This window comes from Podarcis tiliguerta (genome assembly GCF_965153285.1).
Source record: "Podarcis tiliguerta genome assembly, chromosome: 2".
Taxonomy (NCBI): domain Eukaryota; kingdom Metazoa; phylum Chordata; class Lepidosauria; order Squamata; family Lacertidae; genus Podarcis; species Podarcis tiliguerta.
Window position 1 is genome coordinate 78,401,649 of NC_139535.1, and position 144,179 is coordinate 78,545,827.

The following is a 144,179-nucleotide window of genomic DNA, read 5'->3' on the forward strand; positions in this document are numbered from 1 at the left end:
TTTGCAGGACATTTAGACTCACAAACACTCCTGCACCTAAAGAGCTCTGCTGTGAATTAAATGGCAATTTGTGCATGCGTAAGTTTTGGTATGTGCTGAACAAAAGTGGATATACATAACTTAATGGGAGAGTTGCCTAACTAAAAAATGTAGACTTTTATAAGTACTTTGAATTCAGAAACACCATTGCTCACTCTCTCACACACTAAAACTCTTTTAATGAAGTCAGGAACTAAAAACTACTGTAAGGTTGAGTGCAGCCATTTTATTGGAAAAAAAAAACTATGGGTATGTGCATTTTCTTCTTTAAAACACATTAGACAAGGAGCAATTGATGATCAGGAGTTAGTTATAGCTTTGTATACATGTTTATTTCCAAAACTATACAGACATTGGAAAATTGTCCTTAGGTCTCTGTATTGGTTATTGTTAATTCTGCAGTGATAATATATATATATATATATATATATATATATATATATATATATATATATAATTCCTCATTTCCAGTTGCAAACCTATTTGATATGAACTGGTGTTTTCAGTTTGTGACAATAAAAAAAAGTTGGTTATATTTACATGTGCTTAACGTTGCATAATTGACCATTGTACAGGTGTTTTAAAACCATTAGCTACTGCTAAATGAATTTCAAGATTGACCCAAGTGGGTTTGGTTGTTATTTGAATACACATGTGCTACACAGATATGGTTTATTAAAGACACCCTCTCTCTCACTCCCCCCATCACCACTTTTGTGTTTTTGCTGTTCATTTACCTCTAAATCATGTTTTAGCTGTGGATATACTCTATATCATCATCAACCAACTGGGGTAGAGGAATACCACTGACAAATCCATGGTGAACAGTGGGACTATATACTGGCAAAAATGAAAATGTCTCAACATCTGCTTGGAAAACAAATGTTTGCTGCATTTGTGAAAAAGCAAATATAGCAAGAGCTATATTTGGCTGTGGTTTATTCAGATGGATCATGCATCTCAGCAAAATATTCTAGGTGCAAATGATCGGCATTCAGAGTAGGGAATGATCAGTTGACTGCAAACAAATGCTTCAGAATACCGCAGCCAATCTTGTAGTACATAATTGTACTTTCAGTTGCTATGGAGAAATGAGGAATAAACTAGCAGCAAACACCTGGAGCTAATCTATAGACTAAGGTATTATTTATATTGGTCTTACTGATGTGCTCTGTCTATGGATCATGTTCTGTTCAACGTCTTAAGGCTTGTCTAACTTCTTACAGAAAGTGCTGTCTGTTCAAATCTTCCATGCATGAGGGAGAAGGCATTTCTGCCAGGAAAGAAAAGGATGATTTTAATCCATGTTTTTTTCTGCTATAACAGCAAAGCCAGGGATATGAAATAAAATACAATATTGTATATGGTATCTTCGCTCCATTTATTCCCCCCCCCCCAAAAAAATAATAATTCTCCATGCACTAGACCCAAGTACTACAAGGTAGTGAAATATTTACAACATTTGTACATGTGCTTTTAGGGAGGTCACCCAAAAGTTCTATTTTTATTTGGATGTAAAGAAAAGCTATTTTCCCCTAGACTAGTTACATCGATCTGAAGTGAGAGATGACTCTTCCAAAAGGAAAAGCCCACAGAGGACAAAGATATCACATATTTATAGTGAATGCTCACAAACTGAATGGTATTTTTATCTTTGAACTGCTGCCACTGCCTAATGCCCAAAATCTAATGGTCTGTGGGTCCTCTCCCTACAGTGCCTCTCAGATTCATTGGTATCGTATGTAATACTTGTTTGTTTTTTGCTTATCGAATTTCTTTAAACGTTGACTGATAGCATTCAAACTACAACAATTTCATGGTAGCCTTAGACAATATATATGATATGATATTTACTGGGCTATGGCACTAAAGAATTCAGACCACTTTAGAAGTTCAGAGTTCCATGATGCGCAATGGATTCCTAAGTGACGCAGGGCTGATCCACCTCCTGCACATGTCAGGGAATGCTCTGTGTGCATAAAGGAGCGTGCGTAGAGTATTCCCAGGCACCAAAGAGAATGGGATGCTTCTACTTGCAGGAAAGCCCATGAGTATGTTAAAAATTCCCCTCAAATGCACTACAGCCATTGGAGCGGGGCGTCAGCTTGGATTTATACAGGTTACCCATCTCTCTAATAAATTCCAGGAGTAAGGCTCTTATCACCCAATTTCTTTTCTACTTGTTTAAAGGTAAAGGTAGGACACCCAGTAGACCAGATTAAACAAACAGAATGCAGTTGGGAAAAATATACGGGCGTATGAGTCCATTTTGGCAATGCGGATATGTATTCTTCCATGCCGCCAGGCTCCCGTTCGGCAATCCTCGAAGCAGCAGAAGAAACTTGCGCAGTCCTTGCCATCAAGACATTCATATCCATATTCTTCGTCCCGTTCTTGGAGGTGTGTGGCATTGTTCATTTGGATAGTAGCTGACCTGGGGCGGATATCGATTGTAGGTGCCTAGGACAAACGAGCAGCAAGAAGGGGCAGAGGGGAGAATGAGTGATTTGCTCATTGCTACAACGTTCTGTTTCAACTAACATTTGATCCATCAAAATCGGTTGCTCTACATAATGTCAGAATGAGGGAGCCATGATGCTTAGATATGTTACAATGATGAACCTTTAATCTGGAACTTTCTCAAAGCAACAATTCAACACTTCGTCTTTAAATTCCCATTTTACTTAACAGCATCGGTTTGGTAGGGTTCAATTCCAAGTACGAATGCAGAATATAAAGTGCTGAGATTTGTTTAAGTGACTGCTTCATATAAGAAGGCAATCACAATTATCCCTCCCCCACCTCATATCACTATTAAGTTGGAGGGTGAGAGATAATTTAAATGCAGAATTCTTGAAAAATAATGCTTTATGTTGGTAGGTAACTTAAATTGGTTAAGGGGAAGAGGATGCCACATAAGAATTATTTGAAAATAGGTTAGGTGGGGCTCTATAATGATCTCTGCTATGAAGCACTCCTGACAACATGCAGCTCTTGATTAACAATGGTCCATTGACTAAAAGCTTCATAATGTCAACACAGTATACAGCAGCTGTACATGTAGAATCACTTGAATCACGTTTTACTGACAAACTCTTTTGATCCTTTGGTGGACATACTGCACAAAACAGCAGCTGGCACACAAATGATCAAAAAGAGTGAATTGTTAAAATTAAGGCTGGAGTCAGAAAATTGTTTGAAACAAAGTAAAATTATAATTTTAATATAGCTCTGATTTTGGCTCCCACCTGCCTTTTTTTTCTTTTTTGGAAAAAAACATAACCCAGAAGAACTAAGTATCTGCATTTCAGAATGAGGGATATTTGAAGTTGTTATACAGCTACCTGTATTTGCCATTTTGGATAGCAAATGATCTGAAGAGCTGGGGACAGCATCAAATGTAAGCAATTTATACCCTTTCAAAACTCTGAGCGTTTGTGTAAGAACAATATTGGCACCATTCCAATGGCATCTGATTGTTCATTGCAGATCTTTGAGAGATTTGAAGCTTGCATATCTTTAAATGGGATCATTAAGAGTCAGAACTGAGTTCTAAAAGGGTTTTTGTGGATTCTTGGTGTAGCTAGTGGATTGGATCCCATGAACAACTAAAAAAGAGAGCAGCACAAATGCTTTGGATATACTACTAGGCTCTCTTCATGCATGCGATCCAAACATGTTAAAATCCATTGAACTTATCATAAGTTCAAAACAGTAGTGAATTAGTGTTTGGGCTGCTGAATCAACTTCATGTTAATATCTACATATTAGCCATTCTACTTCACTGCAAGGTTGCTTCAAGTAGAATGCATAAATATCTAACAAGCCTTTACTGAAGCTATAGTTGTTCAATTCAGCAGTCACATGCAGTGGATTTCTATACCAAAAATATTATACCTTGAATGAAAACATCCGAAGAAGCTTTGGTTTTGTAGACAGAAAAAGAAAGAATCAGAGGTTTTAAATTAAAGAAAGGTAGAGAGGGGGGAAAGGAGACAAAAAGTAGCATAAATTAAAGTTACTTTTCTAAACTATAGCAAGTCAAAAGAAATAGAAATAGAAAAAGGATTTAAGATAGAATTTTCTATAAGAACTTTAAAAGCGATTAACATGTAAAGAAGGATCTGAGTTAACAAAACTTGGAAATCCAATTTAAAATAGATTGACAGTTCAGGGTTCTGTGGTTTGTTCTGAGCTATTTCCATGGATAGGCAAACATACTGTGAGTAAGACAGTCAAATACTACCATTTTCTTTTCTGCTCCTCTAACTAAGGGGAAAGACCCACTAGTCTTGAGTAGATAATGTTCTTCCTCAAGGCCCTATAGGTATTAGTTTCTACTCTTTTACCTTCCTAGTTCACAATATGGTGAACAAGGATTGCAGATTGTAGAAGTATCTCTTGGTTCTTAAACTATTTGTTTAAGAGATTTCTATATTGCCTTTTAGCAATGATTTCAATGCAGATTACACAAATTAAGACAACAGCATCAAAAGGGAGGAGGGACAGCACTGTGCTAATAGAACACCCTATAAAATAAATAACTTATAATAGTAAGTGGTAGAAAAGAGAGAAGGGAGAAAATACAGGCAGTGAAAAGAAGAGAGATGGGAATAAAGTGGCAGGGGGAAGAGATTCAAGAAGAAATCATTCATATTTTGAAATTCAGATTAGTAATGTCCATACTCTCGACTTTCCTTCTGTCCTTAATACAATGCTTCTAGGACTCAACAGGTTTAAAGGATCAGCGAGGAGACTTCTATGGGTACAGGTAGATCATCTTGAGGTAACTTCCCTGCTGCCATCTTTCAATATTAGCAAGGAGTCCAAGGACACCCATAAAGGCAGTGGGTCACATTCCTCAGATGCCCCACATTACAGGCCTGCCTTCTAACCACCACCACCCATGTATCTGTAGACACAAAGGCTACTCCTATCAGAAGCTGTGGTGTGCCTTGGTGGGAACTGGAACAATACAAACACACATCTACAGTCTTGATTTGCCCTGTTATTTTCAATCAACCAGAACTATTCTCTGTGACTGGGCTACAAAGCAGTTTGACCACAGCCTCAGAGTTCAAGAGCCATCACCAAATGAGCTAGTTGTTGAAAATACATGCTCCAAAAGAGAGGGGCCATAATTCCAGGCAGATTAATTTTAAATGTTACATGCAGCCCAATCCTGTGCTGGAATTCAATGCAGCTTGCTCCCACAAAGTGTACGTAGGATTTAGTTTGTTCCCGTGGTTACAGCAATTAAACACAATAGAAGATATGCATATGAGCAGAAAATGGACCAAATAAAAGTGGTCAATTCTCTTGTCACTAACAGTTAAGTTTCCTTTAACTGTGAGATTTGAAGTGGACCAATGTATAGCTATTTGTCAGATTTTGTCTTGATATATTTGGTACTCTTCTGGAATCTGGCTATCAAAGTCAACCCCGATATTAAAAAAGGATCATGTGAACCTGATCAGCCATTTCCTTCCTTTCCCTTCCCTGGTCATCAAGCAAACCTTCTATGGTTTCCACTTCTAATACAGCTACAGGACAACAAAATTCTCATTTCTGGGAAACATAATTAAAATATGGGTTATCAGTTGGTGTAGTAATAAAAATACATACAGGGTTTTTCTTCTTTTTGTCTTTATCCTTGCTTGGCTTTCTGTTACTGACAAAATAGTGAAGAGTCCCGTACTCCACCAGGGCAGAAAAAACAAAAATAAAGCAAACTGATACAAAAAGATCCATTGCTGTCACATAAGAGACCTTGGGGAGGGATTTGCGAGCGATCGTGCTGAGGGTGGTCATTGTCAGGACAGTTGTGATACCTAGGAAGGGAACAGAAAATACATTACTACTTTCAGGGTACTCCCTTGCGTAGAGGCCCTTTCACACTGCTGCTGAATGCACAACACCACAAACCTCTCCCATATGCTTCAACACATGAGGCATTCCTTGTACTGTTTAATTCCACATTAACATTCAGCTCCCTCATTGTGAGTCCCTATGGAATGCTCCTGGTTTCTGTGGGATTAGAACAATCAGCTTGCCTCAATATGGTCAGAAATGTGCTTATATAAACCAATAAACTGTGAGGTTCCCCTGAGAAATGCAAGCAAAGGTCTCAGTGCTTCAGGATGAGGTGAGCAATGCATCATAATAATACCCTTGGGTTGCATGCTGCCTCTCTCCCCGGGCATCTCCAAAGTGTTTACAGATATTGATTAACTGAGCTTACAAATAGGCCTCTTTCACTTAAGATCTATGTAGGACCACTGGTCCATGTAAACATCTCACTCGAGTGTGCTTCAAGGGATAAGGAGTGTCACAATATTGTAAATGGCAATGTTTATCACACTGGGCAGCATTTGCGCCGCATAGCAGTGATTGAACTAAAAGTGCTGGATTTTCCATTTCAGTTGCACAGAAGGATGTAGTTACATCAGCTTCAACTGTTCCATTACTCCTGCTAAGTATCAAATGTTGGCTGTGATTTCATGACACGGAGCTACTGTATCCATAGACAAAGCAGAGGGCCCAATTTCATGAATTGGAAAAACTAGGCCTAGAAACACTCTGGGATTCTCTAAAGAATCCACCAGTGTGGTGTAGTGGTTAAGAGCGGTAGTCTCGTAATCTGGGGAACCGGGTTCGCGTCTCCGCTCCTCCACATGCAGCTGCTGGGTGACCTTGGGCCAAGTCACACTTCTCTGAAGTCTCTCAGCCCCACTCACCTCACAGAGTGTTTGTTGTGGGGGAGGAAGGGAAAAGAGATTGTTAGCCGCTTTGAGACTCCTGAAGGGGAGTGAAAGGCAGGATATCAAATCCAAACTCTTCTTCTAAAGGTCATTTTAATTCTACTGAAACACCATGGGAATAATTGTGTTCACTACAATAACATGAAATAAAGCAGGCATTCCAGTCACACAGTGGGATGCCCAGTTTATGTATGAATTGGCCTCAGATCCTGACAGTTTGGATCCATGTGCATAGGGAATGGTCATAATTCAGTATAGGAACACAAACAATCAGAATAAAGAGAAGCCATGACCTACCCAAAGATGTTCTGGCTGGGACGGCATCCTTATTAATCCAGAAAGAGACCCAAGATAGCACTACGATGAGTGTGCAAGGGATGTAAGTCTGAATGGTGAAGTAGCCCATCCTTCTGCTTAGATCAAAGTAGACTGCCATGACCACATAATCGCCTGTAAAATATATGTTATGCAATGTGAAAGGGCTTGAGGTGTAATAGTCATTCCTCAACCATGATTTTTCTGTAATTTTCACTGGATGGTATTCAATTAAGTTTTATTCAGAGTAAACATATCAAAATTGATGAACCTAATTAATCATGTTCATTAGTGTATAGCCTGGTTTAATGTCACCCACTGTGTTCAGTGAGGGTTATTCCCAATTAAATCTGCAAAGGTGTTCAACCTTAATCTGCCGTCTAAAGGTCAGTAAATAAGGCACTAGACTGTTCCTCTGCTCACCCCAGGAAAAGCCCTACTGTTGAACACCACAGAAAAGATTCACAACTCATGCTTTCTTCAAGGCAAAGAATTGAACAGGTGTCTCTTTAAAACTAAAGGTAGTGCTTTATTGACTGGAAGGAATGCAGTGAAACTTCTTTGAGGTTACTGTGCTGTGCTTGGTACAATACAACACAGCACAATAAAGCAACATGCTTGCCTCATGTCAGAACACACAGCAAATGTTAATTCATTAGAATTATTTTAATAATAAACTTCCCGGCTTTGAGCACTGACATTTGGCGTGCCTATTGTTCGACTATAGAAACAACCCAGATAATTGCATACCACCATAAGCAATCATAGTCCAAATTTACTACAACAAAATATTTGCAGTTAACTTTGTTCAGTGCATGTCACTGCTTGATTTTTGTTTACTTAAAAATGTTCTGCCATTGCTTTCCACCACTCGGCTTTTTCCAAAGGACTCTGAGGATGTCTACTAAACTTATATTTAAGCCAACATTTAGAGGATTACACAGTTAATTCATGGATATATGAGTGAAAGGGAGAGAGACTGAGTAGGGGGTTGCCCAAAGGTTGACTGGGATCTACTAATAGCTCTCTGGGTGGTCTGAAGTAGATTGATGGGGAATAGATATAAAGAAAGGCACAAAGAAATGCAGGATGGGGAGAGTAACCAGGACTAAACAAAAATATGTGGGAGCCATGTAAACTCAAATTATTTTTTGGTACTCAGAAAGTTCAAAACCCAGGGATTATTCTAAGTCTGTGTATCTTTCTTCTCCCCCCTCCCCAACCTGGCTGCCATTGGTGGATCTCAAGGCTCTAGTAAAACATGAAGTAGATCCCACAAGCCTGAAATCTGCCAACCCCCAAGATAGAGCATAGTGCAATACAGAGAATGTGAGTCACACTTAAGGTTAATTAAATTAACTCACATTAATTTTTCTTGTGGATTTCAATGGGACTTAGTTACCACTTTATATGTTGATATTGAGACCTATTTCAGAATGCTGTCTCTAAATGTCTATCCTCAGCCCTTTGGCCACCTCATGTGCTATTAGTTCCAGGTTGTAACCCCTTTCAGTATTTGTGCTAAAGTGGCTCTATGGATATATGGATATATGGATATATGGATATATATATATATATATATATATGCATAATAAACGGCTCCCAAAGCTTCCCTCAGAAACACTGCACTCTGAAATTAACAACACAAGCTCCCATGGGAAATTGAGTTTTCCTGCTCCGTGAATTAGTCACACTGAGCCTTAGGCTTATATGCCCCCTTTCTCTCTTCTCTTCTCTTGCATACCAGAGGTGACTGGAAGCTCTCCTTTTAACTTCCATCTTTTATATCAGAAGTAGCTGCTTGTGGACTCGATATGTCCCCAAGGTTTTTAATGCCCCCCAAGACCCCCCATAATTTGGCAGTGCTGGCATACTTCTTAACAAACTGCTGTGCCTTCTTCACTTCAGACTTCTTTGCTTTTTAGTGTTAAAGGTCCCTCCCCCAGACTGATTTTGTATGTGTGTGGGGATGTGTGTGTGCTTTCTTATACTCATATACATTACGGCACAGGTATATGACATCCGAAGATGTGTCATTAGCACATGCAGACTGTGTAAAAAATCTGGGATATTCTGCAGAACCCAAGATGGGAGAGTCACAGGACATTGTGGTCCCAGTGCCATCCATGGAGTGGCTATAGCTATGGTGTTATTGAACAAACTCAAGCGGACAACAATCTGGATTAAAAATGGCCACAACCTTATGGATTCCAATTGTAGGTGGATTTTTGCTCAGGCATTGGGTGAATATCCATTCCAGCCTCCTGCTAGAGGGCTGAAGCTTTTAACAGTGTTGTGCCAAGGATTATGGGCTCCCCAAAATAGCAGTCTATGGACATGGCCATCCTCAGGCTGCCACTGGAAGCTCTATGGCCCATCTACCCCACATTTGGCTTCTGGACAGGGATTTGCATCAAGACTCCTCTAATGGGGTACACTGAATACGCCACTGGATAAGGTCTGGGTGATGCACCACTTCACCCAAAAGCTTGATGACTAGGATTCCACCCAATGCCTTAACCACCAAAAGTTGTGACATTTTGCTTTGGAGAAGGCAAAACCTCCAGATAGGCCAATCTCTCTGCAGGCAGATTCCTTCCTGGCTCCAGATATGGCAACCATTAGCAACCAGAGCAAGGTCAGATGGTACAAGGAGGCAAAAATATGGTTAACCAAGAAACCTAGGAAACAAATATGGTTAAACCAGAAACCTGAGAAGCAAGTTATAGTGAATATACATGATGAAACAAATGACCTAGAATGTAACAAAAAGAGTAAAAGGGTAAAATTACAGGAGCATGGGAGGATTTGCTCTTCTGATGATTGTGCTGAAGGAGTCAGTGTCACTGGTGGACCAGAGCAGGAGAAACCAACTCACAAGGCTCTGCCCACTAGTGGGATGATCCTGACTGGCTCATTTAAATACAGAATTTTGGCAGGCAGTCCTGCCCTGCAGTTCAGCCAGCTGAGGAAATTCCCAATGGCTGGTTGAGATTGTGTGTGACAGCTGCCAGGGACAGTGGCCAATCCACGAGGGGCTGCAACAGTCGGCCCCCCGGGAGAAGGCGGAAGTGGCCATTCTCTCCCAGTGATTCCTTGAAGGGCCCTGAGACAGAAACAGTCCCAGGAGCTCCTACCAGAAGCTCCCACTATCTAAAGGGGGCTTTGTGGTGGAAGGCTGAGTGTAGTACAGATGTAGCCCTGAGAGGCTGCTGCACAGCAATGCCCATATATCTGCAACCCTGGAAGAAAAATACACATCAAAAATTTCTGGGCATCAAACCACCACCTCCACTGTTAAAAGAAAATAACCAATGAATTTTGCTTCTAATAGCAAGACTAGCATCTTAAATGTTAATTTAGCTAATGTGTACAAACATGAATAAAAATCTGGAATCAAGCTATTTAGATGGGCTCTGTTCAAAGGCAACAGGAGTTTGCGCAGCACAAACTGCTTTTCATGGGTTAGGAGTTTCCCTTGTTTGCTTCAGGAATAAATGGTGCCAGGACAACAGATGGATGGGGAAAGGAATGAAGAGAAATCTGTGATGCGTGACCTAAATTGGTTCAAAGTTTCCCGTGTGGTTTATCAACTGTTCCTTAAGGACTGATCAAATGTTTAACAGCTGGAGTAAACATGGGTCACTGTTTAGATGATAACTAGTAGACACAATGTTATTGGCACAGTTGACAATGGCCACATGGCATGTAGAAACCCAGATAGACACCAGCTGTCCTAACAAACCATGCTCTTTACAGGGAGGAAAAGGGAATGATTTAGAGTGGACATTCTGCTTAAATTCAGGATTGGCTGAATTAAATGTGTTGTGGCTAAATATTCTTATTTAGGGGGGTGCGGGATTAGTATCCTTTCCTCTTTCATTACTGTATCTTGCAGTATCTGCTAAGAATTTGAGCAAGTCTATATTTCAAATGATGCATCTTCAGCATTTGAACCTGCTGTGGTGCTTTATATAAACACTCGATAATAGTAAGGCACCCAGCGCCTCTGAAATTGTACAACTGGCAGGTGATGGCACATCTTGTCAGCTGTATAAGTAAGAAATCTGCCCACAATTAGCACAGGCCCCATGTATAGCATCATGAATTAGCTCTATCTACTCTGTCCTTTCCAAACATTCATTTCCATGCCACAATTAGAGTTTCACTACATAATGAAGTCAAGCACAATTGCATCTTTAACAACGCTTGCTCCAGAGTTCATTTATGTCAGATTCTCTTTGGGATGAAGCTACCTGCTAGGAACCCAGAAATCCCAAGTATATTTTATGACTAATTCTGTATGCATATCGTGCTAGTGAATGAGTCAGAGATGATCAAACATGTTCAATTCATGAGTGGGAAGCGCATGTATGTCCCAATCTTGGTTCATCCTATGGTCACAGAATCACAAATCAAATTGCTGTGGAATCCAATGGGGGCAGAGCAATGCTTTGTACATAAGACTTGGTGGGCAGGGGTTATTCCAGAGAATCACTCTGATATGAAATGACATTTCATTTTTTAAAATTAGTGTGACTTTTACTGCTTAAGTGCAATTAAGCATTTGGCATCTCACCATTGTTTGTAGCTCCATCCTATTGAAATTAAGGAGCAATGTATGTCTGTGCATTTTATTCCAAAAGTAAATGCTATCTGTTCTGACATTATGCTGGTACCATTCTTTAGCAAGTTATAACTCACCTCTAGTTACCCTTTAGACGTAAGCTGACAGCTAGAGACCTACAGTTAAAATGCAACCTTACATCTATTACCAAAGGGTACAATACAGTCAGCAGCTCTTTACATGCTCACAAGGTCTAGGACATCTCAGCATATCTTCTAAATCCACTTCAATGAGTGAATTAATGTTTTCTCTTTGCACATGATCCTTGGAAGGGAATATGTGGAAGTGTACTGGGAGACTTGCTCACTTTAGCTTTCTATATATGCCTATGTAAGACACCACTTGTGAATCTTTGGAATGTAAATGTGAACAGTAAACATACATACACACAATTCCCAAGAGTAGGTGTAGGGGTGTAAGGGTGTGTGGGTGTGGGTGCACGCACTCTTTAAATGTTTTTGTCATTTTAGTTCTGAAAGGCTTATAAAATGGCTGCTATGCAAAATACAGCTTTTATATTTTACCAAAACTTTTAGCATATAATGTAGTTAACTGGGACATAATTAAAATAAGTACGCCGTTGTCATTTAGAAAAGTAGCACAGTGCCTATCTGGGGATTAGCAGAGACTTGTCAAGAAGATGTTTGGTATTTGGGATTAGCATCTATGTGAAGAAAAAGCACTGATGGAGTAGACTGAAGTACCTCAGGAGGTACCATTACACACCAAAGTGTAAATAATCTGCAAATGAAGATGCATCTGCTTCCTTTTCCTTTTATTTCCTCCTCAGTAAGCTACCACTGTGGAGGAGAGCAATATGTTTTTTCATTTGAGCTGTTCAGACTGGTTGAAAGATTGGCTTTCCAATTAACCTGCAGAGTTCACTATTATACCAATAATATTCAAGGAAATTGCTCTGCGGTTGTGAATAAATGAGATTTTCGAACAGAAGCATTTCCTCTGCATGCAACCTAGGATGCAAAAACGTCTTCCAAAACTGGAGCCAAAGTTCTGACAGTTCAAACTCTCAGTTCTTGTATCTTGTCAGTGCTCTGGAAAAAAAAATGTACTCCATCTCACTCCCACACCCTCCATATCCTCTCATGGGACTTTCACTTCTGTGGTCCATTAGGATTAGTACCATGGGATGCATCTTGGAAAGAGTAATCCAAAATCAGATTCTACCTCTCCACCACTGTAGAAAATTTATGGCCCTTGTCCCACTGATGCTGGAGCATAAACACTGGTAAGGCTGAAAATGGATCATTCTGGCAAATGAACCTGAAAGATCCAATGCCTTAAAAACACACACACACACACACACACACACAGAGAGAGAGAGAGAGAGAGAGAGAGAGAGAGAGAGAACTACAAGAGCTGCTGTAGCTTATTCCCTTTGTGCCCAGTGGGAGGCAGATTTGTTGCTGCTTGAGATAGAAAGAAAGTAAGAAAGAAAGAGCGAGCGAGCAAAGGGGTAAAGGGAGGGAAATATTCAGTGTGTTTTTGGCCTCTCAGATCCTCCGTCAGAGAATTTCAAATACAGAAGTTAGGTCTCTTGTACTCAGTGGAAGGAAAGAGGAAACAGTAGAATAAGAGGTTGAACATTCTGTATTGAAACTCCCTGATGCAAGACCTGAGAGGTCCCAAGTGCCTTGGATGTTAAGCTCTTACTCTGTCATGTTGCTCTTTGCTCCCACTCCTACCCCCATTGCCTGGGGGTTTCCCCTTTTTGTTACATTCCTCCACCTTTTCCTCTTTTCTTAATAGTGTAAGAGCTCCCCTCCACCTGCTGTTCCACCCTGGCAGCTCTGAATGAGGTGGAAGAACTGCCTTTGGTTTTTCAGCTCTCCTTCAATCCTAAGAGTACCATGCCTGCTTATCAGGGAGGCAGTGTAAGTTTGTCCCCATTTCTTTTTCGTTCTTCATGTCAATTTGCTAATTGTGGGATACACAGAGTACAGAAGACCTATTTGACCAAACACACTTTTGAAATCCCTGGCAAAATGGAGTGTCAAATCAAATGTACTAAAGATATTTGATGAAGATTTTATTGGCAAGACTGGTGGGAGAAACCCATGAGCTCCAGCTTCTGCCCAACTCACAGCTTGTGGCAGCAAAGATCCCTAGAATTAATGTCACCACAGAGTGAGAAGAGCCATGTAAAAGGCCAATGGCACAGACACAAATTACACAAGCAGGTTAATGCTTAGGATTCTACTTCGTCAACTCTCTTTCAAGTCTCTTTAGATTGCCAGAGGTAGGATAAAAGCCAGCTCAACACTCCTCTAAAAGCCTTCCATTCCCAGGGAGTTGGGAAAGGCAAGGCTCCTATGCATTTAATCTTTGATGCTTATATTTCCAGCTACTTTCAAAGTCAAGGGACAGCACTGCATAATAAAACTGGAACAAAACCCTTCTAGCTCAGGGCACTGATCCTCGGAGAGGCTACAGATGTTAACAGATTCATTCTGCCTGAACCCACACCAGGAGAAATACTTCTACAAGGAAGTGCCATTAGAAAGTACACTGCCATCAAGCTGGTAAGAAGGTCTCATAAGGAAAAAGCCAGAGGGATTCTGGGATGCAGACAAGATGAAAAGCTGTTTCATTGCTCAAGTTCTTCCCCCTCCCAAACACACACACACACACACAATTCCATGTTTTTTCAACTTCCATCCTTTAAATATTTCAGAGGACTGCATCACCATTTTTGCTGGAACATTTTGTTTTAAATTCCCCTTAGGAAAGTAATCTAAGCAAGTAAGCAACGAGAAAAACTTATCTCACTACAAGATTCTGGAGGGCAAAACAAAAGCAGTGCAGATCAAAAGCAGACTCTCTTGGAAGCTCAGTGTGATCAGTCAGGCTAATGGCATATGCATTTCAGGGCAGTTCAGCTTCAAAAGAAGTGGAATTTCAGACCAACTATAGAGAGCTGGGGTGTTTGGGTGGGTGGAGGCTGGAAAGGAGGTGACTATGCACAATGTCCCTTCAAGGGAAAAGCACAAATGCAGCAAGAATACAGCTTTGCTGAACTGGAGTAATTCCAGGCAAGCCATTTGCAGCCCCTTTAAAGTCTAGCAGATGCTTGCTGGTGTGCAGCTGGAGGAAAGCAGCTATAATTGGGTACCACAGCCTTACATTGCATGGTGCATGTTATACTAATAAAAGAAAATACACGAACTTTTGGAACCTAAACTAGACCCAGTCTAACTGCAGAATGAAAGGCTATAAATGGAAAGCAGGCAAACCCAATGACTGTGCAAAAATAAGCCTCCCTATGGTCTCCCAGTCCCATTCTGGTGTTCAGGATACAGAGACATGTCTTGATTATTTTACTAATTATATACACAGATAGGTAGGGGAAGCACCCCATATACATGATAAAAATTATTGGAGAACTTTTGCTTATTTCAGGTACGGCTAACATTTGGGCCACCAAATAAACTTGCATGTTGCTTCATGCACAAATAAGCAACTATCCTGTACTGTCTGATGTGGCTGAGCCCCTGGGCAGCAGTCCAAGCAAACAACAAGGGCTGGCAGTGACTGTTTAGCAACTTAACAAGTCAGAGAATGAGAGCAGTCAGCGATAGATATTTCAGGACCCTGGACAGGTCTTAGAGAAATACAAGTGCTCTGCAACAAAAAGCTTTAAAAATGAACATGTTTTGGAGACTTAATACATTTCTTTTTGCGAATTTTAAAAACCCATGAAATGTATCTTTACTGTATTGTGTTTCTTATCACATTAGAAGAAGCAATCTCTTTTGTAATCCGTAGACTTTATCTGTGCTCCTCCATTAAAGTCCAAGGCTCTTGGGGGAGGAAGGAGAGAGAAACATCTGAATTTGACTGCTCAGTTTTCACCATCCACCCCCTGAATATTTGCTTTAAAAGTTTTGCCCCATTCCCAGCCAAATCTTCACATTTGAAACACACATTTGCTTGAGTATTATGTTTCAGTAGACACATACAGATGTCTGTTTTTTTGTATGAAATATGCATTTATGAAATAAAATGTTACAATAAAAAGGACTTATATGTGGTTAAGTAGCATTACAGCTGAGTGAAGGAGTAAGCAATACAATCCAGGAAACAAAGAGCAAAGTATCTTCAGGGTCCTAAATTGTCCCACCCTGATGCCTAAGGCAGGATGACAAGTTTATACTAAACTGTGAAATCAAGCTTGGCTGCAAGTCTAACACCACTTACATGGGACTTACTTCTGAGTAGGTATGGTTAGAATTGCAGCCATAGATGGCTTTGAGTTGGGCTGTTTTGCCGTTTAATTGCCACAATATTCTTTGTTGCTTTTACTGCAAAAGACTACCAAGGCTACCTGTCTGGAAAAGCATTAACTTTAATTGTAAAATAGTTTGTTTGTTTAGAAATGAAAAACACAGAGAAGTCACCACAGCTGACTCCATTACTTTCCCACTTCCCACAGTTAAAACCATTACTCTCCCACCCCACAAAGTGCCCCTGAAAGTCCTATGAATTTCTTCCTCCTGCACCAGATTGTGTAGAAAGTGGATGCGAGTCAGCTAACTTTTATTCAGAGCTGACCCATTGAAATGAATGAACCTTGACTAAGCTAGGTCCATTAATTTCAGTAGTTATACACCAGGTAAAACAAAGCTGACTATTGCCCACTGTCTTCTGATCATCACAGGAATAGGCTTGTGAGATTGGGAAGGTACTTTCTAACTATCCCTAGATAACGTAATTTGCTGTGCAAATCGCTGCAACACAACTTTCAGGGCAGCTCCCTAGATTCTCTGCAGTAAGTAAGTAAGTAAGTAAGTAAGTAAGTAAAGCTGCATATTTCTCCTCTACAAACTGCCTGCATTTATTATGGGTTCCATTTGGGGTATGATGTACCAAACTGGATACTTAGCCTATATGTTCACTCTGTTTTGAAGCCGCATTCCCTAACCATCTCCATTCTCATAATAACTCTGCCAATAACCAGCCTAATAATAGTTTTCACATAATAGCTTACAAATATAGGGCACAGCCCATAGAGATTTTCTGGGATGCATCTGGTGAACTAGTTAGTTAATCTCACAGAGCTCTAATGAAGCTAGAAAACATCTTGCATTTTACAAAAGCGTAATCCCAGCTCATTCCAAAATACCATTTCAGACAGTAAATGATTACATATTGTCTGTACTCTCAGCTGCAAATCATAGTTAATGCTTACATTTTACATTATTTTGTTCATTTTGTCAAACTAGCAAATGGCCTTATGAGTGCAGAGCACCATTTTTCATTCTCTATTACAGAAGATAGAGTTGCACAAAACAGCCAACTATTTTGTGGAATTCCAAATATCCAGAATTTTCTGTTAACTAGAAGGTAATGGAACAACATTTTGATTCGAAGACGAGCTTTGAGGAGAAGATACCTGATTTAGAGTAGTTTAACAGGAGGGATGTCCTACCAAGAGGTGAGCAGATTTTCCCAGTTCTATCCCTTTACTATGTGTGGTCTCTGCCATGTGCTCCACTGCTCTTGAATTCTTATTCCATTAAGATAATATATATAACTAATTTCAGAATGGGAGCATGAACAATTCATCTAAGTTATTTCAGGCATTTGCATTCCCCACTGTTACTAATATGCTTGTAGACGTTCATTTTTAAGAAAGCTACCCTGCAATGCTCATGTGGTCATACACACAACTATGAAGTTTGTGTTTTGTTTTAGGAATGCACACAAGTGCTCAAACAAAATCCATATTGACTCAACTATACATACAAACACATCAGGACTGGATTTGGCGTTGTTTTATCAATGCAAACCTGCACATATATCTTAAAGATGTGTACTGGGGGAAATGATTGTTTTCCTTTTGTGATTTTGGCTTTAAAATTATTTTTTAAAATTTGTTCCTTTTGTAAAACTTTCACTTGTATTTAGCTAATTTGGAATTCATTTTTTGGACATCATTATTTTCAAGGGAACACACACACAGCATTTTTTTTTATTCATGGCATTTCAAAGCTGACTAGAACTACATTTGAAGGATTTAGATTACTTCAGGGCATCACACCTGCAATTTTTTAAAGAGAGATTAGATAAAGAGTCTCCATTTGAGATGCAATTTAAAATGGGGAGACTTCCAATAAGCTTTCTATTACATTCAATGGAGTCTAAACCAGATTAATGCTGCCTGTAACATTGGAGTTCTGTGCTCAACTACCATGAAAATTGAACACATTATATTACTCCATAGGGGGATAACACTTGCCATGTTTCAAGAAGATCAGACAAGAGTCATCCATGTCAAAGACTAGGAAAAAATAACACCTTTAAAATTCTCCGAACTAGGATTCTGGGGTCCAAAGATCATTAATTAGTCTGCTTATAATCCTTCGAAATGATCTTTGAACTTTCAACGTGTGTAACTTTGGAGTTTTGCATTCAAATGCATTACAATTTTAGGGATTCTAGTACTTCCTTTGGGTATCTGACCTGCCATGCTTTGTAAAGACTGGAAATAGGGAACCAATCTTAGGTCTCTTGTTAAATATAGTGCTTTTTTGCTTTTAAAAAGAAAACTCTTCTTCATTGTGTTCCTTTGCTTATAAGATTGGTACCCTATTTCCAAGAAAGTTGATATAGGGGCAAGGAACAGGGAGAAAGGTTCTGAGGTGGGGGATGTAGAAGAGCACTAATCAGATGATGGGAGACTTATAGGTATAAATGAGACAAATGCATTGTTGGTGCAAAGTGGAGGACAACTTCCCTGTCAGTTTTAGAGCTGGCCAAATGTCTTCCCCATTCCCACACGAACTTTGATGCAGTGTTTCAGCTTTCAAAAACTGCCAAGAAATACAGTGCAGTGCAAATCTTAAAACAGAAACAAAATAATTCTGAAATAATTTTGTAATTTCAGTAATATTAATACTATGTTATCTGAATGAATAGAAATAGAAATTACTTTTAATTAATTTTATTTGTATTTCTTACATCTGAATTAAATACAAAAGAGGCTCTTTTATATCCTCTACCCGTAATAAGCAAATACAGCCCTGGTGTACACCAGTAAAACATTGCACAAAGAGAATATTGATGGAAATCATGTGTACAATCACATCAAGCCTTTTACATAGTTTATCAGTAGATATTTAATGTAGATGTGATAAAGACACAAATGAAAAGAAGAAACGGAACGCTTCAACCAAATGTGTAGAGGTACCAAGTTGCCCCCAAAACTGAGGGGGCCCAGCACATGTCATGTGTGTATGATGTCAAGCATGCAAGACATCATGTGATCTGGAGGAAGTCGAGCATTCTGGAGGAGCTGGCTACTGAAACTGTGACACGCATTGCATCATGGGTTTCCCCCACCTGTCTTGTCAATATCACCACTATCTTCATCATCACTGAGGGGGGGCAGGCCCCTTCCAACAAATATTGAGGAGGCCAAAAATACCTGCTGTGAGGTAGTGTAGCAGTTCTATCCTCCATCCCATCCAACTAATTTCTCTAGACTAGACAGCATAAGACAGCTTCTTATGCTCCCTTTGTGACACAAGCTGTAGTATTTCAGCTTATCTCAAACAGGTAAAATGTTATTAATATGTAAAACCCCTCAAGGACTTTATAACAATCCTATATAGCTGCCATTTGACTCTAACTGTGATGCTCTTTGCCTGGAATGATAAGAAAACACATTATCTAATGGTTCACATCTTATATAGCAGATTTAAAGATATCAAAATATGAAAAAGCCTTTTTACGATCACTTTAGGGAAAGTGCCATGTGCTGCAAATAATTCATTTAACCAAAGCAAGAAGAACCATCTCTTAAATGTAAATTGAGAATAGAGCACGCAAAAATCTTATTGCAAGGGGTGTCTACTGCATGGCATTCTTTTTTTTAAGTCTGGAAATTAAAATGTTCCAAAAGCAAAGCCAGCTGCTGTGCGGAATTTTGCAACACATCTCCCAAGAATGGAAGGTAACAGCATGAGCAGGGGCAGACCTAAAGGGAAAGCAAGCGCCTGGGGATATAGTCTGTCTGCACACTACATACCTATTTGGGTTTCAATTAACCCTTCTGCAGCCCCCCCCCCTATGAAGCCCATTTAACATTCAGTAATTTATAGTCTAGGTCTTTCAATAGCCCTAGTTCACCTGACAACAGATTTTTCACAGCATTCTGTTTCATCCAGTCATATACGTGACCTGAACTAGTAATAATGATGATAATATTAATAGTGACAGCTCAACCTGCAACCTAGTTATGCCAGTGTAAAAGTACTGAAAACATTTTGGTTCTAGTCCCTTAAATAAACTGAACCTTGGATAGCTCAGTTGGTAGAGCATAATCCTCTTAATCTCTGAGTTATGGGTTCAAGTACTATGTTGGGCAAAAGATTACAATGGTACCTCGGGTTACATACACTTCAAGTTACATACACATCAGGTTACAGACTCCACTAACCCAGAAATAGTACCTCGGGTTAAGAACTTTGCTTCGGGATGAGAACAAAAATCGTTCTCCGGCGGCACAGCGGCAGCAGGAGGCCACATTAGCTAAAGTGGTGCTTCAGGTTAAGAACAGTTTCAGGTTAAGAACGGACCTCCGGAATGAATTAAGTACTTAACCCGAGGGACCACTGTATTGCATTGCAGGGTCTTGGACTAGATCACCCTTGCGCGCGCACACGTGCACACACACACACACACACACACACACACCATTGATTTAACTAGATTGTAGACTAGGTTGTTCATGTAACTGAGGATCCTATTCCTCTGCTTCCCATTCAGCCTTGTTCTCAATTAAAGCTCCTCATTACAGTTGATGGGCAGCAAGAAGGGCCTTGGCGTATTAGCTAAGTAGGTTACCAAAATGCTATGTAACAACATGAAGTTGAGAAGCCGGCAACTGCAGTTACATTGTGAAAGGATTTAATTGGGCAAGAATAGCCTTGGAGGCATCTGTGTTTATTATTGAGGACATATATATGCCAGAAGCCAATCTCTCTCTCTTTCTGTCCCCCCCCCCACCACCACCACCACCTTCATTCCAGCAGTATCTCTTCACCCTGAACTGCCTAGAAGTATTCCAGCTGATTTTCTGTTCCAAATCAAAATGTGACATTTTGGTTACGACCTGAGCCCTGTCCAGCTGTTCAAAGCATATTCAATTAATGCACACAGGAAAACCCAATCCTGCTCAGAAACTTTTAATGTCTGGACAGATTCCCTGTGTTCAGATGTACAAATGGTGGAGGGGGTGCTCCATCCAGGCTGTCAAGTAATGGGGTAGGGGCGCCCTGTGGCTTACCCCCAGCTCTCACACGAGTTGGTTACACACTGTGTTACCCAAAATAAGGAAAGATTTAAAAAGGAAGAAAAACAGAAGACTTATTTAGATGCTCTCTTTCTTGGGGCAATCAAAATCACATGAGGGAGCTCATAAGGCCTGTCCCATCTGCTGCGTAATCTTCAGTTCCCTTTTTTTAATCCCTCCATGAGTTCGAGTGAAGTCCTCTAAAATAGAGAATCTGCTCACTGAAGCTCCCTCTGCAATAGAGAACCTGCATGGTCAAAGTTTTAGATCATGTAGGGACTCTCCATAAATACACCCTTCAGTCCTACACTTCTGTGATTCTAGGTAAAGGTAAAGGGACCCCTGACCATTAGGTCCAGTTGTGGCCAACTCTGGGGTTGCGGTGCTCATCTCGCTTTATTGGCCGAGGGAGCCAGCGTACAGCTTCCAGGTCATGTAGCCAGCATGACTAGGCCACTTCTGGTGAACCAGAGCAGCGCATGGAAATGCCGTTTACCTTCCCACCGGAGTGGTACCTATTTATCTACTTGCACTATGACATGCTTTCGAACTGCAACAGGAGAGTTGACATACCAAGGGCAGAAGAGCTTGCCAGCCCTACTCTCCCTCACATGATCAGCAGTGGGGAACTTCTGGTCCATTAAAATAAAGTATGCACGCTGGTCCTCCCCATTTGGCCTGTGGGGCCATTTTGGCCAAGCTGTGTCCACCTGCCCTAGATGAGATCCAATGAGGGACAGGCCAAGACCTGTCTCAGCTGAAAGGAGGTTTGCAGGCACCATCAATCAGCTGATCGGTGGTGCCAGCAAAGCCCTGAGCATTGGGCTACATGAGACCAAATGGTCAGCTGATTGGTGGGTCTTGCAGAGGCTGTGCAATAGCACTTTTGAAGTCAAACCCTTACCTGGGAATAAGTCTCACTGATCTCCATCAGTGGATTGTAGCATTATTGTTGTAGATGTGTATGTTTTAACTTTCTAATCTTTTTAGGACAAATATTTTTTATCAAAATTGGTTTTTATTACATCTATCTCCGGTTGCAGACTTTGGTAATGAAATTACAATGTATTTCTTTCCTGATATCACAACAGTTTAATGAAAATAGATCATTAGATTCAGTGATTTCAATAAAAACAGGAGTGTGGGCCGTGAGAAATGCAATTTGCACAACATGTAATTTGATGAATGTGTCACATAGTGTCATTAGTACTTACAGCAGTTGCTTGCTTTAGGGTAAGATATTCTTAATGCATACTCAGCTTGAAAATTTGCTTTAAAAATACAAATTAAAGGATAAAGCAGTCAATACAGAAATGCTTATTTTGTTATAGCTCAAATGTCTTCTTTTTGTTTGTGTGACACTAAATTATATTTTGACTCTTTAAATGTTTTTTGTAAATTTCCCCACTCCAGCCATGAAGTCCTTTTCTGTACTGCAGAAAAGTACATTAACTAGGGAGAAACATTGGTGGTCTTCACTAACTGTATTTCATAAATATACTTGTACTGGAAAGAAAAGAAATGTTTACAAAATCTGACAGCTTCATCATCATGACTGTGTATCTGACTGTATTATATTCTCACTTGACCTTAGTAGAGCCCATGTTAAACTATGGCCACCAAAGCTTTCTGAGCAATTCCCCAAGTAGTAGAGATGGACAAATATGTCAATTTCAGCCTCTCATTCTCCCTGTCCTAAGTACAGTTGTCTATATTTCAGCATTCATTTTAAATAAAATTAATACATTTTAATACTTCCCTAAAAAACCCATCAGTATTTTAGTGAACCTTTCTCCCAATATGCACATATTTGCAGGCAATTTTGCATCATTGCACAATATAATGCAGCTTTGTATGTTATTTTTATTATTTATGCATTTTCATGAACACTATGCCTAATACGTGCATTTTCTACAGTTTTTCGGTGGAAAACCGACAACACAAAATTAAGAGAAGTTGGGTTTCAATTTGCATACATATTTTGCAGGAAGTTCAGTTGCCAAACCAAATTTCTCCCGTATCCCTACTGAGTGAACTTTACCACTGTCTGTACCAGCCTGCCAGGGAAATGGTACTATGTGTTTCAGCCTTAGGAGAAGCCCTCACTTCATTTGGAGGCAGATATTAGGCATTATGACAATCTGGTAATTGAACTACTAATCTTGTAATTTAATTGTCAAGGTAGCTAGCATGAATATAGCTTGGCCATGGAGTCTTAGTACATAAATAATCCAGCTACAGGATACTTTATTTTCATGGATTTGGAGACTGTTATTATACACTAGAAATATTGGATCCCCTCTCCACCCTACCCCACATTTATCTTTAATCTACTCAAGTTGCTGGTTGATTAGGAGGGGATTTATAGTTATGCAGAGGGATGAAAGAAAGAAAGAAAGAAAGAAAGAAAGAAAGAAAGAAAGAAAGAAAGAAGTTACTGAGGAGTAACCCCCCCCCCAAACACAGCAAGACCTGCTGTGCATTAGTTTGCACTTTCAATTTATCTTTGTGATATATGTGAATAAGATATATTTAATAGTGTTTGGATTTAAAATAGGGACTGTGGGAAGAGAACTTGCAATGGCAGGACCAATCCCTGACCTTGGTGTGTTCTGCAGAAGGTCAAAACAGATCAGAGTCCCTGATCATGTGAAAAGAAAAGAAGGCTGTGCACATTCAAGTTGTTAATGTGGAGACTTTCTTTGGACCTTCCACCAAGGACATGGAGGTCAGTAGGACAGGGATGGGGATTTGTCACCACAAACTTCTCCCTTCCACTCATTCACTGTACCCTGTTCATTCCCTGAAAGGAACTAAAAGAGAAATAAGAGCAAGAAGTGGAAGTCAAACCCATTCAGAATAGTTAGCTGAACAAAGGGGAGTTAATTCTTATTTTATGACTGGAAGCACAGCCCACTGATTTGCAGATACCTGGTTTGATGGCTGTTCCACTTATAGCTACCTATATTACTTTCAATAATGCATTCCTTCATGCCTCACCTTCCTATATGACAAATGCAGATAATAATAGTTACCCAGACACGTTTCTGTCCCTGTGACATTAACTTCATTAAGAACATTTGTAGAGTCACCTTCTCTGTTTTGTTACCAAAATATAGAAAGATGTTGACTCATTTGGTAGAATACGTGCAGTGGACTGCAGTGGATAGGTAAAATTAACTGCTCCTCTAGATATAACTATTCCCATAATTCAAGGGAGATGGTTCTTCCGATTTATTTCTCTCATGATGGCTCACAGAGTAAGAATCACGTTAAACCAAATGCAAAATGCAAATTCACAAAAGCAATAGTATCAAACAATTCAGTCTGTTGCTATCACTCAGTAGTATTAAAATGCAATATGTCATATTTCTTTGGATGTCATGATTCGGCACCCATCCTCCCCTCTGTTCTGAATGGAGGAGAGGTACAAAGAGCTTATTTCTGTGAGTTGGCTTAGTGGTGGCGGGCGCAGATCCTTTTTTCTTCATTGGTGGGAGTGACTGATACAGCGGGGCATGCCTACACCATTTTGTGGTCCTATCTCTCTTCTGCTCTTTCAATTGTGTCAGCCATTTCGCATTATGCCCATATAGCAACCATTTCTTGAGAAAGACTCTCATTCCACTAATAAATGCTTTATCTCCATGGAAGAATACCTATTGGGTCTGAAATATACTCAGAGTCGCACAGTGACTTCATGCTCTTTATTCAGCTCATAGTGGTGAGGAGGAATGAAAGAAAGTCCCCTCAAAGTATCTGCTTTATATACATTATTTACACAATGGGCTGCACATGGTTGGCTAATTCTGGAATTCTACTGTAAGCCAATCAGGTTGTGGATTCACTTATATCTGGAGCATGATTGGGTGGTTCCTGCCAACCAATCATACTGCTGCATTGTTCTAGGACCAATCAGACTGCTGCATTCTGAATCCTATTGTTCTAGGACCAATCAGACTGCTGCAGTTTGGATCCTATTCAACTCAGTACATAACAGGGTCCTACCCAGGATTTACTGGATTTTATTCCATTATTCCATTTCAATATTATGTGTGGAATTCAACAAAGTTTCACTCAGAGCAGATCCACTGAAATTAATGAACATGACTAAGTTAGGGTCATTCATTTCAAGGTTAAAACCTAGTTGACTAACACCCTGTATTTTGACTACATGGATACACATACTGGTATGTGATCAATTATAAGAATACTCCCGACAAAAGACCACAAGATGCAAAGAATCCACATACTCTCCAGGAAATAAATATATCTTACTGTTCATAATGCGACATCGGTGAACATTTTATTGCAAGAAATGAAAATGACCAAACTAAAGCAACATTTGTGACAGAAAGCTTCAAACAATGTTTTTTCTCCTGTCAAAGGTTTCCTGCTCTAATACATTAACCTTCTTACCACACTATATTTGCTTGCAGCTTTAAATATGGGACTGAATGCCTGGACCCTCTAAGTATGTCAGGAGCATCCAAAATGAGGACATGGTCATGCTTTTTTCAGCATGCGCTATAAATATCTTTACAATTTTCTAGAGAAGTGACCCACAAACTCACGTGGCAATCCTCTGCATATTTAGTCAGAAGTTCAGTCTCATTATGTTCAGTGGAGTTTACCTCCCGGTCAAGTATGCATAGGATTGCAGCCTTGTGTGTGTTTTGGGGTGTTTTTTTTTAAACTGCAGCCTGTTTACCTTTTCAGCTATAATGCTCTCCCTGGTCAATGCAGTCATTTATCAATTCAGCTAACTGGAGGTAGGACGCAAAGTTGGGTCAAATAACCCATCATTGCAGACTCATTAACTACTGAAACAATCAGGTGAATCTCTAGTCGATTGTTGGGCTATACAAATTAGGAAAATAATGTGTACTATCACGCAAACATCTTGAGGATCTCAGCAGTAGGAGCTTGGCCACAAAATGGAAGCTAAATATACATTCAAAGGAGAACCACGTGCAGATTTGATACACTCTACATACATGAAAACAGAAGATGAGGCAGAATGAAAGCAATCATAGAACTGTAGAGTTGGAAGGGACCAGGAGGGTTATCTAGTCCAACCCCCTGCAATGCAGCAATATTTTGCCCAACGTGGGGCTCGAACCCACAGTCCTGCTGACCCTGTGGCTCTTGCCACTTGAGGCAGTTGCCTCACCTGAGTTTGCTTTTTTCTCCCCTCCTCCCTCCAAAGACTTTTTCCTTTTATTTCAGGCATAGGCAAACTCTGCCCTCCAGATTTTTGGGGACTACAGCTCCCATCATCCATAGCTAACAGGACCAGTGGTCAGTGATGATGGGAGTTGTAGTTCCAAAACATCTGGAGGGCCGAGTTTGCCTATGCCTGTTTTATTTCAGGTCTTCCCATTGTAAGCCTGAAGGCAATGTTATTGGCATTTGTGAGCCACTCGGGGAGCATTTTTTGGCAGGATAAAAATGTATATAATTAATGCCTTTCAAGCGTGTAGCTATATTTCACACATACCAAATATTCTGATACAGTTCTCTGCTTAAAAACAACAACCAAACACATTCAAATACATTGAAAATGGATATTCAGTTTAAGCTATGGAATAAATATGGAAACAGGATTGGCTGGACTTACGGGTGAAAACATACAAATGCTATATGGACCAGAAACCGACCAGTCTGTGCAGATCCCTAGGAAACTTGAATGAGGGATGAAATATCCCCCGTTAGCTATTTTATAAAAGTTGCAGTATTAGGGAGTGACACAGACCAGTTCAGTCCATAAAGCAATGCAGTCGGAGTGCTTGTATTTAAGTCAGTTCGGTGCTCATACGGCAGTCTGCAGAGCTACTCATTTCAGGGCACATTTGCAGCACCAAACTGAGCCAATTCTAGACCCTCTGGCTCCTCAGATTTGTAAAGTGCCACCTGAAACAGTTCCAAATTATGACAACAGAACACTTGTTCCCTGTGTGTTCTCTTTGACCACAGACAGTACTTGAGTTGCACAGAGAGCTAAGAAGTGACTACCCTTTGCACTTGGTGATATCCATTTCAAGTTTATATGCAGGGTCCTTTGAGCCTGCGCAAAGCTGAAGTCTCCATTTTCACACACACACACACACACACACACAGAGAGAGAGAGAGAGAGAGAGAGAAAGGAAAGACGTGCACTCTGTACAGTTCTTCTGAGGCTTCGGTACATGACCCCTGTTAAACTGGCTAAAATATACCATTCGTCTGATAGCAAATGTTGGAAATGTAAGGAAAATGAAGGAACATTTTTTCACCTCTGGTGGACCTGCCCTAGAGTGAAGGCCTTTTGGGAGAAGATATATAATGAATTAAAAAAGGTGTTTAAATACACCTTTACTAAGAAACCAGAGGCCTTTCTCCTGGGTATTGTAGGCCAGAGTGTGTTAAAAAAGGACAGAACATTCTTTATGTACGCAACAACAGCAGCAAGAATATTAATTGCCAAGAATTGGAAAACTCAGGAGCTACCCACTGTGGAAGAATGGCAGATGCAACTGATGGACTATATGCAATTAGCCGAGATGACCGGCAGAATTCGAGACCAGGGAGAAGAAAGGATGGAAGAAGACTGGAGGGAATTTAAGATTTATTTACAAAAATATTGTAATTTGGCTGAGTGTTGAATTGGATGCCAGTGCAGATAATTGTCTACCATTAAATTAGATTTAAGGCTGAATTATATGTCAAACCAAATTAAGATTATTAATTAAGATGAGTTAAATGATAATTTGTTTGAAATAAATTTAATAATGATGTAAGTGTATGCGGGAGGTGTGGGGGAGTCCCATGTAATAATTGAGAGATGTTAAATGGACAATGATAAGTTGTGCTTATCTAATATATGCTTTATTTGAAAACTTCAATAAATATATATTAAAAAAAAAAAAAAAAAAAAAAAAAAAAGTTCTTCTGAGGCTTCAAGTACATCCCAAGCAGGCTAAATTCGTCAGGACTAAATTGTCTCTGGAAAGCATATTATATATATAAATATATATTCTAGGCTAAAGCGAGCTTTTACTATGTACAAAGGCACAATTAATATTGATCAATTTATTTGTTTAAGTAATGGACAGGGACAGTGTGCATGAGTGCATTAATAGCAAATATGATCTTTCAATTAGATGGCACTGCTTAGACCACTACTGAGGGTTCTGAAATGAGATTAATGGTCCCTTAGGAGGATGGTGTTAGCTTAATGTGAATGGATTGTTTCCTTCAAGGAACACTCTCTTTTAATATTGCACAGAACTTCATAAAATTGATTCACTAAATATAACAGAGGAACTGAAGCTCATAGCACTGATTTTGTTCCTATCTGACTTAAAAACAAAAACAAAAAACTGTTAGCAAAGAGAGAGAAAGGAAGCCAATAACTACAAGAAATACAAATTGTGTTCCAGGTGGAATACAGCTCTTACTGATGTGAGATTTTCCATTAACCTTCCTGGAATGGAAGCAAAACCAAGAAGGCCTTTTCATGCACAGATGTATATTTGTCCACATTAGAAACTAGGCTGGAAGCTTGAATTTGTTTCTTTTGTTGAGGAGTCACTGGCACCCTGATGCATTACTGGGTTAAGGGGCACTCTTGAGTCATCACCTTGTGTCTGAGGCTTAGAGGTATTTGTGGATATCCGTAGAGCCTGGTGTCTGCACATTACTAAGGCTCACTTAGTATGGAGGGAGTAGATTATATTTAAATAAATATAAACTTTTTGCTCCAATATTGTGTGCTGGCAATGCATATATATATATTATAGATTCAGGTGAATAACCATGTTGATCATAGTCATAATCAATAACAAGATGAAAGATGAAAAATAATTCCAGTGGCACCTTTAAGATCAACTAAATATAAGCTTTCAAGGTATGAGCTTTCGTGTGTAATACACACTTCGTCAGATACTTTTTTTTCATCTTTCATCTTGTTATTTATTGAGATTATTATATTATGTGATGCTGGTGGCACTGTGGTCTAAACCACTGAGCCTCTTGGGGTTGCTGATCAGAAGGTCAGCAGTTTAAATCTGTGCCACAGGGTGAGCCCCCATTGCTCTGTCCCAGTTTCTGTCAACCTAGCAGTTTGAAAGCACACCAGAACAAGTAGATAAATAAATACCGCTGCAGCGGGAAGGTAAACGGCATTTCCGTGCGCTCTGGTTCCCGTCATGGTGTTCCGTTGCGCCAGAAGCGGTTTAGTCATCCTGGCAACATGACCCAGAAAGCTATCTGTGGACAAATGTCAGCTCCCTCGGCCTGAAAGCGAGATGTGAGCTGCAACCCCATAGTCGCCTTTGACTGGACTTAACCATCCAGGGGTCCTTTACCTTTTACCATTTTACAGGGATGTGGGGAACCACAAGAAGTGCCTAATCAGAGGATCTGAGGTAGAGCATAAGGGATCAAAAGGTCCTTAATGTGCTTTGAACTCAGGTTGTTTAGGGCTTTCTGAATTAGCAGAAGGACCTTGAAGCTAGACCAGTAGCAAACTGGTAGTGAGAACAAAAAAATGGCTTTTTGCTGCATTGGCCCATTTCCTTACTCATTGCCCTATCCCTACATGTGCTTCAGATAAAGACAGTAGAATTTAAAGGAAAGTTTTGTCAACAATGCCCTTTTTTATACAGTGAGACACTACAACATCAGAAGTGTGAATCCATTTCAAGACATTTAATCTACAAAATTCAAATCGAATTAATTATGCAATGTATTTATCTACACTAAGCTCCACTCAGGATCCAATCCGTCTGTGTGACCCACAATTGTGTGCTTCATCCCAAGCTCAGTAATGAGGTAACGCTCATTGCTCTGAGTCACTAATCTTTTGTCGTTATTACAGATCCTGTTACATGTGTGCTCTGAGGGTGACACAAACAGGCAAAAGGAAAGAGATTTAGCTCCCTGACATGCGGTCCGTCCAGCACAAAGAAGCAACCCCAATTTAGGACTAGATTGTTCCATTTACTGCTGACCCTGAGGCAAAGGCAAAATGAAGCACTGCATCTCCATCCAGAAGCCTATTAGAAAAGTTGTGATACTGAGTTACCAAAAATTCTCTGTGAAACCCCTTTTATATTGCAGTTCTGATGACAGAGCAGGCACAGCCAAGAATTTACCTCACATTAATCCTGCTCATCCATCCTCCAGCTAGCTGTATTCAAGAGACTAGAAGTGTTACACAGGTTATATTTGGTTTGATTTTGGTGTTTTGCAGTGAGAATCTAAAGCTATAATTCCACACATGCTTACTTGGGTAGTAACCCCCATAGAATTCACCAAGATTTGCTTCTGCGCAGACGTGCATAGGATTCTGCCGTAAGCAATTATATAGAGTTCTCTCTTGCCAGATGGTTTCCTTCCAAAATGAAGGTGGAATAATAAATGTTTAAATATTCTCTAATATAAAACATTCTCCATTTATACAAAATTACAATGTCAAAGGGTCAGGGGGGCAATAGTTCCACCTAGCAAGTAGAAATGTTTGCTCCCTATTTAATTAACATTTTGCTGCCCTTTCATGTCCCCTCACATCTGCTACCCACGTTGGCCACCTTGCCTAATGGCAGGACTGGCCCTGCAGAGCTAAGGCAGAGCCTTCCACCTAACATGCTATTTTTGTTGATTATATATATGGCAGCATCTAAGCCACAGAAGGGTAACCTTCCAGATGTTGTGGGACAACACCTCCCATCATCACTGACCACTGGCTTTCCTGGCCAGGGCTAATGGGGACTGGAGTCCAACATCTAGAGGGCCACCACTTTCCCACGCCTGATTTCATGCTTTGATCCCACACTGGTAGTCTAAAATGGTACAGCTTGTCAACATAAATATCCCATGAAACCGATAATTTCAGCTACACAGTAAGCATACTATTGCCCTTTCCCCACTTCAGCATCAAGTAGGAGCAAATGATCAATTAAAGTAGAGTAGCTTCGCCTACCTGAAGTTGTCGGCACGACTTCAGTTGTATTTCTGAGCCCAATAAATGAAAACTGATACAGCCTCCAGGATCTAGTGTCTCCTACTTCTACTGAGCTGCGCTTCCACATGTAGATAATCTCTTCCTTTGGGTAGCCATCTTCAAAACAATGAAGATCATCATTCCATCACAATTTTCATTTACGTGTTGCTTTCCTTTAGTCACATGACCATGAATGGCACTTGCCACAAATGCATTCACATAGTTTTCTCTCTCACCACCACACACACACACACACACACCCCAAAGTGGTCATGATTCTTATATTCAGAAAGGGACCTTGCAGTTCCAAACAAATACAGAAAGGCATGCTTACGTTATGTCTCCTTTTGCTCCCCCAAATAATGAATTGTCACAATTATTTTGTTTCTATTTATGACAGCCTCTAAACTGCCATGAATAAATTCTGTCATGCTTCTCTGCACTTATAATGACTTAAATGTGATGGGTTGTATGTAGATCACTTAAAACGGTAAGGTCTTTACTGATGCCCCATTTCTCCACCTACCAGCATTAAATTCCCCATTGTTGTATACAGTACATTCTGTACATAGGAAAACACATAGGTTGCTTTCAGGCAATCTGTTTCTTGAATATTCATCCTGATTTGTATGTGGGGACGTTAAGACAACATTACATCAAGCAAATGTTATCCTACATTTTCCGGTGCATTTTGCCGTCTCTTTTCTTAACTCCTTGTGCAGGAGTTCCAAATCAATCTTAATTTTGCAACCTGAATAAGCCAACATGTGATTTAATCCCGCCTGAAAATAATGGTTGCCTGGAAGCTTATGTTTGTATTACTTTGGGGGGGGGGGGGACTAATGTGGTGTAGTGGATGTAATATTGACTTTTGGACCTTCTTGTGTTTAAGGAGCAGGCATGAAACACAGGACAACAGAAGTCTAGTCTGACCTGTATGTTAAAAATGCCCACGTAACATAAGGATTATTTACAACCACCCTCTCAAAATATGTAAGATGGCAACTCTGGGCTAGTTCATCAGCTACTGTAAATAGTTACAAGTGATCCATGTTAAGCATCTGTCCATAAATGTGTTGTCTCCAGCACCAACACACTTAGGATGCAATTCTGTACACATTGATTCAGCAGCAAGCGTATTGAGTTCCATGAGACTTCCTCCCAGGTAAATGTGTTTTAGACTGCAGCCTTCTTCGGACTAAGTACAGTAGATTTACTGAGCAATGCATTTTTTAAAATTTAGATTCCTCTTTACTTTCCAAATGAATCAATTTTTTTAAAAAAATATTATTTTTTAGATTACTACTTACAGCTTGAAAATGCCAGTGGACAAGAATGTTCATCCATTGGAAAGTTGTGCAGCTGTAACTGACACTCAGCATCTATCGTCAATCTAAGAAGAAACACATATTAATATAAATCAATTGTTCATAGCTCTAGAAGTTCAAGGTCTACAGCAGTGAACAGGTTGAGAGAAGACACAATCCACTCTTTCTTTTAATGTATTATTGATTAGGATGTAAAGTAAAATGCTTTCTTATGTCACAGTGTTGCATGGGAAGGTCCTGAACCCTCCCCCATTGTAGAATAAAGACACTTGACAACAGAATTTAGGTTAATGGGCTAAAAAAGGCAACAACGTTATTGATTACAGAATGTGAGTGGTATTGGCTTCAGCATTGGAACCAATGACTATAGCTGACTCCTGCCCCCGTGCCAGGAGTCTAGTAAGGGTTAACCACTGAAAGGGGGAGACCTATTGATGCACATCAACTAGGAATTTCCCCAGGGTCACCGATAGGGGTCGTGCTATGGCCCTGGCCCCTGTCTGGGCTTCAGACAGAGGACACACACCCCAGATTCCTTTAACAGAACACCCTTGAAATAGGAGGGGTAGGTGATGAATGCCCTGTGACGCAGAGCTACCTAAGCACCGTGTGCACGGGTCGGGCTCATGACCTGCCCTCAATGTTGACTCCCTGCGAGGGGAATCGGCTTTAAGGATCGACAAGAACTTTTCCTACCCATTTCTGAGGTCTTCCCAATGGAGGGAGGTTTCTAAAGCAGGCTGTGTTTTGAATGATCTTGCCCCCTTTCATAAAGCCTTCAAGAGTGGTCATAGCAGCTAATCTGACTTGATTATCTCCTGGAGCCATCTTGGAAAATGTAGTTCTCAGAGCAGGCTTCAACAGAACTGTTAACTCTCTCGGTGGAAGCCATTATAGTTAAACTGGTTCAAAACTATTCACATTTGGGGTGCAAGGCCCCAGTTCAAAACTGTGCTGTGCAGGGAGTTATGTGTAGGCACTTCCACAGCCACTGCAAGCACATTCTGGGATTGAGAGATTATGGTCTCAATCCTAAACCCCAAACTGCACATGTGGGGGGAAAGGAGCAGAGCTGTTCACTTGGTTCTTCCATGCTCTATAATAGAAGTTTAGCTGCTGTTGAAGCCCCCACCAACCCACAAATATGCATTATACACACTGAAGGTACAGCCTGTTTGAGAACCACTTGTGATAACAGGTGCAAAATCCTTCAATGGGGCATTTCGGGGGCAGAGGTGTAGCATATCTGGGCAAGGATTTGCTGGATCCTAACCCAGCCCATTTACAGGCTGGTGGGTGTCTTAATTTGGGTCCCACTCCTATGCTTAGACTGAAGAAGAAGAAGAGTTTGGATTTGATATCCCACCTTTCACTCCCTTTAAGGAGTTTCAAAGCGGCTAACATTCTCCTTTCCCTTCCTCCCCCACAACAAACACTCTGTGAGGTGAGTGGGGCTGAGAGACTTCAGAGAAGTGTGACTGGCCCAAGGTCACCCAGCAGCTGCATGTGGAGGAGCGGAGACACGAACCCGGTTCCCCAGATTACGAGACTACCACTCTTAACCACTATACCACACTAAGAGGTAGTGACTGGCCCAAGGTCATTCACCAACCTCTAACCAAGACACCACATGAGCTCTATGGGGCATTTAGCTTTATTATTGTTTCATCTTGTCTAAAATATTCAAGGCATCGTACTTCTTTTCATTAAGTGGAGATACCCTTTTCACTCATATTGGAAACATGTAACAGGTATATTGGATAAAATTTAAAAAGCGGTAAGATTACCTCAGTGTATATAGTACTCTGCCATCATTCCAGATCCGGAGCATCCGATTGGGAGTTGTTATCCAATGCGCATCAGCCTTTTTTGAGTTTCGGAAGAATGTGTCAGGGATCCAGATCTTCCCCACCATGTTGCTGTTCAACCTCAGCACTTTAATGGTGCTATTAAATCTTAGCCGTCTGTCGTACCAGGTTTGAGCAAAAAAAATGTCTATTGTATATTCCTGCAATGTTGAAACACATCAAACAAAATAAGTTTCCACGTCCGTTCAGTCCTGCTTTTCAAAGCTTTCATGGCCAGTTCACAGGGAACACACACATCACATCAGTAGCCTGACCCACAATAGAACAGAGCTCCTGCTTTTAATGTGATGTTTCTGCATCGGATGCTATTGCCCCATTGACACAGTTCCGATATATGCCCACTCAGATGTAAAACCCACTGAGCTCATTACGACTCCCAGGTAAGTGTTCATTAAAACTGCAGTCTTAATAAACTGTTGCTTTAGCTATTTCCCCACCATTTCCCCAAATCTATGTTTTCATACAGTAAAACATAAACCTCAATTTTGGGTTGTTGTAAATGAAAATAATTTATTATTAATTAATTAAATTTGTACACCATTCTTTATCCATATATCTCAGAGTTGTTCACAGCATCAAATTACAATATAAAAATTTAGGTTAGTTGCTGGTGTGGTGTTTCCATAATTCTTATTTGGCCCACTCAAACTTAAATAGAGAGAGATATTGTGTAGAATATCTACTAAAAAGAATATTACTGAAGGAAGATTTCAGTATAAAATGCAGCATTAAGAATTTAGTATGAACAGCTCTTACGTATTTATTTAGCAACCATAATTCTTTGGACACAAATATTCATGTTAGCTACAGAAATTAGTTGACCTTGGATGGAATTAAAGAACCACAGCTCTACTAACAGCACAATCCTGAACATGTTTACTCAGAACTAGTAAGGTCCCCTGACTCCGAAAGGGATTATTCCCATGTAAATGTGCATAGGATTGCAGCCTTATGGAAAGCCTATGTGCAACAATTCAGAAGTCCAATTGAATCATGTGACCCAGTTCTATATACATGTGTATAGTCTTCATCATCCGAGTATTGTGCCCTTGCTCTGTCTGATACATGGGGTAGAATACAGGGGTGTTGATTGGTGTGTACAGCAATGTGTATTGGCATTCAGAAATAACATAATTTGCAATACAAACATGGCAAAATGCAGGGCATTATTTAAGCCGGAACTCACCGGAACTCATGTGAGTTCCGGCACCTCTCATGTGGGTGCCATTGCCATTATAAGAGAACAAGGGTGGCATTCATGGTGAGTTCCGGCACCTCTTTTTCTAGAAAAATAACACTGGCAAAATGTATTAATATATGCTACTTACCATATTGATGGCATTCACTGGGCCAATGCTATTGATATACATATCAGTATGAATTACCGTTGGCTGCACTGTAACAAAAACAGTAACAACTGCTAATATCACATCAGGTAAAACATCCAGAACATAAAGGAAAATCTTAGATACAAAATACAGTATTTGAAGAAAGAATCTGATTGTGTTCTAGAAAGAAAGAACGTAAAAGGACTTGGGTATGTGAGATTTTCCATATCAATAAATGCAGGATGAATAAAACTGCATTCTTGATGACCGTAGTGAAGAAGGGGGTGGATTTTGACCCCATTTATACTATTGTGTTATTAATGTGATTGTAATCAGTATTTTTGCAAGGGGTGGGAATAGTTATAACGCTTATTTCCTTTTTTAATAGGAAACTGTATTGTATTTCTGAAGTCTCTTAATGATACATCACATCAGACATTTCACATTGTACGAATGAACACAAAATGACTAATTTAGCCAGAAGAGGGTTCTGCAGATATAGAAAAAGTCCAAGAAACAAAACAGCAGCAGCAGCAGCAGCAACAGTAACCATCAACATCATGAAAAAGAAATCAACATCAACTATAACAATAATAATGCTTGGAGGATTGCAATGCATAAATCAGACTGTGATCAGCATAGCTGCTTTCGAATTATATTTTCTCTCCTCCTTATGAACCATCATAATGCAGTCATAGATAAAAACCCCTATGGAAGAAGTCCTCATTATCTTTCATTTTTATGCCTATCAATTTTGCTGCCTCAGCCCTTGTCCATCCTGGCCCAGCCCCACTCTGAGTTTCCCAGTTCCTCCAAATCTGAATATCATTGGATGGGTTGGTGGTTGCAGCCCCAGGCCACTCATCGACCACTTTATGACTTCTTTTGATGCCTGTTATTTGGACTGGGTTAAAATAGTACCTAGTTATCCGTTATCATGCTCTTGCTGGCATTTCCACTGATGATTTCTTTGGAACAACATGGCTTGTTATGACCACACTAGCTCTCCAGGACTTGTATCTGACATGATTGTATTAGTTTACTGACAATACCTGAAAGCTTGTCTACTAAAGTACAAATAATTTCATTAATGCACATTGATTAAGGATCAAAAAAATTACCTTTGCCATATTCTCTTCTATCCATGCCACTATATATTACTGTAGCTTAATAACTTTGTGATCATGCTGTTAAATGTCCTAAAATATTTACTGACCATGTTAATCTTTTACACACAACGACAGCATGACCCTATGCCTTGAACCACTTAATTAATCTTAATTGAAATTGTTCAATGAATGTTATAGTAGAGTGGTGCAATACAAATTCTGAAACAGTCTTTGCCATTGACTTCAGGCACCACTTCGCTCATAGATTCCTGAACATTTCATCAAATTAATTTGAACAGTAATATGTTTATCATGAGATGCCATTACTATTCTTTAAATAACTACGAGCTTTGACGTGTGTGTGTGTGTGTGTGTGTGTGTGTGTGTGTGTAATACCAGTTAGAGGTCTAAACACTTGTTTCAGAAAGCTTTGGTTACAGATTCTTTAATGGAAACACTAATTGTCAGCAGCTAAGTATATTATATTTTCTTTATTGTCATTTCCACTTTGTTAAGTGATCATCATCACTTCCCCTTCCAACTCACTGCTATTAACAAATGAAGGAAAATACCCTCACCTCCTATATCTGGCCTTAGTTTGTTATCATATCCCTCCAGCAGGCCATTTAAAATAAGGGTAACATCACTTTCGTGAACTTTGGGAGTCAAAACCCAGGTTTTGTTGGTTGTATAATCTTCATAATCGTCATCACTCTTTTGGCTAGAACTGTTTGAAAAAGAAAGGGAAGAAAGCACTGGAGTCATATAACAGCTGAACACAGCAATTACATTCATAGACAGCTCCATTAGAAACCATCAAGACTAGATTTAGGCCCCATTTAAATAATGACAGTTCTGCACAAAACACTGAAATGGCTTTACAGAAAGAAATGAAAGAGGGAACACCATTTACAGACTGATGTTTACAGCTCAATTTATTGAGAATGCCAAGATAGCTGAGTAGACATTTTCTCTCTTCTAACTTAATGCATCTTTCAAAGGTAGCCATTACTTCTATTGGTTCAGATTTAAAGAAAAAAAAGTTTTTAAAGGCAGCGTATCACCTAAACATTAGTGTGCATGAACAGAAAGATGTATGGCACAGTCTTTGTCTTAGAATTATCTTACTATAAGTTATATTTACACCCAAATCATGTTAGCCTTAGCTTGTTGTACTATTCTACATTAAGCCTGCTGGGAAGTTCAGTATTAAATATGATTATTTGCCCAAAGTGGAACATAGGAAGCAGCCGTGCACCAAGTCAGACCATTGGTCCAGCTCAGGAGTCAGCAAACTTTTTCAGCAGGGGGCCGGTCCACTGCCCCTCAGACCTTGTGGGGGGCCGGACTATATTTTGGGGGGGGGAAATGAACGAATTCCTATGCCCCACAAATAACCCAGAGATGCATTTTAAATAAAAGGACACATTCTACTTATGTAAAAACACACTGATTCCCGGACCATCTGCGGGCCAGATTTAGAAGGTGATTGGGCCAGATCCGGCCCCCGGTCCTTAGTATGCCTATCCATGGTTCAGCTATTCCTTCACTGGTAGCAACTCTGGGGCTTGATCACGAGTCTTTTCCAGCCCTGCTTAGATATACTAGGGATTGAACCTGAAACCTTTTAAGTGTAAGGTGTGCTTCACCACTGAGCTATGGCCCTTCCCTAGCCTCCTTTATAATGCTCATTCATCTTCACAATGGCCAATAATATTACCATTTGACAGATGGAGAACTGAAAGAGATATAGTAATTTGCCTGCGAGTGGAAGACTAATTCCCGTACATTTCTTAATATATTACTTTACCAACGACTTCTCACTTTCTCTACTTGCAGTTAGGGTTACCACTTCCAAATCACAAAAACAGAGTGCAAAAAGAGGGCACATTTGTGTGAAATATATAGATCCCCACTTGAAAATCAGGAGCCAAGTCACCAAATGTGGGCTTTATCTGGAAGCAATTGGCCTGTAGTAATGCTATCTTTAAAAAACAACAACCCTAAATCATTACAAAATGTACATTTCAGGATGGTGTGTGAAAAACTAAAAAGCGTGTCTTTTTTCTTTTCTTTTTTAGGATTCTGTATTGATGCAGCCAGAAGCGTACAGAATGTAGGGCAAAGTGCTGCTATAAATCTGCTTTTGCTGGGGCAGCGGAAACAGCATTTGTACAGCCACCGTTTAAGAAGCACCATAGGCTTGGCAATGGGAAGCTACGCCTGATTTGCGGCTGAAGCTCACTCTTCAGATAAAGTTATTACGATATATACCGTATTTTGTGCACCATAACACTCACTTTTTTCCTCCTAGAAAGTAAGGGGAAATGTCTGTGCGTGTTATGGAGCGAATGCCTGCGGGTGGCAGGGGGGATCTGCTGCAGTCGTGAGCAGAGGATCCATGGTTCCCCTTCCTTCCCTCCTCCATGGTTACAAAGCATGGATCCACATGGATCCTCAGGATTTTTGCATTGGGCTACTCCAAACTCACTGTCAGATCACATGTCTGTGGCCACAGCATGAACCACAAAAATCATATATCCACTATTTTGTTTAGAATATTTTTCTTCTTGTTTTCCTCCTCTAAAAACTATGTGCGTGTTATGGTCTGGTGCGTGTTATAGAGCGAAAAATACGGTGTGTGTATATATGTGTATATATGTGTGTGTGTGTGTGTCCATGGTTCTTCATTTGGGTGTCGTATTAAGGTTTGACCGTGATGATATTGCTGGAAACCTGCTTCCCAGCCCTATAAAATTGGTATCTTCAGATGTTAGGCTGGCTGCTAGATAGAGGAAGTCCTCTGTCTGAAGAAGTATACTGAACAGCTGCCCACTTGCCAAGCCTGGTTTGAATATAAAGAACTCTAAGGAGGAAGAGCACAGAGCAGAGGTCTTGAAACTGCCAATCAACAGTTAGTACCTGAACAGCAGGCTGCTCACCTGGACACAGTCTCCCCTACTATGGTGAAATGGATTTTATTTCTATTTACATTAAACAAGTTATGTCTACAACTGAATCTATATACATATCCAAATTTTCTTCAAAATTGTCCCTCTTTGGGGATGGTGGATTTCTACTTTTTTGGTGATAGATAAGAGGGCCACCCTGCCAAAAGTGGGGCAAGGGATTAAGGCCAAATTCATAAGATAATTGAAGAGTGTAGAAGCTGCTTCCTTGGAGTTTGGCACTATCTGTGCCATTCCAATAACGTCCGTAAGCAGCAACTGACATGAATGACAAGACAAATCTGATCAGAACAAAGTGACCAACAATGTACGCTGTTTCGGTTGACTTCCAATATTCCCTCTTCCATATTTTTTTGTGGGTTGGAGTTGAAACCCAAATCAGTCTGGGTCAGCAAATGAATGGAAGAGTCATCATCATCTACTTATTTATATGCTGCTTTCTCCTCAGAAGTCTGTGCCCAAAGTGGCTCACAAGATATCAGATGAACAAGAAGCATCACCATTCAAAACACATTAAAAACAATTATGTATAAACCATACAGTCAAAACAATCAATCTATGCAGCATTGTACACAAATACCAAATAAGCTAAGCTAATTTAACAGCTGAAATGAAACACTGTTGTATAAAACAATATTAATAAGCAAACATAACTAGAATAACTGAAACTAAGCTGAAGAAGTGGGTAAGTGGCAGAAAGATATGGTGACCCTGTATCTTTTCTCCCACAGGTGAAAATGCAGCTTGGGGATGAGGGTGATTTTGAGCTGGAATAAGATATTAGAGAGGAACATTTTAAAGCAACATCTTCCCTTCTGCCCTTCTTCCATTCAGAAATAGGCTGTCCCAAACTGCTTTGTGGAAAGAGGGAAAAACATGCAAGGAAAACATACTGGGACTCTAAATAGCATGTAGTTGATGCCTAAAGCAAGGCCACCTGAGCATCAGTCATTTTCATGAGGAGTCCAAAGGAATCTTTGCGCAGAGAGATATAAATAGAAGGGGGTGTCCAATGATGTCACATTACTGGTGCAGAAGCCATTCCAATAACAGAAGCCTTATGTTGAATCTTGTGCCCTGCTAAAATCCAGTGGGTCACTTGCACCAGTAGAATATAGTGCACAACAGCTAGCGCAACCATTACCATTATTTCTATACTGAGTGACAGTTACACTAGTACTTCAATGAACACTAGCACTTCAGAAACTGCAAATCAAATGCCACACTAATATTGTGTTGGATATTCCTCAGAGTGCCTTTGTACGACCCTCCATTCTGCACAGCAACAAATCCCGAGAATCTCGCACTAAAACTGTGTATCTTTAAAAATTGGTTAGCAAGCAACGTATGCTGAGCTCTGTCTCTGAGATACCCCTTGGTTGCCACTTTGTCATTAACTGCCATGTTTCCCTAGCACCATTGCTTAGGCCCTTTGCAGCCAAAGCACAGCTTGTAATGAGCCCTCCTTGTTTTATTGAGTCTCAAAAATGAGGATTTTTAATTGCCATTGCGTTACACAGCATTCCTCTATGTACAGAAAAACAGGGCATGGACAATTAAACTGGTGATGTAAGCAGGTTTATGAAGCTGCCTGCAATTCTAACAAACTAATTGCATTTCAGGGAGACAAATCTCACACAGTCTCTGAAGCTCAAGCCCACATATCATTTGAACGTGGTTCGGCAGAATGCTATATTTTCGCTCCAGAGAAAATGTACAGGAAATCACTTCAGTTTGTCAGCCTCCTTACATTTTCCCAGAAATTATTTATTAGCCTCCTTTCTGCAAAAACTGCCCAAGGCAATGTAGGGTCTCAAACCAAGGTTACCACAGAAATAAAAGATTAATAGAAAGTATACACAGGTGTCTCCAACAATGTACACTAGTGCTTGTACCCATGGGCCCCTGGAGTGGATTTTTTTCCTATGCAATTTGCAATCGAATCAGGAAATAACACCCTGCTCTCATGCTTAGGAATTAAAAACCCTATTCAGGTTTTATACCTGCACCACAAGAAGGGACAATGCATACCAGCCCTGCTCCCCACATTGCAATACTCATGGAGGGTGATGAGAATGGTGACAGGGGAGAGCATTAGTTCGTCTCTGCTTCCCTTTCACAGGCTTACTTAACACTGGATATGAATGCTTGAAGGGTGCTTATGTCTCAATATAATGCTGCCTTTGCTGGCTGTGGCTGGTGAGAGGTGTCATCCAAAACATCTGGAAGATACCAGTTTGGCAAGGGCCAAAGGTGTAACTGGAAATGTAAACCTTGCTTGGAATGTTCTTCTGCTGTGGTCATGCTAGCTCTGTCAATTGTCCCTACAGCCTGTGTGCATACAAATGAACTGAATATTCCGGTTTGTATAACCTACAAGCACCAAAGGCAGGCACCCCCAAACTCAGCCCTCCAAGATGTTTTGGGACTACAACTCCCAGCATCCCTAGATAACAGGACCAGTGGTCAGGGGTGATGGGAGTTGTAGTCCCAAAACATCTGGAGGGCCGAGTTTGGCTATGCCTGACCAAAGGTATAGCACAAATGCTTCTCACATCCAAAGCAAGCATTGTAACAGCACTTTAACAAATGGTGAAAATATTTAAAGAACCCGTCTCCTAATGGGAGATTCCCTTCTGGTATTCTGGGAAGCCCAAATTCACACATAAACTAATCCAGGTGGGGGTGGCCTAGGAAGAGTGATTGAAGAAAGCAAGTTCACTGTCATCCATGTATAGGGCAATAAATTACAGATGGAAGAAGCTATGCATTCCTTTGGGTATGTCAACCCAAAAGCTAGCAATTATATTTTATAAACAGATGTGTAAATAAGAGATGAGCAATAGTCCAGTATTTAGAGAATGTATTATACTTCCATGTGCAAGTGCAGGGCATTATCTGCACAAAAGTCTCATTTATGCCAATAAGAGTTATGTGGCTACAGCCCACACATATCCTTAAGACTCTTTAAGCTCATATTATTAGTAACAGGCTGTTCTGCCTTCAGAATGTTTTTTACAAGTTATGAAACAAATCTAACGAAACCCACAGTCAGAATTATAGCGGGCAGACTATGGATCTTATGAGAAACCCAGACAACCTCAGATAGACAAGGAATGGAAATCAATGGGTTTAAACATGTATAACTGGAGGAAAAAATGTGACTATGGGCCAACTGATATATTAATCAATGCAAGTACAATTGCCCACCGTTTCATTGATTAATATATCAGTTGGCCCATAGTCACATTTTTTCCTCCAGTTATACATGTTTAAACCCATTGATTTCAATGAGGGAAACTATGCATTGAACACTGGATGCATTAGTGAAGCCTAACATTCTTCTCTGCTTAGCAGCACAGAGATTTGTGTGCTGATCATCCTGTCCTCACTGGACCTGAAGGAAGGGCAATTCCTACTTAGAATATTATCAGCACCAGTCATCCTCATCCTCATCACCACATCATCATCAAAAGCAAAAACATCACCAGTCCAATAAGCACCTCCTTTACTAAAGCTTCATGCTTTAGCAAAAGCCTCAATGCAACAATGCCTAATCTTTTTTTAGAAGGAAGTTGGCATCCGTCTGTCTCGAGAGAATGGAAGGCGTGTCTTTTTAAAGAAGGCATGCAGCGCCACATGAATGTTAACATATGGCTTATAGTAAATTGTATGTATCTGTTTAATCTAGAGCTGACACCATTAAAGTTGCAGCTACAACTTGTACTCTTTGCTTAAGAGAACAGAATGTGCATGGGTGGAGCCCTTATCCTCCTCCACTTGCAAGGTTCAGCTGACACTAAAAAGGGAATGAATGGCACGTTAAGTGGCTTTGTGCCATCTGAGTAAGAAATGTGCTTTACTAGGCAAGAGCTGACATGGGTGCTATTACATTACCATAACATAATACAGTCGTACCTCGGGTTACAAACACTTTGGGTTACAGACTCTGCTAACCCAGAAGTAGTACCTCGGGTTAAGAACTTTACCTCAGGATGAGAACAGAAATCACGTGGCAGCAGCGCAGCGGCAGCAGGAGGCCCCATTAGCTAACGTGGTACCTCAGGTTAAGAATGCTTTCAGGTTAAGAACAGACCTCTGGAACGAATTAAGTTCATAATCAGAGGTACCACTGTACAGTAGTTGCTTGACTTTCAGCTAGTATTAGCAATATATATAACTGACCAGGAAAAATGCCAATTGAGGTGGAATCCTTTCTGGACATTTGAGAAGGATAAGTCAACCTCCATTTTCTTTGCAGTGATGCAGACTTAGGTTCTCAGAAATGTCTTTATGCTGACTGATAAAGAATTATATTAATAGTTTGTTAAATCTTGATGAAAGGTACAATTCTAAAGAAAAATAAAATGGAACCTGTTCACACATAAAGCTTACTGATCGGCTTGCTTTTCTTTTGCTGGACTGCGTCAAACAGAATTTCAATTTGTTTACTCAAGGCACAGCAAGAGACCTAATCCAATTTTTATTTGAACTTTTCCTCTAAAGGCCCCTATCAGCTACATGTTCCCTTCACCTCTGCTGCCTCGGCATATTATTTCGCTACCGCCTGTGCAATTTTGTGTCTCCTCTTCTTAGCTATGCAGAGTTTGTATACTCCCAGCCTCTTCTGATCCTGCATTAAATAAGAGTTCGGCTTCACAAATGGAGGAATTGTCCCACAGTTTAATCAGATATTTTCTCCCTCCATTTTCTTTCTTCTCAATATTTATTTAATTGAAGCAAATAACAGTTCCATGCTTCGTTAGTTCTCAGAAAAAAGGTTAGAAAAATATAGTCAGTCTAGTCCAATCCTTCCCAGTTCTAAATGCAGGACAGCCTCATATCTCATTAGATATGAAAGGTTGACAGAATTGTAAAATGCAGGAGAAATATCAATTATTTGATATAAGCTACTGAAACATCAAGGGACGTAGGTGGTGCTGTGGTCTAAACCACTGAGCCCCGGGCTTGCCGATCAGAAGGTCAGCGGTTCAAATCCCCGCAACAGGGTGAGCTCCCATGGGAAGGTAAATGGCATTTCCGTGTGCTGCTCTGGTGTTGCCAGAAGCAGCTTAGTCATGCTGGCTACATGACCCATGTCTGCAAACAAACTGTCTGCAAACAAACGTCAGCTCCCTCAGCCAGTAAAGCGAGATGAGCGCCGCAACCCCAGAGTTGTTCGCGACTGGACTTAACTGTCAAGGGTCTTTTACCTTTTTTTTTACTGAAACATCAACAATAGCCCTGGGAGACCAAGGCCACAATCCAACAAAGTAGTAGGTCTGGTTAATAAAACTCTTCTCTTTACTATGATTTTTTTATACTTCCCATCGGGGGGGGGGGACCCTTTTACAACCTTCAAAAATGTTGAAATGAGTAGTTTACCCTAAACTACATTCCAATGTTAGAAGAAGGGCATTTTTAAAAAATTATTTTTTTGTTTCCCTGGGTCAGGTTTTGTTTTGTTTTTTTGGTTTGGGGGGGGGGGGAGTCTAGTAACATGAGACGAAAAACAAACAAAACATTCCAGTGGTAAAACAAAATCTATAGATTTCTTGGGGTATTTTTTGCCCCAGTCCTTGGCACCAAAACCTACAGCACTACACACATCCCATCATGTTACCATGCAAACATGCAAACAGCCTATGTACAACAGTCAGCTGATTTTCTTGAGACATATTTAGAGTTTTTGTGTACAGAAATAAACCTGTAAATTGTAAGTAACTGAAACTTGGGGGCATTTTTAACCATTGTGACGTGGCAATGCCCTAGAAGGACTATGTTACCTCTATGTAAATCCAGCAGTGAAAAGTGTACTGGGGTTGTAATTTAAGTCTTGAAGGTCTGGGTTAGTGTTCAGAATAGGAAATAGTCATCCTGCCCCACAGCCACCATCTGGCATGGGGAAGTTGGGAAAAACCATGAGCTGCTGATTCCTTTCCATCAGTAAATGAGGGCTCATGCAAGATGCCTTTGCAAACCTTCGCTCAAGGTCAAGAAAGGGCATGTGCTTTTTAGTTCTGCTGGTACCCAGGGAATTATCTGTTGAAGCTTGGCAGATAAAGTGTCTTCTACCACAACACTTCCAGGGAAGGGAGCAAGAATGTCTCAGCATGTCCACAGCAGATCCTGCTTTGAGTGGCGTGACAAGACTAGCCTACCATTATGCAGAGTGAGGAACCCAGCTCAGGAAGCCACTTTAGGGCGTCACCAAGAGCAAAAAACTGTTAGATGTATCATTGTTATATTTTTACTTTCAGGGACAGGTGCTTGTGGGATTTTCTGCCTCAGGTGCCAAAATAACTTTGGCCAGCTTTGACTAAGAGTGGGGAGTACCATTTGTTGTTCCACTTTGGGCAGAAAAATAGAGTGGATGTGTCTGGTCCAAGGTCCAGTTTAAAGATATAGAACCATAAGAAAAGAAAGTATGAGGAGACTTGAAGTTGCCCGACAACAGTTTGCAGCACTTGGCCAACACAGGTCACCTGGTAACTATGGTGAGATGCAGTTTTACTTAATTCTGCATCTATACATATATATTAGTCATTTATTTTTTGGTGATGCACCTCTTTTCTGGTTATGTATAAGTAGCCACCCTACAGAAGAATGTATTGATGCCTCAAAGCACTGCATAAGTCACTGGTGAGGAAAAAGTAAGGAAAAAATGTATGCATTCTGAAAGGTAAGAGCAATTAATCTGTTGCTCTATTGATTGTTAGAGGACAACTTCAGAAGCTATCAGAGCAAATTTGTATGCCATACTTAGCGGGGAGTATTACATACATACTGCAAGTACTAGACTGTGATTTATGTTCAGTACAATATGGTGGGGGAAACATACACTCAGTTTACAAACTCCAATATAAGCTAGAGGGAGTTTCGTTATGTAGCAAAATAAAATGGCAAGAAGATGCTTTAACCTACAGTGAAAACAACCGCTGCCACACACCAGTTAATCTAGATATTGTATTTTTGCAACATACATTCATGCAAGAGAGATGTAATGGTAGCATGCAATCTAAAATTCAGGCTATGAACATTGGATTTAAAATAAAAAGCAGTGCATAAATCTCCATCATATGCAGGATACTAAAAGGTGACCTTAGAGCCAGTCTAAGATAACAACAGCAACAACAACAAACTTTATTACGGTCGTAGGCCAGCATAAGATACAAGCGTGCAAATAAAAGAGGAGACGCATAAAAGCAAATAGTTAAAAGTGGTTATAGCTCACATAAACTTAATGCAGGCATAGGCAAACTTGGCCCTCCAGATGTTTTGGGACTACAACTCCCATCATCTCTGACCACTGGTCCTGTAAGCTAGGGATGATGGGAATTGTAGTCACAAAACATCTGGAGGGCCAAGTTTGCCTATGCCTATGCACCCGTGTAATCTTCACACACACACACACACACAACAGATACATATTCTTTTACAATGTGGATTAAGTCACCTGAACCCCCTTATTGCCACCAGGTAAAGTATATAATGACTTTCTGTTCAAGCAGCAGAAATGTGTTTCCTACTTTACATCTGAATTATGCACACTCCCATTCCAGGAGCTACTACTAATGCTCCCAGCTTTTGTCCACACTCCACTTCTGTATTAGAAAATGTGTGGAGGTGACTGCATGCAAAATTATTTAATGACTTCCAAGAAAAGAAATGGAGAATTCTGTTTATTGTATTTTCATTAACTGTGCAGCCACTCTAATGTCTTTTACATTTTGAAGTGGAAACTTGCATCTAATGCTAAAAAGAGAGAAAAAACTCTTAATTCCAAAGAAAATGAATGAGTTTCAATAATATTAATATCAACTGAAAAGAAACCAATGACAAAAATAATAATCAATACTGGCCATGCATTCATGAGGATGATTTTTTTAAAAAAAGAGTTTTTATTACAGATTTTCTTTGGTTTGTCTCTTTTTTCAAGTCATAGAGTCTTTTCTACAGATCAGTTACATTTGATGTGAGACATTAATATTGTATACAGTATATGGTTGGGAAAGAAGAGGGGGGTCATAAAACTTACATTCTTTTACTTAGCATATGTGGGGGGGTTTGGTGTCAGCATCACTTGAGTAGGTTCTCTTTTTATTCACTTATTATATGATTTTTAAATTATATATATATATATATATATATATATATATATATATAATCTCATTTTTCCTTTCTTTAAAAACAAACATTTGCTCCACTGAACAATTTCTTCTTTAATACAGCAGTATTATGTTTTTGAATGCTATGAATTTTTTTGCAACATTTCTTATAATCTGCTTCCCAAGGGTAATCAGTCTGAATAAACAGGATTCAATTCAGAGAAACCCTAAAAGTATTTGTTTCTCTCTACTTTTCCCAAAATCTCCTCATCGTGCATCTGGAGGATACTGTTGAAAGTTCCTTCTGGGAAACTTGCTGATTGTTGGGAGAACAAGGTGCTTTTGAAAGGGGAGCACTTAGAAGCTTTGCTGTACATTTGAAGTATGTCTCCATCTGGATCGATACATCAGAGAAAGAAAAAACTTCATTTGAACCAAAATATGCTTACTTTATAGATCTAACTCTTCCCTTCTCCCTCTCAGGAATGGCTGGAAACTAAAGTTTCCCCCCAGATGAATGTGCATATGGTGTGGGCAAGTTGGTGCTGGTGGGGGGGGTGTATGCGAGAGAACTATCTATAGCAAAGATGAAAAAAGGAATGAGTAAATATGATCAAACATTGTGATATTGTATGATGTTGAGGGCAAAGAGTGAAGACTAAATGCAGAAAGAAGGTGAAATATCAAAAGAATGAAGTGAAAATGGGGGGGGGAGTGCTAGGAAAAGGGGAACAATAATAATGCAGTGTCCCCTGTTTTTTTTACCAGGATCCTACAGGAAATTGCTATTTTCTGGAAGCAAGCAAATGCAAATTTTTATCATCCATGGCTTATTAGCATTTTCACAGTATTACAATAGAACAGTACAATCCCTTATTCCCCCTCCCTCCCTCCAACCTCATGCTCTCTCTCTCTCTCTAGCTACAGTATTGCCATCTCTGTTGTTCAGGTTTTTTTAGCATGCTACACATGTTCAATAAGCTTGAGGATAAATGAGTGCCACTGTTCTGCACTAGTCTTAGATCAGGCATGGGCAAACCCAGCCCTCCTAATGTTTTGGGACTACAACTCCCATTATCCCTGACCACTGGCGCTGTTAGCTAGGGATGATGGGAGTTGTAGTCCCAAAACATCTGGAGTTTGCCTATGCCTGTCTTAGATTAACATCCATTAAGTTGGGGAAGTTTCCATTCCTGCACTGTGCCTCCCACTGCTTCCAGTTGTGGGTACTACTTGGTGAAGGATTCCAAAAATGCCCTCCAAATCTTTTGGAAGATTGATTTTTCATGTACTTTGTAGAGTAGAATGTTATCATTGGCTGCTAGTTGCAAGAGGTCTTGTATCCAGTGTTCTGTACATACCGTGGTTCAGGCTTTCCAGGGTTGAAGGATTATTCATTTTGCTGCTAGTGTGTTTAAGTGGAACCATACTTCCTGTCCTTTTGATAACCTCCACTTGGCATGCATGTAGCCAATTATTGTGTTGACCCACCCACCCATAGCTTAGGTACCAACTCCTGAAAAAAGACTGGCTGCTTCCACACTAGCAATTGAGCCTGCAATTGCCATCCATTCTTCACTCACTTTTTAGTTAGGAATCAGATGATGTCATTGTCAACTAGTTGCAGTTCAGTTTTTTCTGTTGCCCTGTGTTTCATAGCCCTGATTTTGGAAGGGTGTGTGAATGTTTAAAATGCACATGCAGTGGTACCCAGCCCAAAGAAAACTGGAAACATTGAATGGAGGCTTTTCAGGTCTACAATGACTTTAAATCGAAGCTTCCTCCTTTGGAAGGAATATCTTCCTCTGCTCCTAACTGCTTCTTGTTCTGTGTAGGCCAGCATTACTGATTACGTGGGTGGCACTGTGGTCTAAACCACTGAGCCTCTTGGGTTTGCCGATCAGAAGGTTGGCGGTTCGAATCCCCTGATGGGGTGAACTCCTGTTGCTCTGTCCCAGCTTCTGCCAACCTAGTAGTTTGAAAGCACGCCAGTGCAGGTAGATAAACAGGTACCACTGCGGCAGAAAGGTGATGAGTGCCGCACCTCATAGTCACCTTTGATGAGACTTAACCATCCAGGGATCCTTTACCTTTAACTAATGAATTACTGATAATTAGGGGGCAATTAAGGAGCAAGTTCCTGTTCTTCATCAGGATGGGAGCTTTCAATTACAGGTACTGGTTTCCTTTCATTAATAGTGAATAGCTCTAAAATACTTTACTAGTTTAGCCTATTTCCCTTCACTACAGCCTCCTTATCCTATATACTTTTGGTTGAGAATTCAAAAGTCTTTTGCAGGATAGATTGAATGAAAATTCTGTACCAATAAAATATATATCAGTAGCATGAAGCTACAAATTTAGATATATAATAAGAATCTGCTGTACTGATTGGCCATTAGGTTAAGACATTAAATTACCCTTGGGGTGTACTGTATTGTAAGTGTCAGAAATTCTTGTGTTAGAAGTTTTATTGATATGTATCCATAAATGGCAAGGCACAAGGTTGAAGGTGGTCAATATGCTTGATTGTGCTTGGAATGTAAATATCAGAATGTTCTAATATTTTCTATTGGCCTTCTGCAATCTAAGAATTACAAGTGAATTGCAAGCTGGCATGTACTATAACAAATACTCTTCATAGATAATTTCAGATATTCAGGTGTTTATTAATAAGGGATTAGGATTAATGATAATGTTGGATATTTTTCATCTTGGGGGAAGGGATCTAGCAACATTTTTCAAAGGGATGCTTCAAACATGCACAGTACAAGGGACTGCAAATGCCATTGAAGCTTTAAAGTTAGTCACTCCTCTCTCCAGCTGCCATTGTCCTCACCCTTGTCCAGTCTCTCTGCTCTCACTCTCTTGGCGCCATTGTCTCATCTGCCTCAACATCACAGTCGGCAAGAGCCCTGCCCATGGTGACATCCATTTTGATGGTGTCACTGAGGAAATGCCCAGCTTTGCCAATGCAGCTAATGCTAAGGAAGGCTGTGGAGACAGTGGAATGTAATAGAAACCTTTCAATGAATGATACATATATATCATGGCTATCTGAGTACTTTAAAAATGACAAGAGATGAAAGGAATGCAGGGGGTGTGGGAACAGACATATATTCTTTTGCCTGGGTATCTCTCCATTTTATTTTCAGACACTGTCAAACAAGACCATTCTGAACAAGGATGAATGTGTCATTCTCATTAATTCACCTACCAGACACTTTTATATTTAGCAAGACTTGTCAAGTTCACATTATGCTAAAAGACTGGGCAACTGGAACAGCAATTTAGTTGTTAATCCTCAATCTGCCAGAGAGTACAGACTTTTGCTTATATCTGAAGATATTCTGATGCAGATTAGTAAAAGCCTCATATGACCAGAATACACTATTTATATTGTAAAAACTATGGCGTGCATACATGTGCCTATACACTACAAAAACAAAGTCTCATCTGCTGCCTGCCTCTTAAAATGCTCCCTGAAAATAGTAGTTAGTGGGCCCTGTTTCGTTCTCTTACACCCTCTTTCTCTCACTGAATTGTTTGGGAGGGAGGAGAGAACAAAAATAAGGAAGACCAAGATATACACAGCAGAGGCTTTGGTGCAGGCAAAAGGCCCCAGATTCAATCCCTACCATCTCAGGGTAGGGCTGGGAAAGTCTCCTGTCTGAAACCTTAGAGAGCCACTGCCAGTCAGTTCGCTATATCCAGTGTTGTCCCAGTGTGAGTGGCTTTCACAATGGGACTTCCCTTCTCTTCTTCCCCCTATCCCCAAATCTGCTCTGTAGGACCCCCAACCCTCTGGAGCAGATTTTGAGGATGCCTGAGGGGGTATAATGGAGAGAAAGGGGAAGTTCCACTGCAGGAGTGGAACAGCAGTGTTGCATACAACCCCCCCCCCTCTCTCTGTGTATATATATAGATATAGATCTATACCGTAGATATATAGATATATAGATATGAATCACTGATATCCTACCCTACACAATGTCTATCCCAGAGCAGTTTTCAGTACTACTCAAATAGAACCAAGCAACCAAATATGTGCTAGCTCAATTAAAATTAATAGCACAATTTATCATCATCATCATCACCACTGAAAGGTAAAAATTAAGGCAAAGCCCATCCATTGTTCTCCAAACACAATGAACAAAGAACAGGATGAGGAAGGAGTGGGGCAATAAGTAACTGAATAGATAAAATTAAATGCTGCCTTACACCTTACTAGTAAATGGCAGGTACATTGAAAGGAACGTAGAAAGCTGCCTTATACAAGCCAGACCATTGGTCCATCTGTTGGCAGGAGTATTTGCTATCCCTACCTGGAGATGCCAGAGAGAGAAAGTGAGACCTTCATTTAAAGCAGATGCTCTTCATGACTGTTTAATTATCTCAGTGAAAGTCCCCTCTCACTGAAACTGTGGCAACTGGGATGTCATCCATGAGCTTGCCCCTGCCTGTTATCCATCACTGCTTTTTAATTTAGAACGGGCAGGAGGTGAGGTTGAGCAACCACACAGAGTAAGAATTTGAAAATATACATTTAAAAGTAGATATGGTTAGAAAGCATTATATTCTTGTGGCCAGGTGTACCTGTATATTTCTTCAAAACAAATAACACTGAATATAGATTCCAGGCATGTAGAAAATACTGAGCTAGCTGATTCAATGGCAAACTCAGCTTAAGGCTGTTTTTGCTGCTACAGGAGTGTCTTCCCTACTGCAGGTGTGCACAGTCATTCTCACATCCATTAGGCACAGAATATAGGCCTGCACCAAGCTGTCTTCTTGCTTAAGAAACACACATCTTTACGTTAAAAGTCCTAAACCGCCTGAGACCTTGTTACTTTCTTCTGTATGTAACCTTCAGTGCACAGAGATCAGCCCAAGAGAACCTGGACCATAACTAACATTTGGCAGATGCCAAATGCAAGAGGCAAGGCCTTTTCTATCCTGGCACTATACAATTCCCTCCATGGAGAAACCCACCTGACTCAACCATAGCTCACTCTTTGCACGCTGAAGAACTGGACCTTTTGGAGATGTTGGTTTGCTTTTGTGACTGCTGCTATAAAGAAAGACAATGTATCCTTAAAAAAGAACTTCTGTGCATAAATCCTTTCAATCTTCTCTTTAAAACACCCAGGGAGGAGTGAGATGGAGTCAATGTTACCTGTGTTCCCATTCAGAAATAGACACAGGAAAAGGAAAATATCTAGAAATGGAGGGTGTCTTAGACCTACCCATAGATGTAGCATTTGTGTAAACCATAGTTCCTCCAATGATCTTATCATGTCGCCTCAGAAATAAATTCCATCCCAGCCAGCCCCATGGGCATAGCCAAGATTTATTTATTGGGGGGGGGGGCAGGCTTTAATGCAAAAAGTGGTAATTAAAAAGGTAGAAAACAAATGAAAGCAGGGCACTTTAATTCATCACCTCAGATAATCACATTCCAAAGAAACCCTTCAGAAATATTTCTTAACAATAGGATCATTTATGTGCACAATGGTAAGAAGTACAATTGGTATAATTTTCTCAAATCCTATTTGGTTCTTTGTTAATATGACACATGAATCTGATCTTCAGTGAGCAGTTGCTAAATTTCAAACCCCAAAAGCTTGAATGTCAGATTCCTCATAGCTCTGACAAGTTTGGTCAAGTGGTGAGGTGCTGTCAAGTGATGCTAATGCTTGAACTGGGAGGCTTTGTGGTGAGCCACCGAACTGGATGTTGAAACCTCTGCATTGACAGTTTAGCATTCCTGGGCTGAGACTGCCCACCCATATTGCCTCTTGGACGGAAACAAGTATAAGAGGACTTCCTTGCCTGAACAACAATGGTGTTTTGTTTTGTTTTCAAACTCTGGCACATCCCTGTATTCTTTGGTTGTCCTGGTCCTGACTTCTGGCTTCCTTCTCAATCCTGGCTCATTTGTCCTTCGGTTCTAACTACTGACTTGTTCCATGGCTCCAGGTTCCCATTTTCTGAACACCCCAGGCTGCTTCCCATAGGCCAACCCTGACAGGTGCCAAAGTGAGACATAGTGTCATCTACACATAGCACATATGAAGAAGATTTTAAAGCCTATGCATACATATTATTTATGCAAGTACGACTTGCTCCAGTGATCCATTCATTTCTGTTTCTGGTTAAGATTGTGGTGTAACTGACCAACTATCATTTTCATGATATTGCTTCAATTCTGATTATATGAGACTATTTTAGTTATATGCAAATTGGTGTATGCTATTATAATAATGGCTTGTATCAGAGCCAGACACTTTCTTTAAATCTCACCACATTGACACTGAAGAATATCCCTCATGTTGCGTAGAGTTTAGTTCAACTTACAGAACTTACAGAACTGCCACAGACAGAACTTAACTGTTCAACTTACAGAACTTACAGAACTGCCACAGAAATTTAACCAATGTAAAAAAAGGCAGTTGCGCCGAGTATAGGATCACAGTCTTACATTCTGTTCCACGACCTGTGCATTAGGAGCAAATTTTGGTTGCTATCCTCCACACATTTAGATCTGATTAATAGGTTGCCATTGTGGCATGCAAACCACTTGCAAGAAGATTGTACCCATGCTGCAGCATCACACACATACACATAAATCACATGGAACAGGTGAAAAGGGCAGGCTGGTGACTCTGGCATAGGAAGTAATCACATCATATGTCAGTCCCATGTGATTCTCGTATAATTCACACTCGTGTGGCATGAGTAAGACAGAAGACCCACAGCTGTGGTTGCCAGGTGGACAGCAGTGACTACAATCCCTTTTTGCCAACTATCTGCCCGTTAGCCCAGTGCAAACCTTCCTTACATCCTTTGTGCATCTCACGAGAAATTGGGGGCAAGGAAAAGCACCAAGCATCATGATGGAACCAACACAGTGGCTCTCCCATCCTTTCTGGTACTAGTAGAGAACTTTGGGTTGAGAAGGGGCTCAACCTTCTTGCCACGATTTGGAGACACTTTGAAGCAAAGAAACAAATGCCCCTGTTTCCCAGTGCCTACAGCACACGGTGTGAAGTGAGACAATGACTCCTCTACACATGTGAGAGGGATCCGGAGGTGGCCATGGAGCAGGAGGACCATGGCTTCAGGGGAGGAATAGCCTTGCCAGTGTATGCCACCTTTTGCTTTGTCTAAACAGTTGGATGAATGCTCCTTCAGATGAGTGGCACAGCAGGTGAGTGGCTCGGCTTTCAAAAAGAAATTTAGAAATTAAACATTTAAAAGGTACTTGAAGCAGTACTGACATCAATGGAAGAGTCATGTCGCTTATAGTTACCAATGTCACATGCAGTTTTAGTGGTGCCCATGGCACTAATCCAGTCCATTACAATAGAGGTTTTCAACAAGGTGGGCAGAAATCAAATTTTCCTAGGCACAAAACATTACCATTTTGAGTTTAAGAGGTAAGCTCTGCAACTAAAACACTAACTTAAGGAAAGGCAATTATAACTCTACCTCAGAAATCACACACACACACACACCATGCCCCCACAAAACTAAAAAAAAAAAATTGCATTACTTTCACAAAAGATACATAGAACTTTTGAGTACTAAAGCTGCAATTCAAGCGGCGCTGGCTGGATATCTTTAGGATTTGGTGCAAGTTCCCTACACTAGTGGATTGTAGCAATATGCCACCACCTGGGGATCTGACACCATAGCAAAGTCAAGGGTATTCTGCTGTAATGTTATGTTGAAGCATCCCCATCACTGGAGGGGCTGAAGATGGAGTGCACAGGGACATGTCGAGGGAGGAGCAGGCTTAGCTTGAATGCTAAAGGCCAGAATCTGTTCCCAGACCCTGTGCAAGTCTAAAATTATGTAGACAAAAGCACAGTATAATATGAATGAAAAAACTTCCATTGAACTCAGTGGAGAGTCGAAACACATAGCCCCCAACACCAGTTCCCCACACCCTAATAACAACAGAGGCTATGATCCTTCCTGGCTAACTGCACTCAATCACAGCACCCCCACAGCAATATACAACCCCTGGTAGGGAGCCGATCACTCAGATGAGAGGGTGCATGACCTAAGCCTCATATTCTGCACACTTAAAGTACACAGGGGAAGCTTTAAAGAGGATGGGCAGTTTGCATAAACATCCTGACCTCAAAACAAAGGTAGAAAGAGTGAATTACCAACACTACTTTTCTCATGGTCCCTATACTTCACAAGGTTTATTGGAAGACTGCCTCTGTCCTCTACACACAAACATCCAATAGAATCCTGAGTGCTATCCCTCGAATTGGGGATTGAGGACAAGGTAAACACAGACTGAATCCATGCTTTGAATTATGACTGTTGCAACTGTTTGTCATGACTTTCCCCATCACAACCACCAATTTAAAATAATAAAAATCTGTGTTGGCTAACCATTGCTTCCTTCCTTAACAGTAGCTTCCTTCGTGGCAATAGCTTAAAGAGTTGCCAGGCTCCCAATCCATTTCTGAGTGCTGGTGTGTTGACCTCTAAAATTTGAAACTTGGATACCTGAAGTTATGCCTATTCTCATATCAACCTTCCAGTTTACTGAGCTAATCATCTGAGGGCCATTATGTAGGTGCCTTGACTGTGTGAGGTGGGGCAGATGGAGACTGGGGAGGAGTGGAGCCCTTCTCAAGTGCAGGGGACAACTCCCTCCCCCGAAAGGCTCGCCTGGCACCTACATTCATGTATTTTAGATCTTTAACAATGAAAAGCAAATCTAGAATGGTAATATAACAAAACTACAGTTTCTTGCTGATTATGTTTGTGTTTTAACACCATTTTTTATATAAAAAAAAATGTACCCAACACTGTGCAGACATGCTGTGAAGTTTCAAAGTGAAACTGCATATGACTACCTCATTTGCCAAGTACAGTGTCAACATAGGAGGTCAACAAGGTGACAGGAGCAGGGAGAACAATTTTCATATACATTTGTGCTGTTTTGCTAAAGCATATTTCAAAACACCATGCAGAAGGAATGCTAGCAACCCTTAAGATTTGTACAGTTACATTTCCCCCAATGAGCAAAATTGATGGTGGCTTCAGTGTGAGGCCTACAGTTCTCAGATACGGCGGATTTCAGATTTGTTTGGGTCAAAAACAGGGTTCCTTCCAGATGTGGTTGACCTCCCATGATCCCTGGCCAGCATGGGCAATGATAAGGTTGGCAGGAATTGTAGCTTACAAACATCTGGCCATTACACTGACTACCTCTGTGAGGAGGATAGATGGAATAAGTTTGAAATGTCTGCAGAAACAGCCATCACACCTTCATTTCATTAATATGTTTCAGTAACAGGCAAGATGGAACTCTTGAGCTCACCCCCCTGCGTTTTCAAACATAGAAAAGGGGAGAGAAAAAGAGAGGGAGGAGGGGGAAATAGCACTAGGTACCCTAAAGCAGGCTTAGGCAACCTAAGGCCCAGGGGCTGGATGCGGCCCAATCACCTTCTCAATCCGGCCCGCAGACAGTCCGCGAATCAGAGTGTTTTTACATGAGTAGAATGTGTGCTTTTATTTAAAATGCATCTCTGGGTTATTTGTGGGGCATAGGAATTCATTCATTTTTTACCCCAAAATATAGTCCGGCCCATCACATGGTCTGAGGGACGGTGGACTGACCCATGGATGAAAAAGGTTGCTAACCCCTGCCCTAAAGGAAACAAACACAGGCATCCAAACCAAAAGCTAGACCACAACAGGGGTGCCAACTTGAATAAAATATTGTGGGGGGCCCAGGTAAGCCCTGCCCCACATAACTGATCACATGATGCAGTGCACACACATCATTTAACTGGGAATACTCATCAAATGTGTGCGGTCCTGGCCCCCTCTAATATTTTATTGTGGTGGGCAAAGCTTCCACGACTCCTCGGAGTTGGTTCCTATGGACCACAATGTTGATTTAAGGCCCTGATACCTGAATATCCCTGCTTGGAATATAATACTTTAGGAAGCCAAACACAAGATTATAAACACATCTTGTTTTTACAAAGACATAAGTTCCCCTCCACCAAATCTGCCCCATTGTTGAATTTATTACTAATGTTCCCATTTCTATTTCAGATTTCCCCACCTTTTAAGAGGATGCAAATGAGCAAAGCAAAACACGACTTGTTAAGCATGTTATGTTTAAGACTAATAATATAGGCAAGACTGCACTCCCCACCTTCCCATATCTAGAAGTTGAAATGAAAAAAAATTTAGTACTGGAGCAGCACGTTGTGAGCTTGGCCATTTCTCCAAGAATCACGCTGGTTCAGTTCTTCAATATGGCAGGTAAAGGGGAAGGGAAGCCAGCCAGAGAAGAACGTAAAGCATTGCCTCTGCTCTCCTGTTGCCAAATATTATAACAAAGGGGAGGAGGTGCCTCTTTGCCTTCATGCACCCACGGAAATCGAGCTTGTGTCACTACCACGGAAAGCAGTCGGGGGCATGAATGGCTGAGCAGTTGGCAATGCTTTGCTACTTTGGGATGCAAACCTGCTATAAAACGCACGGTACACAAAATCTCAAAACGCCTCGTTCAGCAGCCCAGTGCTTATGCACCACAGGAACCATCGTTTCCTATTCCATCCCCCACAGCATCCTTTCTCTACAACCTATTTTCTTACGTACCATGACGTTCAGTGCACAGAAAACACACATATGCATATGTAATCACACAGCTCGCATGTATAGTGCAGCTGACGGCGCCCCTGCGAAAGCGATACACCCATTGCAACGTCAGTGTAAATATTTGCCGAAGAGAGCGATAAACTGTCATCGGGCGAGAGGGAGATGCGGGCTTCTGCATGCCATCACTCCCGGCTCCGGGGAACCGGGAGCCTTGCCAGGCAGGGACAGCATTTTTTTGGCGAATGTGGGGGTCTGTGAGCCGCCCTTCGGCCCAGCAGGGGGATGGGGAACCACGCCAGCGCAGAGCACTACCCAGAATAATGCCAAAAACCTGAACCACCCAGCCCCGCCGCTATGGCTGCCCATTCGAGAAGCTGTCCGTGCTGTCCTCCCCATTAGGCTCTCCCGTGCCATTCCTTGCGCGGAAGCGGCCGATAAACTGCAGGCAGGGAGGGAGGGGGAACCTTCATGGGAATGACGCCTCTCTCCCCACCCCAGAACTCACCGAACCCCCCCCCCCCCCTGCGCCCGCTTAAATCTACGCTGAGGGCCCTGGATTCCCAGCGCAGCAAAGCCGAAAAGAATATCTTCATCGTGATGGCTGGGAATAGATCTAGGAAGGGGGGGGGCAAGGGAAAACGCAGGGGTTCCTCTGCAGCCCTGTGCATCTTCTTCCCCCCTCCCCCCTCCATCACCCCCACCCCCCACCCCAACAGCCTACCCCCAGCCCGCGGTAGCAAACAGAAAGCACAGCTTACCCCTGGATGAGCGAAAAGAGGAGCAGCGCCCGCACCATCATTTTGAGAGGAGACGCTGCATCCAGCACTGAAAGGCTGCCTTGGCTGGGCGGATTTCGAGGACTCATCCTCTCCCTCTTTCTCTCTCTCCCCCCTTCTCTCTCTCTCTCCCTCTCCCCCCCTCAACCCCACACACTTTCCCGCCCCCTTTTTCCTCTCGGTTGCCGACGGATCCGTCCCCTTCTTTATTTAGTGATCTGTAGGGGTGGGGGTGATGGCGAGGCCCCCCTCCCTCCTGTTACCAGGTCCCGCCAGTAGGATGATACATTGCGCTCGCTCGCTTGCTCTCGCTCTTTCCCAGCTGCTGAATTAATATTCGGTGATTTGCTATCGGGGGAGGGGGGGGGAAGAGAGATATAAAAATCAGATCCTCGCGAACCCCTTGACGGATCCAAGCATCTGCTACGGCTAGCGCAACAGCAGCAGCTTCCAAATTTAGAGAATTGGGAGAAAGGGGTCGAGGTGAGGGGGGGGAGGAGGGAGGCGAGGATCACACGTACACACACTACTGGAACAGGCAAAGGGGGAGGAAGGAGAAGAAGAATCCCACACAATCCATCACAGAGAGGGGGCTGGGGAGGTGCGCGCAGGGGGAGGGCAGAGGAAGGATTGCGCGCAATGGGAGGGGGCGCGAGAGCGCAAGAAAAGCTTCTGCCTCGATGCAGATTAAGTCGGAGGTCAAAGTGGAAACGACGCATACGGGGCTGGTGCGGATACTGCTGCTGCCTCCGCCGCTGCTGCAGCGGAGATCAACACATGCGTGGTGCCAAGCGAGCTTGCTTTCTTTCTCCCCTAAACCCCTTTGGTTGCACGTGCGCGAGGCTGCATCTGGGAGCCGCGAGAGAGTTGCAACCGCGATTCCCAAAGCGAGCACCTTTACCCGCTTCTGCTAACCGCCTTCGGCTGGAAGAGGAGAGAGGGCCGATTTGCCAAGCAAAGACACGCACAGCATGCTACCAAGCATTCTATTGCAAGAAGGAAGGATGGATGGTGCTGATGGTGCTGATGGTGGCGGTTGCTAAGCAACCCGGGCACTTGGGGAGAGGAGGGAAGCATTGGGAAGGGGATCAGGCTATAAGGGGTGGGGTGGGGGTTTCCGGTGCAGTGCCGAGCCAGCGAGAAACGGTTGACCCAGGGATCTCATCTTCCCCATCCTTCTAATCGTCAGCATCTTAAAAATCACTCGAACGACGTGTTCTGAAATAATGACACGGAACAGGAGCTTTGCGAAGTTGAGGGAACAGGGTCACCTTCCCCAGGTACCACAAAGACAGGACTCCGGGAAGAGGAAGAAAGAAGAAGAAGAAGAAGAAGAAGAAGAAGAAGAAGAAGAAGAAGAAGAAGAAGAAGAAGAAGAAGCGATTTGTGATCTAGTCACATGGTGTTAGACAGGGTCAAACTATGGGATGTTTTCTTTGCAGTTTAGATGAAAAGGGAAGGTGGGAAGATGGGAGCCTGATGCCAACTTGTTGATAGGCTTGGTAAGAGCAGTTGGCCAAGTAGGGTGGCATTTGTTGGTGCTTGCAGCCTGACACAGTGAAGCACATTCAGATATTGGATGCTGGTGGTGGTCCAGAAGAAAATAAGAAACTGAATGCTGGCCAGCCACTCCAGATTGGGCAGGAAGGTGTTGTTGTTGTTGTTGTTGTTGTTGTTGTTGTTGTTGTTGTTGTACTACAGCTTCAGAGCTAACTCCTCCTTGTGAAATAGAAAGAATATAAAGAACTTGGAATGTTAATAGTAATATGCTTAAGTGCTGATTAACTCTAGAAAGCTTCACCTCAAAAAGGCTATGGAAGAGTTGGGCAAGGTTCAGAAAAATGCAACCCAAATGATCCAGGGAATGGAAGAAAGGTGGTAGCATTTGGGACTTTTTAGTTAAGATAAAAGTTGAGTAAGGGGCGACATGGTAGAAATTTATAAAATTATGCAAGGCATGAAGAAAGTGGATGAGAAAAGCTTTCCTCTCTTTCCTCCTCTCAGCACCAGAACATGTGGAATGTTGGAAGATTCAGGACAGATAAGAGAAAGCACTTTGAGAGGGTATAGTTGAACTACAGAACTCCCACAGAAGGCAATGATAGCCACCAACTTTGAAAGAGGATGAGACAAATTCATGGAGAATAAGCCTATCAATGGCTACTCTCCATGAGGACTCTGCTTTCCTCCATGGCTGGAGGCAGTAAGCTTTTGAATACCAGTTCTGGAAATTGCAGGAGAAACGTTTCCCACAACCATCTGGCTGGCCACTGTGAGAACAGGATGTTGCACTAGATGGGCCATCAGCCTGACCCAGTAGGCTCTTCTTACATCTGTATGTTCCCAAAGCTGCAAATTTACCTTCGTGCAGCAAGGAAGAATTTTCCAGGGTACCTCTGCAATGACTGCTTAGTAGTTACCAAAACAGTAGCATGCTAGGTATTCTGTAGAACACACAAGTGATATTCTTCACTCCTAAGTAGTATTACATATACTCCAGCTTAAACATTACCCCAATGTTATATTCTATAGATGGGAACTAAGGATTAAATCCTTTGACTCACAAACGAAACAGGAAGAAGGAAAACAAAATGAGAAGATGGTGCTAGAAAAAGGAATAGCGAAGCAAAGATGGCCAGTCAGTGGTATACAAGTGGAAATGATTCAAGTATATGCCAGAAAATTTAGGTTTACACATTTAGAACCCTAGTGCAACAAATTCAGTTTTAAAGAGCAAAAGCCTTCTTGCAATTAAGAAAGTAATGGGGAAATTGCCGTGAAAAGTGTGGGGTGACTGAATAAATAATGGAATAAATAATCAGGATATATGCTTAGGAAAAAGGTCATCTGAAAGAGATCATTGGGAACAGCCTTTGTCAACTCTCTGGGGAGCAACAGGGTCCAGCCACCCTGGAAAACCAACCTGCTCAACAACTTGCCTGAAGGTGAACCAAAAGGATTTCACTTTGCACTGCTCTAAGGGTGTGTTCCCCTTTCACAAGGGGAATCAGTAAGCTCAGGTGGCAATTAAAAAAAGAGTCCTTTCGCCAATCCATTTGACTTCAGAGTGGGGAAAGGAGAGGTCCCAGAGGATGTATATTAGAGCTTTTAGTGCTACTGAGACATTGTTTTTCCTCAATTATCTGGAAGTAGAATTAAAACAGTGGCCCCTGATCACTCTTAATGTAATGCTATATTAACTAGCAATGTCCTTCCCCATGGCCAAGATCTTTCTACAATGTCTACTACCAAGTAAGTTTCATTTAGCAAAGGTTCTTCCAAAGGCTAATTGAAATCTTCCAGTTTGCAAGTTTAGCCAGTTTTATTGCTTCCCCAGTCAAAGAGACTGGGAGATTAGTACCAAATTGCACTATTTCACTATAATAGAAGAGAAAGGGGGGTGGGAATAATAGACAGCAACAAGTAATTTAATACCACCCCATGAGGCCCCAAACCTGACTAAATCAGGAACCATTTAGGAGCAATTCAGCACTGATTTCTTACCTGTGCAGACCAGGAAAGCAATGAATGAATCAATTTATTTCAGAAACTGACCAGAGTGAGAAAAGCAATGAAATGGACTGAACCTGCAAAGAAGAACTAGCTTCTCTTAAAAGCCTTAATAGCGTGTTACCAGTTAACACTGGACGGACATTTGCTACAAAGCAGGATAGGGGTCCTAGCAAAACACAGAAAACAGAAAACACTGGCATCAAGCAGTTTGACATGACAATGGTCACTTCCAGATTTCAGCTCTTTTGCGTAGATATCTCCCCCATTCAGGTACATGTTTGCTTATATCCCTGATGCAATAAAGTGCACCTCCATAACCTCCTCTCCCCCTGCAAAGAAAGTGGATAGATTGCAATAAATAGCAGCAGCAGCAGCACTACAACACTCTTGCACAAAAATACACTTTCTAAAAACTCAGATTTCTGTAGCATGAGAAATTATGGAGAAGTGCACCAGAAAGTGTGGGGTGACAGACCCTTGATAGAAATAACATGCAATCTCTTTGTACAAACAAGTGAAGGCAAATATTCCAGAAGTAGGCACCTGCAAATAGACATTGTGTGGATTTTCAGTGAAATGTAAGTGAACAAGGGTTGGCAGTTCCAGAGAAAAAGGCAAGCGAGGAAACAACCTAGACTGGCAAGCAAGGAAACTACTAAGGAAGATGTACTTTTGCTCTGGACTGCAAGCTATTTCCTTCTCAGACTACCCCCTTTTTCCATAAGAGGCCATGAACTGGCTTCGTAATGAAGGAAGGCAACAGATCTCTCTTTTATTACTCTCTTTTATTACTTAGTGGTCCTCAGTAACTATCCTATGTGTAGCACATCAATGGTTAGAGCATCTGCTTTGCATGCAAAAAGTTCCAGATCCTGTCCCTGGCATCTCCAGGTAGGACTGGGAATGTACCTTGTCTGAAACCCTGGAGAGCCAATGTCAACAAGTGAGGACAGTACTGAGCTAGGTAGACCAATGAACTAACTCTGTATGAGTCAGCTTCCTGTGTTCTTATATTCTTGCCAGTTCCTCAAGATCCAAAACTTCATCCTCTGGATACAGGCAGCATTATGGGGCAAGATTTTCATGGATGCCTTCATAACATACCATCCAGCTAGCAAAGCATCATGAAAAGTAATGACAGTGCAGGTGTCCATAGGTGGAAGTGCAATTACTGAACAAGCAAATAGTAATTTAGATTTTTCACCCTAGAGCTGCATGACAGATCCTTTTCCAGAGCAAGTGCTACCTATTCTTAGCCCACATCCAAACCCATTCCCCCCTGTTGCTCTTACAATCTCTGGGACTGAAGCAAATGCTTGACTCACAGCGGCTATTAGCTCCACCCAAGGCATGATGGAGAACAACAAGCGGGAAAAGATAGACATAATATTGTACAAGGACAGGAAGAAACAACAGGGACAGAATTATTGCCACACACAGGAAGAACAAGGCTATAGCTTGAATGCTTCACCTGTAGATTTATAAATCATTTAATGTGTCGATACGAATGGAAGCCGTAAATATTGCAGTTGTTGTATAAGGGATTGTTATTTTGACTGGAGTGTAATTGAAATTAATAAGATTTTGAAACGCAGAAATAAAGTAAATCATCAAACTAGCATGCAGGGGGCCACATAAATGATATAATTTGGCATCTAAATGATTGGTATTAGTAATTGTAATTTGCCATTGTTATAATGAGGCTATTCTTGGATTATTGTAATGAAAAACTAATAAAAATTATTATTGACAGACAGGGGTTGCGTTTTGCCACTGAAATGTCTTTTGGGATTTGTTGTTCCCCTCTGTATTCTATAGGCTGTAGTCATCGTATGCCCCAGCGACTAAACCAAATAAGCATTTAGGTTGGTAGGTCTCCCTCCCCCAGTGTTTCACACACACTGTAGCCTCATTGTGTCACTTCCCAACTCCAGATAATCCCAGGTACTCCTTTCCCCCCCTGCTTAAAAAAAACAAAAACAGTACAGTGGTACCTCAGGTTACAAACACCTTGGGTTACAAACACTTTGGGTTACAGACTCCACTAACCCGGAAGTAGTACCTCGGGTTAAGAACTTTACCTCAGGATGAGAACAGAAATCGCTCAGCAGTGGCGTTACGGCAGTGGGAGGCCCCATTAGCTAAAGTGGTACCTCAGGTTAAGAACGGACCTCCGGAACGAATTAAGTTCATAACCAGAGGTACCACTGTATATCAATGTGTCCCAGCAACCAAGCACATTGTCCTGAGGAATATGCAGTCTCTGTTTTAAAACTCTCTACAATCAAGTAATCAAAACTCCTTGAATAGTCTTCTTTGCTTCATTGTTTCCTTGAAGAAAATGTTTAAATGCTTTTAAAAACCATGCAGTTAGGATATTCTTTGAACTACCTGACAAGGATTTCTCACTGCATTTATTTTTTAAAAAATAACCTAAAGAATAAAATCCACATAGATTTGTAGTTATGTTGAATGTTCCTATTATCTGAGACATTATATTTAAAATAAAAAATGAAGAGATGCAAATGTATAGTTCTCAAAGGCTAGCTATGATCAAGAGACTCTTTTTTCCATCTCTTTATGGGAGATGATTCTATATCTGACCTTTGTTAAGTAGTTCCTGGATTATACTGTATCTGTTAGCACTACAACATCTGGACACCCCAGTGATGGTGCCATGTGGTGGTGGATTAATTCTTCTTCAGAGTGGAAAGCTGCAGTTTCTTCCTATGGCTACATATTTAGTTCCACAGGACCTGAATGGCATAATATACTGCAAACTGAGGACGTGGTCCTGTTGAAATTCCACAACAGTGGATACTAATATTTGTGATCTGATTAGTAATTTAGTAAACAATGATTAATATGTTTGTTCTAATGCAGACCTTTAGAGAAGTTTGCAAAAAAGTCTATCCTTGGCAGAATGAAATGGGCGTATACCTGTATTTGACTTTTTAAAACCTGGTAATTTTTATGTGCAGACATTAACGAAGTATTGCATATCCTGTCTGCTTGTATTTTTGTAGTGCATATTATTGGCTCTTTAAAGGACTGCTGTAGTCTCTGCAGCTGTCTCTGCTGTTTCACCCCCTTTCTTTTCCTAGATGCTTAATCTTGCATTGGACAGCTATCATTTCAAGCTCTCGTGCTGTTCACAGGCCAGCAATCTGCTCCCTGAGCCTCCTTGTACACTGATGTTGTGCAGCAGAAATGACATCCTTTAATTTTCTGCTTTCAGACTCCAGGTACATTTGCAGTTTTGAATCTTTACTTTCCCAGTGACTTAGCTAGCTCCGAGGACCAGCTCATGCAATCATTTATGGTCATAAAAGTCACCACAAAGTTGCGGGGTAAAGGGGCCCTATTTTTTAAGGCTGAGTATTTTATTTTTTATTTTTTTAAAAAAACCCACACACTGTGAGTAGTTGAAGCTTAGAGGTAGCTCTGCTGTAGCAATCTGAACCATTTTAGCAGATTAGTCTGTCCCAATCGTAAAGTGGTTTTGCAATGATCTGGACGGAAGATCCTGTACATTATGGCTATAATGTCTGTTTGCGAGCAACCTCCAGAGCAATTTGAAGCGATGCTCTTTGGAATCTACTCAATTATTAATAGAAAAGTGAAACATCTCCATGTGGGACCTGTCAAAGTTTTGAGCTAACATTTAAATAAAAGGTTCTGGTGGGAACTCTCAAAGCCATTTTGTCCTGATTGGATTGATCTCTCCAAGCCTTCCTTCCCAGACACAATGGTGCCTTTAGAAGCAAGGTATTTATGAGGGGACACACTAAACGGAGGTGGCATAAGCCCCAGCTCAATACATTTTGCTGCCTAAGGTTCAACAAGATGGTCTCCACTCTCATAGGTAGAAGCTGACTGGCCTGGCAGCAGCTGAATATTATTTCAATAGCAACACCAGCCCAGTGTCCTTCACTATACCCGAGAACAGGAGGCTAATTTAGAGATTACTGTGCAATCTGTGGGGCACGTACAACTCTCCTCTCCAGCACTTCACCACCACTCCCCACACCCTCCCTAATGGCCGTGGGTGGAAGAGTACTCACTTGCAACCAGGGGTGCCAACTTGAATAAAATGGGGGGGGGGGAGGGACAGGTAAGCATCACCCTGCATAACTGATCACAAGACATCATGCACACACACCATTTGAATGGCAATGCCCCTCAACTTTTTGGGGGGGCTGGCCCCCTCAAATACTTTATTGAGGCTGAAAGGACCTCAGCTCCTAGGACCTGGCTCCTATGCTTGCAACACAGGCCAACAGATTGCTTGACAGGGTGTTTTTTTTAGACAGGAAGTATGATAATCCAGTGAAGGAATGGAAGCAAGGGTGGGAGGGAGACTCCCCCTTAAAATAATAATGCCCACTAATTCCACAGATTAATGTGCTTCGCCTAATTGAGGAATGTAAGGAGATCCTGGTGGGTCAGGCTGATGGCCTGAGTAAATCTGAGAATGGTACATACCAGATTTGATGTGGATGAGATTGGTTGCCAGCTGGCTACTTGTAACATGGGATAGTACCTTCAGCTGCATGGCGAATTCAACTACACAGACACAAGGTACCTATTCCAGTAACCTGATAAACCTGGGACTTGGGTCCACCCCTTTCCCAGTGACAGCCACCCAACAATAAGGTAGTGGTGAAGCTTGAATGAACCACAGCATAGGATACCATACCATATCTCTATTGCCTAAACAATGTTTCTGTTAAGGCCGTATGTTGCTGAAATTTCCTGGCATTTTGGAGCGTGATTGAACATGGAAAGTCCTTAGCGCAACATGCTACACTAAAAGGTCTTTTCGTTCATTAAACACTATCACTATATAACAGTTCCAGAACCTGAAATACTCTGATGCTTCAAGCAATTCATAGTGGACATAACATGCAAAACAAAGCATATTGCAGCTTATTAAGACATCTGAAGGGAGGTTTTTAATGTTTGATGTTTTTCTTATGTTTTTAGATATGCTGTAAGCTGCCCAGAGTGGCTAGGGTGGGCAAACCCAGCCAGATGTGTGGGGTATAAAAAATAAAATTATTATAAGTATTATTATTTAAAATGTATGCAGTAACTAAAACTTTTGAAACTACATTTGGCATTTATTTTTTTACTACCCCTCATTTCTGCCCCCCCCATCCACATGTTAGAAACATACATAAACAATATAAAAAGGTAAAGGGACCCCTGACCATTAGGTCCAGTCATGAATGACTTGGGTTGCAGCGCTCATCTCGCTTTATTGGCCGAGGGAGCCGGCGTACAGCTTCCGGGTCATGTGGGCAGCATGACTAAGCCACTTCTGGCGAACCAGAGCAGCGCACGGAAACGCCGTTTACCTTCCTGCCAGAGCGGTACCTATTTATCTACTTGCACTTTGAGGTGCTTTCGAACTGCTGGGTTGGCAGGAGCTGGGACCATGCAACGGGAGCTCACCATGTCGCAGAGATTCGAACCGCCGACCTTCTGATTGGCAAGTCCTAGGCTCTGTGGTTTAATCCACAGCGCCACCCACGAATCACACCAAATTAGTGGCCATGGGTGGTTGTTTTTTGTTGGTTTTTTTTAAAAAAGCTTTGATTTGTGCAAATTAAAAAAAACGGTAAGGCAAGTACATGAAGCTGGGTCAATTAAAATAAAACAGACAAAAGCATGAACATAAAAACTTAGGACAAATGAAAAGCTTGGCAAACATTTAAATAGTTTTACCATTCTTCTAATTATCCCACAACAAACTGCAATCCACTTATGGATGCCCATGTAATGCCAGGACAGGCTAGGAGGAAGCCAATTTAATAAGAGAATCAGCAAAGAAACTTCATTCACTAGAACTTCTGAAACCACAGGAAAAATCCATACTAGGGAAACTCTGCCCCCACAACCTACTCTCTTAGTGACCCCTCTGGCAAACCTGCCCCCACAAGACACTTTGCTTGCTGGACCATGTGCCCAACCAAGAAAACATCCCAGCTTTGCTCTTCTGCCCTACAACCTTGCTCTGCATGCCTATTATCTTCACTCCCATATCCTTGCATCCTCCCCTCCCCCTTTTCTAGAATCCACCCCCCTTGCACACAGACCACTCCCTTGGTAACTCCCTGCATCGTCCTCCTCCATCACATTGCAACTACTAAGCACCCTTCTACCTTCTGCCCAATTATGGAGCCGCCTTTCCCCTGTGTCGTAGTCTCCTTCCCCCAGCAACATGCAGAGCTCAGTGGAGTGAGAGACCAACCAAGCTGAAGGGTCTCTGTGGTGCACTTGCCTGAAGGCAGAGTCAGCATCCAAAGTCAGGTCCAGTGCTAGGGTCAGGCAAACAGCAATCCATGTGGTCAGTCAGTCCGGGGGTCAGGGAATCTGATGGTCAGGATGAGCAGGAAGCAGCTAGGCAGGGCCAAGAATGGCAAGCATTGTTTCCAGAATCTGACTGCTGCTGGAAGCTCTGCTTAAGAAAGCTGAAGCCAGCTGGTTCTCATCAGTGCCTTTTCCTCTGTGTCCTTGAAGGTTCAGCTGCAGGTGAAGCCACTCCCCCTTCTCACCGCTGTTCAGCAGGAGAAGCTGAGTCCTGGCCCATGACACTCTCTATCCTGCAGCCCCATATGTAACCCTGTTTAAATCTTTATCCCCATTCCTGTGCCTCTTACGCCTTCATTTGTGTGTGTGTGTGTGTGTGTGTATCTCAAACAAACAAAAACCCTTTGCACCTCCATTTTCATCCTTACTCACTTTTTCTCCTGCATTTCACTAACCTTGTTGTTATAAGAATTTAAGGTCTCAAATATATAAATGAAATGTTCATAAATTTACAAGGCAAACACATACATAAGTATGTAAGCCACGTGTCTGAAATAGTACAGGAGAACAATCCTGAAGCCATTTTGACCCTCCCAAATTGACTTCAAATGTTTCTCTGCAAGGAGAAAGGAAATGGGAAAGCCTCTCCATTGTCTTTTGCTTGTCTGTCTTTAGGGCAATTTGTGTATGAATAGGGTGAGCCTGTGACCTAGATTCAGGAATTAAAGTATTTACCACCACAAAAGAATGGCCGGGCTGCCCAAGTAAGCAATCACAGGCCATTGTCAGGTATCCTGGCGGACAGGATTTCTGCTGTAGACCGCCTCCTTCTGTGATGTATGTATGATGTTTTTGGGGGTGGTCTTGGACTACAGGGTGGGCAATTTCAAAAGTCTATATAAGGGCTTGCGGACCATTGTTCTGGGTTTCCCTCCTCCCTCCTGCATGTGAGGAGTGAGGACCCTGTTGCAACAGTTTAATAAAGATCAGGCTTACTAGCTATTTTGCTTCTCAAGATATTCTCTGGCTGGCCTCTGTTATTTTCTCCTACTGATAGGGAATCAACTTAAGGACTCTATATGGGCTCTTGGATACCCCATAAGGGAAAAGGAGCAGATTTTGTTTACATCATTATTGAAACTTTTTAAAAATAAAAAACACCCCTCGGTGTTTCTCCCTTCCCAGTCTTATTCAGACCCCTTCCACCATCACTCTTTCTCTCTCAGTTTGCCTCCCTTCTTCCTTCTATGCCACACCTACTGCTGTTGTGCAGCTTACCTTCTCTTTTGCTTGCCTATGTCACCCTGGTGCTTTAAATATATGGTGAGGATGTGATCCAGAGCTTCAAAGGAGATACATTCCTGGTCCTATCTAGGGGCTGAAATTCAGACCTTCTGCATGCAAAGCATATACTGGAGCTTAGGCCCTTCATGTCTTCCTTAATCCTACTTCAAGGCATTATAGCCTTGGCTTCCAGGTCTGGCCCTTACTAATTCCTTTTCTCTATGTATTTACATAGTACTCATTGTTAGTACTCATTAGCACCCATTGTTAGTACTCAGGAAAACACTTTCCATATATAAATAAGAATAACAGAAGATCATCTGTAAATTATTATTATTATTATTATTATTATTATTATTATTATTATTATTATTAATGTATATATAAATTTCAGTGAGTTGGATCAAAAGGTGGTTTTTCCAGCTTCCTTCAACAGAAGGAGCTTTCTTGGAGAAACACTCCTCCTGCCGCACTGAAGGGTATCCTTGGCTCCAACTTTTTATTTTTGTTAATTTTCTCCAAATACATTTCTATTGGTTGCTCTTTTTGAGTTTAGAAATGTCTTTACCCCGCTTTTCTTCTCTCTACCTCCCTTTTCCAAATGCTGCCAAATGCCTGCTAGCACTTTTTAAAAGCTGAAGTGGTTTCTGAAAGATTTGTTGTTGTCGCTGCTGCAAATATTATCCCTAATTTTAGTACTGCTATCATTGTCGAATTAAAATTAGAGAACATGCCTCATTATCCGTAAATAAAGGCAGCGTGATCTGTGGAGGGCACTTCCTCCCCCAGCCTTTCTAATTCAAACCTTGGGTGCACAAAGGAAGGACACAGAAGTTATTCTAAAGGTCCTCCTCACCTACAGCATGTGTCAGAGTAAATTGTTGGAAAGTACTTTAAGAAAAAAAAATCCAATCTAAGCAAGGTGAGAGGAGACAGAAATCGTTATTCTAGTTGTTGAAGTGAAATCTGTGAGCTATTCAGGCTTGATGAGTCAATTGGGAGGGGAGGGGGAAGCACTGCCAATTTCCAATCCACTTTCTTCTATCTTTTCAAAGTGTTTGCGTGGACAAGTTATTGCATTGCCAAAATGCCAGATATTCAGAGATGCTTCCAGAGTCTTAAGACCACTTACTGCAAAATAACCATATTTTCAGACGAGTTCTACATGTGTCTACTGAGAAGCAAGCCCCATCGTGTTCAGTGGGGCTTACTCCCAGGTAAATTTATATAGGATTGCAACCATTATCCTCCTTCTCCTCTGAAATCTTATAGGACAATTTCTCACAATGATTGCGCCCTACTCCCCAGCAAAAAAATGGGTAGCATTGAGTTGCCAGGGACCTCAAAGGTGATTTAGTCCAACCCCTTCTACTGCAGCATCCCATCTGGCCTCTGCTTAAAAGGTAAAGGACAAAGGGACCCCTGACCATTAGGTCCAGTCGTGACCAACTCTGGGGTTGCGGCGCTCATCTCGCTTTATTGGCTGAGGGAGCCGGCGTACAGCTTCCGGGTCATGTGGCCAGCATGACTAAACTGCTTCTGGCGAACCAGAACTCTCCTTAGGAACTTCTAAATGAAGGAGAGTCCACCGCCTTCTAAAGGCACTCTTTCCCACTTCGAAGAAGACATATTGTCAGGAAGTTCTTTGCAACATTTAGTCCAAGTTCCTTTTGTTGTGATTTGAACTCCCTGGTTTGGGTGCTACTCTCCTCCAGAGCAACAGAAAACAAAATCCACCCATTATTTCTATGTCAGTCCTTCAAATATTTGAAGATGGGTATCAGTCTCTACGGCGTTCCGTGTGCTGCGCTGGCTCACCAGATGCAGCTTGTCACACTGGCCACGTGACCCGGAAGTGTCTGCGGACAGCGCTGGCTCCCGGCCTATAGAGTGAGATGAGCGCACAACCCTAGAGTCTGGCAAGACTGGCCCGTACGGGCAGGTGTACCTTTACCTATCAGTCTCTACATTGTTCTTGTCTAGCACTCCATCGCCATAGAACTGATGGGCATGTTATAGCTGACACATGACTCCTCCCACACACTTTTAAAACACTCTCTGATTTTTTAAAATCAGAGCATGCTATTTTAAGGCCCTTTTAAATTGTTGTATCTTGCAACACTCGCCATGTGGTAAACCACTGAGAGTGATCATAAAAATAAAATCATGTTTAGACACCTCCATGCTGTGTTTTTTTTGGGGGGGGCACGTTTAGACACCTCCAGCTGTGTTGTGGGGGGCACACATGCAATGGCATGGGGAAATTCCTCTGATCCTAATAATATTAGCTGCCATATGATTAAAAATGGATCAATATGATGCCCTAGTTTACACGTGTCCCAAGTAGATACCACCAAGCATCCCTATCGTATTTTATTCTCTTAAATTGATTCTTACAATCAGGTTAAACAGATTTAAGAAAAAACACATGGCTCCCTTCTATTTGTTAAGCAATTGTCTAATGCAATGAAATAGAATGATCTGTGAAACCTGTTCCATTAAAGGTTCCATGTCATCTAATGAAGTGATCAGCTGTGTGGGGGGGGTGCATGCGTGTAATCATTCATCTAGAATATTTGATTTTGTCAGAGGCAAGCTATCATTCTGGTTAATGCATGAGCAAGATACATCTTTGCATAATGACCGTGTTTCAGATGTGGTCTGCTTAGTTTCCAAGGCTGGATACTTAAATCCTAATTTTCAGTGGTTACAGATTAATATCAAAACTTATTAAGAATTGGGGAAACAGGCAGCAAGCATATGGCCTGCTTGAGGTTTTTTAAAATGCTTTTCACTATATGTATCACCACAGACTCCCAAGAAAACATGCTAGTCGTGAGATGAGAGATGGATGGTATTGTTATGAGGGGTCTTTTTTTGGGGGGGGGTGCCTGAATGCCTTGGGCCCCTTCTAATTATTGGAATAGCCAAGCTAGCTTCTTGATGAGGTGATGGGCCATTAAGGGGAACAAAGGAAGTGGATCTGTGTGGGATGGCGCTTCTGACTTAAGGTCAGTATTGTGGCCCTAGTTGACCTAATGATAGCACCAGCCTGAACCTTCCATTAAAACAGAGTGTGCTTGTGTATGCATTTAGAAGGAGAAAACTAAAAAATAAAATAAAATTGTGATGTTCCTGAGAACAGACTTCTTCTGTACAGTATTCCTTTGATAATACAGTGGTATCTTGGTATTCAGACAACTTGGAACCCAAATACTGCAAACCTGGAAGTAAGTGTTCCTGTTTGTGAACTTTTTTCGGAAGCTGAACATGCTCCGTTTTGAGTGCCACACTTCCGTTTTGAGTGTTACGCTGAGGTCTGTCTGTTTTTTGCTATTTATTTTGTGGTTGTGGCTCTTTTTTTGTTTTTGTGACTGTGTGGAACCCAGTTCAGCTACTGATTGATTGATTGATTGATTGAGTGCGTGACTGCTGTACATTGTATATTGCTTTCATTTTAGGGATCAGTGGTCTCTTTAGATAGTAAAATTCATGTTAAATTGCTGTTTTAGGGGTTGTTTTTAAAAGTCTGGAATGGATTTATGGGAAAGTGCGCCTTGGTTTTGGAACGCTTTGGTTTTGGAATGGAATTCTGGAACGGATTAAGTTTGAGAACCAAGGTACCACTGTACACGTGTTTATGGCTTAGTGGTACAATTCCCATGATGCTGTTTGAATAAAAGACTGACATACCGAAGACGAACCTATTCCTTCATTAAAACAACAATAAAAAAGAAGAAACATGCAGAAAGTTCCGCAGCTATTGCATTTGCCTTTTTGTTTTTCTAAGCCCTTCGTCTCAAAAGAAAAGAAAGAATTTGCACAGCCCTGAAATCCTGACACAAAGAACAGTCTTGATAAAAATCCAATTAAACACCTACATTTTAAAGTCAGTGATTACTGTGTATTAAAATACCAATCAAGCCCACATGTTTGCTGAATGTCATCCCCTTTAGCGAGGCGTTTGATCAAGACTCCCTGCTCCACTCAAATGTTATTCCACCAGTTGGAAGGACTGTGGTCCAATTCTGATGTTAAGTGACACTGCAATACCTTACATGAAAGAGTTAAGAGATGCATTGCTTGTTGTGGGGTGCATATTCATGGCATGACATTTTTGTTTTTAAAAACTACAAAAATCTGTTTGACCAGTGGAAGCACTGGTACAAATGAAATATATGTGTGTATGTACCATAGGACACAGGTGGCGCTGCGATCTAAACCACAAAGCCTAGAACTTTCCGATTGGAAGTTTGGTGGTTCGAATCCCAGCGATGGGGTGAGCTCCCATTGCTGGGTCCCTCCTCTTGCCAACCTAGCAGTTCAAAAGCACGTCAAAGTGCAAGTAGATAAATAGGTACCACTCAGGCAGGAAGGCAAACGGCATTTCTGTACACTGCTCTGGTTCGACAGAAGCGGCTTAGTCATGCTGGCCGGCTCCCTTGGCCTATAGAGCGAGATGAGCGCTGCAACCCCAGAGTCATCCGCGACTGGACCTAACTTTCAGTTAGGGCAAAGGTGAAAGGACCTCATCCCCCCCCCCCCCATATTCAACAGTCCACCATTCCAGGAAGTGAAAATGGGACTCATTTTAGTGATTTTGGAGGCTGGGGTGAATTACAGCACCCAAAGCCTCCCACAGGTGATGGCAGCTATCTTTCCCCACCCCACCCCCCACAAAGCCTCCTCTGCATGACACTGTGTCATGTATGTCAGATCAGGCACGAAGGGCTTTCTTGAGGGGAAATGGTGGACCATCAAAAGTAGCTGTGCTTCAACTCAGGTGCAGTGGTTAAGAGCGGTAGTCTCGTAATCTGGGGAACCGGGTTCGCGTCCCCGCTCCTCCACATGCAGCTGCTGGGTGACCTTGGGCCAGTCACACTTCTTTGAAGTCTCTCAGCCCCACTCACCTCACAGAGTGTTTGTTGTGGGGGAGGAAGGGAAAGGAGAATGTTAGCCGCTTTGAGACTCCTTAAAGGGAGTGAAAGGCGGGATATCAAATCCAAATCCAAACTCCTACTGCTGTGAAACAAAGAAGGGCAAAAGGATGTAAATAGTTTGAGCCTCCATTCCCCTTAAAAATGGCCCCAGATCAGGATTACAATCTTTCGCCTCAGAAAGAACTTTTGACCCATGTTTACTTGTTAGCTTTCCAGGCTATTTTCTGTCTCCAGCATTAATTACTTATCACTCAGGGTGTAAAACCAGAGAGTTTGCCAGACTTACAGTTGTTCCCGAGGAATAATTTATATGGTCTGACTCACAATGGAGGGGAAGTAATCTGCCCAAAATGGTGGCCTGGTAACCAAATATTTGTAGAGAAATACTCCGAAGTAATAATTGTGAAATAGAGTCTGCAGAGTCTTGGAGGAGGTCAAATGCCTTGCCATTTTTTTTGCCAATAAAAAACAAACACTTTTGCTATTAAGTGATCTAGTGAGCTGAAAAATGGGAGGAAAGGGGGTGGGAGGGAAATAATAAATCCAGCTAAACCCACAATCTGTGGGCTCCTTAAATCACTATAAAGGGAAGCAATGTATATGGATGGAAATTACTTTTCTTTTCCCCCTTCCTTTTTTTTAGTTTGTCCAAGTTAAAAGTATAATGACATTAAGCAGGTATATTATGAATTGGTTCTGTCCTGCAGAACATGTTAAAGAAATAAGTGGGATGGAAATTGAAATTAACTGAACCCATTTAAGGGCCTCTTCTAACAAGAACATGTCATAGATATATATGGAGAGAGATGATAGATAGATAAATGATAGATAGATAGATAGATAGATAGATAGATAGATAGGTAGATGATAGATAGATGATAGATGATAGATGATAGATGATAGATGATAGATGATAGATAGATAGATAGATAGATAGATAGATAGATAGATAGATAGATGATATGAAGTTGCCTTGTACTGAGTCAGATTATTAGCCCTGTGCTTGTCCACTTAGGTATCTCTCAGGCAGAGGTCATTCCTAGCTCAGCTACTTGAGATTCCTTAGCTCAGGAACAGGGAAGCTGTGGCCCTTCAGATGCTGTTGGACTAAAAGTGCTTGTAGCATCTGGTTATCCACTAGTGAGAGCAGGATGCTGGATTAGATGCACCAGTGGCCTGATCCAACAGGGCTCCTCATCCGTCCCTATCCTCTCTGAGTACTGCCCATGCTGGCTGGGGCTGAGGGAGTTTTTCAAGTCCAACAATATCAGGAGGGGGTAGAGATTGCCCCTTCCATCTTAACTGGAAATGCCAAGGACCAAATCGGGGGAGGGGGGGTTGCAAGCAAAGCATGGGCTCTGTCTCTGACTGTTTCCTGTGTTAGGAATGTGAAAGAGTAACCCCCCCCCACACACACACACTTGGTTTTTTGGTTTTATAGTTATGTTGCATTTTTACAGTTTGGTCAACATAAACTGATCAAATCCATATTTGTGAGACTAAAATATCTCATTCTTGAACACCCTATTTGTTTGTATGTGTGTTTAATTTACTTTGTAGATGAGTCCTATAGCAGAAGTCTCAAATCCCTGCTTCCTCCTTCCTTCATTCCGGGAGTTCAGTGCGGCTAACTCGGTTTGGAATGCCCTGTAAATGCTTCAGAAGGATGTCCCCATTTCTGTTGGACAACCCTGTGTGTGTGAAGCGTCCCTATGTCTTCTGCCAGTCTAAATTAAACGCTCAACCCTTCAGAGTGCTAGACTCCTTTTGCTCTTCTTATACATGAGGAGCAGAGACTTTATCATCTTGTCTGCTTCTCTGAGTGGATGTTACAAGCTAAGCTTTATAGTTATGTCAGCTATGGATTGGTTTAATTCCAGAAGGGATTTGGCTATCTATGTGCCCCAATGATGTCCCAAGACTCTTTGCAGTCTAATGTCAAGATGCAGATTCAGGGCAGAGCGACTGGTTCCCTTGCACAGGGCGCAGGGGCCAAGAGCCTCACTCTCCCTGGACTCACAAACTGCAGTTTCCTTTAAAATAAATTCAGGTTTAATTTGTTATTAGAAGTCTGTTCCCCAACCCCAATGCCACAGCTACTCAAAGCACCACTATGGTCTACATGAAGCAGACCTGATCTCCAGGTTTATTTTATTAGAAGGTTTATGTGCAAACTAGTTGTTAAGTTGGGTGGGAACATATCAGACGGCACAGTGATTTTCCAAACAGCTCTTGTTTATTCACAAGTCAGAACAGAACTGAACTGAAGGGTTCAGTCAGCCTGCTTATATAGAGCTCCAGTGCAATGTAACTGTAACAACTTTCTGTAACTATCCAATCACTGAACGTCACTTTCAATCCCTTATTTGCATATGTGGGCCTGACCTGAACTATCTACAGTATCCCCCTGCTGGCCCAGGGTGAGAACTTCAGTACAGAACACAAGTGGAACAGCTAGCTAGGGATGGCATATTTAGGTTTTTATATGTTTGGGGTCCTCTGGCTTATGGAAGGGGTACAAGGCACAAGGTTAAAGGGAGCACTCTGTGTGCCTCCCCATGCCATGCCAATTGCTGGCAGCCCTTGATGAAGACCACAGTGGGCGATGAAAGCAACATCACTGGGTTTACCACACCCGCAGCCCAATTGCAATTGCCAGGTAATGTCAGACATATAGTGAATGAGACACATCTGCATGGTGGCATTGTCTACAATGTGTGGGGGGTGGGAGGGCCTCACACGTGTTATTATGAGCAAACAAACACACCTGCCACTGTTTGCAAAGCAAATAAGATTCTAAATTCTCCTGCCAGGTTTTGTTTTGATTTTGCTGTAGTACAGTGCATGAATTGCTGGATGTTCGGCAGAGATTTAATTTTAAAATGTGATTGACTTTGGGAGACGCAACGGGGATTTAGCATCCTTTATTACTTTTTCCAAAGATATTTCTTGACTTCAGGTTTAATTTGGGTTCTCCTCCAAGAAAGATAAGCAACACTTTTGTGACCTTGATGCAGCAGCATATGATTTAACACTATTAAAAAAGAAGAGATATTCAGAAGATTATTTTGATGTCTGTCCATTTGTAAATTTCTTCTGCAAATCTGCTCTGACTGGATTAGGGTCATAATACATGGTCATACAATTTCTTTGAATTGTAATCTGCATGTGTGCATGTATGTGTGCACATGCGCACACTCAGACGCACACCGACAGATAGACAGATAGATTTGTTTCTCTTTGTATATTGCAAAAGAAAATTGTTTTGGAATTCAAAATTAATCTCTCATGAATTTTGGCTACACCTCCTGCCACTTGATGATTTTCAGGGATAAGAACCACAAGGTTCTCTTCAAACAAGCTGTGGCAGTGAAACACCCTTTCTCCGGCTTGGCTGCTGACAGGGTGAAGGACATTTGACCAGAGACCACATAGTATATTAGACAAGTAAGGTGTGGTGTAGGCCTGCAAGGAATCCTGTCTGATCTGGATAAAGGTGTCACTGAAGTCAGCACTCAGAAAAGCTCCCAGGCCTGCTCTGAAAATGCTTCTCTCCCAACTGGAGGCCTTGATTCTTTGTGGGAAACAGCTGCACCCATCCCTAATAAAAAAAAAGTAGGCCCATTTAGAAGCTACTGAAACTTTAATTGAAGTGATAATGCACATTAATGTTTATATTATGAATTTTCCAGCACCACTGATTTCAGTGGGAGGGGAAAGTGCATGGTTAGTTATTTCCCACTGAAATCAAGGGGATTTAGAAATGTATTACTTTGGCTGCATTGTGTAAATGTGCTGTATCTAACACAGCAGATAAGATAATGTTACCTGGCCCACATGATTGATTTGGATGTAGGGATGGACAGCTCTATTTCTGATTCCATTTTTCAATACACATTTCAGAATGGTTTTAAAGTGAATATCTCTTTTGCAAGAACTGCCAGTTCCAAAGGAAAACAATGTTCTGATTACTGTATTAGTCAGGAAGGTATGAATTACGGTAGTTAAGTTTTCTTTAAAATTACTCCCCATTCCTAGTGAGATAACTAGTCTGGACAGCTGATACAGAATTTAACATTTTATGAATTTCAGCTGTGATTTTCTAAAAACCAATGAACTGACCCAGATGTGGATAGCTGTAACAGCAAAATTATGCCTATTAAGAAAAACCTGCAAGCAACTGCTTTTTAGGGTATAATTTATTCTATTTCTTCTTGCCATGGGTAGGCACAGAGGAGAAACTTGATCACTTGGCATTTTAACGCACATCTACCTAATGTTCACTTTCTGAACTGATATGTGAACCAAAACATACCTATCCCCTTGGAATGGCCATTTCTCCAGATATTGTTATGTAGTTCTCCATCGGCTGGCCCATGAAGCTTCAGCCACACTGCCCTCTTTAAACAGCAGTAATCCAGGCTGCTTTCTTCCCCCCATCAAAGAGCTGACAGGCTTCACTCCTGCCGAGAAGAACTAAATACACAGAATGCATTTGCACATACAAACTTCCTCATGTAGGGGAAAACACAGGCACACATTTGTTCCTTTGCTGGATCAGGGCAGAGTTTTCTAGGTCTTATGGTTATGAAGATATAAGCTGAAAATTGCATGGCACAAGACCCCTGAAATTTCATAAGGAAAAGTAATAGGGCTTGCCGATCGAAAGGTCGGCGGTTCGAATCCCCGCGGCGGGGTGCGATCCCGTTGTTCGGTCCCAGCGCCTGCCAACCTAGCAGTTCGAAAGCACCCCTGGGTGCAAGTAGATAAATAGGGACCGCTTAATAGCGGGAAGGTAAACGGCGTTTCCGTGTGCGGCTCTGGTTCGCCAGAGCAGCGATGTCACGCTGGCCACGTGACCCGGAAGTGTCTTCGGACAGCGCTGGCCCCCGGCCTCTTTGAGTGAGATGGGCGCACAACCCTAGAGTCTGTCAAGACTGGCCCGTACGGGCAGGGGTACCTTTACCTTTACCTTTAATACTCATACAGAAATGCCTGTGGTCCACAGGTGAGGCTTTTCTGTTCTCTGCATCTGTTCCTACCCACCTCATCATGGCTTCCAAATCCTGGCTTCTTTGCAAGCAATTAACTTTTTGGTCTGTCTGCATAATTCCTAGAAGATATGGCTTCCTGGCCCCCACTCACATGGAGTGAATAAAAACAAAGGGGTTATATGTGTGGATGCATAAACTCATGCATATCTTGGCTTATTAAGTCTGGATTTGATTGAATATTCACCGTCACAGCATGCCAATTTCAAAGCGTCTCAAAATGAATCTGCTTGTGGGATCTTTTGAAAATACAGTGTTTAGAATGACTTTTTATTTTATCTTTGTTAGCTTAGTTCACTATAGTCTACTAAATGAACTGGATCATAATCTTCAAAACTGATGTGTGTGTGTATCCTTGAGGATATTTGAAATTTATGGCTATATAATATTAAGCCACATACCAGTTTCTTATGCAAAATGTGAGACACGTGACCACCTTTCCAGGATTTTTTTTATAGCTAGAGTATTAACAAACAGTTGGTGTTCTGAAGACCTGTGTGTGTGTGTGTGTGTGACAGAGAAAAAAAGAGAGAGAGAGAAGGAAGGAAGGAAGGAAGGAAGGAAGGAAGGAAGGAAGGAAGCATTTTTGATAGGAAATAGAGTGAGCGGTGGTCAATCTAACCGTGGCTAGAAAAAGACTAAACCAGTCAATTGCCTTAAAAATGCAACCCTTGCTGGGCTGCAGCTATGTCTGAGGAACAGGCTCTGATTTAAAACCTAGACTTCCTTATCTGGGTGACTTCTGCCACCTTACTCCGCTTTCCATATTTGTAAATAAACATACATGGCACATCTGCACTATTCTCTCCTCAGAAGAAAACTGAATACATAATGACTGCTGCTGGAACTTTCTGTGAGCGTGAAACAGTAGTGCTATGCTCAGTGCTATTTTTCCTAGAGAAAGAGATGCCGGAACTCACCATGAACATCTCTACTGTTCTCTTAGAATGGCAATGGCACCCACCTGAGAGGTGCTGCAACTGAGTTCCAGCAATTTCTGGCTGAAAAAGCCCTGGCTATGCTAAATGTCCATGCATTTCAAATTTCAGATTAAAAGTAGTGCTTTTTGAGAGGCAGAACTATTTCCTGAAGCACCCTTTAAATGTGTGGTGCATATTTGTTTTTCGAAGCAGTTGCCACCACTCTTTCTCCCATCTGCTGTTGCTTGGTTGCCATTTTTTCCTCAGTCCAGGCTTCTTTTGAGAATAATTGAAGGTTTTCAGGGGTCGTGTAGTGGATGTGATGTTGTTCCATAATGCTTCATAGACAGTACTGTCAAGGACATGGTGATGTCACCACACATTTAAAGGATGAAACCAGTTTAAAGTGGGTCATGCTTTCTAGATGGGTCACATGGGTGATCCTGGACAATCAGAGATCACATGCTGTCTATGATGGGAAGTGGAACCTGTTCAAAGGAAGGTGATGCTTCCTCAATGGGTAAACACTTTCATCCCCATTCTTAGTGGTTCCTGAACAAGAAGGCATGCCTTTCAATGCTGAGCAAGCATTCTTGAAAATTCCTTCCTCCTTTGGTTCTAGTCCTAGAAACAATACATTGGAATTTCTCATCATTATCGCAGGATAACTGGCAAAACCCCAAGGGTTAAACCATTACACATTGGTTTTCTAAAGTAGGTTAAGGACTGAAGCCATTAGTGATAACTTCATCAGATGGGATCGATACAAAGGGTAATACCTTGCTCAAATGATTTCTAAGTGCTCTTTGCAGTGCACACTTGAAGGAACAGACTCTGCTAATTTTATTACTGTAGCTACTGGAATAGTATTAAAGAAGGATTGGAATGATGGTATTCCAATTATAAACAGCTTTAGGAAGATTTGATTAACTACATTTTAGGCCTTTATGTATTCACATAATTAGAATGGCCTATTTAATAATAACTTTTCAGAATCAACCCCCTGCCAAAAATTGTACTTAGCTAAATCTTGGGAAAAAGAATCCCTAATATCCTTTGTCTCATAATTTTAATAAGCTTTTAAAGAACAAAAAAATAGCTTGAGGGGTAGTAGTGCAATCAGTATTTTACCCGAAAGAATCTGCATCTCATTCATAATGTCACTGTAATAAAGACAGTACTTGCATTTGTCGATGAGTCTTACAGCTCTTCTCTTTAAGATGGGCCCTTTATGTCTTAAGGGCTATAATACTGTTCCTTATTTTACTACTTACATTTGTGAGTAACAAATTATGTCCAAAATATCCTGGCTGGAGAAGGTTAGGATTTGACCTAAGTCCCCTGTGAAGATGTATTTTCAAGATATGGCAATGCCAATTCCTGACACCAGCATAGGATCTAGTGTGGCATTATGCCAGCATATCCCCACAACTTATAGAAAACACTAGTGGATGGGCAAAAAAAATGGACAGCTCTTGGGGCGGGAAGAAACAGCTTAGCATGAATCCTAAAGTCATTTGCCATCTAAACCTGTAAAATTATAACAGCAAAACAGTTAAGTTAAAACACTTCAGTCGAACTCAGTGAAGAACCATTTACTCAGATGCTTGGACATATGACATATGGTTATATATTCCTCATGCATGGGGGAATTTTAGTGATAGGAACTATGGAGAAAGGGCATGAGCAGCCTGGCCTCAGAACAAATATAGAAAGGGCAGACTGCTAATACACACATGAATCACGCAGTAGAATTCTGAGCTTCATTCCTCAAATTGGGAATGCGAGCAGAAACTGTCCCACATAAGCAAGCACAAGAAGGAGAAATCCATGCTCAGGTATGACTGCTGAAAATATATATTGCTCATTGTCTTCAAATATATGAAAACTAAGTGTTGGCCAAAGAAGCTGTATTGCCTAGCCAGTCCTTTCTCCATCAACATTGATACAAATGTCTCACTCACAAAAGACATAAAGATCAGCATGCTACGTGACAAAGAGGGGAGCAGCAATCTTTACATAATGCCCTGTGGCACTGGGGTGATCCTCTTTCTCCTGCCCCAGCCCTTGCTCCTCAAGCTCTTCCTCCATGACATCCATTCTTGTAGTTGCTACATTTTTCTTTGAGCTGTGGGGAGCAGCTCCTATTCCCAGCAGATTGGCATCATCTGAGTGGCTTGGATAAACTGAAGCTGCCAAGATGTTGCTCAACACCTCAGTATGGGCCTGCAATGGCAGTCCCTTCTCATGGCGACCTACCAAACAAACCCATTCACACAAATCTCCAAAGCAGCTGTGTAGCAGTCGTGTGTGCATTGGCTCTTAAATTCCACTCCAGGCAGAAGATGGCCTGTGCCACATGTGCTCAGTAGCCACAACCAACTTACACTGGTGACATATGGTGACTTTTCTACAAGGACCAAGCTACAGCTAAAGCAGCGCTGCTATAGAAAATATCACGGGAAGTCTATCTAACAGCAGGAACCTATGAATCTGCCTTATACCAAGGAAGACCATTGGTCCATCTACCTCAGTGTTTTCTACATTGACTGGTAGGAGCTCTCCAAGTTTTGGACAGGGGACATTCCCTTCCTTATCTGGAGACGCTGGGAACTGAACCTGGGACCTCCAGCATACAAAGGAGATGCTTTGTCATCAAGCTATCACTCTGTTCTCCCTTCAGGACTAATGTTTCTGAGGTGACCACGTTGACAAAACCACTCATAATTTCATTTATGGAGCAGTTCATTAAGAGACTGGCTCAAATGACCCAGCCATTTATTCATTACAACTAATGCCATTATAGCCAAAATGCCCATCAACGCTGCTTTTGTCATTTATAAAGCTATTTATTATACATGACAGTGTAAAATGCAGAGCTCAGAAAAGCTGCAGGTTAAACCTTTCAATTAGATGTCAGTAGAAATGAGGGCACCGATTTTTTAATGGATGCCAGATTCTACTGTGAATTTTGATTTTATTGAGAAAGTGCTTTTGGTCACCATCTACATAAGGTTAGTCTGTATTGATGTAAGCCTGTTAAAGGGAGCTAATTTTGCCAGCAGTAGCTGAAGACATTGGATGAGCTAGAAAATACAAGAGTGGGAACACACAGAGAGACAAACAAAAATCTCCACTGGGTTTGTTGCATATCAAATCCCACTGGATACCACTGTCGGCACATAAGAGCAGCCTTGAGGCTCAGACCATTTAGTCTGCGAGTGTGCAGCCTGCAGGCAGTTGTTAACCACTAGCTCAGTTCAGCTAGAACTCTGTACATGCCCCGGAAATGGGTGTGTGATTTGGCTTTACTCTAGGCCAGAGGTTAGCTTCAATGTTGGGATTAGGAAACAATAGGCTAAGTGAAGAGAAGTGGAAGGAATAGGGGCCAAGCTCGTTGCTTCCTTCAATAATATTAAAAGTCTGTTAAACAAGCATTCAGACATTCAGAATGTGACTTAAATAAACACATGTGAAGGAGACTGTCTGCCCAAGTGCACTAGCTCTGCCCTGTTCCTGTCACCCTCGTGTTCTGCAGCAGGGAAGCCTCCTGATTTTCTAGGGTTCCAAAATGTGGGAAAGCTTTCATGGGTACAAGAGGCTCGTAAGCCACATTCTGAATGCCAGAATTGCCGTGGTGTACAGTTGCTCTCTGCTGAGCCAAATAACAAGGCACATCAAGGAGATTTAGGATGATTTTTACTCGTCCCCGAGTCAAACCACAATGCCAACAAAGCACTCAAATCAGATCAGGAAACCCACAAAGCCTTGTACTGTTTGTGTGTCATCATTCTGTAGTCTCCACTTTTCGGTGCACTATATCACTGTTTTTCTAGATTTTTCTACTTCAGCTCCATGGGCTTCGCAAGAAGTGAGGCTTTCTATTTGCTGCCTGCAGAACACTTGAGGAATGCAGAATGGTTTTTTGTTTGCTTGCTTGTTTCATTATAGCGTAGAAATAAAATACTTTTCTCTTTATGGTCCACTGTTCTGCCGGGGAGGCAAGAATCCTCAGGAGGGCTTCAGCACTCTGCAGGCAGTATTCAAGACAGGTTCACCTAGTAATACTTACTGGGAGGACAACCCCACCCAACAAGCACTGAAAAGCTAAGTTGGCCAGTGTAAAGCTGCTATGTTTTTCTTTTTTAAAAAAGTCCAAACAATAACAAACACTGTTTGGCCACCTCTTAATTACAGCAATGCAATAAAGAAGAAGACCCCCCTACTCACCCTGCCCCTTGAAAATGTGAAAATGAAAATGGGTTTTGGAGTTTTGGTTGGGATGAGACAAAATTCTCACCGGCTGACACTTCGATTTAATCGTTTGTATGATTATTTTAATAAAGATGACCATTTTAAAAAAGGAGGCAAGAGGGCTATCGGTGGCTATTAGCCATGATGGTTCCGCTCTGCTTCCACAGAGGCAGCAATGCTCCTGAATACTAGTTGCTGGAAAACATTGGGCCCAACTCCTAGAGATGTAGATCCCTTCAGTAAAATATTTGAGGAGGCAGGGGCCCCCAAAATTGATGGGCACTGCCATTCAAATGGTGTGTGCGTGCTGTGTCTTGTGATTGATTATGTGGGATGGGGTTTATCTGCCCACCCGCCAATATTTTATTTACCGTATTTTTCGCTCCATAAGAGGCACTTTTTCTTCCTAAAAAGTAAGGGGAAATGTCTGTGTCTCTTATGGAGCAAATGCATGGTCCCTGGAGCCGAATTGCCCAGGAGGGAAGAGCAGACCATACTTTTCTTTTTTTGAAAGAGGGAAGCGGTTGTTGAAACAAAGCCGCTGATCAGCAAGCGATTGGGAGGGACATAAGGGACGCTAGCAATAAAGGAAGCTTGCCTGGGAGGGGGGAGGTAAAGACAGCGAACTTGCAAGGAGAGGAGACAAGAAGACTAAAGCAATGAGGAGACAAATTAGAAGAAAAGGAGGAGCAAAAAACTGCTCCAGCTAAGGAAAAGACACTAAGGCAAACAAGTAAGTTGGCACTCCTGCTGGAAGCCACAGTAGGGGAAAACGCTCATGTATTCTGGTCCTGCTTGCAGATTTCCCACAGGCACCTGGCTGGCCATTGACCCGATAAGAAGACCATCCTGGATCAGGTCAGGACCCCCTGACCTGATCCAGGAGGCTCTTCTTATGTTCTGAACACTTTGCCTCATGAGTCTTCATTGTGGCTGTGAGGGCAACATAGGATTTCAGTATTGGTTCCTCTCCTATTTCCCAGACTCATGTATATAACAGTGTTTCTCCCCACCCCAGTACCACTTCCTGGGCTCCACAGTACCACACATTTCAATGCCAATGTCTATACACAATATTGCAATTCTAATAAGAGACAAAATGAGCTTTGCATTAACATGAAAACTGGCGGAGCTGCTTATGAGATCCAGCCTCCTGTTGGAAGAACGTTTCTGAAACACCAAGCTAATGAACGAGCATTATATCCACCTCCCCGTGAATGTTTAAACATAAATTTACAGTACATTTTCAAGAGGAATATTCCAAAAAGAAAAGAAAATGCCACCCAAATGATGCATATTTATCATAACTTGTCGTACCAGAGTGATGATGCCATTAGCGTGGATTACATGAATAATTTATGAAGTCTCACCAGTGTTATCTGGAGTTGCTAAAACCAGTGGGATATCAGTATGTAATTAACCAAGTCATTATTTATAGGTATTGAACCCCAAATAGTGGCATTAAACTACATTAATGGAGTGCTCTAAAGGAACAAATGGAAATTGAAAAACATCCAATTATTTAAAATATGAAATTTAACCCATTCCTACCTCTTCAAGAAAACCTTGTTTAAGCCATCTGGGGTTTCACTTGAATACACCAATGTTTAAATAACTGTTATTCAATTAAACGAATCAACAGTCAGCCCCTGTGAATGTTGCTGTGTGGTTTGGGGGCCAGAAATGGGGAGACTACACATAGGATTATCCAACCACTGCAGGAACTGATACATAAATGGCTTCTTTATAAACCCATTTGTTGGACTTTAGTTATGAATTCCTACAAAGTGCTCTGGTTATGATGTCATGCTATCCCATAACTTAGCTTGAGAGCAAACCAGAGCAAGCCTTGGGCTTGGCTGCTCCCCCCCCCCACTCTGGTGCAGCTGCAAGGAGGTGTTCAGAAGCTTGTGCTTTCCTTTTTCCTCAACCACAACTTGCCATCCAAACCCTCAAATTAAGACCCAGCTTTCTAGACATTTAATAATAATAGTAATAATAATAATTTATTTGAGACCAGTGTTACTAGACACACACACCCCGGACATCCCTTCTCGTACAATTTAGTGGCCTTAATTTCGTAGGCTAAGTAACCGTCAAGGACTATATTGTCAGTTGCCCAGGTTTCCTGAAACATTACCACACTGACTGTGGCAAAGTTTCTTTTGGAAGTTAAAAGAAACAAAGATCACCATGCTTGAGACATAACAAAATGACCGCCTCTGGTTCTCTCTCTCTTGTGGTTGACTGTCTTAACTGTATTTTGTTCTGAATTTTGTTCTGAACTGTATTTTGTTCTGGCTAGGTGGCCAGGAGCTGGGACCGAAAGACGGGAGTTCTCCCCGCCACGGGGATTCGAACCGCTGACCATACGATCGGCAAGTCCTAGGCACTGAGGTTTTACCCACAGTGCCACCCGCGTCCCCGTGTCTCTGCATAGGTGAAGCCTAATTGCACAGACTTCTGTGCATCTAGTTTTCTATGCTTAATATTTGGAGATGGGGGGTGCCATTAATGTATGAAGGGAGCTGTTGGGTAAGTAAGGGGGATTAAGAGAATTATTTTTGCTGGAAGAAGAGCATGTTATACCAGAGCACCACTGTTTCCATCTGTGAAATGCAGGATGGCGAGGACAGCATCTGTTGGGCATCCGAGAGCTGCTGTTAATATACAGAATTTGTACTGATGTGTTTCCCGTGGTCCTGTGTGGTGCCATCTAACAGCTCAGTACCTCTAGTCTTCCCGCGCCCCTCCAAATCTGCATCATAGAGTGGTGGGAAAGCAATGATTTATGCCATTATAGGGCTGGACATGATCAAATCCAACACTCTTTCCAAAGACAGGATCATTCATCCACCCATCAAGAGAGAAAATCCAGCTCCAACCGCACAACAAACTGATCGGGAACAGACAAAGTGCATTGCACCAAATGGTATTCACAGGAGGGATCACCAAACAATTTAGACAAGGCCCTTATTATGGTTCTGGAGAGCTGTGGAAATCTATCAAAAGCAACAGAGACTACCTATGGAAGACCTGTCATTATGAAATTTTTCTAAGCTTTGTGTTAAGGCCACATTCAAGTCAGCTATTCAGTGCCCAGTATTACTGGTGGGAATCATTTATGAGTGTGTCTGCCAAAACAAAGAGCTGAATATTAGCCAAAAACAGCAACAGCTCCTCCCAAAGGAGACCAGTTGATTGTTTATTTTAAGATACAACCAAATATATTATTTTAACAATAACGTGGGCATCAGCATGAGCACTCTTAAAGGTTTTGCAACCATATGAATTGGCAGTTTCTATAAAGTCTTATCAATTTAAATAAAATAAAATAGCCACCTTCTTTAGAGAACCAGTGTGGTGTAATGGTTAGAGTGTTGGAGTGGGACTCGGGAGACCAGTGTTTGCATCCCCACTTAGCCGTGAAACTCACTGGGTTACCTTGGGCCAGTCACCATCTCCCAACCTAACCTGTATCACAGGGTTGCTGTGAGGATAAAATGGGGAGAACCATGTACACCACATGGAACTCCTTGAAGCATTTGCTTACTCCTCATCAGTTTGTTCTTGGGGATCTATGGTGCCGCAAGACTTTTTGTTATTTTAACTGCACAGCTCCCTCTCAGAGGAGGACATATAGAGTTGCCTGTACTACTTCAGATGACATGTGGTTCAAAGGCATTTCTTATTCTTTCACCATCATCTACAGTTATGTCAATTAGTGAGTTCGACCACTTCCATAAATCTCTTCGGACAGATTTATGGTCTAATGGTGCCCGGCACACTTCCCTTGCGCGGGCCTCTGTAGGTCGTAAAATCATCAGCAGAATTGCGCAGCTTAGCATGTGATAAGGGATGACACTTGAGACGGCAGCTCCTTTTCTCTAGCTTCTTTATTGTTCCGAAAACACATATATACACAGATTAGAATCCATCAGAGTGTAGCTGCATTTTCCCAGCTCCTCTCTCCCTGAGCTGGGCAGCTCAACTAACACTTTCGCTTTCCACAGAACACACACAGCATAGCAGGCTGTTTACGTCACGTCCTGCCTGATAAGCCCTTCCCTTCAGCTCCGAGGCACAGCAGCTTAACTCTTTGCTGCTCTCAACAAGTTACAGCTGCAAAGGGCTGACGTGCAGAAAAGGTTCTTTCTACCTTCCCTACCTGCACCTTGCAAGGATGGCACTGTTGTCTTTGTGAAGTCCACTAGAAGGACATGCCAGGGACTGCCCAAGTCATAGTAGCTGCTGCATTAGGTCTGGTGTGGGAACTGGCCCTGGCATGAAGAGATAGCCTGTTCCTCTGTTTCAATGATAGGCCCATTATGCTGGAAATAGTACACCTGCCAAACACATAGAGCAGATGTATAGGAATAAAAACATAAGAGGTCTGCTTGATCAGACCCAAAACCCACCTAGTCAAGCATCATGTTTTCACCGTGCCCAGCCAGATGCCCATGGGCAGCTCACAGCAGCACCTCAAAGCAAGAGCACTGTCCCCAGTTATAACTCCCAGCTGGTAGACAGACTGTGAAGGTAGAACACAGCCATGATAAATGAGCAATTATAACAATATTTGTTATTATCCCAACCATTATCAGTTTGTTCTCCTTCTGCCATGTGTTCTTCAGTCATGTTTGATTTTGAACACATTTTGAATGTATCCCTTCCTAACACCTTAGGCAGCCACTATATTTTTTTCCTCTTCAGAAAAGTGGAAAATCTGTATGCAGCCAACATTCAAATTCCATTTATACAATGAAAGGTTGGCTGGTCTGAATTCGATCTTTAGCTCCTAACAAAGTTTTATAGATTCCAGTTCTATTTCACCTCTTCAGCTGCACACGCTTGCTTCTACCCACTGGCTGTAGTAAGGATGACAAAATGGAATCTTAATCCAAGTTGACAAAATGTTCTTTACAAAGAGATGAAGATGTTTTTAATTCACGCCGTCACCAAATCAAAGAAAGGGCTGCTTGCATGAAGCAGCCTGTGGAAGGTTGATAGGGAAAGACTTTCATGCTTTTGTTCCAGCTCTTTGTTTTCCTCATTTTCAATAATAAGGAAGTCACCTTGAAAAAGTTACGAATAATGCATGACTATAAAAACAAAGGATTGTTGCCATCTAATGGAATATCATTAAGTGAATGTTCACCTGCATGCCTAGGGATAGGAGAAGATTGTTTATAAAAGCACAGCATGTGCATTTTCTGCATAAAATGTGCACCTAATAAAGTTTACTGCACTCATTTGTTACTCAGGGCAGTCCACTGACCTGCATGATACCAGGTCAGTAATGGTTAAGATCTCTGCAAGCCAGGATTTGAAGCTGGGTGAACATCTTAATTTTAATTATGTAACAGAAACCTGGTTGGAAATATGGAAGTTTAATCTGGGAGAGTTATGCCCACCAGAATTCAAAGCACAGCATCAGACAAGATCCAGTAGGTGAGTAGTAGATTCATGGTTCCACCTCCCATTGAGGTACCCTGTCTAGCAGTCTCCTAATACTGAGAATGTTTACCTAGCGGTGGGTTATCAAGACCAAACTGGCGTCAGTGACAACCATAGCCCTGTCTCAAAGAAAATTTCTTATTGGAGTGCTTTCTGGGCACAAAGAAAGTAATCTGAGGTTTTTAGATTTGTTGGGGTGCCTAGCTTCTGCAGAGGTGGAGGACCAGTTAAGATGATTTGGAGGATAAACTTGGAGGTTTATGGATCCAGATGGATGCCTGAAAGCATTGACAGATTTTTTTTTCATACTCAGGGTTGGCAGTTTATGCTGAAGTTTTGATGCTTGACACCTGGAAAATTGGAAATGGACCAAGGAGTTCCAAGCATCCTCTTTCAGTGTGTAGACCCTGTACCATAGAGAACTTTCCTTTGTTTACTGAGGAAGGTGGGGAAATCAGATAATTGGGCAGAGGCTATAGTGATGGTAGGGAAAGATATGAGACAAGTCTGACCAAAACTGGGTCAGTGCTCATTTTAAGGCCTACTCTGTGGAGGAGATTGTGCAAGGAAATTAGACCTTCTCCACCATTGTGCCAACCAGTTCAGCTGTTTCAAGTGGAGAGGAGATTGTTACCCATGAACCCCCCAAGTAGCAAGCAGGAATCTTTGGCAGCCAACTGTGACTAGTTTGCAAAACATTAGTTACAACTTGCAGTTAGTCTAGAAAAAGGTAGCTGTGAACATGGCTTCAGAGGACACCACGGAAGTAAACCTTGGCTTAGCACAGCACAGCACAGCTGCAAAAAGGAAAGGAAAGAATAAAACAGCCATGAGCTGCTCTCTGGAAGCCCACACACTATGGCTGAAACCCTGAATATACCTCCAAATACCAGCTGCTACATATATAAAAAAATGGACTTCATTTTCATTCTATACTTGAGAGTTTCCGGTGGCATCTTGCTGGCTCTGGTCTCCCCAATTCCAGTTTCCATTCCAGATCTTCAGCCAAAGGAATCTACATTATACTGACACAGACCGGATTGGTTGGCCCAGTGTCTTGTCTACACTGATTGGCAGTAGCTATCCATGGTTTTAGACAGGGGTGTTACCTTTCCAGTTGGAGATACTGAGGATCAAATATGGCCCCTTAACATACAAAGCATGTGCTCTAACTCCCACCACCTGCAAACAAAGGAAAATCTCATTTTTTTCTCTCACCATGAACTTTCTCTCCAGGCTTTCTAACTCCCCTCCTGTTTTCATTTTAGCATCAGATGCTAGTAGGAGTTTTCACTTTCATTCTTCCCCCATGCAGCCAGCATGGTTCTGTTCTGTTCTGATGGCCCCACCTCCAGGCAGAAGAAAAGGGTGCAAAATCCAAAATGGGTAGCAGAAAAGGAAGAAAAAAGATCATTTTAAAAAAGTTTGTGCTCATGCATATTGATCTTAAATCATATATATATATATATATATATATATTCTTCTTCCCAAATGGTGAGTGTGGCACACACTGAACATGAAGATGTATCTGAGTATTTTTGTCCTTAGTCTGCTGATTTAAACTGAAGGCTGTCACCTGAAGTTCACTGAGAGCACTTATATGCGTAAGCAGTCATTTTGTAGCAAGCATAATGTGCAAAGACTGAGTTCATGCAGCAGCTCCTATACACATGCTAGAGCATCAGCCACTTGCGTAACAGGAACACTGCCAGGCAAAGATGTGTATGGGTGGCACACAGTGCCTACATGAGCAACAGGTTTTTGGCAGCCTTCACACACTGGCTGTCACACTTAAATTGTACATTGAAAGGCATACTGTACAGCAGCTGTAGCACAGCCCACTAAGCAACACGTCTGAAACACCAGTAACAGATGTCTGTCATTACTATAGACTCCCTGACTAAAAATGGCTTACGCCTTCTATTTTTAAATGAATCAGGAGGCAATTATCATAAATGAAAACAGCATATGGTACTAGCAACAAAGTTTTAAGACATCTGGTGGTTATAGCTAAAGACACGTTGGGCTAAATTTGATTTTAAATTATTATTGTTTTAAAAAATGGATGTCCTCACCCCACAGCTACAGAGGAGTGGCTAAGAAGAGGAGCTGGCTTTTCAGCACTGTAATATTGTGGCATCTTTCAAGGACAAGCTCATATCTGCTTCTTCTAGATTGTAGATCAGGGGTGGAGACCCTTTCGCTCTTCAGACATTGATGGACTCTCATCAACATTGTCCATTGGCCATGCTGGCTGGAGTTGGTGAGACATGGAGTCCAACAACATTTAGTGGATCACATGTCCCCTATCCCTTGGTTAGAAGTTGGGGACCTGCGCACTGCAAAACAAGTTATTGTATGCAGCAGATCTCACACATTATATCAACTACCAGCAACCTTGTACTTGGTATGGTTCAGGAATTCCAAGAAACCAAATGATCAGTGCAGTGCTGAAATGAGTGCTTTAAAGTCAGTGCTGTTCTGAAAGGTTCAATCCACTATCTGATTCAAAATGGTACCCAGTTCTAAAATGTAGATGGAAACCTGCTCCTTGACCTCAGAAACTATTTTGCAAAATTTGGTTATGGCATCTTAAGACAGAGGTGGAAAACCTGCAGCCTGCAGGCCAGACATGGGAGTCTCCATTTGGCCCATGAAGCTGTCCCCCCCCCCAAAACCAAGCCTACCCACCTACACTGAATGCAGTTTGTGATGTGTGCATAGAGGGTGCATTTCCACTGGCCATTAGCTGCTCTGGGAGCCTTTTTCAGGCACCTGCTGTGTGAAGGAGAACTCACTTGAACAGCCAACGCCTGCAAAATGCAGGCTTCTGCCTTGCCAACATCAGCTGATTTTCCAGATTTATGCTTGGCTGTTCCCAAAGTGCTGAGCACAGTGTTAGCAATGCTCATTGCACCGCAGTTCCTAAGTGCCTGGCACCCAGCTGGCTCTTGGGACCCTGGGAACACCATACAAGGAATTCTGACATGTGGATGGGACAATCCGGTTTTCATTCATGTGACATCATAATGACCCGTCAAAGTTGCCCATAAATGACCTACCACTTGGAGTGGGACCAAATAAAGATCTGGCTCCAGGAGCTAAAAAGGCTCCCTACCTGTGTCTTAAGCGGTGTCCAAATACATAGCAAACAACTTTTCAAATTATATAGGTGGTCCCAGAGTTAGCGCTACTGAATTAGCTGTGCAGAATAAGCCCAAAGAGGTGGTGAATGAATCCTGCTTTCTTGGGTCTAGGAAACCCCTGGTTAAAGCAGGAGACAGTGCAGCACAAGTTCCTTCAGGGAAAGGGAGCATGCTCTGTTGAGAGCTAAAACCTATAGCTGATTTCATGCAAACTCAAAATATACTGTATTTCTCAAAATACAGAAATGAACTGTAAACCACTGCAATGCATATGTGCACTGTAATGCACCTACTCTCTGCATATGTCACAATTTTTAAAATGAATTCAGACATTGTCGCTCACAAGAGGCTTATCGTGGTTGCCTAGGTAGAAAGGTCTGTGTGTTCCTGTGCCCATACAATCCACTTAGCAATTTTATTAAAACTTATCAGATATACACTATATTGCCTTCAGCTCAGCAAAGGCAATCAGCATCCTGTCAGTTATAACTGTCAATGAATCTTCCTTAAGCACAAAACCAGATTGTTGCAATAAAGCAACCACATCACTGTGAATAAAGTACAGTGGTACCTTGGTTCTCAAACTTAATCCGTTCCGGAAGTCCGTTCCAAAACCAAAGTGTTGCAAAACCAAGGCACGCTTTCCCATAGAAAGTAATACAAAATGGATTCATCTGTTCCAGACTTTTAAAAACAACCCCTAAAACAGCAATTTAACATGAATTTTACTATCTAACAAGACCACTGATCCATAGAATGAAAGCAATAAACAATGTACTGCAGTCACACAATCAATCAACCAGTAGCTGAACTGGGTTCCACACAGTCACAAAAACAAAACAAAAAGAGCCACAAAAGTGAAAATGCAAAATAAATAGCAAAAACAGACAGACCTCAGCATAACACTCAAAACAGAAGTGTGGCACTCAAATCGGAAGAGTAATACTCAAATTGGAAGCATAACACTCAAAATGGAGCACGTTTGGCGTCCAAAAAAAGTTCGCAAACCGGAACACTTACTTCCGGGTTTGCAGTTTTTGGGGTCCCAAGTTGTTTGAGTACCAAGGCGTTTGAGAACCAAGGTACCATTATGTAACACGGGATCCCTTCCAAGTAGAAAAACAAACAAACATGTATGTCTTCTGACCTACTGCAAGAATATCCCTGAATTGGTACACATGCTGACCTTGGTATGAAGTGTCATTGCACCGTGAAGGGAACTTCCGCACCTTCTCCCAACCACAAATAAAAGGCACTTTTGTGAGCTTGGCATTCCAAGCATGCGTAGACATAATTCATTTGATCACATAAGGCTCTGTTCTATGTTTGGTTTCATATGTACAGTATGTATGGTTGATGCTTTCCTTAATTCTTGTTTAACCTTTAAGAGGGTGTGGGTCTTGCTATGCATGTGCTGGTTTCATACAGCACAGGTTGGAAGCTGCAATGTGGCCCACTGTCTGGGCACTAGGAACTATCCTATGGAGATCACTAGCTTGTTCACAGACTCACAGTTCCCAAGGATCCTTCATGAAGGAAGCTAACCCACTTCAGCTGCTTGAGATATCCAATGCAATGTGCAGTGTTTGTTTCATCAAAGCAGATTTGTATTGGAGCACTTGGCTCAACTTAGGCCAAGCTATAAATCAAATCAAATTTATTTATTTGCTTCAATAAATCAAAGTGCCATGAGATTGCTCTCAACTCTGATTCCATGCAAAAATGAAGACAATCAAGACTTCTTAAATTCATATTTCTGTCATGATAAATTGTGTGGGTGTATACACAGAGAGAGATGTAAAAGACATCATTTTCCAAAATATGTTAATTAAGTTGTCATTGCATTATTCCACCCTATTCATATCAGTGAAAATGAAACACAACGCAAAGGGGGTGGGGGAACATAATCATTTGTGCATCATTTGCAGTATCACTTGTATTCCCTGGATTTATTTATGGTCCAGGCATGGGGCAAATAAGAAAACATTGGCAATTTCCACTCCCATTTCTGTCAGAATTCTCTCAAAACACACATACACCCTCACCAACACACACACATACTTCAGGAGAAGGAAACAATGATTAAATCTAGGATAAACAAATGGACTACAATGGGTCTAAAATGGGTCTAACATTCATTAGTTATTAAGCCTATGCATCTGGTGAGAAAGTAATATTGCTGTCTTTCCTGCATGACATCACTTCTGAGACATAGCAAGAGCCTTTGTTGGTTACTAGGCCTGAGGAGACCCAGGTAAAAGCCCCCTGCTCACCCATAAAGCTCATTTTTTCTCAGCTAGACTCACCTTCCAGTGTTGGTGTGGAAAGAAAGAAAGAAAGAAAGAAAGAAAGAGAGAGAGAGAGAGAGAGAGAAATGGTGGTGGGCAGAGAAAGAGCCATTTAAAAAATCTTGAGGAAACAAACAACTATCAGAGTGGGCATAATTTTTGTCATTCCTTTTAACTTCCAGCCCACATGACACACCTTAAAGTTGAGCAGAGAAGAACCAGAGCATGCCACACACTCATGAAGCAGAGCTTCCCGAGGGGATATCAGTGCATCCTTCCTGCAGTGGCGTAGCGTGGGTTGTCAGCACCCGGGGCAAGGCAAGTAATTTGCACCCCCTAACCAGTGGATTTGCGCCCCCTAACCAGTGGATTTGCGCCCCCTAACCCTACCCCCAGATGTTGCGCCCGGTGTGGCCGCCCCCCCGCCCCCCACGCTACGCCACTGCCTTCCTGAGTCAACAAGCTCTTTAGTGATGAGCTGAGGAAACACGTTCGCCAACATATGATGATGCCTCACAATGTTCATCTGCCTTGAACTACCCCCCACCATGGCAATCATGAAAGTACTTCATAAAAGCCATTCAGCCATGCACATTTCATGCCTGCACTTACCTTTACCTGCACACGTTGCGCAAAAGTTCTTTTTAAAAGTTACACCATCATACAGGGACAATTTATTCACATTTGGAGCAAGGAGCAAGTTTTTTGATGAGGCAGCTGCCAGGCCATTTGCAGTTATGGTGTGAAACCAATCCAGCCAGCTTTCAATAACTTCATGCAAAGCCAAGTTGGCCTACCACTGGCCCCAGCCCCTTAAGCACACATTGGTTTAGCTTCATTCCTCTGTCTACAACAAGTCAGGTCAGCAGGGGGTCAGGTATACAAGTTAAATAATGCTCTAGAGGAGTAAGCCAGGATTACTTTATATTCTGCTCGACGTTTCCCACCTGAATTCTTCATTCTTCTGATCAGTCCCCTTGCCTTTGATTACAGAGTGAGAAGCCAATCAGTTGCTGGTACTGAATCTAGAAAAACAAGTCATTTGTGACAACAGCAGATACATCAGTTTCACTAACTTACTTGCATTTTAGACCTGCCCCATGCCAATTACATGCCAAGGTTCCCATAGTCGTCCATTTAATCTTCTCTCAGAGCAACAGCCCTAAAACCCAGAATTGGAGAATTTAGAGTGAGGCAAATAGAGTATACATTATGCATGCAATTTGGGAAGTCTTCCCTGGCAAGCATCAGTGATGGCTGCCTCGGGAAGAGCATGCTGACAGTTTACCGGCTTAATCAGATGGATTGAGGGTCTCTGATCCAAAAAATGATTTTTATTTCAGAATATCATCTCTGCTGTGGTTTGTCATCATATCAAAGCAATATAATTTGTCAAAACTTGAAAGGGATAACACCAAAGACTACTGGTTTTTAGATGAGACGTCATTGCTTTCTTACCACCACCATACAGCACCAGGGCTTTGGCCTTGCATATCTAAAGGAGTGTCTTCAACCCCACCATTCAACCCCACTGAGATCCAGCTCCAAGGCCATCCCCTCACTGTGAAAAGTGAGGTGACACAGAACCAGGCAGAGGAGCTTCTCAGTAGTGGTGCCCTGTGGAACGCCCTCCCAGCGGATGTCAAGGAAATAAGCCACTATCTGACTTATAGAAGACATCTCAAGGCAATCCTGTACAGTGAAGTTTTTAATGTTTGATGTCTTACTGTGTTTTAATTTGTTGGAAGCTGCCCAGAGTGGCTGGGGCAACCCAGTCAGATGGGTAGCACTGTGGTCTAAACCACTGAGCCTCTTGGGCTTGCTGATCAGAAGGTCAGCAGTTCAAATCTGTGTGATGGGGTGAGCTCCCATTGCTCTGTCCCTGTATCTGCCAACCTAGCAGTTCAAAAGCACGCCAGTGCAAGTAGATAAATAGGTACCACTTCAGAGGGAAGGTAAATGGTGTTTCCATGTGCTCTGGCACTTGTCATGATCCTCCATGCACCAGAAGAAGTTTAGTCATGCTGGCCATATGACCCAGAAAGCTGTCTGTGGACAAACGCTGACTCCCTCAGCCTGAAAGTGAGATGAGCGCTGCATCCCATAGTCGCCTTTGACTGGACTTAAGTATCCTGGGGTCCTTTAACTTTCCCCCCAATCTTTTTATATATTACTATTACTAATATATATTATGTGCAAAACTGGTCAGCCCCTATAGCAAATGTCTACTTACTCACACTTTTGAATTTATTCACAATTGTAGGCATGAAAGCAGCTATCCCCAACCTGGTGCCATCCAGAATGAAGTTGCTGGACTCCAGTTTCCATCAGTCCCTGCTACTGTGGCCAATGATCAGGGATGATAGGAGTTTTAGTCCAAAACACCTGGAGGGCACTAAACACATATCTAAACTAGATGTTTAAAACTGGCTTAATGGCTACTCTCTCTCCCCATAGGGCCCTGAAAGATGTACGTATGCTTAATTTCTCTTTGTCTTACTTGGGTATAGGTTCACACAACCATGACTGCCAGTGTAGTGTTGGACTAGGACCTAGGAAACCAGGATTCAGTTCCCAATTCAGCTATGGAATTCACTTAGTGATCTTAGACCAGCCGCAGTCCCTCAGCCTAACCTATGTCACAGGGTTGTTGCGAGGATAAAATAGAGAGGAAGAGAACCAGGTGAGCTATTTTGAGTTCCTTGGAGGAAAGGTGGGATACAAATGCAATGAATGAATGAATGAATGAATGAATGTCACACAATTGCATTGCTTGATGTTTAGTGTAGTAAAAGAGCTGAAAATAATGCCCTTTTGGTTTCAGATAGTTCATGGGTCGAACAGTCCAAAAAGCCCAGAAGACCAAATTCCATGGCCTTCATGGTCTAGACTCTAGCCGCTATGGTGGCTCATTTAACAGAAGTAATGTATTTAGTATTAACTCTGGAAGTGTATACTTGATTCTAAGCAATCTAAGTCTCCTAGGACTTTTTAGACTTGTCTACCCATATCCTATCAGAAACCAAAGGTACACATTGGTTGATATATGTGAATTTGTTTTCATTTCTTCTATATGCAGTACATATGAAGCATAAATGAGCTTAACTGTAACGGTTTTTCAACACTGATATTTATTATTGGCCATTTCAAAAGGAGAAAAGTTTGCCTATGTTGAGCTGATCCTCACCATGTGAATGGTTCTTTGGTGAGCTTTATCACTCTGCCAGCAAATCTAGTCTTCTTAAATAGATTGCCCCGAAGGCTGAGAACCATGGCATGCAAGAATCAACTGGAAGCTGCCATCATTTGCTACAATGTGACTTTTAAAAATAGGAATGCAAAGGTTTTTGGCAGACACAAATTGTGCAGTACTGAAGATGTGTATATTTTATAACACAGAGACATCAGGGTACATAATATAAGTCAAGGGCTTAAGGGAACTGCAGGTGATAGTAGAGGAACTTTGTGCCAGCCTGCGGGAGCAATGACCAATGGGAGAAGAGTACAACAAATGATCCATCCTGTGTTGTCTGCTCATTAAGGTAAAGGTAAAGGTACCCCTGCCCGTACAGGCCAGTCTTGCCAGACTCTAAGGTTGTGCGCTCATCTCACTCTAAAGGCCGGGAGCCAGCGCTGTCCGCAGACACTTCCGGGTCACGTGGCCAGCGTGACAAGCTGCATCTGGCGAGCCAGCGCAGCACACGGAACGCCGTTTACCTTCCCGCTGGTAAGCAGTCCCTATTTATCTACTTGCACCCGAGGGTGCTTTCGAACTGCTAGGTTGGCAGGAGCTGGGACCGAACGACGGGAGCGCACCCCGCCACGGGGATTCGAACCGCCGACCTTTCGATTGGCAAGTCCTAGGTGCTGAGGCTTTAACCCACAGCGCCACCCGCGTCCCTTGTCTGCTCATTGTTTCACCACAAATGGAAGGTGGGGAGAAATTAAACCTCCTAAAATTCTGAAAACTGGCTGTCGTTCAGCACTTCTATGTACAGTTGTTGCACTGACTGCCTTTTGCAGGTTCTCAGATTTGCTCCTCTAAAAAGGTGATTTATTGGTTTTCTTTGTGAAGCTTCATTGTGCTTCGGGTTGTCTACAGGTCTGTGTAGAATCATAGGTAATGAAGACAGATGAGGTCTTCAGCCTCAGGCTACTCTTTGCGTTTTTCAGTTAACAGGATCAGAAAGAAGAGAAAGAAGGAAGAACTGGTTGAGAAGGAGAATGGGAGGTGGGCTGAACCCATCACAGATACTTAGTGGTGTTGTGGAAGATTGATCTACTCAAAATCTACTGGAAATTTTTGATTTTTAAGTTGGAAGGACTTGCATTTATTCCTATCCTGTGATGTTGTAGAGCATGAGTAGCTAGGATGGTTCTGTCCAGATGTTATGGACTACCACTCACATCAGTCCCAGCCAGTGGGGCCAATGATCAGGGGCAGGCCTGATGCTGGGGCTTCGCATACCAAGGGAATGCATGCTGATGTCGGGTGTGCATGTCCCCAAGGCATGCACAGCCCCAGTGCAAAAAAATGTTGGTGCCCAACCCTTTCATGAAGAATGTTGTGGGAGCTGGAGCACCCAGGGCCCATGATCAGGGGTGATCGTTGTAGTCCAAAAGATCTGGAGGGAACCCATCTTGGCTGCCCCTGTTGTAGGGAGTGAAATGTGCTACCCCATTATCTTGCTGTATAAGGGAATTAAGAGCAGGTTGCTTCTACTATGTTATATGCAGCTTTGAATATCATTCTAGTACCACACTATGAACAAGCCCCATTGAACCTCTGAGTAGACAAGTGTAAGGAGGGTGCCATGGTTACATTATCACACATTATTTCAATGCATCCAAGGGTCTTCTGAATCCCCCTTATGTCAATAAGTAATATAACTGAATTTTTGAATGAGGTAGAATAAAATTTGATTGACCACTAATAAAGGTAAATACATGTGCCCCCTTGCCAAGTCAAGTCAAGTCGTTTTATTGTGGTCAATGGCCGGTATCAAAACTGTGTCTGAGTTTCTCTTTATAACCGCTGGAGGTGTAATTAACTATATGTGTATTAACTATATGTGTATCCACATCACATTTTCTATCATTGCCCTTTCATATGATTTTGAAAACAGATCAATATACTGAAGAGTGGACAAGTTTTATTATATGTCATGATCTGTTGCATGAACCATGTGGATATTTTTATATCAACCAGTAAATCATTACAACAGAGATATGGCTATTAATTTACTTAATGACATCAAAACTTGCATTTGCATTTCATTCAAACAAAAAACAATCTCCCTTTCATAAAGAGATGGGTATTATAAACTAACCAACATAGATAACAGTGAAACTTACTAATTATGTGTATAAAAGAGAGGGAAGACAAACAGGAATTAAGTTTTGGAAAAACTGGTCCTTTGTCATGATTTAGGACAATGCATTTCACGACAATGTAAACTCTTTTAATCTGTTGCCTATGCTTTAATAAGTTTTACTTAATGAAGAGTAATGATACAAAACATTCATTCATAAGTCTGCTTGTTTAATCAAGCAAATTCACATAAATTATTGGAGGGAGATATGTATATAATAGGATCCAAGTTTTAATTAGTTTCATTGGTAGATTAGTAATTTAAACTAAGTAGCCTGTTCGCATACATATTTTGTCAAGAATAAGTTCCAGTGGATTAATTAAATGTAGTTTCCTCCTAAGTAAGTAACGGATAGGATTAATCTGCCTCTTCATTAATTTCAATCCAAGAGGCCAGTTTTATTTGGTAGGCTGAAAGTCAAGGCCTTTTTGGTAACTGCACTGAGGAATGCAAATGATAATATTGAAGATGTTCCCATACCCAAATGAAAAAAATAAGACTATTTACACAATAAATGAAGGCCACAACTTGAGAAACACAATTCTCTGCAATGGGATTAAGTGTTCATCAGCCCCTGAGCATAGTCACTGGCGGAGGAAGAGGAGGGAGTGCGGGGGGAGCGCACCGCCTCTGGCAGCGCAATCCCAGTGGGGTGCCATCGCGGCTGCCCCCCGCCCACGCTGGGTGCCATGCCCTGGGATGCGCACTAGCCCCACTGCCACCTGTTCTCCGCCCCCTGGTGATGGAGCATGAAGCTCCGCCACTGAGTATAGTTACTATTCTTTAAAGTAAAAGCTAAGAAGACTTCATGCTGACAGCTTCCTTAACAGGTGACTCTTCTCAGGGAAAGACTTTGGTCTTTCACATTTCAGTTGTGCTCTGTGCAAAGCCCAAATTCATCTCTCTCTCTCTCTCTCTCTCTCTCTCTCACACACACACACACACACACACACAGCCTCTCGCCTTCTGTTCTGTGTGTGCTTTAGATTATAGTTGTGGTGCCCTGTGGCACCCTCCTTAGCTTGGCGTCCAGTGCTGGGAAACCAGTTGCACTGCCCTTAAATCTGCCTCTGCTCCTCCCTGACTTCTAGGATGCAATGAGCCTCTGGGTGATTCCTGTTCCTCACTGCAGTGGGCTGAAAGAGCAACAGACAACAGCATCACCCACAAGCCACCCAGGCTTTCAGATTTATTATTAATAATAATAAAATACATGTGTCTTAGGGAGCTGCCCTTGGTTGGTATCTCATGTTGGTCAGTCTTGAAAACTGGTTTGGGTATACCTTCTTTCCTTCTGTCACCACAATGGTTCCTCAGTGAGGTCTCCAGTGTGCCTTAATGCTGCATAGGATTGCAGCCTGCCAGTAAATAAAATTAAAAATTGCATGATCCCTTCTCCATTAGGCTTCAGAAAATACCTAAACACTGTTTTTTTCATTCCAGTCAGCACTTGGAAGATCTTACGGTCAGATTTTATTTTTCACTCAATGCTGTTGCTATATAGTTGTTTGCTGTTAAAAATTTTGGATTTTCATGTAGTATTGATTTGCTGTAGCCCACCTTGGAAGACAAACTAGAAACCAATTCCTACTACTGATGAAGATACTGTTGTTGTTGTGGTGGTGGTGGTTGTGGTTAACAGCAACACCACCACCATTATACTACTACCTCCCTATACATTTTCTAATGACCCCCCAACATCCATTTTGGCATCATCCCTGATGAGCTGTGAAAAGTAAGCAAAAGCCCCAAACCCAACAACACCTCCAAAAAACAAAGCTGATCACATGGGAATCAAATAAATTCTGCTTGGACCCCCTAAAGCAGAAGTCCCTCTTCATTTTAGGTTCAGGGGCATATGTAGCAAGCTAACCAAATGTTGCAGACCCCACAATATTCCCATCCAACAGAAGAAAAACTGCTGATGCTCAGAATCCACTGAAAACAGGTGAAACTCCTGCACACATCCACAAACAAATAAAACACAGGCAACTTGTCCAACCATTTTTTTTTATTACCCCCCCCCCATGAATTCTACATTATTCTTTTAAACAAAAATTGGGAGGAGTGTAGAGGCCTTGACAGGTGCCATGGGGAGTAGCTGAGAACACCATAGTAGCCATAGGTGCCCCATTAGAATCCTAGCCATAAAGGATAATCAGCTAATCCTACACTGTTAATGTTAAATATGACTTTCACTGCATCAATATGTGTTAGATTTTCTTCATTAAATTGTAATTTGCTTTATTTTTTCAGTATCTCAGAATGGCATCTGTTTCTGAAAATATGCAAGTTTTAATCAATTCATTATCAGTTAATTAGATAAAAAAATGACGGAAGTAATTAACAGCCATATTTCAGAAAAAGGAGTTCTAATGGTTTGTTACACTTCATGGTTTAATTCTACAATGTAGCATTTTTTTTGTTTTCTACCAATTCAGAAAGACTTTTTTGCTTCCAATGACACCCAGAGCACTATAACTCCTGGCAGTGAGTTACCAAATACAGCTTTAAAAATCTCAACGTATCCTGAGGAAAGCTGTGTTTTTCTGTTTTGAGAGAGAACCCTAGAAGCACCAACATTTTCAAAAGCAGAATTTATCAATAAATGTGAAAGATCACCAGCTATTTTCCCTCTATTTCCCTTTCTTTAAGTTATTATATTTCCTTCTATTCACTATACATCTGGCTATTTTTCTTCCAGTTTAAATCACTGGGCAAAATATAGCTCAGAGACAAGCTGAGAGGAAAATCATCAGCTTTACAATATTCCCCGAAGAGTAGCTCACTATCTTCAGAAATAAATAATAAGAATATATCCATACACTTTCATCTTACAGTAAAAACAGGGTAGTTTTTGATCAGTGCCTTTTGTGGAATATTTAACAGAAGTTTCAGATATAGGGCCTGATAATTATCCACCCTTCCTCAGCAAGGCAGACTAGGAAAGCCTCAACACCTGATGCCTGCCTTTTCCCCATCTCATGAATAGTGCTGAACATGTAACAATAAACTCGTGTTATGATGCTACACACGCAGTAGCCAGGAGATCACAACCATAGTAGCCCCAGGATTGTGGAACTCTTTGACCTGAGAGATATACTCAATCACCTCCTTGCTATCAGATAAATGGGCTCTAGAAACATTTTCATGGCTACTTTTAGTTAGGGCTGTCTGTTTGCACTGAGGTGGTTGACTGATGGATTAAAAGAATTAAAATGTTCTGCTGCTGCTGCTATAAACATTAGTGTATTGTTTTATATTACACTTGGTTTCAAATTGTTTTTATATGCGGTAAACTGCAGTGGGGAGATATTCTGAACAGCGGCATAACATTCTTCAGATAGATGCACTGTGTTTTATACTGGTTGAGAAAAAGACAGGTGAAACCAATAGCTCTTCAGACTAAACCTAGAAGCCACAGAGGAGGGAAGTAAAATGAAAAGTGGGTTTGGAAATGCTAGACAACAACAAAAGGAGCTGCCTTCTTGTGAGCTGAGTCCATCTTGTATGATCCCAATTTCTTTGCCTGGAAGCAGAGCTCCCATCTCACCACCAGGGATGTGCCAGCTTCTATCAAAAACTGAATACAGGGCTTGACTCATGTGTCGCATTCATGAGCAATGGTCCCCTCTTATGGCCTTCTCCATTATCAAAATTGTCAGAGGAATGTACAAAATTGGAGTATAGCTTACTTAAGAATTCCAGGATAGTGCCACCCCTCTCACAGTTTTGCTCACCCTTCACTTCAATTAATCATTAACCTTATTCTCCCAAAGGAAACAAAAGCAATTATCAAAGCTGAGACTGATGAGATGCTTGAACAAAAGATCAATACAGTATCTGTGTTTGGCTGCCCTGAATGGCGACTTAAAAGTAAAGAGATGGGCATTGTGGGAGACATTCAGGCTTAAACAAAATACATGGTGACAAGACTATTTACTGATAGTGGGGTTTTTTTTGGGGGGGGGGTTATTCCTTTTCCTATAACTCTCCAAGGAAAGGAGTGGCTTTGATCAGAAGCTCTCCTCATTATGATGATGAGAGATCATCAAGGGGTTTGGGCTGGGTGTCCATCAATATGCGGATGATACCCCGCTCTACCTCTCTTTTAAACCGGAACCAGTGAAGGCGGTGAAGTCCTGTGTGAGTGCCTGGAGGCAGTTGGAGGGTGGATGGTGGCTAACGGATTGAGGTTCTTGGGGGGCAGGGGGCAGGCTAGTGTGGAGGTGTCCCTGGTCCTGAATGGGGTAATTGTGCCCCTGAAGGACCAGGTGCACAGCCTGTGAGACATTTTGGGCTCACAGCTGTCCATGGAGGTGCAGGTCAATTCTGTGTCCAGGGCAGCTGTCTACCAGCTCCATCTGGTACGCAGGCTGAAACTCTACCTGCCCGCGGACTGTCTCACCAGAGTGGTGCATGCTGTAGTTATCTCCCGCTTGGACTACTGCAACACGCTCTATGTTGGGCTACCTTTGAAGGTGACCCAGAAACTACAACTAATCCAGAAGGCGGCAGCTAGACTGGTGACTGGGAGCGGCCCCCGAGACCACATAACACCAGTCTTGAAAGACCTACATTGGCTCCCAGTATGTTTCCAAGCACAATTCAAAGTGTTTGTGCTGACCTTTAAAGCCCTAATACTTTGTGTATTAAAAGATATGCTCATTAAAATCTTGATGAATTGTTGTGAAGATTAAAACAAAACAAAACCCTCAAGCATGCAACAATGTGTTGAACTGAATTTAAGATTGGAAAAATAAGAAATGGAGAGAATCTTGAAATGTACAGTTATGTCCATCCCATTGTTTGGTCCCAGCTCCTGCCCATCTAGCAGTTTGAAAGCATGTCAAGTGCAAGTAGATAAATAGGTACCACTCCAGCGGGAAGGTAAATGGCGTTTCTGTGTGCTGCTCTGGTTTGCCAGAAGAGGCTTAGTTATGCTGGCCACATGACTCAGAAGCTGTCTGCGGACAAACGCTGCCTCCCTGGCCTATAGAGTGAGATGAGTGTGCAACCCCAGAGTTGTCCACAACTGGACCTATGCACATGGAAACAAGAGTTTTCTGGAGGAATCCTCACAACACACCATCTGAAAACATTTGGTTATGTGAATACTTCCTTTATTGTCGCTGACTAGCATAGAGCAGTCATCTGCTGCTACCTCTACTTGTGTATCCAAGCTGATGTATCTCATTGTTTTAATTCATTTCCCCCTTCCCAGTTGTGAAGCCTCATTACTACCAGACCTTTAGAAGACATCTGAAGGCAGCCCTGTTTAGGGAAGCTTTTAATGTTTGATGTATCACAGTATTTTAATATTCTTTTGGAAGCCGCCCAGAGTGGCTGGGGAGACCCAGCCAGATGGGCGGGGTATAAATAATAAATTATTATTATTATTATTATTATTATTATTATTATTATTATTACTAGTGGTGCCCTGAATGTTCACTATGAAAGCAGGGTCTGAAGTTTGGGAATAACCCCTTCTGCTTCATTTTTAACATGTACAGTTAGAAATATACCATGTTTAGAAAATAGGAAATTTTGTTAAACTTGTGTCTGACATCCGTTAGCCAAACAGTTCATAACCAAGAAATCAGACTGCTTAGGGCTTTTTTCTTCTGAACTGCTGTTTCCTTACATTTCCAGATGTCCACAGCCTGGCCCTGCCTTATCCTAGTATTAGTACTACTACTTATCCTAGTATTAGTACTATCTACTATACGTAGATATAAAAGTTATAGAATACATTATACTGTACCATTGTAGTGCCATTGTATTTAAAATGTTGTAAAGAGAAGTTTACATCAGGCAGACGCTTCTCCTATAGCTAATATGATAAACCCAAGAAGCATTGCCAGCTACTTAAGAGTAACATGTTACTTTGTTTCTTTGAAACATTTACTATTGTAACTATTCAGGACTGTTTCAGTAAAGCTTTGAAACACCTTCTTTGGGTAGAAAGCTCATTCATTTCTACACAAGGTCCAGATCAGGGATTCTGTTTCAGCAACTATAACACTTACTACGGCTACTACTACTACTAATAATAATAGTAATAATGATGATGATGCAAACTATTTACATATTATTAAACAACCGTAATACAACAAACACAGACATTTATGGCAAAAGGCTCTTAAGAGATGCAAATCAATTTTATGTTTATAGCACAGTGAATGCAAGACAGAATTATTTAGCACATATTTGAGTCATCAATTATATATGCTGCCCCTACAGACAAATGGACTCTAGATTAATGTAATGCTTCTAACAGACTATTGCTTTTACCAATGTGCAGCACAGGTCTACTCACAAGTAAGCCCTGCTAAATTTAGTTGAGCTTAGTGCCAAGTAAGTGGGTGCAGGATTGTAGCAGTAATTGTTTCCCAAAAAGGGCCTGCTTTTGTTTGACCTTTTACAGTATCTGGCACATGTTATCTTAGCCACCGCTAATAAATTAAGTACCAGCTTGGGCAAATGTATCTGTGTACCAGATTTTATGAAATTCAATAGATGTATGTGAGGATCCTAATTTAGCTGTATATTTATCATTTCCTTAATTGCTTCAATTACCATCCTCCAGTTGTGGGGTGAGTAGCCCTGCTCATTCCCTGTGGAAGACAGATGTTTATCTCAACCAGAAATGTTGTATGTGTATGAACTGTCTGCCGCATTGCTGTGATGAAAACAACTTTGTCATCTAAATGCCTTTCTGTTGTGACCTGTGAGAACTAAGGATGCAAAACCTAGTTTCTATCAATGCCCCAGCCCCTTTCCCACTATTCTGGAATTTCATTACTGATTAAATCTTCCCTGCCCGACATCATAGAGGGGACATGCCGGGATTGGACTTTGCCCCAAACATAGATGTGATCCTTGCAGGGATCACTCAAAAAGGCATCCTCACACCCCATCACCTCTCTTCGCTCGTGGTGTGGGGAGTCTGGGACTGGCCAGTCACCTATGTGAGGACTGAGTAGGAATGATGGAAGGTAATCTCCCACAATTTAGCTGAATAGACACCCCTTTTTTGCCCATACAGTGGTAACTCGGGTTAAGAACTTAATTCATTCTGGAGGTCCATTCGTAACCTGAAACTGTTCTTAACCTGAAGCACCACTTTACCTAATGGGGCCTCCCGCTGCTGCCACGCCACCACTGCGCAATTTCTGTTCTCATCCTGAAGCAAAGTTCTTAACCCAAGGTACTATTCCTGGGTTAGCGGAGTCTGTAACCTGAAGCATATGTAACCTGAAGTGTCTGTAACCCGAAGTACCACTGTATTGTTTGATCTGTTAGTCTAGAAAGTTGGCTCTTTGGTTCAGTCAGAATGAGCAGGCAGCATAAGCAGGAAGAGAAAAAAGAATAGCTTCCTTGGTGCCCTGTAGTGGTGAAGATAAGCTGCATGACCTACCTCTCACTCTCAGCTTGAGGAGAGTTTGAGTGGGGGAGAGAAGCGCCCTGCAGCCCATAAGACTCTTTTGGCTTGGTTTGTGGGTTTTTTATGGGTCGTTTTTTTTTCAGTGAGCAGGCAAAGAAGGCCACAGATCAGTCAATCTTCTAATTTGCTTCCTCCAGCCAGCATGGGGTCTGCTCACTCATAGGGAAGGCGAAAGAATCAGCTCCATTGCCTCCCCTAGGCAGCAGCGGAGCAAGCCGATTGGGCGCCTGGGGTGGCACGCGTGCCCTGCACCCAGGGGTGGGGCCAGCTGCCCATGGGGTGGGGCCAGCTGGGGCAAGATGCTCCACAGGGTGTCCTCCCACTCAGCCACCCTACAGCTGAGGGGGAGGCAGCGAGCAGACTGTTTGTGGCAGCGTGGAGCCTGCGGGTGCCCAAGCCACTGTGTCACTCCCAGGAGAGACGCGTGGCTCGGGCATGCTGCAGACCCCACAGTGAGTGCCACCCGGCAGTTTGCCACCCCCCACCAGTGGTGACACCCGGGACAAACCGCCCCCAACGCACCCCTCTCCTCTGCCCCTGCCCCTAGGTAAGGGTGCCTTCATGCATTAAGGCTATCAACCCTGCCTAGCTGATCCTTTTCTTAATTAGTACAGTTGTCAACCTTTGACCCATGATCTTGTCCCTATTCATGACCCTTTAGATGTCACAGACCTTTTTATGTACATAAAAAGAGTAATGTTGGAGGTTGGTTGCAAAGAATACATGTTAACTCTTTCCTCTTCTCACAACTCGAAATGTTTTGATGAATTCAGCTTGTTCTCAAATGTAATATAATAATAATAATAATAATAATAATAATAATAATAATAATGATTATATTTGTACCCCACCAATCTGACTGGGTTGCTCCAGACACTCTGAGTGGCTTCCAACATAAATAAAAACATAATAGAACATTACACATTAAAAGAACTATACAGAGCTGCCTTCAGATGTCTCCTAAAGGTTACATAGTTACTCATCTCCTTAACATGTGATGGGAGGGTATACCACAGAGTGGGTGCCACTACCGAGAAGGCCCTCTGCCTGGTGCATTATGGGTTTTATTGTTCTGTATTTTCCTTCGCATCAGTATTTATTGTTCTATTTTAATGTTTGAAGGGAAAATATCAAATTACAGGCAACAGAGAAATTCCAAACTTGAGATAAGCAAGGGCTCCCTTGGCTTGAGAAATTATTGGCATTTTTGCTGTGTTGATAAGACACCACCATTTATCTCCAAGGATACGGTTCTAGCCATTCACCCAGTTTTCCACATAAAAATGTGACAAGGTTTCTAACAAAATGAGGAAATAACATCTGTTACATCAATAGTGAACTGGATGCCTGATGACCTTAACATTTATTTTACCACATTATATTAAAATAAAACATGGGCTATGGTAAAGAATTCAATCTTTATAAAGCTGACTTTTCTTATACATTTGTTTTTATTTATTTTAAGATACAGTCAATGAAAAGGTCAACTAGTAAATGAAACAATGAAATGCCCTCATCAAAGCACATACTGCACTGAAAGAATATGAGGCTCTTACCGGGTAAACAATTCCCTTTTCAGTGAAAATTACCAGTAGATGTTAGGTTAACCTGACCTTCTGTCTTACAATTCCAAGAAAAGAACACAGAGAACTATTAAAAAAATATACACTTTGGCATAAATGGCGAGAATATTTCTTAATTAGTTATTTCTTTGACCTACACCACAATAAACCTGTCCATGAGTCATGGCAAACTTCTGAACAGATAATCAGCTTTGGGAATAATGGTAAAGTTATGAATTTTGCAGTTTAAACCCACAGATCCCTCACATGCACGCACTAAAATGTCAGAGATGCAGGATTAATCTCTTTTAGGTCACTGGCTGTATAATGATCCATCTGTTTGGTTGTATAACTCTGTCCAACATGTAGTGAGGATATTTTGCTTTATTAGGATTTCCAGTTAATCAGTTGTAATCATTGTCTGTGTTCTGCCGCTGTCTGTTTCTTTGAGTATTTTCATATTTGAGGTGGCTTTTCAAACTAATGAGTGGCATAATATGGAAGCAATGACCCTTCTGTTGCTCCACAGGCCATAGCCATTAGACAATCTACATAGCTGCACTGCAAATTTTTTACACATGATTTCCTTTCCATTCCTGACCTTTTGTTTCAGTCATGCCTAGAGGGCAAGGTCTTCTAAAGACAGCATACAGGTTCTCTCTCTCTCTCTCTCTCTCTCTCTCTCTCTCTCTCTCTCTCTCCACCCCCACCCTCTGAAGAGCCAAATGAATAATCACTTTAGAAAGGTGGCGTATTTTTCCTTTCCAGTCTCCCTCACCATAGCTTTAACATAAGAATGTTAAAGAATCATATATGGGTTATCCATCCATGTGTACATCAAATGTGGGGATTGGGAGTGGAGAGTGTGCCTACAACCCCACATGCTACACACTCAACTGATGTCCTCCTCAACATCCATATTTCAGCTTGGCATATGAAGAGGAAGCCTACATGCATAACTCTATGTACATGTAGGCTCTCCATGCAACTGGAAACTCTGATCCTGTGGGGTTTCTGATTGAGTGAATAGCTTACACAATATGCCAGTGTGCCTAGGTCTAAACCACTGAGCCTTTTGGGCTTGCTGGTTGGAAGATAGGCAGTCCAAATCGGCCTGATGGGGTGAGCTCCCGTTGCTCTGTCCCAGCTCCTGCCAACCTAGCAGCTCAAAAGCATCCCAGTGCAAGTAGATCAATATTTGCCACTGCGGTGGGAAGGTAAATGACGTTTCTGTGAACTCTGGTTTCCGTTATGGTGTTCTGTTGTGCCAGAAGCGATTTAGTCATGCTGATCACATGACCCAGAAAGCTGTCTGTGAACAAACGCTGGCTCCCTCGGCCTGAAGTGAGATGAGCACTGCAACCCCATAGTCGCCTTTGACTGGACTTAACCATCCAGGCAGGGGGCCTTTACCTTTTTACAAAAATATATAAAATTCTGAAGGCTGTTGTGAGTAGGTTTCTCAGGGTGGGCAATGTGGGCAAGGGGTGGGCTTAGCAGTTCCACATTCCTCTAATTTTAACACTCCTGCTGTAAAATGATGCCACTAAGAGCAGGTGATGAAACTCAAAATGAGAACACTGTAAATACATCTGCGCCCCCCCCCCCTGAATGAATGGACCTGAGCATGAGACTCTTAATCTCAGGATTGTGGGCTCAGGCCCCGTGTTGGGCAAAAGATTCCTGCATTGCTGACAGTTGAACTAGATGACCCTCTCTTGGTCCCTGCCAATTCTACAATTCTATGATTATTTGCTTTTTCACTGGAGAGCCAGTGTGGTATAGTGGTTAAGAGCGGTAGTCTCATAATCTGGGGAACTGGGTTCGTGTCTCCGCTCCTCCACATGCAGCTGCTGGGTGACCTTGGGCCAGTCCCACTTCTCTGAAGTCTCTCAGCCTCACTCACCTCACAGAGTGTTTGTTGTGGGGGAGGAAGGGAAAGGAGAATGTTAGCCGCTTTGAGACTCCTGAAGGGGAGTGAAAGGCGGATATCAAATCCAAAACTCTTCATAAGACTGAAAAGTGTCAAAAATTAAAAACAAGCATTTATTTGTGCCGCTCAAAATGTTTATTAATGACAGAGTCCCAACACAGCTGATGTGAGTTCATCATGGGCTATCAAACATGGAAACAGCTCAAGAGTGTTTCAGGCATTGACAGAAGAAGCTGTTCAGTAGAAAGATACATAAGGAAGCAAGGAGACTCTAGAAGCCGATTATTCTAACCCTCTGTTGGGTTAGCAGTACAGATATCTACATGTGCAGCATTTCCTGGCTAGTTCACAGCTGTACATGTTTCTCTCGGTCAGATAACATATGGTTCTTGGCAAAGGGAAAAATGCATTTAAAAGGCAAGGATTTTTTTTATATAATAAAAAAGCACATTAGGTTAAAGAAATGATTCTAAAGATGGTAATAATTTTGGAAAACATGACTCATTACATCTGAGTATTTATAGTATGACTTTAAAGTACTGTAGTAATTTTTCCTCAAGTAATGAAGCGCCTATATGGCATTTGCTACCCATAAACTATTTTTTCTTAGCATTCTGAAAAGAAAACTGGGGCATGTGAGCAATGAGGGGAAATGTAGTCAACTGTCTGTAGATAATATAACCCATTTTTCTTAGAACTGTAAGCTAGGTCTTAATTATAGAAAATAAATGCCTTATTTACTAATCCTCCCAGTCTCCTCTAATTTGTTACTTTATCACACTAAGAATAATTAAGTTCTGTCAAAACATTCCATCAGTTAATCCTCCACCAAACTGAATTCATTAAATATATATGTGTTAGAAATGTAAGCCGTTTTGTTCCTGGGAACCTGCTGCTGCTGCTTAAATAAGCAGAGCTGTGTTTGTATTACCGTATAGTAACGTTTTTCACGTTTTTTTGCCCCCAGAGACATTTGGTGTATTGATGCAATGATTAAGAAAACCACGAATCATTCCAGAGAATCAAACATTGTCCTTTAACAATAATCCTCTGTCTCTCCGGACTACCAGTAGTTATCTCTGCAGCGGTAAACCTGTGTCTGTTCTTTACCATCTCAGATTGCAGGATTGCAGATAGAATAGTCCTCCATAGGTGATGGGGAGGGGGTGGAAGGGAAGGGAAATCCCTAAGCATAGATACTGTGAATGTCAGGAACAGGGATGTCACTAGGGAAAACCCGGGGTGCTCCTGTACTAGGCTCCTGGTCTCACTGGAAAAAAATATTTTTTAAAAAAATGCCTACAGGATGACTACAGAGCACAGTTCTGGTGACTCCAGCCACCCTCCATCTTAATTTGCTTTGTGGCATTCTTGACAAGGCCACAACCCTCAGAGTGTTCTTAGCTTGGGATGGCAGAGAAAATTGATTTAATGAGAAGTTTCCTCATTCTCACTTTTGGAACCAATCCTCCACAACTGAAACACAGCTATCCTTTGAAATTCACATTGCTCCAAATTCTACAATGCAGCTCTTCAACAAAACAGTGAGCACAAAAGCACAGGCATAATAGAGAATTGTGCATATAAATACATTTGCAGATAGAACAAAACAAGCATGCTATTGGGATAAATTGCCTGCGAAATTGTGTACATTAGTCAAACCTGCATACAGAAAGGTGTGCAGCAGGAAAAATTCACAATAAAATGTTGACAAATTTTCCTGAGGATTCCTTCCCCTCGCCCCCAAAATTAGTGCAATTTGATGCAGAAATCCTGAGAAATGAATTTAAGTTCGGGAAAATGAGAAACTGAGAAACACCATCTCTACACACCAACCATTCTCCTGAAGTTGCTTTAGCATTCCTTCCTGCTTTTTCTTCAGTTTGCACTCCATTTGTGTCATTTCCCTCAGCTTCCAGTGCTGCTGTCCCTCCCCCCCTACTCCTCTGCACATCTGGAATTGAGTCCTAACAGCTGCCATGGAGGGAGAGCCCAACTGCCTCAGTTTCTTGCCCAGCCTCACCCCACACCCATTTTAGCTTTCATATGTCCATGAGCAGCAATTCTCACCAACTGACTGTAGCTGAGGTATATGGCCCAATCCACATGCAATGTCCGGAGGCCTAGGAAATCTTGCTGGCTTCCTGTAGGTCAGAGTCAGTGTTTGTTTTTCCCTTCTGAAAATCTGCCTAAATATCCATCAGCAAGAGCTGGTTCTGTGCAGCCTAGCAACACCCTTGGTCAGGAAGAATGCTAGTCTGAAAACATTTTTACCTGAAAATTCAGTTTTCAGTGTTTAGAGTAACATTTGGATGCAGGAGTATTTGATAATGAGTGCCTCCACCTGCAGTCCAAAGTAGTGACATGGCAGTCTTTGGGGCTAATAAATGGAAAAATATGCCACTTATAGCCTTGCCAAAAAAGAGAAAACATAGCACCAAAACAGAGGACAGAAGAGGACACAAACGTCCGCATATGCTAATGTGTATGTGCTATATATGTAAATGAAGAAATTACCATAATTTTACTACAATGTATCTCACGAAAGTAGGGAATACTGCTCAGTCAGCTGTCCAGTTTTTAGTGGTAGACAGGCAGCTTCAAGGCCCTTCCTGTTTCTCTCTGCCTTCTTAGGGTTCTTTGGCATTCCTTCCAACTCTTCAATTCTATGATTCTATAACCTGGCTGATCAGCTAGAGATACCTTCAGATACATGACTGTATTCTATGAAGTGCAAAGGTTCTAAAAACTACAGCCTAGAATGCCCATAAAGTGGGACACAGGACCACCCTAGGCTTGGCTTTGAATCCATGGTAACACTGTCATCCTGCAGTTTAGTAGTCAGAAGTACAAGAATGCTTTGCAGGCTAGTTTCCTCCTAGATTAATAATAATTCATGTGGTGTTTCAGTCATATATGCGATCTGCTTCCACCATACTTCTGAAGTGTTTTGTGCTGCAGTCCCTGACTTTTACTATAATTTTTTAGTTGTTCTACTGCCTCTCTCTCTCTCTCTCTCTCTCTCTCTCTCTCTCTCTCTCTCTGTGTGTGTGTGTGTGTGTTGCCTTTCATTTGTCTGAAAATGCAACCAACTGCTACAAAGGAATATCGCTCCTAGTGAAGTTATACTGGCCCCATATCTGATGGTTTTCAGGTGGGCAGCAACAGGATCTTTGTTCCACCTAGATTTTAATGATATTTAATCTGACATATGAAATTTTCAACAATACTCTTCTTCAATTGGTTCTAATCCTAGTACTGTTTAAATTTTAGTACTGTTTACATTTATTTTTGGATTTTGCGTCTCCCTCACTCCATGTAAATTCCCTTCAGGCAATATAAAATTGTTTTAACAAATAGTTTTAAAACTAAATACTTGTGTGGTATTACCCCCACACAGTGGAATAGGTACCTTTTATTTAGCACTAAACCAACTACTTTTGCCCTTCATTCTTTTCAGGGGCATAACTCTTATTTCAGAATACTTCTTTTTTATATAAAGAAAACATACATCCTTCATAACTCAAAATTTATCAGAACAGACATTTCACCACCATCTACAGATAGCCATCTAACACAACAATCCCTAGTTCTTTAAAGGGCATTTCTTCCTTTGGTTTTTCTGTGGGGAAATGTGATGGTTTGCCTTGCTGATTTTGGGAATTCTTGCTCAACAGTGAAGTCCTGGTTCTCAAATGCCTATTACTTCATGGGTTGACTTTAATATACGAACATCATTTTCACAGCCTCCTGTTCTCTGAATAACCCAAGAACAGTCATCTACTTAAACATGAACTTAATATTTTCCGACAATATGTGTAAGACGGAGTTCCACTAGGTGGCATTGCAACAGATCAGAGAAATGAACTGCTCACTCAAGACCTGTTCTAGTTGTGCAAGGAGGCCAGTCACGTCCTCATGCTTGTGATGAACATCCTCTGTTTGTGTGTGAGAGAGAAGTATTCCCAGTAATGCCCCACTTCTATAATCTTGTAAATTGGCTGTGAAATGTAATTATTTTCTGGAGTAGATGGTGAGGGTTTTTTGTTTGTTTGTTTATTAGAGGCAGCTCTAATAAAAATATTACCAGAGGTTATTTATTACCAAAGGTTCCCTATTTGTGTGTAGGGAAGCTTTTAAATGTGTGGTGTTTTATTGTGTTTTTATATATGCTGCCCGGAGTGGCTGTGGCAACTCACTCAGAAGGGTGGGGTACAAATAATGAAATTGTCGCTGCTGTTAATTTTATGTCAAGATAAAAGAGGATTCTGTATGACAACAGTATATAAAAGATGGTTTCTTTAAAGTGTTGTAGTGAATCTTGGAGGAGAAGAAAAGAGACGAGCTGCTAACTCTGGTCACTATGGAAACGAGAGACCACTTGAGGAAGAAAAGCAGTTCTAGGAAGTGGAGTTTCCAGATCCTGATACGGCTCCTGTAGCTTTAAATAGTTGCTTAGAATGGAAAAAACCCACTACCAAATTCTGATCTTCACCACTACATTACCTTATGTTACATGCTGCCAGGTAATATTGGCTAATTCAATATATAAACATCCTATTCATTTTACCCACATATTTCTGTTCTCCTCCCCTTTATTTTTGTTTGATATCATTGCAGAGTGTGATATGTGCCTATTTCGAATTGCATTGGTGAAAGAGAGGAAAGGGAGAGTGAGTGTGATATAGATTGTGGAAAGACCTGCTAAGATTTTGCCTTTATGTTTAATGTTGGGCTAAACGAGAGGTGGGGAACCTCCGGTCCAGGTACCAATTGTGCTGATTGCTGGACCCGAAACCAAGCCCAATTTCCCTTTTTGCCAAAGCATCCCAGAAGAATTGCATGCTGTGCAGAGTTGAAGACCTGTGTGGGGAGGTGAGTTAGGGGTCAGAGCCATAAGACTTGCTGGCTCCAGTGACAGTCCTTTTTCAAAGCTTGCTCTTGGGTTGGCTGCTTTTGTGTACATTAAAATGTGCTGTCCTAATAAACAAAGACGTGGCTGACAGCTGTCATTCCAATATTCCGATCTTGCGGATGAGCTTGATGCAAAGGTGCAAGAGAGTGAGTTGTTATTGAGGCAGAAGTCCTAACTCTGGAATTTCCCAGCCCTTTTATTTCTAGAGGAGATGCTTAATATGAATCTCTTTGAGGTGACAAAAGGGGAAGACAGGGATCTCTGGCTCAAGGTCACTAAATTGACGCAATAGCGCTTGCATAGCACAGCCATGCACGGGTGAGTAAAATGCAGGGTTGTTGAAGAGAGCTACTCATCTAGGGATTCTCTTGGCTCAAGCACTGTCTCAGTGAACAAAGCCATAGATTTAGGAAGATAAATAATTTTGAATGAGCTAGATCTTAACGTCATAATTGGGGGGAGGCAAGTGAACAAACTACTGGATTATTCATTGGTTTCTTTGGCAAAGGGAGAACGTCAATATCAGGAAAGATAAATAGCTTTCAGAAATAGAAATAAGAGGAAAAATTCCCTCTGGATACAGCCTCAATTTATTATCAGTTAAGTGTTATGACTGTGGTTTAGCATTCACCGGCTAAGGCTGGAACAATAGCAGTTCAGCAGGGCTTTGCAGACCCTTTCTGATAATCCCGCCATCATGAAAAGTTTATCTGCTAGAGCAAAGCAACAAGTGAGCACGGATCACTTCAATCTATTTATAGCAAGCACTTGAGCATTTTCATTATCAGGGGGATTCAGGTTGAACATAAAGCACATTTTAAAACATGAAAAGGGTCTGTACAGGGAGAGATTGATTTTACAGCATTGCAGGATGGGGGGGGGGGGAGAATGATTAAAGACTCTCTGGAAATCATTTGGGAAGTATAATTTCAAATGCAGCAGTACCTATTACTGCCCCTAGAACAGTACATAGTTTGGACCTGACACACCACAGATTATTCCCTCCACCATGCCTTATGGGAGACCTCAGTGTGCAAATCACTGAAAACACATGTTATGATGGTTCTCCATGTAAGGGCTGGAACTGGCAACAATGTATGAACATGTCGAAAGTTTCCATATCAGTTATGCATTTCCTGGCAGCTCTTTGCCAGCTTTGTATTAATTTTTATCTCCTTTGATTGGACATCCTGATCTACCATGCTCTCATGGACATCTTGTTATCAAAATGTTTGAGCAATTGAAATGCAACCTTTAGTTGATGAAGGTGATCAGTTTTGGAGTGGTGACAGGCAATGCAGAAAACATTGTCCCCACTCTGAACTGACCTCATTTTCCTTTAGTGATGTCATCACTTTAATCTGATTTGCTATGTGGCATCACCATTACTCTAAGGAGGACATGGGCCAAAACAAGTGCCTAGATCAGGCTTCCTCTAACTCAGCCCTCCAGATGTTTTGAGACTACAATTCCCATCATCCCTGACCACTGGTCCTGCTAGCTAGGGATCATGGGAGTTGTAGGCCAAAAACATATGGAGGGCCGAGTTTGACGAAGTCTGGTAGTTGATCCCTACTTTAACCCCCCCCATACACCCCCCCCCCAAAAAAAAACCAGTGCCACCAAGCAAATTGCAAATCTGCCCTGAAGCAGCTGCCTCACCAAGGCTCCTTGTAGTGCTGGTGCTGCAAAAGTGGGTGGCTAAATTAATGTACATTATAGCTTTACAGAAGACTAGTTTCTACATACAGTACACTCGCACAGCCCTCTCTACCCTCCATCCAGGTGATGCACTCAAGGAACGCACTCATTATCAGAAGCACACATTTCCAGGCAAGGAGGATGTGAAATAAGGGTGGCTAGGGGTGTAGCCTCAGGGAAGAACTGAGGGTGTGATAGAGAGGCTTGGAGAACTACATTTGTCCCCTGGGCCTGAGTTTCCCCACCTCAGACTTACAACCCCTTAAGGTAGACCAATATTGGTCCCATATTGCAAATGGAGAGGGCTGAGACTGACAGAAAGTTACCTGCCTGGGCTAGACAACCTTGACTGCTCCACTGACAAACCCAGTTTGCTCCACTGGTAAAAGGAAACACCGAGCACTCCCTAGCTTGTATCAGTGTAAGCACATTTTAGAAGCCCTCTGCAAATATCCCTAGGTTTTTTTCCCAGTCCCTCCTCCAGAAGCAAAGGACCTATTAATGCCCATCCAACATTTTCACAAGCAGTAAAAGCAGCGAGAGAAAATCCTCAAGTATCCAAGAAGGAATAATACACCTTTTAATTAAGATTTATAATAAAAAATACTATCCTAAATTACTCCCTTGTGGTTAAAAAGCATTCACTGTGTAATATTAATTGTGTTAATTACTTAACTGATTGCTTGTTCCAGGCCTGATTTTGTTGAGGTGTTGTTGTTGCTGTTGTTTAGTTTGATTTAGTGAAAACTATAGCACTGAGAAGCAAGAGTGTCTTTTCTGTCTGGCTCCCTAATATGTCTTCTGGTTAAAAAAAAACCAAAACCCACACAATCTAAATATTGAGGAGAGGTTTATCGGCAGTATGACTAAAATGTTGGACAGGTAATTGAGGGTGAAATTAAAGGGAAAAAATCCTTTATCCAGCCCTTCATCAAAGATTGCTCCTGTCTCATTAGGCTGCTCCTTTCTTCCTTTGGTACCTTGTGTTTCAGCTCTATCTTTTTAGGACATGACTTATATGCATGCACGATGCAATGGCACAGAAGAAGAAGAAAGAAGTACTTTCCCCCCCTGGTAATCTATATTCCAAATCAGTCTCTCCATTGTTCTGGTACCCGTTTCTATTTTCTTTCTGAACGATGGCAGATAGCTTGGAGTGAAATATGTACACCCAGTTATTCTCTCTTCACCATCGCCACCCCTGCCTCTGATAGTAATCCTTACAGCTCAGCGTGCTAGTATTATGGCAACAAACTGTGGAGCATTTCGTTGCAAGGCTAAAACCTGTCGAAAATGCTTAGGAACCAATTCCAGTTTAACCACCTGTAAAATGGGAACAAACAGAAACCTATTTCAAAGAGATGTTGCAAGGATAAATGAAATAAGTATTTCTACTGCCCCAAAGGCTATATCAGTTTACAAATGCCGTTGGAGAGCTGGACTGTTGGAGCAGCTAAGATGCTGAGTTATATAATGTGAGGTCCTCAGTTCATCTCTCACCTCAGTCAGGGATTTAGAAGGTAATTTTAGGTGAGCCTTTCAGTGAGCAGCCCAAGTGGATCATTATAAATAGTTTTTTAAAAAAATATAATTTCTATACTGCTTAATATAATGAAAATATCTCTGAGCGGTGTACAAAAAGCTGAAGCAACAACAGACAACTTAAACAAAATATTACAAAAATACACAGGTACATATAAACATGTTAGAAAGTTAGTAACATATATAATTCAATATCAGTCCATTTTCCTTCTGACACGCCCTCCCTCTCAGCCTCTGGGTCCAAACAAACTCTCAGCTCACCCACGAAACTCTAACAATGAGAAGAGTTCCTGGAAAAAACAGCAGGCATCACCCCAGTCTCTCACTCTAGACTTGCTTCTTATGGCAGGTCGAAGGTGGATGGTATGACCCACTGCTGTGTCCCATTAAGCTGCAATCTCCATATCTTGTTCTAGGTACAGCAGGTTGTCCGCCAGACATGATTATTGTAAAGATTACTGAGTTAATGAATGAGAAGAGCTTTGAGAAAGTGTGATATCACTAGAATAAGGGAAATCAAACTAAAATATTAGAATGGGAAAAACCTCAGGCTGCTCCTGAGGCCCTAAAGTAGTGGTATTCACATAATTATCCAGCTCTTAGTCATTCTCACTCCAGCTTCAAGACACATTCTTACATGCTACATGTAAAATGACTCTGTCGCCCAAAAACGCAAATCTCTTTACCACAGCTGCCACAGAAGCAGGGGATAAGGCAAACGCTTGTACTGTATAAGGCAGGGCTCAGCAACCTTTTTCAGCCGTGGGCCGTGGCAGACCATGTGGTGTGCCAAACTATTTTTTTGGGGGGGGGGGTGAACGAATTCCTATGCCCCACAAATAACCCAGAGATGCATTTTAAATAAAAGGACACATTCTACTCATGTAAAAACACGCTGATTCCCAGACCATCCACAGGCCAGATTGAGAAGACGACTGGGCCGCATCCGGCCCACGGGCCTTAGGTTGCCTACCCCTGGTATAAGGTTTCTCGTCTTGTGTGTGTTGATATAACGATATAGAGGCCAGAATTATCTGCTGTCTTAGGTAAATTGATTGTACTTGTGGGAGCTGGACATAAAACCAAGTTTGAAGTTAGTTTAAAACAGGTCTGTACTGTCCTTTTCTGAGAAATGTGCTGGCTGGCAAATCTAAAAAAAAAATGTAGTATGAACACCGATAACTGAGAAACACTGGCCTGCGAGTGCTCCAATTGGAGAACAGCCTTTACCAAAGGTGTCTTGGGCTTTGAAGAGGCTCAAACTCGAAAGGAAGTGAAAGGAAGAAGCGTGCTAAGAGGAAGGCGTGCTTGGTAATCCCTCACCGTAATCGGCTCCTGCCCAGAAACATATGTCCCCACTGTGGAAGGATGTGTGGATCTAGAATTGGCCTCCACAGTCACTTACAGACTCACTCTTGAAAACCATGTTTATGGAAGACTATGAGCAATTGCCAAGAAGAAGAAGGCTTCCAGTGGCTTTGAGGCTGAGTAGGAATGTTCTGGTTCTCCATTGACTGTCCTTGTCAGGCAGGTTTTCTTTTTTGCCTCCTCTGTGCTGGATGCCAGAGTTTAGTGGGCCCATGTCTCTAATGAGGTTAATTGCTCAGATTTGACAGGAAAGCATGGGAATTGAAGGGGTACTGGTGTACACCCTTGCTATATAATACCTGTTCTGCATTTGTAATAAATTGGTTTGTAAGAACTGAAGCAACCCCAGATATGTCGGATGTTGATGTGTGTTTTAATGTTTTTAATGTTTTAAACAGTTGGGTTTGGTGTTTTTTACTGATAATTTTAGTCTCTTTGTAAACCACTTTGGAAGGGACACGGATGGTGCTGTGGGTTAAACGACAGAGCCTAGGACTTGCCGATCAGAAAGTTGGCGGTTCAAATCCCCGCGACGGGGTGAGCTCCTGTTGCTCGGTCCCTGCTCCTGCCAACCTAACAGTTCAAAAGCATGTCAAAGTGCAAGTAGATAAATAGGTACTGCTCTGGCGGGAAGGTAAACGGCATTTCCGTGTGCTGCTCTGGTTCACCAGAAGCAGCTTAGTCATGCTGGCCGCATGACCCAGAAGCTGTATGCCAGCTCCCTCAGCCAATAAAGTGAGATGAGCATGCAACCCCAGAGTCGGTCACGACTAGGCCTAATGGTCAGGGGTCCCTTTATCTTTACCTTTAAACCACTTTGATGGAGTTTGTTTTGTTTTGTTTTTTATTTAAAGCAAATGGTATATAAATTTTATGAAATAAAGAAATGTGTTGGCATCTCTAGAGGCAGGCTGCCAAGAGCCATGACCTGGTTAGGGAGCACCCTTGAGGCCTCGAGTTGTAGGGCCCTGGATGGGGTCAATAATGCATCCCTATAGACCTTAATGGTGTGGTTCTGGTAATGGCATTTTTGCTAGTCAAAACCACATTCAAAACAACATCTTCTCTTGTTGGCTGTGTGGTCATTGAATCTTTTATCATCTGTGACAGCCAAGCATGGTGGATCCTTTCCAGAGGCGTCAACTTCTGTAAAAGATTGTGAGGGCCCAACTTGATGTCCTGAGGAGCTAGGGGGCAGAGCTGAACATGGCGGTAGCATGGCCCCAGCAATAATAATAATATTGCAGCTATATAAAAAACTGGCTTGTTTTAAAAAAATACACAGATATGGAAATGTGGAGAGCTAAACTTAAGATTGGTGGAAAATATGAGATACTTTGAGAAACCAACATTGACTGATTCAGCAATCCCTATATGCCATTCAAACACCAATCGTTGCCTTTATCTATTTTTCTGGCTCCTCCTGATTCCATCTGAAGCAGGCCACTTTACCTATCTGCATGTCAGGGATGGTCCAATTCCTACAAGTGATTATTCAGAAGTTAGTTCCACTGAGTTCAGCAGGACTTGCTGCCAGGTAAGTGTGGGTCCAAAGGTCAGCAGCTTAGGTGGCATATGCAGGTGTGCAAAGCCGCCAGCGTAATGGGGGACAAGATGAGTGATAGAGGAACTTCTCCATTACCTTTTGAGCTTTAGCATTCCTTGAGTGGGTCCAGTGCTGCTAGACCTACTCAGCCATTGGAATCAAGGACAAATTATGGCTTCAAGAAAATGCAGTTAGTCCCCACGCTTTCATATGCAATCCAGATGAATGTTAGTGATGAATAAATTGCAGAAGCATGTTACGTCTTCTGAGAGAGGATTTGTGGGGCAGCTAAAACTGTTTTGTTTTCTTGGTGATTAATAATTTGTGAAAGCAACAGCCACAGAGAGCAGGGGAAAACAGCTGGCCGAGGGTAAAGGGACAGAAGAGATTTGTCTATTCGTTTTTGTGTTTCTTTATTGCTTCCTTTCCGTAGATCAGCTGTGGCCAAATATTTGTTGGCATTTAGGTCCACACAGTCTTTACAAGTCAAAGCTCTGGGGCACAGCTGTCCCAGGACGATGGCTTCCTAATCCTGACACAGGCTGCCTCAGGCCAGCCACTCTTTGCTCAAACCACTGCAGTTTTCAGTTCCTGAGTCCCTTATGGCGCAAAGCAATCTGTCATTTCAGCTTTGTTCCCTGCCTGTCTCCTGACTCTGACTCTAACAGTGTTTGGCAACGGTGTCAGTGAGATAGATCCAGATGCATGGCATTCAGTGATGGCTTGGGAAGAGAGGAGGTTGATTAGGGCAGTACCATTCCATTCCTCTGCGGCTGTCACTTGATTCACAGCAAGCAGGGGCTCATGCTGCTCGGCTTCACTTGGGAGCCTGAGGGTGCAGGAGGTGGGGAGAAAGACATCATTGGACAAACAGGTTATAGCAGTATGTTTTCTCCCCTCTGCCTCCTTCTGCTGTAACTGGGTTCCTTCCAGGACTCAGTTTCACCTCTCTCCACTTGGAAGCCTAGGTCTGTAGCTGGAGAGAGAAAGATGAACCACTCTCACCACTCAAATAAACAGCACCAGTAAGCAGAAAATGCACCCACCCGCCCATAATCTTCACTGTAAGAATGCCGTGGGACTACAGCAGGTAGCCCCAAGCCAGGTGAGTAAAATTAGACCCCCAGTGCACTTTTCATTGCAGAATTTACAGGTTTAGTGCTCATTTCTCCTGTATTTTGAAATGGATTATTTTGTTCTAGAAGCAAGTGAATGCTAAACCTGTACTATCCTCCACTATGTTTCCAGAAGTAGCCTTTACATTACACGAAAGCTCAATTATAATGTGGAAATTAACAGTTAGGAAAATGTCAGGAAAACAACATAAGCTGTTGTGTGAATGCAGCCCATGACTGTTTAAAGTGATATGATGTAGCTTAAAATGTGTAGCGCAGATGGGACCTTTATCTCATAGCACTCATAACCTCCTGGCTGATTGAAATAGGAGAAATAGAATGCCGGAGCTGTTTTTCTCAGAGTTTGCCTTTGTTTGTTTTTAAAAAGCTATGCCTATGATGCCACAATTGAAAGTTCGTGCTAAACTAGAAGAGGATGCTCTTTGAAAAATGTGAAAATGATGATACTTTTCAAGGTTCTGCATTATGTTAAATCAGGTCCTGCTCACAAATGTTGCGCTGTATGCCATATGTATTCCCAGGGATTGAAAATATGAACAAAATTGCCTTCCTGATGATATAGTAAAGACTCAGCATCAGTTCAAATGAAATTTTGACCTTCCTTATTGTGATTTCCATGACTATCCAGCCTCAAAATCCAGAATTCTATTATGCCCATGGCTGAGAAAATAAGTTTATTTGCTTCTGTTAGTATTGTTTAAGTGTCTTTGTAGATACCAAGAGATTCACTCACAGATATAGATGTTTTGGAAGAGTCTAGTGCCACTTGTTGGTTTAGCAATTTCCCTCTTGACCATTTTGTCTTTTGGACTTCAAATTCATTTTCCATATCTCAGTAGGGTAGAATGATTCCATTCTATTCTTTGCTCAAACTCTGCAGAACAGAAATGGTCTTTTCCATCCATTCCTAATCTGGATCTCGCATTCAGCATACTTGAGTCAGTTGCTACATTCTTTATTTGGAGGCTCTCAGGGGCGCAAGAGTTGGCATTGTTTTAATGAAATGTGACTGAAGTCCTGAGCCTCTGCTGGTCTGCCTAATATATATATATATATATATATATATATATATATATATATATATAATTGCTTCATGGCATGGCACCTCCATAGCCTGAGCTGGCTAAATCCCGAAGTGGTAACTGTAACCTCAAGCATTTTTACATTGACTCACATACTTACCTGTATTCAGAGGACTGACTTGTGCAGCAATGATATCTTGCTTCCATCTGACATGAGTTAACCTGTGACCTTTGCAAGCCCCTGGAAGTGCTACGCTTAAAATAAAATAAAAAGCTAAAAAAAAAAAACCATGAAAAATGACAATACATGAAAAATATAATAAAAATTAGCATCACAAAAACCAATAAGGAACAGAATTAAAAGAGCAACAACGATAATTGTTCAGTAATAATGGAGTGAAATGGATTCCGTTAAGGAAGGGTTTCTTCAATTTTGGTGCCCCTGTTGAGAATGCTATCTCCTATGTTGTCTGTCACTGCACATCTTGAAGCTTTTTCCTAAAACACAGTGAAAGCCATTTTAATAGCACTTTATTATCAGTATTATTTGGGCTTCAAAGTCAGGCAACTGAGTATTTGTTCCTGTAATTTATTTCCCTTATGTAGTTACAAGATAGCGTATGCAAGTCATGGCATTACATAACTGTTGGTTTCTTAGAAATTCATCCAGTATAGTTTCTAGGATTGTTGCATAGATCATGGTGCAGTGGATTCCCAACATAATATTTGCATTCCTATTTAATAATAAAAACTAATAGTATTACAATTTTGAAATGTGATTCTATTGTTTTCGAAAGGAGGAACATTGTAGGATCAATTTCCTTTGTTTTGCTTTGATTTTTCTGTTGAGTGCACTCTATTGCTCTGTACTGGAAGTTCTTCTCGTTGTCCAGCTCTAATTATTTCTCTGCCCTAGAAAACCTCTTTGTTGTCCAGCTCTAATTATGTTCTAAAATTAAATGAATTATCATTTCCTTTTTGTGTCGAGCCTGCATTTCAAAGATCATAAATTCACCTTATCTGTCAAGCAAACTTTATTGCCTAATAGAACAATGGTGATAATAAAACAAAGTAATAGTTAATAGAATCCTTTGTGGGTTTGGGATACCTAGGGATAATAGCATGTCTGACACTCTTTAGAGCCAATATTTACCTTTATCGCTACTCACAGCCTCCTGAGACCCATTTGTTGTGCAATTCCCATTAAGAGTTTGTAGTAAAACAGCCTGTTGTCTTACTATTTTTGCCATTAAGAACACTAAGTTATAAATAGGTTGTCACTGGTGAAGCAGAAGTATTACCAGAACTTCTTTTCCCTAAATAGTACTCATTTCTTCATTTATAGACAGCTTTTTTGTTTTGTTTTTACAATAGTCCATTTCTAATTTGCATTTTCGCACTTTTTTCTTATCTTATTTCTATTTCCCTACTATATAAGGTATCAACTACCACCATGCACTAACTGCAAGGTTTGGTTCAAATCCCAGTTTGGTGCTTTGGGAAACAGCCTATCTGAAGTGTTTCAGAGGCTTCTGAGTTCAGCTCAAGGTTCAAGGCTAATCCCCATTCAGAAAAACAAAGCTTTGTTTCTTTCTGCCTCCCACGCCCTTCACTATTGGATTATAAATAAATAAATGCTGTACTTCTTTTCTCTTTTGACAGAAGTAGATGAAATTTGCAGGCATAAAAAGCCCAGCAGAATGGATAAAGAATGACAAATCAAATCTCATTTCTGCCCCCGCCCCCCAGTTGATTCAGGGCACCTTGGGCAGATTCCACTTTACCTCAAGCAAGGCCAGAATCCTTCCAAACTACCCCACTCTAAGGTTTGAGTTTTGTCCAAATCTGCTGCCTACTTCTTAGTGTCAACAAGATGATAGCTGATAGCTGGATAACCCCAATCCACAAATTCTCACATGCTGCAGAAGAGCTGTCTACAGCCCAGCTGTCAGTGAAGGACAGGAGAGAAGCAGTTGATGAAACACACAATCTTAAGGGCATTCCCTATGTCCAGCCTTTTCTCCCCCAATCTGAAGTGTTGCAAAGTGCTGTGTTGTTATTGTTGCTGTCATCATAATCACCTTCTGAAGAAGATTTCTTTATTTCTTTGGTTGCCAACATGTAGCCAGATGTTGTTGGACTACAACTCCCATCATCCCTAACCATTGGCCATGCTAGATGGGGCTGATGGGAGTCAGAGTCTAACAACCCCAGAGATGGGTGTGTGTGCTTTCTTTATTATTTCAGAGGCATGTCCCAAATAACTACTACCCTATAACACTGATTTAGGGAGTAGTCAGTGGTTGTAGAGAAGACTAGGGATCATCAGCTTGCCAAACTGTCACTAACTGTGGAACAGAGGCTTTAAAATCCCCCTATCCCATTGTCTCGCTCTTCTCTTGTAATGGCAGTAACACAAAGTAAAACGCGTGGGAGAGACACACTGCACATATCAACCACATGAATGGGAACGTAAAAGGCAATTGTTCTTCACTTTTCTTTCAAATATTTTTGTTAGAAAATGTAAAATGAAATTGACAGAAATAATGTGAGAAAGATTGTGCCCTACATCCTACTGAAATCAAAGAGACTTGCAGGGAATTGTAATTGTGTCCCCTTCCAATGCTTTCAAGTCACACCCAGCTTTGGCTGCCTTGTGCTGCTAATACTCAATTTCTGTCACATTAGATGACAAATCAACATTTGCATCAAAGCCATGTCAATGATTAAGCTTTAAATCTAAATTTTGCACCAAGTACATATCAGATAAAACAGCTTCTGTTGTGCCGTTCTTGGTCCTTGGCACATCAGATCCTTGAACAGCAGGTGAAAAAAACCATCAAACCCATTTTTTTTCTGTTTATAGAGTGCAGATCAAAATCCCCTTTACCTCTGAAAAGCAGAGCTCAGAGCTCATCTTAGGTTTCATATTACATTCAATAGGCAGTGCCCTTTGCCTATCTTACGGAGGACTTCATTAAAAAATGAATAGCTGTTTCTCGCAATGTGCACAACAGACAGTGATGCTGTGAGTACAAAATACCCTCGAAACAGTTTAGAAAACTTCACAGCAGCTGAATCTAATGGGTTCCTAAGCATCAAGGAAGTCACTTGGTCTGCTGAGATGGGCCTGCAGTGAGACGGAAAGGCAACAAAAGAACCCAAGCCTCTGGAATTTTGTCATTTAGAAGGTTTTGCCTCTCCTGTTTTATCTGACATTAATTGCAATCAGATGTAGTGTCACAGCAGCAGCTTGACAGACTGATAATACACTTCTGTACCTTAGTGGTAAAGCACCTGTTTTGCATGCAGAGGGTTGCAGTTTGCAGTCCTCACGTCTCCTGGTATGGCAGGCAGAGACGCCTGCCTGAAATCCTGCTTAGATGTGCCAGCCAGTGGAAAGAGAACCAGTGGTCTGACTTATAAAGTAGCTCCCTATATGCATTTGCATAATTCCTGTGCACCAGCTTGGTTGCGCGAAACACTTTTTTTCTAACCCATGCAATGTTTGCGTACAACAGGAATGGGTGGGTGCAAACCTGCAAAAAATAACATTAAAAAATCCACAGAAGTCTTAAGCTATTCCCTTTTGTTACAGTAGTTTGGTGTTTTCCAATGAGGAAGAGAAATGGAACTTTCCCCAGTAACTCTCATGCTGTTATTTTAGAATGCATAAGCCAAGCTGAAGCAAGGTCTAGTTTATTGGGACTCTAGGTCCCTAAAACAGATGAAGACCCCTTTCTAGTCACAATGGTATGCTTTAACTCAACTTTTTTGATTGTGCTATCAGTGGAAGTTGGTGGGAAGCACAAGAGTGAAAAGTGGTTTTAAGGCAGGGATGGGGGCACTCTGGCCCTCCCATTCTTGCTGGCCTCCAGCTGCTATCACTCCTGCCCCTGTTGGCTGGACCTTATTGGGACTGGAATCAAACAACATCTGGAGTGCCCCAAGTTTCTCCATCTTTGCTTAGAGAGAGCAGCGGTAACTGCAGACCTGGCACTAAAGAAAGCCTAAGAAGAGGTACCTGCTACCATATGGTTTTGCAGCTGTTGCTTTTTTGTTCCTTTGTTTTATTTGTCTCACCAGCTTCTCTAAGGGACTCCTTTCTATAATGGACTTTGGAAGTACAGTGGTATCTCGGGTTACATACGCTCCGCTAACCCAGAAATAGTACCTCGGGTTAAGAACTTTGCTTCAGAATGAGAACAGAAATTGGGCTGTGGCAGCGGGAGGCCCCATTAGCTAAAGTGGTGCTTCAGGTTAAGAACAGTTTCAGGTTAAGAACGGACCTCCGGAACGAATTAAGTACTTAACCCAAGGTACCACTGTACCATTATTTTAAAATGCAGATTGTGGATCTTTCATTCATATAACAGATTATAATCTTATTTGAACAAGGCCTTCCAATTTCCTTACTTACTGACTTCATTTGCTTTGCTTTGTTCTTTTATGCTATAGGGGGCAAAGACCTTTAGCCTAGATAGGTTAAGTATCACTTCTTCCCTTAATTCATTTACAAGTTTTCAACCATGACCGAACAGTATATATATAGTTATATTTTCAGCAGCCGTGGGTCTCCCAGTTGCAGAGGGGCAGAAGGTGTCAACAACTAATCAACTCAATCCATTGCCAGAACTTCCATAATCCCTTCTCATTTGTGTGGGCTTTTATTTAGAACTTTTTTCTTTCTTTTTTGGACCTTATAAGAATGTCTTCCAATAAGCAAAACACACACACCAAAACATACTGTTTGACAATGTATTGTCTTCTTCTGTACATTTATTTTGTGCTTTGTTTTTGGATTGTCTTTGAATTGCTGGGATTAAACATCTATGGGAAAACTTTTATCAGCTCATGTGACACTTCATATTTTCACTGGGGAATTTTACGGTATCTTGTCAGTTTTAATGGCCACAAATGCAGTTAATGGCCACAAATGGGTTAGTAAGGATTAGGGAGAAAGAGGAAATAAATAAAACAGTAGCCAAAATTATGCAGCAGCAACTGTTTTTCATATCCCTTTCCAAAGTGCTTTTTTTCTTAAAAAAACCCAAACATTTAGGGGTGCTCTCATTTTGACTCAAATGTGCAAAGATTCACAAAATGTTTAGGGGTATGCGTACCCCCAGAAAAAAGCACTGCCTTTCCAAACATGCTGTCTTCTGCCACTCCTTCCAAATTTTCTATAACATGGCAAAAGAAATTTCTGTCTGCCTTATCATTTATCAAATCAGTCTTAAAATGAAGCCATGTTTAAACATAAAATAAGCCAAGTAAAAAACATTCACTTGTGTTATTCGTAGTATTTTTTTAACTTTATTAGTATAATTAGAATTACAGTATGACATAAAATAACGAGCTTTTGCTAAACTCTGTAAAGCATTACATGCGTCTGCCATAAACAACCTCTATTATAGATTTAGGTTTTATTGCCACATCACTGCACTGAGGTGCAATAAACATTCAATGTCATCTTTTGTTTTTGTTTTTTAAATTATCCCAGGAGTAAACAGAAACTGTCCTCTATAAGAGTGTATCATTATTTTCAAGGAAGACTTACTATTATTACATGGTTTAGCAAAGCACTGTAAAAAAGCTACATAGAGAGAATACCTTGTCCTTGATAAACTGTGCAATCAGGTTTATACAATATACTATTCACATAGACTAACAAACTAAGAGATGATATTATGCAGTCATTGCATAGCAAAAAAGCAGACTAGTTAAGTAATATTCACATCTAATGTGCAAAATGCAGACCAAAAAGTAGCAAAATGGATAATTAGGAAGGTAAAATGCCCTGAAGGAACACACTAGTTTAAACGCCAAAAATAACAAGATAAACAAATACCGAAGTTAAAGAGTCGTATTTTATTTTATTTTATTTTCTATACATATATCTACACATAATACCAGAAGATTACACATCCTCCTTTAGCAAGCTCCAATCAAATTCGCTCATCAAGTTTAGACAGGACTAAATGGTAGACAATGAAGCATTAGTTTTTGTTTAAAAAAAGTCTCCTTTTCTAAAGAAAAAGTTAACTATTTCATTTTGTAGATACTAAGTGAGCAGCAACCTCTTGATTTATTGAGAAAGAGTATATAAAACATTGCCTGTAACATGTATAGATATCAAACTGACTATCTTATTAGCTATTTTGATTGAAGGTCCATGTAGCATTGTTTTTTTAAAATGCATTCACTACCATGTGTTATGGATTCTGAACCACTGCGTTAAATGCTTCCAAAATCCCATCAGTGTCTCCAACATTTTGAAAATATCCGTCTCTGAAATTTGACTCTCCCCTCTTAAAATAAATTCTCATCAGAAATGAAACTGGCTAGAATTATTTTTTGAAGGGAATACTAATAACTTGCAAAATGGACATCTTGTATTTAAAGCCCTTACATATTGTTCCTACAAATATATTGCTACAGTAAAAATGAAATGTAATAAGTTTACTCAATAAAATGTATTTTCCTGTACATTCTTTTGTGTATGTTTTTTTCTCTGTATTTAATGCTACATATATTACATCACTTATAATTAACAGTTATGTATCAGCAAATATAGCAATAATATACAGATGATTTTTGTCTTAAATATTTTACCATTTTCCTACCAAATATAACTCCATATTTTTTTGTATTCACGCGTTACCTGAGCATACCAGTCTTAGCCTAATAATATACACTGGATGACAGCTTCAACCTGCAAGTACTGTACAGATAGCCACTTTACAAATGGAATTAATTCCAAGCTCTCCTCTTTGTCTTTCTTACATTTAGTCTTTTCTTTTTCTTTCAAATGCCACTGACTCCTTTTTTTTTTAACTGCAGGCTCTAAATATGTTTCTTTTTAAAATATAACATATTAAGAGCTTAGAGAGGTGAACCGTACACAATATATTAAGAACATAAAAAAGTAAAAAAATGTACAATCTCATGCTGTATATTTACAAATATTATCGAAATAATAGATTTTGTCTTTCTCCTATCCTTATATTTCAATCTAAAGCTTTTAATGTACGGTTTTATAAAATAATACATTCAACTTTTCTAGAGCTTGCAAAACTGTGTTCTTGTTTTTTCCTCCTTCCTATAACAAACAAAAACCTAACCAAAACAAAAAAATTCACCCTGTAAATAATCCAAGAGTCGATTTCTCTAACGCGTTAGAAGTAATTAGAGCTCTGCACTTAATGTGCAATAGATTCAATATTATCAAGTCAAGTGACAATCTGATGCTTAAAATAAGACTGCAGCGAGAGAGCATATTAAAGCATTCATCATCGTTAATCAAATGTGCTATTCTGTGATAACCTGTACCATTAGTAAGTAGGCTTCCTTTTATGTAAATAACATTATATACTTTTTAAACTGGTGGTTGTTAATTTAGGCAAAGAAAGAAAGAAAAATAAATCTAGGAAAAATATTGTATTTTCTGGAATCCACCACTTTGGAAAGATGTATATATTCTATAAAAGAACTGAAAATAAGTAGCACTCCAAAAATGGAAAATACCATACCATATGTGCAACATGAACATATATAAAGACTGCTTTACCTTCTATCATTTTGCATAAAAATATTTCTCTTCTGACATGTACAGCATCTGTTATGGGAACATTCAGCAATAGGCTATCTACAAGTGATTTGGATTTCTTACATTTCCCTCTCTTGTTCAGATTCACGGTTCAGAATCAGGTGTCTACATCACATTGTTACAGCCCTAGAGTACAGAATTAATATCTTTTCTATTATATATTTATATATATATATAATATACTTTTACTTCATAAAATAAGGAAATCTCAATTTCTTTTAAGACAGAGGCAATGAAGCAAATGGGAATTGCTGTGTGTTTAAAACCAAAAATAATAATATTAATAAGACAATCCCCAGTGCAAAAGAGACTGAACAAACTATATATATGGTTAATGGGGTTAGTGAGGAGGAGGGTTTTGGTCTTTAAGCTGGGGCTCTCTATTTAAATAGGTAGCCCAATACACTAAATTAAAAATCCCAAAAAGCAATGGGAATGCTATTCTTGATAGTCGGTCAATTTTGCTGACGCTGTTAAAAGTTTTCTTGGGTTCTGGAGGTTTTGCGTCAGCTTTGACTTCTTTTGGCTCTATTGTTGCGCTTTTAGCAATGGTAGCTAGTCCAGGGTCCCTTGCGATATTAGGGGTGAAGCTAGTTGCTGTCGCTGGTGCTGTGAACGAGTTGTTTTTCATAATCAGAGGATCCTTTACTTTCTTTGGCTAGGAATGAGAAAACATAGACTTTAATCCAATACATCCATTCGACCATCCATTCAAATGCTTGGACGGCTCTGAGACATATGTATGGATATTTCCATATTGTAAAAAAACAAACCATGAGATTGCATTTCCTGGCCATTTATGCACAGAAGCAGATGTGCACATTTAGGAAGGGCAAAATTTTCTGATATTTGTTTAAAAGTCATGGGGAACTTTAAATACACATGTGTTGATGGGAATGTATATATGTAGGTTGTTTTATATAGATAAGTTTGTTTTAACAGAAATTTGTCTTGTAAGCATGGGTGCATCCTTTCCCATAAAAATGAAAAGGCTCTTTGATAGAGTAGGGTGTAGAAGAAGGGGATACCACTGTTTACACACTTCCCTGAGAGAAAATCAATTTAATTTAGTGGAATTTTATTTTGAATAGACATTCCTATGATTGCACAATTCCTATTATGCATGCCCCCCCATTTGAAATTCTACCTAGATTATATTGTTCACCTAATCTCCCATTCTATACATGTTCTATACAGCAGCTTCTGAGCTGCAGCAGCAGACTTTGTAGTAAAAGCATTGAATTATTATTATTATTATTATTATTATTGCCTGTAAAAGCTCATAACAGTTCTTTGCTAGCCCAGTGCATTACATTACAGCACTGCATATGAGAGGGCTAGTAACTGGTTGGCAGCCATGTATAGAAATGGAGGAAGTGTCACTTCTATGTTTGCCAAGTGCACCTGAGCACAGAGATGTGTGGCAGAACTACACACATTCATTTTAGAAAAGAACGGAACTCTAGATGAGAGAACTCCATTTTCTTCATTCATTTCAATTAAATGAATGGAAATCCAAATGAACGAGCTCCAAATGAAAAATCCATTAGTTTGCCATTAGTTCTATTCATTTAATTGAACTGGAAGCCTGGAAAGGCCTGTACAGACCATAGAGATGTCACATGTAGGAGAAAAGATGCAGAGAGCAGTCAGTCAACCTCTTTTGGTAGAACCTCATTTATCCGCAACCTTTTCAAGCCAATATATAAACGTTAAGGAACCCACTGTGCAAAGAGACAACTTAGGTTTTACTGAAGACCCTGCTGGTCACATCAATCAACTCACCACCCCTTCGATACCTTCGGTAGTACCTCGCCTGGAGCTGTCTCAGACCCCTGGCAATGTCCTTCCCACCAGCAACCAGAGCAATTGACTAGCACATAGTCCCTCCTCAAATTGCTTTAATGTGCTATCCTGGAATGTGGCAGGATGGACGTCCAAACAGGATGACGGGGATATGAAAGAGTTTTTAGCGAAATTCCAGATTATGGGTATACAAGAGACCTGGTGCTTAGAATCTTCACCCCCCCCATCCCTACCGGGCTATGACGCCTTTGTGATTCCTGCGACCAAAACACACTTGTATGGGCGCCCTAGTGGAGGCCTGGTAACATTTGTTTCGCAGGAGCTTCAGCTTAATATCTCTCCTATCTTTTGGTTAGAGAGTAATTACATTCAAACTTTGCACATCACTAACAGCTCGCTTGGGGAATTCATATGTGTAAACTTGTACAATCCATCTTCCTACTCCTCCTCTCACTCAAATCAGCTTTGGGAGGATTTAAGATTTATTCTAGATAAATCTGGGGCTGAATTTCCAAAGTCAGAGATCCTTATAATGGGGGACTTCAATGCCAGAATCGGAGCAGATATAAGCTTATTCACCGATAAGTCGCAATTATTCATAGAAGAGGAGTGGTTTCCTACGTGGAATTCACAGGACAAGACCATTAATAGGGCTGGCATCATACTGCTGGAGTTCACTATAAACTGCGGGCTGCACAGCTTGCACGGCACACCCAAAGACTGGTCCGGGGGATACTATACTTTTCTAGGATCTAGAGGGGCAAGTGTTATAGATTACATCTGGTCCTCCTCAGCATTTAATGATGAGGCATACTGTTTCAATGTGTTCAACAGAACCGAAAGTGACCACCTTCCAATTGCCATCTCCTTTCACCACACACAGCTGGGGCCTCCCAGCTCACCACACCCCCAGGATTCATCGACCCTGGCCCCCGGACGCAAGAAGTGGGACATCTACCTGGAGCAAGACATAAAAGTCCTCCTAAATTCCCCTGAGATCCTAGCCCTGAAAGCTCAGCTGTTAACAACGAATGTGAATCATTTCTCAATTTTCCAGCAAATTCTAGTCTACTTGCTCCCTTCGCTTACGAAACCTTCCCGTGCGATTCTATCCTGGAAGAATCAAACCTGGTTCGACCAAGAATGCAAACAGTGCAGAAGTAGGCTTAGATTTCTCCAGTCAGACATGAAAGCAGACAGCACTCAGAGCAAAATCAGGGAGTTAGCCCAATTTCGTTCATACTATAAGAAGCTGCTCCAACATAAGAAATTGCTCTTTGCGAAAGAACGCTGGTCGGCTCTGTCAGTGGCCATTAAAACCCGTGACGACAAGAAATTTTGGAATTTAATTAATGCAGGTCTAAGACCCCCCTCATTCATTGTTAATAACATCACAGCAGCCAGCTGGCACTCTCACTTTGCTCAGCTGTATTCCACCTCAGATTCTGACGTAAATGTAGTCACCACCCTTCCAGCATCTGCCTTGCCCACCTGGGAGCCAGTCTCCCCAGAGAGATGTACTCAACTAATTAGCATGCTATCAGGGGATAAATCCCCGGGGGAGGATATGATACCACCCGAGGTATTCTTATCGAACCAGTCGTGGTGGGCCCCTATCTTAGCATCTCTCTTTACCACCATTAATGCTACTCTTAAGATTCCACCTAACTGGAAACAGAGCATAGTTATCCCAATACATAAAAAGGGGGACCCACAAGATCCGCGCAACTACCGACCTATCAGCCTGTTGGACATATCATACAAGGTTTACTCTAGATTCTTGCTAGAGAAATTAATTGAGTGGGCAGAAGAAACAAAGCTATTCCATCCGGAACAGGCTGGCTTCCGCAAAGGTCACAGCACATCTGGCCAATGTCTTGTTCTACTTACCCTGATTGATAAATACCTAAACAGGTTCAACTGCAAACTACACGCGGCTTTTGTGGACCTGACCTCCGCCTTTGACTCCATTCCCAGAGATAGGCTATGGCAGAAGCTTAGTCATACCAGCATAGATAAGAGACTCCTCCTCCTTCTTATGGAAATTCATAATGACATCTCGGCCAGAGTAAAATTCGGCCCTCTGGGAGCTCTTTCTGATTCTTTCCCTCTGAATAAAGGGGTCAAACAGGGCTGCCTCTTGGCCCCTTTTCTATTCAATTTCTATATCAATGACATCGTCACAACTACGAAGGCCCTAAATCAATCTGCCCCCTCCTTACAACAGCTCAAGATCCCCATATTACTCTATGCGGACGACATGGTGATACTGTCATTAACCAAGCTGGGCTTAAACAACATGCTCAGAGGGCTCATGACATATTGTGATACCAACTCCCTTAAAATTAATTTCGCCAAAACCAAAATTCTTACTTTTGGCATGAAAACTCGGAAGTCACTCTGGAATTTTGAGGGCCATTCTATTGAACATTGTTCAGCATTCAAGTATTTGGGTATCATTTTTCAGCATGGGCTTAGCTGGTCAGCTCACCTAAATACAACCATCCTGGCTGCCCGCAGAACCATCAAAGCCTTGGAGAAATTCTACTATGCAAAAGGCGGCCAGCTGGTTCCACCAATCAGAAAAGCATTTATCAGCAAAGTCCTCCCGATGTTATTGTATGGGGTTGAAATCTGGGGGTGGAATTTAAAAACACTACAACGGCTGGAGATTCTACAAAACTCTTTTGCACGGAAGATACTGGGTCTCCCCAAGGGCTCGGTTGCAGCACAGTTAAGAACAGAACTGGGCCTCCCCTCCATTGTTGCGAGAGCCCACATTAGAATTATTAGCTTTTATTGTAAATTAATCAATGCCCCAGGTCCCCTACTAGCCAGGCAAGCCTTTTTAACGTGTTCTCAAAGCAATAAATGGTCCAAGGCCATGGTGACTATTACTGCACGCTACTCTCTCCCAAATCTTGACTCGCTGTCCTCTTGGGACAAACATAAAATCCGGGCCTGGATTCTTACAAGAGACGAGGCCATGGACCGGGCACAGTCCACCTCAGCTCGCCTCTCCATGTGGCTCCCTAAAGTGAAAGTGGTAAGATCACTTGCCAACTACTTGATAGACCTGACGGAGCCCAACTTGAGAAGAGCGTTTACTATGGCCCGCTTCCATTCTATACCCACGGCCTTCCTGCAGGGGATTTATTCTAAGACCCCTATTACCCAGCGTCTATGTCCATGCACAATGAATGAAGTAGAGGACTTCATACATTTCTTTTTCTACTGCCCTATTTATGAGCCAATAAGATCTAAGCTCCTCCTTTTGATCCCGTCCACCATTACATCTAAGGAAGACTGTTTGAAATCGCTTCTTGTGGACGCAAATCCCCAAATCTCACGTGGGGTGGCAATATTCATAGTGCAGGCTCTGAAACTCAGGGCTACTCTGACAGGGTAGCGTGCCCTAGACCTGGACCTGTTTTAATCTTTTTATTACTTTTAACTCAATATGCTGAGTCTGTTCCGGGGCCATTTTGTGCTTTATATATACCCGCATACTAGTTTTTGGGCGCTGGCTATTATATCTTTGCATTATTGTCTTCGGGTAACTTAAATGTCACTACGCCAGCCAAAACACCTGAATTTTGCTGGGTTGCTTGTCTCTAGTTTGTCTTTTTTCTTTTTTGTATTGTCTTATTTTGCTATGGCAGTTTGCTAATGCAATAAAGGTTTTTGACTTTGATATGGACATGGACATGGACAGAGGTGAATGCTGTCCAGTCTCTATCCAACCCCTTGCCTACTTATTTTTTAAAAAACCTTTTGGCATCGTCTCCAAGAAAGCCTGCAGCAACGTGCAGTCTTCTGCCAACATCGCAATTTCCCCCAGTGCTATTATTTTCAGACTCAAGGGTCTGGATGGCACGTGCATATACATCTCTTGATGTCTTGTGATTTGATGAATCATCCCTTGGTGGCTCACTGCTGAATGTCCAAATTTTCTCAACTGAAAAGTCTTATTTTGACATGGCAACAAGGGTGATATGCAAGCTGTCTTTGAGGTGCTGAATTGATGTTAGCTGTTTCACACATATATGCAATTGCTCAGCAATTCACATGCGTATGTGTGATTCGCTCTTAGCTGCAATCTGAAAAGGAGCTGCAGTAAATTCCATATTTCAATGCAGATATTAACTTTTTTTAAAAAAAATCTTAATGGGCTGCTGAATTTATAAAGAAGTTGAAAGGGAACTGCTAGCATCTGAATTGTAACATCTTGGGGAGGAATTAATGATACTGGATTCCTTGTAACAGTCCTAATACAAGGGGGAGGGGCAGAGAGAGCAAATTGAACTCTGAGGGGCTTACATTTGAATGAGAATGTTTAGGACAGATTATCAAGTTCAAGCACTTTGGTTCTGTAGGATCATGTTTCCCATGCAACGCGTACAGTGGGTCATATGACAATGTATATTATTACCTTTTCGGGAACAACACTCTTGCCATCCCATGCATAGCCTCTCTTTGTAAAGTAGTTCACTGTTGCAAATTCAATCAGTGCCGAGAAAACAAACGCATAACACACGGCTATGAACCAATCCATAGCAGTGGCATAAGCCACCTTGGGGAGAGAATTCCGTGCACTGATGCTCAGGGTGGTCATTGTCAGCACAGTTGTCACTCCTGCAAAGCAAAGCAAGAACATTTCAGAACTCATCCAATCGCCACCCTGTTGCCTACTCCCATCTACCTCACAACTGCAATATCGCTTTGAGTATATGCCATTGTAGAAGAGGAGGAGAAGAAGAGTTTGGATTTGATATCCCGCTTTATCACTACCTGAAGGAGTCTCAAAGCAGCTAACATTCTCCTTTCCCTTCCTCCCCCAAAACAAACACTCTGTGAGGTGAGTGGGGCTGAGAGACTTCAGAGAAGTGTGACTGGCCCAAGGTCACCCAGCAGCTGCATGTGGAGGAGCAGAGACACGAACCCGGTTCCCCAGGTTACGAGTCTACCGCTCCTAACCACTACACCACACTGGCTCTCTCAACTGTAGTTAGTTACAGATGTCTTCAGGTTTGTTTAGCAATGCCATGGTCCTTTTTGTAACGCAAGCATTGGATTCACCAGCAGGAGCATCCCCTGACCAGAGTTCCACTCGGGGTGTGCTCCAGCAAGCAGAGCTGCAGAGTGTGGCTTTTGTCTTGTACCCCTCTAGCACTCAATGCTACCTCTCACACTGTCCCAGATGTTTGGAGGACCCTTGAATGCATGTGAGAAGTGGCACTGGCAGCCACCAAGGGAGGAGGCATTGGCAAAAGTTGTTTCTCCTACTCTGCCTGGGGGATCCCTTCCCCTGGATCAAAAAACTTGAGTCCACCAAAGGAGAAGGCTGGAGCAGATATAGATGTAGGAACAGATCAGTCAAGATCCAAAGTGCTACTTTAGAGTGCCCAAGGGCTTGTATGTTTGTGTGTGTGTGTAGGAGGCATTGCTGTGGGCAAATCCTAAATCCAAGCTCTCCTTGACACATGGAAGGAGTTTCAGATACCTCACATCCTAGCTATAGATAAAACTTACTGAGTGACAGGCATTATTTTCATTCAAGTATTCTCTTTTTTTTTTTATTTGAAGTTTGTTTTATGCCTGTTTTTATTGTTAATTGCTTTGTGATGTTTTATGGGGAAAGATTCATAAATGAAACGGATAGTACTGAACATGTGCAGGGTAGCTACTTTTATATATACCACACCATCTTGTGCATGTTTACATCAAAGAAATTTCCACTGTGGGCAATGGTGCTTGCTTCCAGGCAAATGAACCCAGGATTGCAGCATTAGATGTTGCAGTAACATAGAATCACAGAGAGTTGGAAGTGACACGAAGGGTCATCTAGTCCAATCACCTGCAATGCAATGCAGTCACCTGATTTATGGCAGTTCCCATGCTGTCTATCTTCCATAAATACTGATGATAGCAAATCATCAGGTTGCAGCTGGAGAAATCAAGTCATATGAGGATTGTCCCTGACCACTGGACAGGGTGAGGAAGTCCACATGAGAGGACAGAAGGTAACCCTATTTAGGTTTTAAAACAATTTGAAAACAGAACGCAGAACAGAGTGGGGATGAGCACACCAGTTCTGCTGCTCTGTCACCCCCTGCCCCTCATCACCTCCCACAAATTTTGTGCCTCACAGCAGGGAGCCTCTTATACTCCTGCAGGCTCACTGTGCAATGCTGACATCTGGAAAATCAGGGTTTTACATCATGTGGAGAAGCGTACTTGTCCCCACTCTCCTTTCCCTGTGGCCTGGATTACTATAATTCCTGAATAGGACTCTTGCTGTACCATTGAACTGGCAAAATGTCAGTTAATTGGATGATTGTGATGGTTTACCACTAGGGGATGCCATTTGGATTTTTCTGCCTGAGGCACCAAAAACATCTTGAGGCAATCCTGATTGGAATCACATCCCTCTTGGCATTTGAGGCAAATTACAGTTATGGCTATGCCTCAACTGGACGAGCCAGCTTAATGGTTTACAGATGAAATGAATAGTCCTTTCCATTTGTCTTCTTGTTTCTGAGCCCTATCTCGCATGCTGCAGCAACATTTTCAAGCTGTTCTCCACAAGCTTAAAGACTAATGCTGATGAAATAAGAAAAATATTGCTAATGTTGATTAAATAACAGGGGAAATGCCACTGTGATCATATACTTTGCATTTTGAGTAGTGATGTTGCTCACCCGCCGCTGAGCAATTTTATTTTAACTAGCTGCTGAGCTTTTACTGAAAGTGAGAGGTCTGTATCTCTGTTGCATTGCTTACCGTTGCGTTAAATCACATATTCACCAGTTACCTTGACAACTGCAGACATTTCATGTATTAAATCTCTGCTGCAGTATATTTCCACTGTGTCAAGTGTTAGCCAAAACACAGAGCAATCAGAAATATCTTGCACTATCCATATTCAGATGCATTATTTATTGTCAGAGGGGGGAAATAATATGACCTTTCAATTATCAGTCATCCCTATTCTGAAATGTCTCCAACTGCATAACAATTTGTGTAGAAAAACTGACTTTAAGGCTGTAGTCCTGTCCAGCACAATCCTATGAATGTCTGCTATGGCCCGTTAAGTTGTATTTACTCTCACGTAAATGTGCATAGGATTAGAGCCTAAATCACAAAGAAGTACATAGATGGAATTTAAGCACCCTGACCACCCACAGAATATTGGATCAAACTCTGCTGTCTATTTCTGTGTGTTTACATTCATATGAAATATTTGGAGGTTTTCCTTTTCCATGATAGCTAAACATAAAGCTTTAGAAGGGAAAATCTAGTCAAATGCAATATACATATATATATATATAATCTCCCAGAATAAATTGAATTGCTTTGTGCAGCCTTCCTCAACTTGGTGTTTTGCACTGCCATTCTCACATACAGCAGACAATTGCATACAACTGGAGAGCATCAAGTTGAGAAAGGCAGGCTTTGTGTCTGGAGCTACTGACAGTGTCTCACAGAAGCCTACATGGAAGCCCCATCACCAGTAATGGACCAAACCCAAAGAGCAATGCTGGGCATGCTAGTCCTGCTCCTGCTGCAGCATCCCCTGTTGGCACCACTCCCACACTGCCCAGCCATACAGAGCTTGCCTGTTCAACAGGGAAGCCTGTTGAACAGACAGAAATTTTCAAGTGCTTAGGACCCTGATCACGCAGGATTGTGGAAGGCTTACCTACATTCAGCAGGCATCCCATCAGTGGATGAGCGGCTGGTGCCTGGAGAGCATGGGGCCCACTCTTTGTCCATGCAACACTTTATGCATTGCACAATACAGCCATAGACTTCACAGACCGGCATTTTATTGGTTTCTGTGGTCCTTGTCTTGCTATTGTCTAACACCATGATGTTGCCACAGAAGCCTGGAGATAAGAGGTGCTGAAACACTGGTTGGGGGAAACTGTTCTCAATTATTCTGCTTATTACAAGACCAGAGCAGGCTGGTCCATTAGGGCAATTGAAGAGCTGCCCCACCCACCTCAGCCAGCCCCCAACCGGCATGCCTTTTACTAACAACCAATCAGGAAGTAGCTCTGTCTGTCACTGACTCTGACTTCACTTACGTTTGGTCTCCCTGACTTTCACCCTTACCAGTCCAACTGAGCACCAGTCACCAGTGTACAAGACACTTACCAAAGACAGTTCTTGCTGGAACGGATTCTCTGTTGAGCCAAAAGGATACCTGGGATAGAATCACTGTCATGATGCAGGGCAGGTATGTTTGAATGACAAAGTAACCAATCTTTCTCTTCAAATGGAAATGGGTCATCATCACAACATACTCTCCTGAATGGGAGGGGGGAAACCCAAGAATGAAACATCAGTGAAATTCCTATGGGACAACATGCTTCAAATTCACCAAACAGAAATCATGCAGAAACTAGTATACTTTTTGTGCGTGGGATATGTTGTTTATTGTTTTTGCAACAGCTAGTCAAGAAATTCAGGAAAGGTTAAGAATTCCAGGCTTAGACTTTTGGAAGTGTTCTCCCCCCCCCCCCAAAAAAAAAAAATCATCTAAGAGGCTTTATCAGTAAGATATCTCATGCCAAATGATTTAAAGCTGCACTTTCCATCATCTTAAAATTCCATTTGGATAGATTTTGCCAGTGACCCCTTATTTCTTGTTTTTCTCCTTCTCCTGATAGGGATAAACTCAGCAGAAGCATCTTGCTATCTGGACATCTTCTGCAGAGTATCTGCTCTTTGCTTATGGGATATCGTGGCTTGGATTGCATAAATCAGGTTTCTGCTACCTTTGGATCACCAAGCTGAATACGGCTCATCTGCCCTGGTTGGCAGTGCTGTCACAACAGCAGCAAAAATGCAGCTTCTTGTTTTTGTTGCATTTCTAG

The 144,179-nt window shown here is 41.6% G+C and overlaps 2 protein-coding genes across 8 annotated transcripts in view; both read right to left on the bottom strand.

Annotated features, from left to right (window-relative positions):
* Window positions 1-247: 247 nt before the first annotated feature.
* On the bottom strand, window positions 248-59,529 carry GABRG2 (gamma-aminobutyric acid type A receptor subunit gamma2). 2 transcript variants are annotated; one of them, XM_083430870.1, is made up of 10 exons: window positions 59,153-59,529; window positions 37,252-37,400; window positions 35,565-35,632; window positions 34,156-34,376; window positions 32,351-32,433; window positions 31,020-31,157; window positions 7,098-7,250; window positions 5,665-5,870; window positions 3,937-3,960; window positions 248-2,499 (listed from the first exon to the last, which is right to left on the bottom strand). In XM_083430870.1, exons 1-10 carry the CDS (start codon window positions 59,257-59,259, stop codon window positions 2,224-2,226), a joined length of 1,425 nt encoding a protein of 474 aa, XP_083286996.1. In that variant the 5' UTR covers window positions 59,260-59,529; the 3' UTR covers window positions 248-2,223. The 2 variants fall into 2 exon arrangements, with proteins under 2 accessions (XP_083286996.1, XP_083286997.1); XM_083430871.1 differs by lacking the exon at window positions 3,937-3,960 and having other exon boundaries at window positions 59,153-59,528.
* Window positions 59,530-131,734: 72,205 nt separating this feature from the next.
* Window positions 131,735-144,179, bottom strand: part of GABRA1 (gamma-aminobutyric acid type A receptor subunit alpha1) — a 40,768-nt gene continuing 28,323 nt past the window's right edge. For all 6 annotated transcript variants that reach the window (XM_083430874.1, XM_083430875.1, XM_083430876.1 and 3 more), the window contains 3 exons: window positions 143,458-143,610; window positions 139,730-139,932; window positions 131,735-134,149 (listed from right to left, as the gene is read on the bottom strand). In XM_083430874.1, coding sequence (XP_083287000.1) covers window positions 133,832-134,149; window positions 139,730-139,932; window positions 143,458-143,610 — 674 coding nt within the window. In that variant the 3' untranslated portion in view covers window positions 131,735-133,831. The remainder of the gene's footprint in view (window positions 134,150-139,729; window positions 139,933-143,457; window positions 143,611-144,179) is intronic.

What these genes read in the sequence shown, in the direction of transcription:
- GABRG2 (XM_083430870.1), bottom strand. Translation starts at nt 59,259, where the DNA reads ATGAGTCCTCGAAATCCGCCCAGCCAAGGCAGCCTTTCAGTGCTGGAT. An exon ending in ACAAAAAGAAGAAAAACCCT is followed by an intron (nt 3,961 to 5,664) that starts GTATGTATTTTT and finishes ACAAAACCAAAG; the next exon opens with CTTCTTCGGATGTTTTCATT. An exon ending in TTCGGATGTTTTCATTCAAG is followed by an intron (nt 2,500 to 3,936) that starts GTATAATATTTT and finishes CGTTTGTCCTAG; the next exon opens with GCACCTACAATCGATATCCG.